At 42.9% G+C, this 122292-nt stretch overlaps 3 protein-coding genes across 3 annotated transcripts; all 3 read right to left on the bottom strand.

Moving 5' to 3' along the window:
• Positions 1–12645: 12645 nt before the first annotated feature.
• LOC308280184 (augurin-A-like) lies at positions 12646–28992 on the bottom strand (the record flags this gene model as incomplete). Its single annotated transcript, XM_080720447.1, has 3 exons — positions 12646–12795; positions 27594–27753; positions 28958–28992. The coding sequence occupies 3 exons, from the start codon at positions 28990–28992 to the stop codon at positions 12646–12648; spliced, it is 345 nt and encodes a 114-aa protein (XP_080576573.1).
• Positions 28993–38688: 9696 nt separating this feature from the next.
• On the bottom strand, positions 38689–43632 carry otos2 (otospiralin 2; the record flags this gene model as incomplete). The annotated part of the gene is made up of 3 exons (XM_080720446.1): positions 38689–38885; positions 40152–40178; positions 43563–43632. The coding sequence occupies 3 exons, from the start codon at positions 43630–43632 to the stop codon at positions 38689–38691; spliced, it is 294 nt and encodes a 97-aa protein (XP_080576572.1).
• Positions 43633–57758: 14126 nt separating this feature from the next.
• Positions 57759–121992, bottom strand: LOC308280062 (cytoplasmic protein NCK2-like; the record flags this gene model as incomplete). Its single annotated transcript, XM_080720322.1, has 6 exons — positions 121930–121992; positions 78520–78789; positions 61300–61568; positions 60771–61043; positions 59860–60120; positions 57759–57995 (listed from the first exon to the last, which is right to left on the bottom strand). Exons 2-6 carry the CDS (start codon positions 78758–78760, stop codon positions 57759–57761), a joined length of 1281 nt encoding a protein of 426 aa, XP_080576448.1. The 5' UTR covers positions 78761–78789; positions 121930–121992.
• Between the last annotated feature and the right edge of the window lie 300 nt (positions 121993–122292).

Raw genomic sequence — 122292 nt, 5'->3', positions numbered from 1 at the left:
AGATGGCTTTCCTGAAAGCCAAATAGAAAGCCTGCAGTTATATTAGCTTGGATTCCCCATCGATGACGTCACAAGTTGGCGGGTTTCTGAAACCGTCCAGAGTCCTCCTCTGTGTAACAGACTTATATAATACCAATAAGACGCCTAAAGGTGAGGTCGCGTATAGAGGGCGAGGTCATGCAGGACGGAATTCGCACAGGACGGAATTCATTATTAATATACATCGGACCAGTTACCCACATGTGGAGATCCCTGATACCCATATATGGAGATCCATGTATATGGAGATATGGGCATATTGGTTGGATGTACAAAAAGAAAATTGTTTCATAGGACTGTACTTTGTGCAAGTACAGTAACGGCAGGGGAAGCAGCTAAGAAAATAGGCAGAAATCGGAGCTATCCCAAAGTAGCTCCAAGTGTGCAAAAGTTGGAGTCTGTGGAACCAACCGTGTGCTATGAGACCCCTAATCTCTCGAGACAGCCTCAGAGAGACAGACCAATAGGTGTCGCCCTTTCTTTGACGATGGGTTCCCAGATTGTGAGACCCCAGACATGTTTACTCGGTTACTCATTATGTGAAAGTCCTATGACGTCTATGACGTCTGACATCATACATACAATCCCGTTTATGCCCATATACTGTATGGAGATCCCTGTCTGTAGAACCAACCGTGCTGTGAGACCCCAGACATGCGTCCGTGCGTGTCACTATCTGTCTCTCAGTCCTTGTCCCCTTTTATGGGCATATTGTTTGGATCGGCGGTTCTACTGAACAATGTTGTATTGCACAACTGAACATCGGGGATCTCCATATATGGGCATACAAGGGACATGGATGGAATGTGATGTCACAATGTGATGTCACGGATATCCAGGGTTTGATCTTTGATGCGATGTCACAATGATGTCACAATGTTAACAATGTGACAATAGCTATAGACTATAGACACTCTACGATCAAGATGTGCCAGTTTTCATAGTTAACTGCGACCTATGGTCGCAACAATACACAATATTATACATTATATTGTAATAGTGAGGACCAATTATTAGAAAATACCGGTAGGTTGAAAACGGGGGAGTCGTCTTTTACTGTAAGTCATTTTTAAAAGCATGCATCTTTGAATACATGATTACAAGCACGTTCCCCAGTAGCCTACTTTGACTCTAGTACAAGTTTGACAGAGCAACATTCACTTATTGTAGTGGGGTAATACATTTGACCAGGAGTATCTATGACAGAGGTCTAGGGCCTCTACAAATGCACGGATATAGAGTTCCCCTGGTTCTATGTTCCCCACTTACCTTAGGCTTACAGTGTTGGAAAAAGTAGTGGCATTTTTTTACTTATGCAAAAGTATCAATACTGCAGTGTAGAAATACTCTCAATTCAAAATTTACTTCAGTAAGAGTACAAAGGTATTGGCCTCAAAATGTACCAAAAGTACTCATTATGCAGAACGTCCCATTTAAAAAACAACAACATTTGAATATAGCATTTGAATATAGCAGATCGACAAGCTCAGAAGCTGATGAGACGCATTGTTTGAGAGCAAAATGTCTGACAGTCTAAGAAAAACTTACAGGCATTACGGTAAAATGTAAAGGAAAGTACCATATTCAACAAAAAATACACTTACTTTCTAGTCAAGAACATGCACAATCAACAAGTAACAACAAGTAGGTCGGGAGTGGCTTATTGTCAGTATCAGCCGGCAACACGCAGGAGTCTGTCCCCGTTACAATGCGCTAGACCCCTGGGAGATGGACTGCTGAGGTGGAGCGCCACACCTACCATCAGCTCCCAGTACTTGCCGCAAGACTTGCCAAGCCGTGCTACTCATACGCTGAGTTGGCGGTGCCCGGAATCGAACCCATGACCTTGCGGTTCAAAGGCGAGAGCTCTACCGACTGAGCTACCCGGGCACAATCAGAAGGGAGGAAAAACACAGCTCCTCACACCAAAGAGCAAGCAAAAACTGACTAAAACACACTAGCTGACTCTGATGTCTAAGTAATCAAGGCTGTATAGTTAAGAAGAGGCAACCAATCAGGGTTGGCCTGTTGACAAGGACTTTCCTACATCACGACAAGTTTCCAGTGTCCCGTGTGGCCTCACTGCCCTCGCGGCCAAAAAATACATGTCAATTAGGAGGTCCTTGACCTTGACACGAGAAGGTTTGAGAACCATTGATCCATATTGGCCCCAATTGTCAGGTTTCACCCTGCTAATTTCACCTTCCTCGGACCTGTAAATGTACGCACACATATGTACCCGCACACCCAGAACTCTTGAGACGAGACACAGGTGGTCGTCAATTGTCAATCAGCAGGTGGCAGTAAATTGACAATCAATAGGCGAGGAAATTGTAGGCAGTGGAGAATACAAATACAAGAATGTGTTTCGCATCCTATTTGGGCCGCACAAATCGATGATTGATTTTGTGTCTGCTGTGGCATTCGCCGACCCCTTAGGTGTAACCACTATAGCTGACACGCACAGTGCAAATTAAGACCACGACATCAGAGTACAATATTCTTACTGTCGATTCCATTGTTTTACAAGTGCATTTACTCAAGTACTGTTCTTAAGTAAAATCTTACTTTACTGGAACCACTTCTGCCCTATTTAGCCTACTGTAGATTTCGGCCATTTGAAAATAGACGATCTGTTGTAGATCTGCTATTTTCTAAAGATTTGTATAGGCTACATTTCAAAACTTGAGAAATGGGACATTCTGCATTCTACTTTTGGTACTTTAAAGTACTTCAAATAGTCAATCTACATTGACACGTTGTGTGCTTGTAGATTAGCTATTTGAAATATTTAAAAATGTTTTTCAAAATTGTAAAAAAAAGGGCAAAGGAGTTTAGGGATAGGGGTAAGGCATGGACAAAAATAGGGCCCCTGCTATTTCGTTCAATAGCCAACATATAAAGGGTTAAAGTGGCTAAGATTTTTGTGTTGGGTCACCCGCTTATTCATACCACGGCCATCTTGGATCACATGACTTCCTGCGATAGCAGCCTGCATTACAAACCATTGTGAACAATGGAGCGATGGTCCCAAAATATGAGTTCTATTCAACCATTTTCTTTTGACCAAATCGACAAATGGGCAGATGACAACATCAACTTCCCCAAAAGGATTAAATAGAAGAGTACATCTACAATATTCATGGTAGTAAGGTTACACTGTTACTCTGTACAAAGACTTGCTACAGTATCTGTGCAGACTAGTGCCTGCTCTGCCATCATATTAATATTACTGTATCGTGATTTTTGCATAGTAATCAGGGACAATCTAACAATAAATAGTTAATATGATGGTGGAGCAAGCACTGCACAGATAGCAAGTCTTTGTACACAGTAAGGTTGCAACCTATCTTACCTTGAATATCGTTACCATGGATGTAATCAATCTACTGTAGCCCTTCTATTTAATAATTTTGGGGATGTTGATGACTCATATTTTGGGACCATCGCTCCATTGTTCACAATGGTTTGTAATGCAGGCTGCTATCCCAGGAAGTCATGTGATCCAAGATGGCCGCGGTGTGAGGTCTATAACAGACCAGAGCCGCGTCTCAAGTCCTTACATTTTTCCTATTTCCTTCACTTGTTTCCTATTTCCTTGGTTGTAAGTCCCGCCCACCGAGGAAGAATGTAGGAAACGAGAATGAGGAGAGAGGAAAGAAGGAACGTTTGGTTTTAGAGAAGTGAGACGCACGTCTGTTATGCGACGCCCATTTCTGATGACAACAACACAGCTGACACTCCCTATGCAAAACACGTGAAAACAACTGGATCTGCTGCCGCCGTGTGGAAAAGATGAGGCTGTGCCAGCATCTGTCACATAATAACAACATTGACATCGCACTTATCAGGCAAATATAGTGGTCTTTAATGAAGCAATCGTGTTTTATAAGCTTATTGTTTTTGTGAAACATGTGATATACGTGAATTAAAGTAACTGGTTCGTATGAATATGCATTTTGTATTTTACATGGTCATTATTGGATCTGACGTTGATAAGTTTAAGACTTTCCTCAATTGTCCCTGTTGAATGAGACATACTGTAACTGTCAGTAAAGGGTAGGCCTACTTTATGAGCCAACACAATTCTGATAGGGAATTACTATATAGGCTATTCATTATAAATTCAGTTGAACTTTTAATATCAGATGGAAACCCAATTACATATACTGTAAGATCTGAAATATATAACAAACAGCTTATACCAAACATCACAACAAGTAGGCTACTTACACTTAAATTGCTTGTCTGCCATCCTGCCAAATAATTTCACCTCATAGTAAACTGTTTGGATATGTGGATCTTATACAAGTGCAAATGCCAGCTGGAGGGGCGGAGTAATCACTTGTCATGCTGCTCAGCTGGCAAACACTTCCTGGTAGGAATCATCAAGGTCTCCTTCGTCCTGATGCCTCCTGTTCCTAATTCCTATTTCCTTCAAGCAGGAATAAGAGACTTGAAACGAGGAACAAAATGGCCGACCAAATTCAACTTCCTGTAGGAGGTAGGAATTAGGAAATAGGACCATCAGAATAAGGACTTGGGACGCGGCTCAGGCGCATACCAGTACCACATAGGCTCTGATGTCTGACAGCGCGTCGCAGGTTCAAGTCTCGATCCCGATGGCTCCATCTCTCTCTCCCTGTTTCCTGTCTACATACTATCAACTACTATGTACTATCAATAAAAGGCACAATTAAAAAAATATATATACCCTTACCCTACCAGTCAAAAGTTTGGTCACATCTTCTCACTCAATGTGTGTGAGAAGCTGTGTCCAAACCACACTTTTGACTGGTAGGGTATACTATATACATTAAAAATTTAATGCTTGTTAACTAGTTTTACTGTGGACACCCTAGAACAGTGGTTCCCAAACGTTTTAGCTCAAGACCCAAACAATAATTGGATGTTTGCCCGGGGACTCAAACTAGTGAAAACAGCAGATCTGCAAGCTTTGCGCTGCGTTGTGAGCTTGTAGATCACCTATTTTCACCTCCCTGGTGAAAATAGCTGTGTGTATATATATATATATATATATATATATATATATATATATATATATTATATATATATATATATATATATATATATATTAGTCCCCCCAGGAATCCGCGGAGAAAAAGTTCTGATTCCGCGGTGAACAATCCTGATTCTGCGGAGAGCAATTCTTGATTCCGCGGCTTGAAAGTTAATATTCCGCGGGCATTAAAAAACTACGTAAAATTACCAGTTATGAAGCAAACATAATTTTTTATGTAATAATGAAGTAGAAATGAACTTATGAAATGAATTGCAATACCAAAACACTGTGAAACATTGTGGTTATCAAATAATCAACATCAATATTCTCTTTATCCCTCTTGGGCAGATTTATTTATATGTGCCAGGCATGTCACGTGGATGGAATTGGGAAACAGGGATTTGAGGGCAGACAGAAATCACATCCTCTTGTTTCACTCCAAAGTCATTTAGAGCATTGACTGCCGCATTTGCCACTGTTGAATGATTGCATTTGTCTAAGAAAACAGTGTCAACCAGGTAGCTGCGGATTTCACCAGATTCATCCTTGATGAGTGGAGACACCATTATGTTGAGCATGCAGCGTCCTTCTGAATCAGAGAGAGAGAGAGAGAGAGAGAGAGAGAGAGAGAGAGAGAGAGAGAGAGAGAGAGACCTTTATTATCCCAAGGGGGAAAATCAGTTGCAGCAGTGAAAGGTTATTTACAAAGTTACAGAGAAGTATGAAAAAATAAAAACAAAAACAGAGTACAGTAAAGAGCAAGGTACATCAAGAAAGGAAACCTCTCTTACCTCTCTTGCAGTTGTGTATGGCCAGGGATGGCTCCCTCCCCCATTCACTACTCTCTGTTTTGCAAGAAGCCTACCAAAACAGAATACAAAACACAATACATTGATTGTACATATTTTGATAGATACTTTTTTCAAATAGTACAATTAAATGATTATACAATGGAGCTAAACTAAAATGATTTATTTATCTACCTTGACTAATTCATACTTTTTCATATCAAGGTCCAATATTTATTCATTATTTAATGACATTTAGCCTCTCACTCAGACCCAAAACATAGAATATTTTGTTATTGTTTGGATATCATTTTGTTCGCAATTCTATGCTGTATTGATTTGATGTTGGTGCCATAGACAGAAGAGATAAACAGGCAACAAGTTGATAAAAAAGAACAACTCTTATACATTCTCTAATTGTGTAGACTTATGCTATTGTAAATGAATGAATGCAGATGTTTAACAACAATTTAACTCTTGAGAGCGTAAAATGAAAACAAATGGACCCGTAATTAAACCAAATGGACCCTTATGGGTTTCATTTTACCCTCTCAGAGTTAAATATAGCGTTCATTTGGTTACCAACTCTCAAGGACCACTGGTTGAAAACCACTGGAGCACAAGTCAAGAATACATTACTAAAACGATAGCATACCTTCTCTCGTTCCTCTGCAGCCACGGTTTTGCTGGCGATTGTGGTTGTGATGGCTTTTTGTCTTTTTAAGACGGTGTCTGCGGGCGTTGCTTGTTTTTTCTTCTGATTAAAGCAGCCAAGTGGTCTTTGATCGTTGAGTTGCGGCGATAACCAAGAACTTTATTCTCCTCCTGTAATTCTGTGTATGATTTAGCTCTTTCAGCATAATATATTCCCCTGCCTGCTTACTCTGAGGGCTTAGAGGTCGGAGAAATCGCTCCATTACTCCATGTATAGCATGCGTGAGTGCGTCTTTCTCACCATGTGAGGCTTGTGAGCCAATATAAACAGTCAGAAGATGTGCCTAGTTCCTAGTCCATTAAAAATCAGCACCATCCGCTCTGGTATCGTCACCACACACACGAGTCACAGCACATGAATACATGCCACGGCAAACAAAGCCATTTCCGTTTCCGTATCCGGCACTAGGACCGGTTAGGCTGTGAGTCTTGTCCGTCTATATCACCGCGACATCTAGCGGCCGGAATGAAAACTACATGTAAAATGTAATTTTCTGCTCCTCGTCTTGTCCTATTCTGCGGACTGCTATGATATCCGCGGGAGGCTCTGATATCCGCGGAGGGCTTCGATTTCCGCGAAAAATTCCGTGATCGCGGAATCGCGGATTCCTGGGGGGACTAATATATATATATATACAGTATATAGTAAGACACGCCAATTCTTGACCATCTGGCCAACCACAGCGTTTCTCTGATGATTCTAGTTGTTGTCATTCTGGGGGGAGTTTGTTCATGTTTTTGTGAGGGTATCAACCCTAGGAGACACGGGGAGAACATGCAAACTCCACACAGAAAGGCACTATCGCCCACACCCTAGGTGGGGTTGGCGATAGGGCCTTTCTGTGTGGAGTTTGCCTAAACATGGAGATGTGGTACAGAATGACTCATATATGGGCATAAAAAGTATGTCATGTGACATCACTTCCTGTACGCGAGTTTAGAAACTCTAGGCTTGCTAAGGGAAACCACGCCCCGCACTCATTTTTGATGCTTGTGATTGGCTGAACCGGAGGTTGGGAGCGCTCCGTTGTAGTCACTTGGACCGCGCGAGGTGCACCAAAACCCAATTATCATTGAGTTTATCGTGCGCTAAATAGAACGATTGCATTCACCACGGCTTCGTAACTCGCGCGGCGCTCCGCCGGCCGCGCGGCCCTGGCCCGCTCTTCGCGGGCACTCGCGTCTGCGGCGCTCGGGCGCGAAGAGCAGGACCAAGGTCCGCTGGCCTTCGCGCCGCTTGCAATGTCGTGGACAATAACTGAAAACGAGCGCTCCTTCCCTTAGCAAGCCTAGAGTTTCTAAACTCGCTTCCTGTACAGACAGTCAGACAGACAGACAGCCATTGACTCCGGCCTAACAATGGCTACTGTCTATGACGGTAGTCCCATATGACATGATGGACTGGACTATCTCCATATATAGTGTTCTCCACATCTCCATGTTTACGCCAAACAGGTTTTCTCCATTTCTCCATGTATAGGTGCAAATGCCCAACGTTGAGCTTGACAAAACGTTCTTAACACAGCCGCCCCCATGTTTACGTTAGAAAATATGTTACATTCTAAGAACGTTTCGAGTACCGGTTTGATACAAGAGCGAATAAGCACTACACTTCTGGAATCCTGTGCGTCGACTTAAAGTCGGATCCAGGCCTAATAACTTTATCTGGCCGCCCCGTTGCCACCTCCTTGTTACATTTTCTTTTCTCCAGGTGGATGGACATTCTTTCATAGGTGATCTCCAGCTGCCCCGTATCAGATCGGAGGAGGATACAGCACATTGTACCTCATCCACCCTTTCTTCTCTCTCCTTTTGGTATCTTTATCCTCCTCCTCCTTTTTTTCTTTTTTATTCTTCTCTTTTTTTGTCTTTAGTCTTTTTTTTGTCTTTCTCAGTCTTGTGTAGCCGCCCCGTACAGGAAGTGATGTCACGACTCATTGACATCACACTGACATCACTTCCTTTACAGAATACGTACACTCAAGCGACAAGGTTTTTCAGGGTAAATGCGACCTTCGGTCGCAATAAATCTGTCTGCAACCCACAATAGGTCCCTACTCCCTACCCACTGTTTGTGCCCCCCAAGGACCCCTAGGGGGTCCCCGGACCCCACTTTGAGAACCACTGGGCTGCATACAGTAGCTATAAAAGGGAAATCTGCTTAATCGATGGACTAATTACATAATAATATAAGAGGATTACAACAGGGCCCGTTCATCGGTCTGTCTGTCTGTCTGTGTGTGTGCGTGTGTGTGTGTTGGGGCAGGTCCGTCTGTCTGGCGAGGAATGATGATGCGTTGACCTCTTGCATGTTGACCAAGCTGTAAGCCCGAGCTTTGGAAGCAATAATGTACAATCTAAATATTTACCCTGCGTGGCTCAAGCACTCAAATGGATCATCAGCCCTCGTGCATAGCATGATGTGTATATGCAGGTGTGTGTGTGCGTGCGTGCGTGTATAAGTGTGTTTAAGCCTACTTGCATTACTATACTTGTGAGGGATATCCCCACAAGTGTGTGTATATAAGGTATATATATATATATATATATATATATATATACCTTATATACCTTTATATATACCTTATATACCTTTATACGTATAAAAAAAACGTGGGGAAAAATATGTTAAAAAATGTCTGGGGTCAAAGTTGGTTGTACGCCAGGGTCCCATTGGCCAAGCTTCGCAGGACACGCTGTGATTGGCTAGCAGGGCGCTTGATGAAATTAACTCATAAATAGCACCGCTCACTTCACACCAGTTGTGATTTTATTTTTGATTCTTTTATTTCTTATGTGTGAATCTTTGAACTCAAATCTTTGCTTCTGGGGGTAATTGGGGTTCCGTGGCCAAATGTAGCCTATACATTACTCTAGGGCAGGGGTTTTCAAAGTGGGGGCACCCTGGGGTGCCGCGACGGCAGTCTAGGGGTGCCGCGAGATAATTTGATAATATTTGGAATTTATTTGGACAATATGTAGTATCTCAGTTCTAACCAAAATGGCTATTATCTCAACGTTTTCCTCGCAACATAATCACTAAACTATCGTCACTGTCGGGCAGAAACCTCGCATCTCCAAGTTTCAAATGTGTACGTCTTTTGGTAAAGCAAAGCCCTACTTCATCATATAAGACTGTCGCACAAAACTAGTGAAAACAGCAGATCTACAAGCACACAATGCCTCGCGATGCGCGGCGTTGTGTGCTTGTAGATCTGCTGTTTTCACTATTTTAGTACATTTTATAGATGATAAATACAAAACGAACAGTTTTGTACATACAAGGTTTCCACCCGACAACGACGATATGCTATAAATATAAGGTGCTGGGAGTGAAAATTATAATGTAGGGGTGCCTCGGATTACAAAAATATTCATGGGGTGCCCTGAGACAAAAACGTTTGGGAACCCCTGCTCTAGGGGGACAAAGTATAAAATTTGAACTGCTGAAAACCATTGCTACCTCCTTATCAGCTGTGCTCTCAATCCTGTGGAGTGTCTGTTTCCTCCCCCAAAGGGACTGACCGTTCCATGCTCTCCTCCAACACATGAATGTGATAGTCCTGTTTGTCCATTTACTAAAACATAACTGGTTGTAGGGGAACTAAACTGTCACATTGAATCATACAAAGTAAGCATATAGAGTCACAATAATTTTAAATCAAACCATTGTACCATTGGTACTCAAAGGGGTCCTTGAGGAGGTTCCAGCCAGGGGGGTCCCCAGATAAATGATGGATAGTTAGGAACCAAATGTGGTTGTACTGTAACTCTGAGAGTAAATGAAACCAAATGGACCCGATGTGTTCTTTTGAAAATGTATTCTTCTATGTATTCTTGTCTTGTATTACCTTGTATTGATGTTGATGTATTGATGTATTACCTTGCTTATTTTAAGTCGCTCTGGATTAAGAGCGTCTGCCAAAAATGCCTAAATTGTAAAACATCCTGACATTCTTTCTTTGAAAATGTTAACACCACAAATCTTGTATGTGGGTCGTTGGCCAAGATGGGGGTCCGCGGCCAAATACACATTAATTTAGGGGTCCTTGACATTAAAAGGTTTGAGAGCCAGTGGTATACATTTGAGAATCCTTGGCACAAAAAAGGTTTGAGAACTACTGAACTGAAGTTGATGTTAGGTATAGGGGTTTGGGGTTACCACCCAGGGACGTGCTGGGCCCCCGATTCAGCCCGGGAAAAAGAGTTGGAGAGGCCCTCGTTATTTTTTATTTTTTTTTAGTTATATTTCGTCGTTGTCGGGTGGAAACCTTATATGTCCAAAACCGTTTGTTTTGTATTTAACATTTAAAAGTGATTTAAACTATAGTGAAAACAGCCGATCTAGTGCGGAACGGCCTTGTATGATGAAGCAGGGCTTTGCTTTGCGAAAAAACTTATAAATTTGAAACATGGAGATACAAGGTTTCTGCCTGACGGTGACAATTTACTTCAGCCCCTAAAATGGAACGAAGGCCGACATTTTATTTTGATTTTTTTCCTAATGGCCGGCCTGGACCGGCCGGGAATGAACCGGCCGTTCGGGAATTGTCCCGCTTTTCCCAATGGCCAGCACGTCCCTGTTACCACCGATTTATACTCCAGATATAGATGATGTGCAAGCACAAGATTGTAGATTGGCAATTTGTGGGGGCTTCAGGGTAATCGGCTTAAAAATACAATAAAATCCTATTCATAAAGTTTCTTTCCTGAAACACTGACGTCCTCACAACCGTAGTAATGTACAAACGCACGCACGCACGCACGCATGCACGCACGTCCGTGTCTGTGTGTGTGTGTGTGTGTGTGTGTGTGTGTGTGTGTGTGTGTGTGTGTGTGTGTGTGTGAGTGAGAAAGAGAGAGAGAGAGAGAGAGAGAGAGAGAGAGAGAGAGAGATAAGGATGTGGGGAGAAGGAGAGAGGAAGACACATCTGTGTTTGATTTCTCTTTATCTACTCATGCCTGATTGTATGATTGTGTGTGTGTGTGTGTGTGTGTGTGTGTGTGTGTGTGTGTGTGTGTGTGTGTGTGTGTGTGTGTGTGTGTGTGTGTGTGCGTGCGTGTGTGCGTGTGTGCGTGTGCGTGTGTGTGTGCGTGTGCGTGTGTAATCCATGGGGGTTGGATTCCAATTTGTAGGTTTCCTGTAATCTTCTGCCTCTGTTTTCTGTACATTTATATGTAAATGTCTGTCTGTCTGTTCAGTGTTCATGTACTGCACATGTAGCCTGATGTGCAGTGCTCATGTATTGTACATGTAGCCTGACACTCAGCCTGAATTGACATTTCGTTTCACTCCATTATTCAGTCTGAACTTGCTTCATCTGCAGCAGTTTCTGGGATGGGTGTTGCAAAAGAGGCAGTCTTCTGCGATTGGTTCACCGCCTGACCAATCACAACTAAAGCAGATGACGTAGCTGTTATTGATTGCTTGCTACTTGCTAACCAAAGAAACTAGTAAACAAACACAGTTTGATTCCAGCTGGAAAGAAGAGAGACGAGTCTTTCCACAACACCTCAATTGTTTACTTATGCGTTGAAAAAAAGAAAAAGAAAAAACGCTTAATAAAAGAGTTAACACAGGGGTCTTCAACAGGGGGTCCGAGACCCCTAGGGGTCCTCAGAGTTACTACAGGGGGTCCTCCAAATCTTTGTGTGATAAAAACTTTTCTTTTCTCCTTTTTTATATTAACATTGAACCATTTGAACCCTAGTGTCCATATTCTGAGAGCTTTAGCCAAAAAAATTCAGCAAAGAGCTTTGGTGTAGAGGGGAAAGACTAAGTACAGAGTGAAATGTCAAGTTTATTAAGTATTGATGGTTCAAGTGGTTAAATATCTGAAAACACGAATTGACATGAATCCAAAATACACTGACGATTGTGCTGTCAAACAATGAAACTATATGGAATCTATGAAAATGTTTTGGGAGTCCCTGCTTCATCTCTCTCTCAACTAAGGGCTCCCTGGCCTGAAAACGTTGAAGACCCCCCAGTTAACGGATCAAAAACAGAATCTATAGCAACAACAAGGTGAATGGCATGCAGGGAGGGGGGGGGGGTGTCCCGTGGAGGGACGGTCGTCATCAGTAGTAGTCATAATTGACGTTGGCGCCGTGTCGGTAATTGGCCCCGTCCCGGGGGCCAATGGGAGCGTTCTCGTCGTAATGATGCTGACGGCCTTGATCGCCGGACCGCGAGTGATCCATCCAATAGGAGAGGTCCGTCTCCAGCCTCTGTTGTGCAGGGAGGACAGGAGGAGGACACATGTCAATGATGATGCAACAAGCAAAAACACACAGTAGTACATCATCAGTCGGTTCCCAAGGCGGGATTTCACATTGCGTCGCATTGTGAGCTTGTAGATCTGCTATTTTCAAAAGATTTTTATGCATTTCATACATTTGAAAACTTGTGAAACAGTGCATTCTGCATAATGAGCACTTTCTACTTTTGGTACTTTAAGTACATTTTGATACCAATTATTTTGTAGTTTTACAAAGTACATTTTGAATTCCGGACTTTTACTTTTACTGAACGATATAGTTTGATTCGACCACTTCCTTTTACCCGTTAAGACCTGAGGCCGATTACTAATTATCTATCTATAAATGCGAGAAGTCTCTGCGTGTGTGTCTGTCTGTCTGTCTGTCTGTCTGTCTGTGTGTCTGTAATCCGCGTATCTCGAGAACCGTTCGTCCCACCGGCTTCAGATTCGGCACGCGCGTTCCCCGCCGCGGCACGGAGTGCAGTGCCGGGTCTTGACCCGACCCGACGCGCGGTTTTCCCGAACCGGCGCGAAACGTTCGGAATCTCCTTATGCGGGGTTGATTGTTGACATCAGGCTGTTCCGGAGGAAATCGGCGAAAGCTCTGACTCATTGTGACATCACTTCATAAAAGGCTCTGACATCACGTACGCCACATGAGTCAACAAAAAATCTCTGAATATCTCCATATATAGCATATATGGGCATAAAATGGACGCAGAATCACAACGCGCGTTCCCCGCCGCGGCACGGAGTGCAGTGCCGGGTCTCGACCCGACCCGACGCGCGGTTTTCCCGAACCGGCGCGAAACGTTCGGAATCTCCTTATGCGGGGTTGATTGTTGACATCAGGCTGTTCCGGAGGAAATCGGCGAAAGCTCTGACTCATTGTGACATCACTTCATAAAAGGCTCTGACATCACGTACGCCACATGAGTCAACAAAAAATCTCTGAATATCTCCATATATAGCATATATGGGCATAAAATGGACGCAGAATCACAAAGATCTCCATATACGGGCATAAAGGGACACAGACAGACGGATACAGAGATCTCCATAAATGGGCATAAAATGGACGCAAATGGCATATATGGGCATAAAATTTACGCAGAATCACAAAGATCTCCATATACGGGCATAAAGGGACACAGACAGACAGATACAGAGATCTCCATATATGGGCATGAAATGGACGCAAATAGACAGATATCTCCATATATGGGCATATATGGGCATAAAATGGACCCAGAACTATATCTGCAGTGATCTCCATATATGGACATAAAATGGACACTGACAGACAGACAGACAGATAACAGATATCTCCATATATGGGCATAAATGGACACAGGCAAACAGATGGTCAAAACGGGTCCTATGACAACAGGTATAATGGGGTTTGCATTAAAGGGCGGGGCATTCATTCCCTATTTACATCGTTCCCGAGTTGGCCAGGTCGCCGACTAGACGCTGGAAGGGCGGCCCAGCTTCTAGTTATTATTAATTATGTTAATTATGCCTAATCAATACTGCAATGTAGAATTACTCTGTTACAAGTAAACGTCCGGAATTCAAAAATGTACCTGAGTAAAGCGCCGTGCACGATAACTATAAAGATAACTATATCGATCACCATTGTGTTTCTTTCTATTGTCTGTGTATAGTTCCACTTGACTTAGAACTATTTTTAAAACTATACTTTTATTGTTTTAGTTATACAGTAGTTATAGTTATAGTGCTCCATTCACAGGCCCTTAAAGGAGTAGTTCACCCCCAAAATGACTTTTTTTTTCCTATTAAAGCTATACTGTGTAAGTTGCTCAACTAGTGGTCAGTAGCGGTATTGCTTTTTTCGGCCGTTTTTCGGCAGGAGTCGTCGCGGACCACCGCCGCGGACCACCGGAGTGGCGCCAGCAAACCACCGCGACCGATAGTAATCCGTGGAGGGGTAGAACGCATGGTAGAACGTAATTTTCTGGCCAGGATTTGTGGATTAAGAGGTTAAAATCCTTCACCATGGTAAACACTGTAGCCAAGCGGAGGCACTTCCTGGAGACCAGAGCAGATAAGCTGTGATTGGCCGGTAGTGTACCATGTGTGCATGATCGGCGATGTGATTGGGCAACGTATACACAACGTATACAGATGATGCAGATTACGTCATTTTGGTGCGAAATCCCGCCCCTGTCACTGCTAAGAAGAAAACATATAAAGAGAAGGCTTCAGAAGCTGAAAATAACGGAGTGGGTGTTCTAAAACTTTAGCGATTTAACAGTTAGGACAATTTTAAGATTTGTTTTATAAAAAAAGTTACATGGTACAACTTTAACTACTCACGCCATGGAGACTTGAGTTCAATAATAGTTTGTGTGGCATTCCTAAGACAATAATTTGAAAACAATAAATGTACCCCCATTGATTCCGGAATCAATGGGGTAAATTTACTATAATCAAATTTCTGTCTCAGGAATGCGATAAATACAAAAAACTATTATTGAACTCAAGTCTCCATGGTGTGAGTAATCAATAGGGAAAAAAAGTCATTTTGGGGGTGAACTACTCCATCTCAGTCAGGGCCGGTCGACTTTTAGATCGACTATGGAGTTCCCTGCCAAGCGACTTTAATCGACTTTTATATAAAAGCATTGTTTAAGCTTTTAATTTGGGTTAATAGACGGAGCGGAACGGTTAGCTTACCTTCGGCTAGTATAAAGACGTAAACCGTGAAAAAAAAGGATACGATTATGACGTCACCTTTAAGCCATAGCTTCCTGTTTACGTAGGCCTCTGCTAGCCGCTAGGCTTAATGCAAACCATCCGACCCTCACGCAGCTTCACTAGGTCGGATTTTGATTCGGAAACTTTCTGTGTGGCATCTGTATACGTTCCGGTGCCCATACCGATGGTGGTTTTAGACGAGCAAGCACGAATTGAACAGTATTGAGCTCAGATGGCGGCCCGCGGGTCTCCCATTCATGTCAATGGGGATCGATGTGAATGTTGTGAACCTTGGTTTTAACATGGGTTAACATGGGGGCTTCCACAGTCTATGGTCTATGGCTCGCTCTAGTGGTCATTTTGTGGTATGGTATATCAACGTGGCTTGGTAAATTGATGTGATTATGATGATTAAATATAGCTATTTCCTGGCGTTATAAGCGCACATTCATATTTAAATTTGGCTGGCAATGGGTTGTACAAAAGTATTAGCCTGATTTCAAACTAAGCTTCCTGAAGCAGTCGGGGGTCTTTAGGCAATGGTTTTCAAATGTATAACATGTACACACATATTTGAAAATAGCAGATACACACTTGTAGATCGGCTATTTTCAAAAGGCAGAATGTTTATTATAGGGCTGAAATGGTTAATGTATGTTTAAAATAATCGAAAGTAGAGTAAAAAAGCACACATTTGCCCCTGAGATGTAGTGGAGTAGAAGTAGAAGTAAAATTACTAATTGTACTTAACATGCACTGTAGGCCAACTTAGTTACTTTAGACCTCTGGCTATATTTTCAGAGCACACTTTTCTAGTTCAGTAGGAACAAGTTATTAAACTGTTTGGAGTCATCGTTAAAGATATCATTCTTGGTTTGGACAGCCCTTTAAATTGATTCACAGCTTCTACAGAGTATACATTTTATAATATATAATAGTGTTCAGCGGTGTCTCCTCTGTGAAAGGCATGGGTGGACACACAGTAACACAGCAAGGCATGATGAATGCATGATAGGAGCAAAGGTTTACACACTTTCATGCACACCGATGGATGCACTTTGCAAGTGCACGTTCATCCTTGAATTTATATATCACTCTCAAGCACGCGCGCACACACACATGCATGCACACATGCACACAGACACTTCAACTCAAAGAATGCACACATACACTTCAATTCAAAGAAACTGTAGGCCTATTGGCATGAGAAAACATACGTTTACATTGCCAAAGCAAGTGTCAAAACAATAAAAACAGTTGAGAATGGGGAACATAATATATACAGGGTTATACAACAGGTAGTCGGGCTCTCAAAGGAAAACAGGCTCTCCAACCGTGCATATAACGAGCACAGATGCACTGTCTCTCATCAAGTAAAGAAATCAGCTGCGTTGGTCACGAAAGACAGCAAGCGCGCCTCTCTCCCCACACTATGCTAGGCGGCTAGGCTAGCGGTTTTCATGTGACATAGTAGCTAAATGTGGCATTAAAAATGTACAAATTCCTATCGAATATCTTAATTACAATGAAATAAAGTTGACGTGTTTTTTTAAGGGCAACAGTTGTATAATCGCAATATTACACTCGAGGGTCTACACTCCAGCCTTACCTACGGAACTCGCCTGTCGGCTCGTTCCTGCGGTAAGGCTGTCGTGCAGGATAACCGTGTTATATGCACACCCTCTCGTGTAATATTGCTTAATTTGTGCATACACACTGTGTGTGTGTGTGTGTGTGTGTGTGTGTGTGTGTGTGTGTGTGTGTGTGTGTGTGTGTGTGTGCCTGCGTGCGTGCGTGCGTGCGTGCGTGCGTGTACGGGGCCAGGGTAAAGGAAGCAAGCACAGAGGCTTAATAATGAAATGCATTAATGAGAGCAAAGGTTTATGCCAATATGATGGAGACACACAAGCACTCTCTGCACACAATATCCTTGAACTCATGTTCACCAACTCCCACCGCACGCAGGCACACACACACACACACACACACACACACACACACACACACACACACACACACACACACACACTCAATTCAAATGGTAAGGTTGGTCTACACAATAAGTCAGAGTGACATGCAGAACGAGAGCAAAATAAGCATTGACGACGTTTCCTCTCCCTGGGTTCCGTCCATAAAGAATCCATATTATGATAAATAATAATGCATCGTATGACAGGACATCATCAAGCTCCAAGGCCAAATCCAGCCACATAAAATACATATATACTGTACATACATATATACTGTACCAGTGGTGAAAAAAGTACTCACATCTTATACTTACGTAAAGTAAAAGCATCAATACTGCAATGCAGAAATTCTCTGTTACAAGTAGAAGTCCAGAATTAAGACCAGGAGCGAGATAATTTAGCGACCTCCAACCTGGTCGGTAGTTTTCACCGTCCGGGTCGCTAAATCTACCGACCGGGTCGCTGAATCTACCAACCGGGCTGCAAAATCACAGACCAGGTCGCTAGATCTACCGACCGGGTCGCTAAATCTACCAACCGGCAAAATCACAGACTGGGACCAGGTCGGTGATTTAGCGGCCCGGTCGGTAGATTTAGCGATCAGGTCGCTATATTTAGCGGCCAGGTCGGTGATTTAGCGGCCCGGTCTGTAGATTTAGCGACTCGGTCAGTAGAATTAGCGGCCAGGACGCGACCCGGACCGGCGGTTGGTAATTAGCGACCTGGGCATTAATTTAGCGACCCTGTCTGTGATTTAGGGTTAGGCTTAGGGTTAGGGTTAGGGTTAGGTTTAGGTTTAGGGTTAGGGTTAGCAGCCCGGTCGGTGGATAAGCGACCCGGTCGGTCGATTTAGCGACCCAGTCGGTGATTTTGCGGCCCGGTCGGTAGATTTAGCGACCCGGTCGGTAGATTTAGCGACCCGGTCGGTGATTTTGCGGCCCGGTCGGTGATTTAGCGACCCGGTCGGTAGATTTAGCGACCCGGTCGCTGAAAACTACCGACCAGGTCCCAACCCGGTTGGAGGTCGCTAAATGATCTCGCCATCTCTCATTAACTCATACCTCGCGATCCCCGTAGAGACCGTAGATTTCCCGCTGTACCGCGCTGCCATGCCCGTAGAGCCCGCAAAGTTTAATTAGCTTTAATCATTATGAAAGGATTAAAAGTATTAGCGCAGATTTTCGCTGATTCTGGCTCTTTAGGCCCGCCCTCCTAACTGTATCCGGTCATTTCCGGTCTGGACCGGATCCAGCTTTCCGTATCCAGTCTGAGCCTGGGCCATAGTCCCGCCTCCATTGGTTTACTGTGTAACAGAAGTGGAAGCTACTGGGCGATGGAACGCTCGTTTTTCAATCGGACTTTTGCGTTTGGAAACTTTGATCCAGTCTCTACACGCCTGGATTATGATCCCCGCACATATCGTGCGTTTTGTGCGCGAACGTGTCCACGTGTTACCATAGCGCACAGTTGGCTTTTTTCAATGCTTTTTCATGTAAACACTGGCTGATAAGCAGAGATACAGCGTGGCAACGGATATGTCTTTTTCAATGGGGTTTTTTGTATTCGAAAGCTTGTCACCGAGTCTACACGTCTACTAGATGAGTCGCGCACAGATTGTGCACGATGCGTGCGCGTGCCCACGTTAAAAGGTAAGGACAATTTGGCAGCTGCTTACTACAGCTATGTTTAAAATGGCAGAGAAAAAGTTAAGAATGTACTTGAGTAAAAGTACAAAAGTATTGGTTTCAAAATGTACTTAAAGTACCAAAAGTAGAAATGCATTTCAATGAGAATGGAGCGTTTTTTGCAGAAATCCTCTAGGATACCGCTCCAGTCCCATTGAAATGCATTGGCGGAATCGGGAATCCACTCTCATACAGTAGGTAGCACAATACTGTACAAGTCTGTTGCTCTCCTGGCCTTTTGCCAAAAAAGTCTGATATTCTGCCCGACCTTTCGCCAATTCACTAATCAACTAAATTGATCGGTTCAAACTTTTGAGCTCAAGACCCAAAAGACAAATTAGACGTTTGCTCAGGACCAAAACTAGTGAAAACAGCAGATAAGCTCACCACGCGGTGCCAAGCGACGCGTTGTAGATCTGCTGTTTTCACTACTTCCTAAACATTTATTTTCAAATTTCTTTGATTATTTGATTTATATATTTGTGAAAAGATTTTGATAAATGTTTGAATTAGTCTTTAACTCTGTAAACTCTAAAAATGTACCCTAAAATTGTGCCCTAAACCAGTGGTTCTCAACCATTACAGGCCACGACCCTCAAAAGAATCATATTTATCATGTTACTTCTCCCATCAAAGCAAAAAGCCTGCAACCTCACAACTCCCTGTTGCCGCTTCCAGTCGGGTTTCATAATTGATTACTTCATGCCGCAGCCAATTACGCGTCCGCCGCTTTACTCTCCGATAACGATGACACCGTCCTTGATCGCTGGGCAGAGAGTTGTGCACCTGGTAGGAGAGGTCTATGTGTGTATCTGTACCTCAGGGGGTCTTCAGCGGTTTCTCAGGCCAAGGACCCCTAAGCTGGGAGAGAGAGATGAAGCAGGGGACCACCCCCCCCCCCCCCCCCACACACAAACACACTACATGTTGTATAAAATGTTGTTGCGGATTAAACTTTTTCATAGACTTTATAGATGGCTTCACAGACTTGATACATAGGCCTACTCTAAATCAGGGGTTCCCGAACTTCTTTGTCTCAGGGCACCACAAACATATATTTTTTTAATCCGAGGCACCCCTACATTATAATTTTCACTCCCAGCACCTTACATTTATAGTATAGGCCTATCGTCGTTGTCGGGTGGAAACCTTGTATGTCCAAAACCGTTTGTTTTGTATTTATCATCTATAAAATGTACTAAACTAGTGAAAACAGCAGATCTACAAGCACACAACGTCTCACGATGCGAGGCGTTGTGTGCTTGTAGATCGTCTGTTTTCACTAGTTTTGTGCGACGGTCTTGTATGATGAAGCAGGGTTTTGCTTTACCAAAAGACATAGGCCTACACATTTGAAACTTGGAGATACGAGGTTTCTGCCCGACTGTGACGATATTTTAGTGATTATGTGTTGCGAGGAAAACGTTGAGATAATTGCCATTTTGGTTAGAACTGAAAATAACTTTGTACTTCAAGTTTAAAATGATACTAAATATTTTTTCAAGTGTCCAAATAACTTCCAAATATTATCAAATTGTCTCGGGCACCCCTGGACTGCTGTCGCGGCACCCCAGGGTGCCCCGTCACCCACTTTGAAAACCCCTGCTCTAAATCAGTGTCTCCAGACTCTCCACTAGTCCCTCCCTGACATTTTGTCTAGTTTTTATTTGTTGACGAAATTGTCGATTATATTTAATCTTAGTTTTAGTCATTTTAGCTTAGCTTTTATTCCGTTTATGTCAGTGAAAAAGGGTAGTCGTTGAACATGACGAAATGAACGCAGCAAAACACCCTGCAACTATTGATTAATGCTGCATGCTGTCACGTCAAAATATATTATTCATTTCTGCTGCCGCCAATTATTACACCTCCATATTATATTTATGTCCTCCGGTCTGTGTAGAGAGTTTTTTTTTTAGCTATTTGCACTGTTTTAAATCATTTTTAAAATGATAAATACAAAACGAACGGTTTTGGACATACAAGTTTTTTGCCCGACAACGATGATATGCACGCTGGCTATATTATGTGTTGAAGCTGCTATGTGTCCAGACGGTCTCCCCTGCCTGCCGGAACACTCTGGATTGTGTGTTGTCACGTCGGAAAACGTTAAAAGTCTTGAGATTGACCCCCTACGGGCTGCCGGGGCTGCAGAGCAACACAGAGGGGCAGCTGAGATCAATGGAGCGCAGCTGTCTGCATGCCAATCATCATCATCCAGTAGCCTTGGCAAGCTGCCAACGCCCGCTGGCCATGTACACACGCACGCATGCACACACACGGGCCCACGCACGCACACGCACACACACACACACACACACACACACACACACACACACACACACACACACACACACACATCAACACACGCACATACTTCCCCGGATATATACAGACACAGAAAGACAACTTGAGACAAGACACACCTCACAGTGTCAGTCAGTCAATCAATGAATCAATCAGTGTCTTCCTAAACACCCCAAAACAGTGGGGAGTCAGGGACCATTATTATTATTATTATCCTTATTACACAATAAACTAACTTTTCTGCATCATTCCTTTTGTGAACGCGGATGACTAATGCGGACATTCACGCAACACTTGGCACTGTGATGGACCCATCACTCACACACACACGCACGCACGCACACACACACACACACACACACACACACACACACACACGCACGCACGCACGCACGCACGCACGCACGCACACACACACACACACACACACACACACACACACACACACACACACACACACACACACACACACGCACGTACACGCACGTACACACACGTACAAAACCGTCTTGATGGGTTTCTAAGAATTATTGCGTGGGCATTATTGCCCTGACCTTGGTTCAGGCTGTTGTTGCATGGCGGCTCAACGTGGAAGGATGGCTCTATACGAGGCAGTTAGACTAGACAACACTGACCTTTTCAGGAGGATATGATATCATATCCTTACTGTAAATGTCAGAGTGTGTGACGTACAGCCAAACAGCTATGATGCGGTAATTAAATATAAATTGGAATTGGAAATGTTTCCGCGTCCTTACGATTGGAAATGAGCCCCTCTATACTGTATCACTGTGTATCACTGTATGTCATCCCCCACTCTCTTGTGTGTCCATAGTCTTTGGACTGATATAGTGAAACCGCGCCATTGATTTTTGTATTTAAATGTACATGTAACTACGTATTTTGTAATAGGTCTTTGCAGGGACATGCTGGGCCCCTGATTCAGCCCGGGAAAAAGAATTGTAGAGGCCCTCATTGCGTGCTATATAGAGAGATCTCTCTCTATAGCGCTGCTGCTACTCAAAGATTTGTGACAAAGTGACAAGACAGTGGGCCAATTACATGAGTTATATTTTGTCGTTGTCGGGTGGAAACCTTCTATGTCTGTATGTCTGTATGTATGTATTTATCATTTTAAAAATGATTTAAACTAGTGAAAACAGCCGATCTACAAGCACACGTTGTGTGCTTGTAGATCTGCTGTTTTCACTACTTTTGTGCGACGGCCTTGTATGATGAAGCAGGGCTTTGCTTCGCGAAGAAATTTACAAATTTGAAACTTGAGATATAAGGTTCCTGCCCGACAGTGACGATTTACTTTGTTGACCGCCCAGCCCCCAAAATGGAACAAAAAAAAAATTATTTTTTATTTTTTCCCTAATGGCCGGCCTGGACCGGCCAGGAATGAACCGGCCGTTCGGGAGTTGTCCTGCTTTTCCCAATGGCCAGCACGTCCCTGGGTCTTTGTATAGACCCCAGGAAGACTAGCTGATTGCTACGGCATCAGTTTACAGTTTACAGTTTAGGCATTTAGCAGACGCTTTTAATCCAAAGCGACTTACAATAAGCAGATAATACAACGCTATAATAAACAAGATAATATGTCAGAACATCAACAACAATATAACAAATGCATATGAATATCAATCTAGAAAAACAATATAATCAGTAAAGAAAAAAGGTTCTAAAACCTACAAAGTGCTAACTAGCTTCATGTATGGTCAATGAGTGTTTCAGTAGTGCTATGGGTTTAGGTGGAGTCTGAATAGGTGAGTCTTCAGTCCACGGCGGAAGCTATGTAGACTGATGCATGTATAGCTTTTTTTTTGTTATTCTACTGTTTGTGTGATGGAAACGTATTTTTCCCGATAACTTTAGCCAAAAATAGCAGATCTACACGCTCACAACGCCTCGTGCTGCGAGATGTTGTGAGCTTGTAGATCGGCCATTTTAGGCAAAGGGGTTTGGTGTAGAGGGGAAAAAGAGCAGACTAAGAACAGAGTGAAAGGTCAAGTTTATTAAGTATTGACGGTTCAAGTGGTTAAATATCTGAAAACACAAATTGACATGAATCCAAAATACACCGATGACTGTGCTGTCAAACAATGATACTATATGAAATATATGATAAGGTTGTAGGGGTCCCTGGATATCTCTCTCAACTTGGGGTTCCTTGGCCTGAAAACGTTGAAGACCCCTGCATTAGGCCATTATAGGCACCATGGTATCACGGCTATTATAGCCAATAAAATAAGCCCATATACTGATCTTTTCTTCACCTAAACAAGATCCCAAGGTGCGTGTGAGCCCATGGGTGAGGTGGATCTGCTCGGAGCTGAAAAGGCCCCTCCTCCCCGTCCCCGCCCAGTCTGGCAGTGAGTGAGCAGCAGCGTGCGTTTGTTTTGATATTTTATCCCTGCCTCCCTCCCCTCCCCTCCGCTCCGGTGAGGAAAAATGGGCCCCAAGAGGCAACAAGAGTCAGTGGCAGAGAAAAAAGAAGAGGCTCAAGCATCACTTGCAGGCATGTGGAAGTGTTAATTAGCGCTCTAATCTTTAGGACAAATGGTGAAATTAGCCGATCTACATGCTGAAACGCATTCATCTTTTGTTCAATCGATAGTTGCGCTGCACATAATTATGCATTGTGCGTTCCACTATTCCCTCCCCGTTGCAGAAAGAATGGGAAGAAAAGATCATTTCTACAATGGTAGCCTAACCACTAACCAGTGTGTATAAGTAAGGACAAGTGGGTTTACGTTGCTTTTGGATCATTCAGTTCCAGGAAATGTAACGTAATAGGTTGAGATGTGCTTGCTGTGTATAATACTATCTGCTAGGAGGCTGTAAGGCCATGACCGTGCCACAGAGACACTAGAGCTGCTATTCATAAACATGTGTGCTTTATTTTTGCAAGGACTGATGCAGATACAGATACTGCTGTTCCTAAACATGACCGTCACTGTTGGGTGGAAACCTTGCATGTCCAAAAAAAAAAAAAAACGTTACTTTTGAGGAGATGTAAAAAAGAAGAAACATAGGAAAAATAAAAATCCGAGATGTTTTCTGAAAAACATATGATGCTATAATCAGTGATGCTCAAACGTTTAATCCCCGGAATTTAATGTTTTGGCCGCCGACCCCCCCATCTCAAAATGTCTTGTTCCAGGGACTACCAGAAGCGATGAGTTGATTTAAAAATGTTCGCCTTAACAAACATACACATTATTTGCATAAGTTAAAAAAAAAAAAATCACAGATCCTCACTTGTACCGTGCTGTGAGCTTGTATAGGGCCTATGGGCTATCTTTGAACATCCGCAACCAATGTGCTATACATAGCTAAAATCTAAAACCAGTAAGACTCCCTAATTGGGAGATAAGTGAACGTCACATCACATATACACAAACTTTAGAAGGCAATCTTAGCCAATGAGGAGGGAATATGGGAAATGGGACAGATCCATGTTGATGACATGACTTTAGAGATAGTATACTGTGTACCGCTTTGCGTGCTTTTAGGGCAAAATCTGTAGGAGCGGTACGGTGTCCAAAAATGTGCTAGAAGAGGGCCATGTGAGAAATCAGGGTCAGAGGTTGTGATTTGCCATCCAAGGAGTGTGTGTGCAAAGTTTGGCACCGATAGGGTCAACGGTGGCAGAGATAAGAGTAGGGGCAAAAGTGTGACGTGACGTGACGTGACGTGACGTGACGTGACAGACATGGTTAAATTGTTAAATGCAGTTATTCACAAGCTTCTGTTATACGTTTCATTGGTTCAATATTATTTTATAAAAAGCCCACAATTAAATACCTTCACATTCACTCTCACAATGTTTCAAATACCGAAAATATAATAAAGAAAATATCCCGACATTCAAATTATTACCATAAATGCTGTGCGTGTATTACAAATGGCGGCTTTGTCAAACTAGATCAATCTTTAAAGGAAGGGCATTGATAGAGCACCGAAGTCTGAAGTAATTTACGCATCCTACCGGGATTGTTTTGGACAGAGCCACCTCCCCGACAATATCGCAGAGACAGTTTGTTTATTTTTTCGGACCACGCTTCTTATTATATGACACGATTATAAATGTTATTCTCCAATATAGAAAATACGTCCACGACCCAGGGGATGAACGAGTGACGTCAGGACTTTGGTACTTTTGGTATATTTACGGATGGGGGGAATAGAATAACACAGGGTCTTCAACGTTTTCAGGCCAAGGACCCCTTTGTTGAGAGAGAGATGAAGCAAGGACCCCCACAGTCCAAAGATTCCATACAGTTTCATTGTTTGACAGCACACTTATCAGTGTATTTTGGGATCATGTAAATTTGTTCATGTAATTTGTGTTTTAACCACTTGAACCGTCAATACTTAATACACTTGACCTTTTCATTCTGTACTTAGTCTACTCTTTTTCCCCTCTACACGAAAATAGCCGATCTACAAGCTCGTAGCTTGTAGATCTGCTATTTTTGGCTAAAGTTCTCTGAATATGGACGCTAGGGTTCAAGTGGTTAATATAGAAAAGGAGAAAGATTTGGAGGACCCCCTGTAGTAACTCTAAGGACCCCCTAGGGGTCCCGGACCCCCTGTCGAAGACCACTGGAATAACATTAAAGTTGAAGAATGGAGATATAAGGTTTCTGCCCAACAGCGACGATCATATAATGTGCTTTATTTGTACAAGGACAGATGCAGCCACGGAGGCGTTGTGTTTGGAGAGACGACGTATTTATAGTTCTCCTTTTAAAACCACGCATCCTTGGAGGAAGCTGGGAAAAAAGCAGATATGATCATTGAAGGACTTCAACAATATTTGCTCTGTCTATTAAACACGGTGTGACACTGAACCCTCCTGCAACCACTGTAACCCTGGAACCTTTAGAACCTTTGTGCACGCACGCACGCACGCACACACGCACGCACGCACGCACACACACACACACACACACACACACACACACACACACACACACACACACACACACACACACACACACACACACACACACACACACACACACACACATACATGTGCTGTCCACACACACACACACACACACGCATATCATGTTTCATGGTCATTTGGCTTTTTTAGAAAACGTTATGAAGCTTGGGATAGGAGGAGAAAGGGTGACGTATAATAGATGAACTTTCATTTCTATTATTCTGTACACACACACACACACACACACACACACACACACACACACACACACACACACACAAACACACACACACACACACACACACACACACACACACACACACACACACACACACACACACACACACACACACACACACACACACACACACACACATATTCTAGTCTAGTCTATGAATGTATGCACTGTATGCACTGTATGTGTCTTGTTTATAATCAGGTTGTATCAAGAGTTGCTGGTTGGGTGATACATTAGCCTGTCATCACAAATGTGCTTCCTTTCTCGGTCTGGGATCCCTCCCATAGAGTCTAATTACGAGAAATTATTTTCTAATTTCCAATCAAAAGGCTGCTTTTGGAGCGACCCGCCTCACACCGCTCCTGATTGGTCGAGCTGCTGCTGTACCTCTCACATTTTGAAAACAAATATGGCGGTCCCCATACCCATGCTAAAGAATAAGATAATGGTTAAAGTGGTTCAAATCTATAAGTGACACCAGGGACATGCAGAGAATGTTAGAAATGCAGGGGCTGAAATTTCTAAAAGGGCCTTTTGGTGAAAATCTCGAAAATAGCAGACCTCCAAGCTCACAAGGCGCTATTTTCAATGCTTGCTTTCCACACAGAGTGCAATTATTTCAATATCAGATGCTGCATTCAAGTTTTGGAAAGTTTGGACAAGGCCATTCTTTTGAATACTGCCTTCGGGTATGGCACGGAAAGAGGGCATTTGTGTACCTTTCACCATAGTAAAAACTGCATTCATGGTCTGGAGAGGGCACTTTTTACAGATGGATAAAAGGGCAGGGGCTCTAGCCCCCTTTGATGTCTATGTGTGTGCACGTGCCTGAGTGACAGAGATGCTTTTTAGGTCTGAGTGGGTTAAAGTAAAAAGGAGCGCACGTACCGCCTCGTCGTATCCCATGTGCATGAACTGCATGATCCACTGCTGCACGTCAGGCCTGCTGCGGTCCCACACGTTCCTCCTGGGCCGGGGGCGGGGCCTGGCCGACAGGAAGTGGTTGGCCTCGTCCGGAGCCACCGCCACCGCGTCACGTCCTGTCACCCTGCTCACTGACGCACGCACGCACGCACGCACGCACGCACGCACGCACGCACGCACACACACACACACACACACACACACACACACACACACACACACACACACACACACACACACACACACACGTGTTGATTTTGATTGTCTTTTGAATTAAATTCCATTTAGTTTCAAGTAATTCTTTTGTCATTTGAGATGTTTTACTTTTAGTCAAGTTTTAGTTGACTAAATAGCATAAGGTTACTAAAATATATTTTGGCAGACTTTGATGTTGTCACAAAATCTGATTTGTAGACCGGTTACAAAAAACATCTACATGTAAAAGCTCACAACGCGCCACAGCTTCTAGATCGGCTATTTTTGGAGCGCAACACCTGAGCCCTGCTAAGCATAAAATGACTTGTCTTTTACTTCTACTGCATCCCTTCTCCACTAGTCCCTCCCTAACATGTTAGTCTAGTTTTTATTTGTTGACGAAAATTGTCAACATAGTTATTTTAGTTATAGTCATCATAGCTTTTATTTGGTGAGAAAAGGTAGTCGACGAACACTTTTCGCCATAGTTTTAGTTGGCATAATTAACACAGACAGACATACAGACAGGGGACGCAGAAAAACAGTTCAGGGTAGATTTCACGGAGACATGTGGAGAAAGCATGGTCAGGGTCAGTGGTTCTCAACCTTTTCAGGCCGTGACCCCAAACATAATCATATTTATTTTGAACTGGGGACCCCTCCACCCTGACGAGCGCTATGAGTTGAAGCAGTACATTTTGTATAACACGGTTCTATTGTGAAAATAGCAGATTATATGCTCACAATGCCTCGCGTTGCAAGGCGTTGTGAGCATGTAGATTGTTTATTTTCACAATGTCTGCCTCTGTTGAGTGAGAAAACAATGTTGCACATTTGGGGACCCACAGGTTGAGAACCACCGGTCTGGGTCATCAACGTGACCCACATGACAAATCCATGTGGTCAGTCAGAAACCGCCAATCTCCATATTCTAACTTTTGTGTTTCGTTGTTGTTTTCCTAAATTAACGGCCACACCACAAGCATCACTCGAAACATCAAAAGTTGCAGAACACATTTCGAGCTTGCAGATCTGGTACTGAATCTTTTCTTCTGGGGGGTCCCTGTGGGGCCAAACACATATCAATTTCAGGGGGGTCCTTGACATGAGAAGCATTGTATTATTAGTCCAACATGAAGCCAGCTGTTGCCGTGTTTTTCGCCGTCATCGCTTAACAACGCATCGTCTGCCGATGGGAGACGTCACAATGAAAAGGTGCCACTGGCGAGTCGTGGCGACACGCCGTCAGTGCGGCTTGACGTCTGTCCTTCAGCGGACAATGCGAGTGAGCGAGGGGTGTAAAAGTAAGCCTCTGGCGGTGTCATTTGGTCTATAAGGAGAGGTGTTAAACTCGCTGCGGGCGTTTCGTGACGAGCAGCAGCAGCAGCAGCGGGTCCCACGGGTCATGGGTCATGGGGGCCACAGCTGGAAGATGGGAGGCGGAGGTACAGAAAGAAACCCCATCGATGTCTCAATTCCAGAGGCGGAAAATGGCTGCTTGTTCGCGCGAGCGTGTGTGTACACTTAATTAATGGACTTCTATTTGTTTTTGAAGTCACAGACAGTAGCGGCTGCAACTCGAAACGAACTTCTACTATACCATTCATTTTGTATTTTTTGTTTTACGACTGTGTTTTTTTTTCCTGATATATATTTTCGGCATAGTACTGTGTGTTGTATGTGTCTGTCATTCAATGTTATATGAGTTTAAAAAGGGACCCCAATGTAAACAAGCCGATAAGACTTTTTTTGAGGGGTCTATCCTTTTAGTTGACCATGTACCAGTAAACTGTACCGTCATGTCATGTATGTCATGTCCTATGCAAACCTCGTATAACATCCTCAATCAATCAATCAATATCATCAACCCCCAAACTGATTTATGTTTGGCCGCAGACCCCTATCTGAAAATGTTTCGAGCCAGGGACCACCCAGAAGAAAAAAAAGTCAATTGAAAAATGTCCCCAAAATGTTCAATATTAAAATAATTCCCGAAATGGCAGATGTACAGCTTGCGGTGCAGCATGCAAGTGACGCACGCTGTGAGCTTGTACTATTATATCTGCTGTTTTTGAATAGCCAACGTATCAGTGAATAAAGTGGTTAAACTGATTGTGATGCTGGAACCTCCTCACATCATCCATTGGTCCACTTTGAGTGAGTGTGTGCATGTGTGCGTGTGTGCGTGTGTACGTGCGTGCGTGCGTGCGTGCGTGCGTGCGTGCGTGCGTGCGTGCGTGCGTGCGTGCGTGTGTGTGTGTGTGTGTGTGCGTGCGTGCGTGTGTGTGTGTTTCATCCATCTGGTATGCTTTTTTATTGTTGTACTGCCTGTCACTAAGGTATTCATTCAATCAATCAATATAGCGTATAGGCCTACAGTATACTGTACTTTACCCCCACTGCACTTGAAACCTGACAAAAACTCCACGCGTACCATCTCGTTTCTTCAGCAATCTTTCGAGTTCTCCTCCCCGCGTGATGCCTGTTGAATGGAGAGAAAATCAATCAGTCACTCCACTGCTTTCACAGTACTGCCAGTATTGCTACACGGATGCGAAACATGGGAAATGAACAAAGGAGACAACAAGGCAGTTGATGTGTTCCATAATTGATGCCTACATACGAAGAATACTCGTATACATTGGCAAGATCACGGCAGTACTGAAGACCTGCTAGAGAGAGCTGAGATGAAGACGCTGAGTGAGGAATTGAAACTATGAAGTAGCGAATATTAGAGCATATCCCCCCCCCCCCCCCCACACACAGACTCCCCCACCCCCCCCCGAAAGAGGCAGAAGCGCCTCTGTGAGTGTGGTGTTATTTTCCTTTCATTTCATTCACTTCCTTCTCTCTCGCCCATGTTGGATCTATTCATCATTGTTTCATTAATTTCTCTTTCACCCGCGTTGCGGACCAATATATGGGGGTGAGTGTGTGTGCTGTCGCGAGTGCGGCATCCATCCAATGAGATGCGTCGATCTACGCCGAGCGAGGTGGCGAGGTGGTGTTTTGGACATAGTTCAGCAACGATAATTTATGTCATGTCATTTTATAAGCATGCTGGTGGAAACGTGACCCTTGTACAAGCATATAGGGCTAAACTTTGATCTTCGCACTGTGACCTCTTTGACAATCAATCGCGCAGGACAGGTCAGTTTACCACCGTGACAGACTAACTAACAAACGATAACATCACACTCTGTACCAACACAGTGTGATCTGTTTATTGAGCAGTGCCTCAGTGCTCCAAGTGACCGAGTGTGTAGGTACTATGAGTATACTCATACCTACAACAACAGCCGCAGTACCGCTGGGTGACCAAATGGTGCTGTTGAGCGGCATTGACGTTAATGGACAACAGAAGAATTCATATAGTTTACACAAAAAGCTAGATACCTCTTCAGCCGCTGGAGTTCATTGGAAAACAGGATAGGCGGAAGTGCCGAAGTGCCGAAGACACGCTGCCACTCAAAGTGACTACTGGCCAATCACAGCATGGTCAATCACAGCATGTCTTTTCCGGGACTTATCAATTCAGTTCAACAGAGCTTTATTGGAATGTTTCTATCCAGTTCCGATGTTGCGCGGCTCAGCGCAACATCGGCCTCGCTCAGTTGCGAGGCTGTGTACGAAGACCCCCACCTGCCTCTGATTTGCCTACCAAACTTGCGTTTCTGTTACGCACGTCGCACGCGGAAGAATTCGGTCAATAAATGCCTATCCTTTTTTATGAGCCCCAGAGAGCCGGAAGAGGCGTGTACCTTTCTATGTCTATTGTTTAAACTGCTCAAAGGCAGGGGTGGACTGGGCATCTGACATACCGGGCATATGCCCAGTGGGCCGACTATACAAAAGCACTACAGTTACAGTACATTTCTTTTTGGCCATGGTGCCAGGGCCAAATTTATGTCCCAGTCCAGCACCGGCCTGCTCAAAGGCACCGCTCACTTCTCGATGGGTGTGATTTTTGTTAAAGATGTAAGGAGGTGAGCTGAGATTGAGTTCTTTACACGCCACTGCTGTCGCTGCTATGGCACCTCACACCTGAATTATGAATTATCTTAATGTGATCTCTTAGTTCAATGTATCATATTCACGAGGAAACCTCACATTTTGCAAGGCTCACTCTCTCTCTCTCTCTGGTTCCTGGTGTATTTTTCTCTTCCTCAGATATTTCACCTCCCTTCATCTCTCTCCTGCTGCATTTTTCTCACTCATTTGACCCTCCCCCCTCACACTCTGGCCCTTCTTCCTCCCTTAAACCTTCCTCCTCTCCTCTCCTCTCCTCTCCTCTCCTCTCCTCTCTTCTCTTCTCTTCTCTTCTCTTCTCTTCCCTCGATCTCTACTATCTCTTATAAACCTGTCTCCTTAACTCTCTTCTTCCTCAAACCCTTCGCTTCGCTTCGCTTCGCTTCGCTTCTCTTCTCTTCTTATAGGTGTATGCCGCATTATGCTATTGTAGACTGTTACTTCTTGCTTATTGTGATGGCATTCTTACCCTGACTCCTTTATTTTGCTATCCTTACAGTACCATAGAATTATTGACGTACTGATGTTGGATGATCAAAAAAGGTCCTCCACTGCACTCCCCTCCCCTCTCTTCTCCTCTCCTCTCCTCTCCTCTCCTCTCCATTCATTACGCTAATAAATGCATGTGGTGACGACAGAAACGATACATGATTGAGTAACTGAATGACAGTATTCAACGACTGGCAGCATAATGTATGGACATGAATGCATGAATGGATTTGCATATGGATGAATGGTTGGAGACACGAATAAGTGAAGGACATTTTTTTTTTTTTTTTTTTAAGTAGCAATACCACAATGTAGAAATACTCAAGGAAAAGGCCTGTATGGCAAACCTTAGTTGAGTAAAAGTACACAATTATATAGTTAAAAAAAATAGCTGTATAAAAATAAATTAAGTTTTATAATAATCAAAATCTGCTATACTAAACACAGTGGTGGAAAATAAATTTACTCAAGTACTGTACTTCAGTACAATTTTGAGGTAATTTTACTTCACCATGGTATTTCCAATTTTCAGTACTCCACTACACGTCAGAGGCAAATATTGTACTTTTCACTCCACTACAATTATTTGACAACTGTATAGTTACTTGCAAAATGTGAATATTATTACAAAACAAAAACATTCTACTTCAGCCAGCCCTACAAGCATTTCGGCAATTTGAAAATAGCAGATCTACAAGCTCACAATGCGTCTTATCGTGACGCATTGTGAGCTTGTGGATCTGCTATTTTCAAAACAGTTTCAGGCTATACATTGTAGACATTTTAAAACATCTGCATAATGAGTAGCCTACCCACTCCTTTAGATACTTAGTTATTTTTTTTTTTCTTGGTTCCCCGCCCACCCGCCCCCATCCAGCGACACCGCCGCAGCGATCTTGTTTGTCTATAGTTACCTGAATCCACGCAGCAGAGCAGGAGAGCTACAGTAATGAGCAGGCTTCTCACACAGACAGAGAACGGATGCAGGGACATGGTGTCTTCTGAAGAGAATGAAGCTGTGATTCCACCTCACTGCTCGGGGTCGCTGATTCGGAGAGAATAGGGCCTCCCCCACGAGCACGGCGGGCAGGTGGGCACACACACACACACACACGTAGGTACGCACGTGCACACACCGCAGGCCCTCACACAGCAAACATTCCAAACTGAAGGACCTGTCAATGCTCGTCCAGGAATGCCCCTCCTGTGTGCAGAGTGAGTTCTTTCCCTGGGTTGTGACATATCAGCCAAATATGTCATTCTTTTCAGCAAACATCGTCATTCAACAGTCGGGCAGAAACATATCCTGTCCCCATATTCTAACTTTTCGTGTTTTTTCCAATACACTCTAATACCCCAAGACGTCAAATATGGCCTTTGAGGCAGTATCCGCATCAACACCCTACTTGATCATTACTACAGCGTCACACGAAACATCAAAAGTAGCAGATCCACAAGCTTGAAACGCGGTGAAAAATTCGGTGCGAAGTGAAAAGTAGAAGGACGATATTAAAACCAAAATCAGAGATCAAGACTGCCATGCAACGCTGCGTGACCACACACATAGATTCAGCCACATTTGCCCAGATGTTTGGATCACTGAAGAGAAGGACCTGGAGTCACATCTGCGGGCGTAACCATCTACTGTTGTTTCCTGTTGAGATTGGCACATTTCACCCAGGTTTTTTTTTTCATCTCACTCGAACGAAATAAACAGAACATAAACAAAAATAAAAATAAAACAATTCACAGGAGGCAAGCAGTGATCCCATGATGTGCACTGCAATGTAGTTTAAAATGCTCTACATTACAGGTGCTTTTTGAGAGTGAAAGAATAAGAAGACACGTGTGACATGTGTGATCTGGGCAGCTTGCCCCAGGAAATGTGCCAAGCTCAATAGGGAACAATGGTTTATCCAGCTACTATAGATAGGTTGGTAGGTAGTCTAGGTACAGTAGGTAGGTAGGTAGGTACAGTAGTTAGGTAGGTAGTTGGGTATACTTTATTCATCCCCGTTACTGCAGCTCTAATAAAGACATCAATAAAACACAGTATAATAATTAATTGCTGCGGGCAGAAAATATCACCTATAGCGCTCCTTCTCACAACATTGGTGTAACAGTCTGTTGATAAAGGAAATGTTCTGTCCTGCCACAGTGTCATTATGTAGGGGGGTGAGAGGGATTGTCCAAGACAGAAAAGGATGTGGAGAATGCATCGTCCATGCATGCATGTGCCGATGCAGCAGATCGAAAGAAGTTGTTAGGTCTAATGGCTGAGTTTGATCACGTACAGCCCGTTCCCAAGGGAAGACAGACTATGCACCCACTGCACGCAAAATGTGGTGGAAACAAGTTACACTTTCTAACCACCTGCCCACTATACCAAGACATTAGAGACACATACTTCCCACAGATTACACACGCCCAAAGTGAGTTTGAAAACATGACCAACGATTAAAAAAAAACTCCCACATACTGGGAGAATTACAGCAATGTGCGAACACAGCTGGGCTCCGTCACATGAAAACGTTTGGAAACCGACTGCTTCAAAAGGAGAAGAGCAGAGTGACAACTTCCTCTCCTTTTCATGTCCTATCTGTAGTATTAATCCAATCACTAGACGACATGCTGATGCTCGTGAGAGAGTTGGTTGAGGGGGGCGATGTGGGGGTTGACACATTTTGTGGGAACACACCCCTCGAGGATGTTTTTCTAACTGTGGTCTCTTTCTGACCCCGCACCCACGAGCCTTTTTCCAAGATCATTCCAACTTCTTTCAAGTACTCTTCCCCCACCCCCCCCCACCCCTCACCACACACACACACACACACACACACACACACGCTCCCTGGAGGACATAAATCCATGCAGAAAACGCAACAAATACCTCCAGGGGTTCAGACAGATGTTGCTGCACACAGGGACGTGCTGGGCCCCTGATTCAGCCCGGGAAAAAGAGTTGGAGAGGCCCTCATTGCGCGCTATAGAGAGAGATCTCTCTCTATAGAGCTGCTGCTACTCAAAGATTTGCCATTTCAGATCATGACAAGTGACAAGCCAGTGGGCCAATTACTGTGCATAAGTTATATTTCGTCAATGTCGGGTGGAAACCTTGTATGTCCAAAACCGTTTGTTTTGTATTTATCATTTTAAAAATGATTTAAACTAGTGAAAACAGACGATCTACAAGCACACAACGCCTCGCACCGCGAGGCGTTGAGTGCTTGTAGATCTGCTGTTTTCACTACTTTTGTGCAACGGCCTTGTATGGTGAAGCAGGGCTTTGCTTTGCGAAAGACATACAAGGTTTCTGCCCGACAGTGACGATTTACTTTGTTGGCCGCCCAGCCCCCAAAATGGAACGAAGGCCGACATTTTATTTTGAATTTTTTCCTAATGGCCGGCCTGGACTGGCCGGGAATGAACCGGCCGTTCGGGAGTTGTCCCGCTTTTCCCAATGGCCAGCACGTCCCTGGCTGCACATTACAAAAATATACCCCCATCAACTCCTTCCAGCTCTTTTCCTTATAGAATTATTTCATGTTCTGAGACGGTTTCTTTTGGTCTTGACTTTGAGGCACGCCGGAGCCCCCAGAGGACGGTCAAAGGGACAGCAGGGGGGGTGGACAATGTGTTGGGAAGTAGTCACGTCGGGGTGAAGTAAAGTAACCGAGTAGATTTACTCAAGCACCGAACCACTTAAACCTCACATGGTTGAGCGGAGGTCCCCCGAGGGCTCCATATTATGGTGTCTCTTTTCTGTTTTCCTGTTATTGTGGGGCAATCTTTCGCAGAAAATAGCAGATAGACGAGCTCACGACACATTGAGTTACGTCACGTTGTGAGCTCGTCAGTCGGTCTGCTATTTTCTGAGAAAGCTTCCCCACAATATACGGTTGCTGGGGTTTATGTGAAGTAGGATTTTGAAGAACAGTATGTTTACTGTTCCTATTTCAAGAGTAAAATCTGCATTACTTAATTACAAGAAGTCTACACAATTATAGAATGTAGAGGTATTTTTATAATTTTTATTTATATTTGGATCAACATTTGCCTGTTATCTTTCCCATGGTACCAACATCAATACAGCATGGAATTGTGAACAAAATCCTATCCGACGATAACAACATATTCAAAGTTTTGAGTGAGACTAAATGTCATCAAATTGTGGTCCATGGCTCAAATCCCGAATAAATAAGGGACCTTGATATGAAAAGCACAGCACCACCACTCATATCCATCCATCTGTATAAAGGGAGGAGAGTGAGAGTGCAAGCAGATGAAGAGCATGTTTGTGTCGACTGTAGGAGCTGCATTCTTGACTGGGCAATGTTCAGCATGACGCTCCATTAGGCTTTCAGAGTGTCCAGCGCTTCACACTGAGGGAGGAGAGACGATCCACCGTGCATCTGTCAGTGTGCTGTTAACGGTGGTGGGAAAGGTACTCACATGTTATACTTACGGCAAGTAAAAGTATCAATATGGCGGAATTCATTAGGGAGCCCGGAGATGGATGTCACACTTTTTACTCTGACGTGAATGGCTCATCGACAACACATGTGATGATAGACACGCCATTAGAGGGAAGCTAAGGTTTGGGCTTGAAATTGAAATGGGTATTCACATATATCAGTGTTCTATTTGTACACTGTCAGAGTTACAGACTTGTAAGGGTCAATTTAGACCCTCATAAAGGCACCTAGAGAATACCTGAAATCCACTTTGAGAACCACTGGCATATAATATTCTATGAAGAAGTTATTAGCCTTCAAAGTCAGCTTGACACGTGACAACCAAGTCTTTTGAAAATAGAAGATCCACAAGCTCACAATGCGTTGCGATGCGAAGCATTGTGAGCTTCTATTTTTGCCCACAGACATACAAAATAAATGACCGGACAATAACATTACCTGAAACACAAGAGATTGCATTTTACCATGTCGTGCAAATTCAATACCTCCATGTTTAATTTGCCAGAAAACAGATCGACACTAAGGCACCAATGAAAGACAGAAGTTATCAAGTATCATTAATGTTGTAATTTTATCAACTGGCCCCTGACCCTCGCCATTTTTCTAATGTGGCCCTCAGGTTCAGCTATTTGAGTATCCTTGTACTATTATATACTGTAAATTAAGCCACATTTAAATCCACACTTCTGCTTTTGATATTTCCACCCCCCATTATTTTTTTTACAGCTGGTAGGAATGTTTTAGCCCTGCTTCTGATCACTGAATTAAATATATACATTTCCTTTTGGGAATTATAGGCGCGCGCGCGCACACACACACACACACACACACACACACACACACACACACACACACACACACACACACACACACACACACACACACACACACACACACACACACACACACACACAATATATATATATATTTACATTACTTATAAGGACATCACATAGACTTCCATTCATTTGTATGCAAGTCCTGTGGCCTTACCCTATAACCTCTATCCCTAAACCCAATCCCTAACCGTTGTGATTTTGTCCCCACACTGTCAGAGGTCCCCTGCAGGTGACTGTGTGAACATACGTTTAGTTCCCATAAGTATAGCTATCAAAATCTCACTCACACACACGCACGCACGCACGCACGCACGCACACACACACACACACACACACACACACACACACACACACACACACACACACACACACACACACACACACACACACACACACACACACACACACACACACACACACACACACACACACACACACACACACACACACACACACACACACACACACACACACAGTGGGCTAAATGCAAACTAAAACAACTGAACTGAGATAGTTTGAGTAACACACTTCACGACTCCTCAGAGAACTTAGTATCAACATCAATATTTTATTTTTGATATTTTCACCTTTTTTTCCTACTTTTTATGATTATCATGAGGCTGAATCTACAAATGCCTTCTAAATCAGTGGTTCACAAACTTTTCTGTGACAGTGACACCCAAAATTATATGTATTCCCCTCCCCTCATCTGAAAAATATTTTGTGCCAGGGACCCCCAGAAGAGAATATTTATGTGAAAGAAAAATTAAAATTTATTTTAAAATGTAAAAAAAAAAATAGTGGATGTCTAAGTTTGCAGCGCGGCATTAAAAGTGACACGCTGTGGGCTCGTAGATCTGCTATTTATTTTGAATAGCAGATCTTTGAAAAGTTAAATAGAAAAAGACAAAATAGATGCTTTCCTGGTTTTAATGGGTCAAGTACTAGGGGGGTGGTGGTCGGTTGAGTACTTTGTCCCCCAACCGACCGGGTGGCGAGCCGCGAGCTGCGTCGTGTTCTCCCTCCATCGCTCACTCCTCGGGCTCGTGGGTGCCGTAGCCCAGGCGGTCGGCCGACGGGAAGTGGGCCCAGAAGGTGCGGGCCAGGTCCTCGATCCTCTCATAGCCGCCGGTCTTCCGCAGCTCCTCCACCCAGCCGAAGAAGTCGGACGAGGTCAGAGCCCAGTTGGGGACGCCCCGCTTCTCCCTGGCGGCGGCGGCGGCGTCTCCTGCAGCAACGGGACGAGGGACAGCGTTCAATTCAGGCAGCAAAAGCATCCGTGGCAGTTCACACATCCAAATTGTGGTTTAATTCTCTGACAAATCTGTGATCAATAAAACTATGTAATTTCCCTCCACCCCCAAAATGTTCCAAAAATTAACATTAATGGGTTACCAAACTTTGACCCATTTGTACCCTCATTTATTGTTATCTATTAATATGCCACGCCTGTTGAATACACCCTCATTAATATGCCAATACATGACATGCCCCTATATGCCAAAATCTCCCCGCCTCTGGCATACCACCAGGATTTTCATAGTTAAGTTACAAAAAGAAAATTGTAAATGAGGCCAATAAGGAAAAGCCGTTTCCCCTGCAGTTGTCATTAATGGCCCAGAAGATGTCCCTTTAAACATTTACCTTTCTGCATAAATACTTTTTTGTTTTTAACTCGCTTACTACTACCAATGACGAGATGTGATAGATTGATTTTATAAGCCCCCATTACCAATGAAGAGATACGACAGATTTATTTTTTATTTCATTTGATTGAAAATCGCGATGGTGCTCATCTGCTTTAAAGGAATCAGATCTGGTTCCAATCGGAAACAGAAGTAGGCATGATCAAAAAGACGAATGTCCATTGGCTCCCATATTACATTTTGAAGGAAAACGCCCATTTCTCCGTTTCATTTTCCTGCTCAGCGTTTTCCAGCCTACAACACTAGCTAGTTAGCTTGTAGCTTTGGAGCCATAACACGTATGGACATGGGGTCTGGATTAACGTGTTCAGTGGCTCAGTGTGCACCATCTACACGCACGATCTACGCATTCACAATCGTGCATGATATTCTGTGGTATTCTGTAAGAAAAATGAAAAATAGCTGGTATTTGGGTAGTAGATTGGTTAAATAATTCTGGTAGTAAATGTGTTAATTATCATAATATACGTTTAATAAATGATGGCCCCATTCATTTTAAAATGTACGATAAAGTAGGATTCTAGGCCGTCTATCGATTGCTTTACGGAGGCTGGAAGTTCCAAGATGGTGGGTTTGAATTTGAATTTGCCTGGAAAAAGTGGCTTCAAAATGTGTTTGTCTTCATCCATATTTTTTAGTCTAAGAGTCAACATAAAAAATTAAATGTGATTTGCTCAAATGTGATCAAATTAATTAACCCACAGCATTAGCCAAAAATAGCCTATCTACAAGCTCACAACGCTAGTCCTCCCACTTTGAGAACCACTGTCACTGAGTTCATAGTATACCTTCACTGGCCTCCGTGTCCTCTGCTCCTGAAATGAGAAAAGAAGGGAAATTTAGATATAAAAAGAAAATCCATTGGACTCTTGCAGGCACAAACGGATTTGGCAGGCGGATGACTCAATCGAGTCACCGCCGCTGAAAAATTAATGAAGTGCTGCCATTCTTTATTCAGCGCTTCACCATGAGCCGTGTTTGAGCTGCTCAGCATTTATATTGTCTCTGCCGGATTAGAAACCTCTTATCTCCACATACTAACCTTTTGTAGTTTCTTTTGGTAAATCAACGCCCTACTTGATCTCACACTACAGCGTCACACAAAAGCATCAAAAGTAGAAGATCCGCAAGCTGGAAACGTGAAACTTTGATTTTTATTTTTTATTTTTATTTTCATTTGAATCCTAAAAAGTCACAGTTTTGAGACGTGAGGTTTCCACCCGACAGAGCCGATATATGAGCAGTTTCCTTTACATTCACAGGTTTCAGGAAAAACCACACAGGTCAAATCCCACACACCACACCTCTCATATATCCATCCCCTTGGAGTCATAATGCACTCTGGCTGCTCCATGTGACTGACTGACAGGCTGGCTGGCTGGCTGGCTGGCTGGCTGGCTGGCTGGCTGACTGACTGACTGACTGACTGACTGACTGACTGACTGACTGACTGACTGACTGACTGACTGACTGATTGCCTGCCTGCCTGCCTGCCTGCCTGCCTGGCTGGCTGCCTGGCTGGCTGCCTGGCTGGCTGGCTGGCTGGCTGGCTGGCTGCCTGGCTGCCTGGCTGACAGACAGACTCTCCGGGTATGGTAAGTTTCATGTCAGTTGTCTTTGAGATGAAAGGGGGATGGTGCGTTTTATAAATTGTGATAAACCTGACATGCCAAATCAGGGCAAATTTCTCAGAATGTCTTGAGATTCCGGATAAAATCTTTTTGTTCGCTATAAGTCGCAGAATAAATATATGGGCTTCACAGTAAGTAGTTAAGAAAATCTCAACCCCTGCGATAGTTTTTTCTGTCTTATTGTTGTTGTCCCCACAAATCGATAAAAGCCTGGATCTACAAGCATTGCAGGCCAACACACTTATGAATTTTTAGATCTGCTATTTTGGGTGCACTAAACCGTAATCCTTAAATAACTAATCCTAACCAAAACTGTAAGCATACAGATGTGCAGTTTCCAGTCTTCAGGCTTTACTGCTCTTTTTCCTGAAAATATCCTGCAAATGCATTTTTTCCACAGGTTTCTTTCCCTGTTTTGCGTTTCTAATTTTTATGAAGAATGGAGCGTATTTTTGCAGAAACTCGCAAATGGCAAGAGGAAACCACTCCATTCCCATTGAAAAGCGAAATCCACCTCCATATATTTAAACTTTGAAGTCAGAGAAGGTCGCAAAAATAGCTGATCTACAAGCTCAATGCTCTGCCAATCCACTGGAAATGTCTTGCCAATGGCAGGACATGTGAAGCTTTGAAATCGCACATCTGTAACTCAAATATATATTTTGTAAATGGCTCAAATTCTACTGTACTTGTGGGCACACTAATCCCTCACAAGTACAGCAATACACACACACACACACACACATACACACACACACACACACACACACACACACACACACACACACACACACACACACACACACACACACTTTGCACGGTAGCAGTGAGAGGAGGTGAGAAAGCCATTAGCAGTGGAGGAGGGCGTACTCAATCTAACCCTGTACTTCAGTATGAGTAGCAATACCTAAATAAAAAATACTAAACGCAACGTCACTGTCGGGTGGAAACCTCATATGTCCAAAACCATATGTCCAATGGACCCAGTATAGTTATTATTATTATGGGAGCTAATTTATTTCGGTGTTTATTTCCAAATATATTAATTCAAACAGAAGCAATTTTATTTTACGTTCATCAAAATCACAAAGAAAACATTTTACACTGACTATCAAGTTAGTAAAAAAGAGAAATACAAATAGTCCAAAAGGAGAGTGAGATGTACAACTGCAGCCCTTTTATCCGTAATTGAATAATTACTCTCCGACTTCGGTGCTGAATTAAATCTGAAACATGGAGGTTATGAGGTTTGTGCCCGACAACAACAATGAACTCCCTGGTGGTGGAGGTGGGGGGGGGGGGGGGGGGGGGGGGCTTGAGGAAGGGATGGGGGAACAGGTGGCAGACATATAACAGCGTGTCAGGGCTGAAGGTGACCTTGGAGCTTCACTGACATGACACGACAGCCCTGTGACAAGAGTCTGTAAATGGAATGTATGTGGACCCGCCTGGGTCCGTGTGACAGCGTGTGAAGAGAGAGGAGGGAGGGAAGAAAGAAAGAAAGAAAGAAAGAAAGAAAGAAAGAAAGACAGAAAGGACTTGTGGTGGACGTTGATTTAATTAATAAAGTATTATAAACATGATGTGATTTTATACTGTATACACAAATAAAGGCACACCTCTGTAGATTAGGAGGGTACCAAGTAGCCTATTGTAGAGGAGGAGGGGTGTGCTGTTTTGTGTTTAAGATACATTTCTTAGTCTCCAGGTTTCCTTCAGAATATGACACTTACTTACTACGACGCTATGGCATATTAGGGTTAGGGTTAGTCCGACTAGTACTACTGTAGGTAGGCTCTCAAATGTTTTATTTGCAAAGACCACCATAACTCTGAGTGTGCATTGGTTCCATTTGAACACTCAGAGTTACAGACCTGTTATGGCCATTCAGGGCTAGCTCTTTGCGTGTTTCTGGTAATATTGTGCACTCATAAGTATGTGGCAATTTTATTTTTTATTTTTATTATGACTAAATGTCCACCAGAAGCCCACATAGCGATGACTCCTGCAGTGCCAGGGCCTTTGCAGAAGGATTAGCCTGTCACATATTGTACTGTAGTTTTAGGTTGTTTTCTTATACATTGCTTTCAAGTGTATATTTACATTTCACAGAGAAATAAAAAAAACACCATGCAAAAAATGGCATTGATGGATGTTGTCAATCTTTTTCTGATCCAATGGGATCCCGTTCGACCAACTTTGCAGTGCTAATAAACTATAACTAAACGAAATCTCAAAGGGGTTTATTCATTCCTAATGGAAGGAGTTCAATCCGTCATTGGTTGTTAGTCCAGGATATCGTCGTTGTCGGGTGGAAACCTTGTATCTCCAAGGTTCAAATTTGTATGTTCATTCGCAAAGTAAAGCCCTGCTTCATCGTACAAGGCCTTAGCACAAAAGTAGTGAAGCACACAACGCCTCGCGGCGCTTGTAGATCGGCTGTTTTCACTAGTTTAAATGATTTTTAAAATGGAAAATACAAAACGAATGTTTTTTGTACATACAAGGTTTTCACTCGACAACGACAATATAATTATCCATTCAACAAAGACAACTAAAGGGTCTCACCGGCTAGACACAGCAGTCCTCCTAGCAGCAGGACACACAGGAGCAGGGAGCGGAACAGATGGACATCCATGGCTTTTTTCCACCTTCTCTTTTGACTACAACATAGAAATAGAAACACGTCACTGAAGGGTGGAAACCAGCTAGTGTAAAGTAACTAAAACTAGTAAGACGCCTCAGGGAGACAGGCCATCTGGCAAGTGATGTATATCCAGGCTTGTCAATGCTCCTGGATTTCCCAGGAGTCTCCTGGATTTTGACCCCATATCTCCTGGGAATCTCCTGGATTGGCAAATCTCCTGGATTTCTCCTGGATTTGGTATCAAACTCCCAAAATTCACCAGAACACAGGAAATTACATCTACTTTGTTAACATGTTTCTGGGGGAGGACCCCCAGACCCCCTGCTTTAGGGGTGGGGGCAATGCATGCAAGAAAGATCATACAGATATTCACTTAAGTAATATGACTTAAAGATGAGAAGTAATTATTAAAGATGTCTTACTATGCTCCTGTCATCAAATCTGTAGGCATACACCTACCTACATTTGGCATTTTAAGGCTGAAATTTTACCCACGCTAGTAAAGTAAGCCTGATAAAAGTATCAAACATGCACAAAATTCAACAGAACACAGGAAAATATATATCTCACAATGTGTCACGATGCAACGCATTGTGACCAATTAATACAATGTTGCTTTTATTTTATTTTAATATTATTATTATTAAATCACAAGCTCACACTGAATATCAAGTTATCAAGTGAACAAAAGACAGAAGTTTATTTTGCCTTGCAGACAGCAAGGCAAAAGGAGATAAACGTATGTCTTTTGCTCATGCCTGTGCAGAATGCAAATATGCCTCCATAATGCAAACATAACATTCAGATGTTACATCTGTATGTGTTCACTAGCAATGATTCAATGTTTAATAAATGCATCTAAACAAAAACACCCCACACTACAGTGCAGTTTCAGTTTTAACTGAACTTTTTAACTCCACAAACATTAAACACTACAAACTTTACTTCTTCTGTTTGTCTAAACCAGACATGTTTTAGAACAGATGTTATCAAACTTTATTTTTTTGCTCAGGTCACCCCTGTTATGGTCGGTGTCGCCCTGTGAAATTCATACGTAGAAGTCCCTGGCACAAAACCTTGTCAGATGGAGGTCTTGCAGACAAAATACATATCAATTTCCTTGGCATGAAAAAGCACTGACCTACCACAGCAAAATAATGACATTTTGATCGTACATGCAACCAGTGAAAACCACCGTTTCCCAAATTTTTACGGGTCGCGAGTAAATACCCTTTTATTTTTTGCTTCTGACATTTTGTTTTTCATTCTAAACAAATCCCACCTTAAAAACAAATTCAAGCGTTTTTCTAAAGAATACCATTAACCATTATATATATATACATATATATATATATATATATATATATATATATATATATATATATATATATGTATATATATATATAGTAAAATAAAATTAGTCTTTTAGGTCTTCGAGCCAAAAAGGTTGGTGGGAACCACTGATCTAACCAACATAGTGCGCCCTGGCTAGTGTTGTCATACCTGCGGTCGGTTCGGTGCGTCTCTGGGTGAAGAGGAGTCCTTGGTGCGGTGGTCTGTGTCCTTCTTGGATGCCAAATAGTTGTGTATATGTGGACCCTGGCCAGTGTTGCCAGATTGTTGTGAGAGAAACAGGCATAACCCAAGGCCAAAATAAGCATGAGCACTTTAGAACCCATTTAGACCTGGAAGAGTCTGTGTCACTTTAACAACCACTTTAACCATTATTTTATACGAGCTATACAAGCTCATAGCGCAGTACCAGCGCTATGAGCTTGTATATCTACTTTTTTTTTTTAAATCATGATCATTTGTGCAAATCTTTGAATATATATATATTTTTAAAGCAAACATTTATAACTCAAATCTTTCTTTCTCTGGTCCCTGGACAATATTTTGAGATGGAGGTCCGTGGTATACATATAATAATAAACCATATTCACACCGCTTGGATTGCGTCACCACATGGGGTGGCAACACGTCTGAGTTTACAAACCATTATAAACAACGGTGCAATGGTCCCAAAGTTCTGTTCCACCCATTTCTTTTGACCAAATTGACAAATGGGCAGATGACAACATCAACATCCCCAAAAGGATTCAAAAGAACGGTAACAGTAACTGGATTGAAGGGTACATCCACGATATTCAAGGTAAGTTAGGTTGCAACATTACTGTGTACAAAGACTTGCTACGGTATCTGTGCAGTTCTTTCTCCTTTTCAAATATTAGATTTTCTTACATTCTGGACGAAATAGACAATTTCACGTTGAGGTGCCCAGATGTCCCTAGTGCCCACCTGACCTGTTATCATATTTTACAAACGACTTTGCAGAAAAAGAAGCCCCAAAGCCGCTTATAATAAGCAGACGTGGCAACACGGACCCCTGGCCCGGACGGACTGCAGTGCTTGGCTCTCCCATGGAAGCCTGGGTTAACCTGTAGTGGGGTTTGTTTGTCTTTTACACCTAGCTTCGACATGCCTGGACGCCACAAACAACCGCTGTCCATCCTTGCACCAATGGTCATTCTTCACACCTGTGTGCTGGTCATAGGCCTAGCCTACTCCCTGCACGAATGAATGGACGGCTTTGTGTCCAACACGGAGCAGAACGGAAATTTACAGTTGACAACATTTTGTACAGTTGAACTGAAATAAAAATTAAAAGGCTTTACAACGAGAGAACTAATTGAAACTTGAAACTATACCCTATAAGGTGTTAGCAAAACAAACTAAAATGAATTAATGAGTTCTAGAGAATATTATTGCTACAGGGCAGAAAAATCTCTTCTGTCCATAATGTTGTTTTTTTCCCCCCATAAATCAACGTCCTGCTTACTGCAGCATCACACGAAAGCATCAAAAGTAGCAGATCCACAAGCTCGAAACATGGCATGACTGTTACGTTTTGAGCTTGTAGATCTGCTACTTTTCTTTTTTTTTTTTTTTTTGAAAAGAAATAGTTTTGGACATAATGAGGTTTCCACCCGACAAAGACACTATGTTTTTCTCTCTGTAACAATCAAAGTTGACTCACTGCAAATCCTTATGTCATTTGAATTTGTCATTGTTTAACTTTTTTTGTCCTTTGTTTAGAAATGACTGTCCTTTTTATATTTTTTGTATTAATTCAAGAAGTACTGTTTTACTTCAGTAAAAGTAGCAATAAAACAATATCGGAATCACAATATCGGAATATCCATTTCTATTAGGACGAAAATAACTTTTATACTTGGTGTTTAACCACTTAAACCCTAGCATCCCTATTCTGGGGGGAACAATTCACCAAAAAATAGCAGATCTACAAGCTCACAAAGATCAGCTATTTTTGTTGAAAAGACTTGTACTCTAGACTAAAAAAGAACACACCATCTAAAGTACAAGTCATGCTGATTTATTCAAAATATTATCAAAGTATTCTGAGGCACCCCTAGACTCACAGCATCCACTTTGAGAAACCCTGAAATAAATCGAAAAAGGAGTTACTGACATACTTGACATTCTTGTTCTTGTACTTCGGTAACTTCACTTCTGACTCACTTATCTTCCGGTCATGTAATGTGGCCTAGTGCCAAGGTATTATTATTGTTATTATGTGTGTGTGACTCACAAAGTTCAGACGTGTGACACTGCCTTGGTGTGTCACACTGTATTCTCCAAGCTCGCGTTTGCTTGCAGAAAGCTTGGAATCTTGCACCACTGCTGGTCATGAATACAAGTGTAGATTATGTTATCTTGGCATTCAGGCTCTGTTACATTTCTCTCCCTGCTCGGCACAATTAGACACAATCTTTGAAGATTTTGATTATTATTACAAAACATACATTAATCATTCCAGCCCTATATACATTTCGGCCATTTGAAAATAGCAAATCTACAAGCTCACAATGCTCAACAATACTTCTGTACTTTTACTCAAGTAAAACAGACAAAGTACTCAACCTCAGCACTTGAGTCAATATTCCTGGTCAAATGTGACTCAACTACAAGTGAAATTTGCCTATACATGAGTTAAAGTACTTCATAGAATGTTTCATCCAATGATGTCCTGTTTTCATCTTTCCGGATACATTATTGTGGTCTACGGGCATTTGTATTGACCTTTAATGTCACATTTGACAAACTAGGAAAGAAGAAGAAAAGAGGAGATGAGGGGAGTGCGCACTTCTTGGAAAAAAATCACACCCGTGTGAAGTGGAGCTGTGTGTGTGTGTGTGTGTGTGTGTGTGTGTGTGTGTGTGTGTGTGTGTGTGTGTGTACCGATTTGTGTGACATTTGAAGAAAATATGTAGGAAAAGGAGCAAAAAGTGTGTTTTGGAGAAAATTCAAGATGGCGGAAAATCTATCATGGCGCAAATGGGCGTGGCCTATATGGGGAGATGCGTCATGACCCAAGGAATCCAGGGAAAAAATATTTTTAATTTTCCGACCTACGGTTCAAGAGTTACAGGCCAAAACGTAAAGTGGGGTGTTATGGCGCCACCATGCGGCCAAATGACACAATTATTTTTTATTTAATCCTTGAAACCATTATGAACCTCCTCTCCAAGTCTTGAAACTCTAGCCCCTATGGTTTGCGAGAGACAAATAATTGAATGTGAGTTTTTGCGATTGCCATTATAAGTCAATGGGGAAAATTAATTCACTAATAAATTAATATCAATTAAACTATTGAACCTTTCTCTTAGCAAGTTACTAGCCCACTATTCCCGAGTAAGCCGGTCGATTTGACATATGGCGCGAGTGTGTGGTGGCAAAACTGTGGGACTAGTAGCGTGCCGAAGTCAGGCTACATACAGACACACACACAGACAGACACACAGACAGACAGACCCACAAAGCTACGTATAGGGAGCCTGTGTTTCACACAGCTCCAAAAATAAAGGGCCAAGAGAAGAGGACGCTACGAGGGACAGGACTGAGGGAATGGCGTGTATGGTACGCGCTCGTCTTTTTAAAAAGAATACGCTTTATTTTCTAAAGCACCGGACGTCCGGACCGCTCTCTTGTCTCTGCGGAGCGGCCGTGTTGGTGGCATTGTGTTTGTGACATAAACAGGTCCTGTACGGCACACGCACAGAGGCAGCATTAACTCCGCATGGTGCGTCATTCGTATGAAGACAAAAACGCAATAACGTTTTCACAATGCGAGCTATAAGAATGCGAGAGAGAAAAAATAAATCCACAATGTTCTCAACAACGGGCAAAAGAAAGAAAAGTGCAATGCAGCCTATAGGGTTTGCGCGAGCCCACACACAATGGCAGAGATACTGTTAATTATTCTGCAGAGGCATTGTTGCTCATGGCTTATTGTATTGTCTAAAGTCAGGAGGAGGGGGCTCAGAATGGAAGTGTGATTGCCATTAACAACAGATGGCTCACACAAAGTGTGAAACTACTGCATTTTTGTGGTGGAACCATCACATCAAGTCATTATAGAGCATCATTTTGTGGGGCTTGTGGATCGGCTATTTTCGGGAGCGTGTCGATATTGCGACACTGCATCTGTTCGATTGTTCATTCTTTCGACACGGGTGAATGTTAACCTGGTGAGTAGCTAACATGCCGACGCTCATAGTCAATAGAATGACTTGTCGAAAGAGCGAGATACGCAGATTACATACTCGCATACTCACAGAGACTTCTCGCATTTATAGATAGATAAGTGAAGTCTATGACGTCAGTGTTGTTCATCATATGTGCGTGCGTGTGTGCGTGTGAGAGAGACTGAGAAAGAAATAGAGAGTTACAGAGAGACAGACAGACAGGCAGAGACAAAGAGAGAAAGACAGAAACAGAGAGCGCATGCAGTGCCATGAAGCTCTGAAAACTGTTCTCTCTGTATTCTGAGAAAAATTTAGGTGCATGCGCGTGACGAATAAAGTGTTTGTGTTTCCAAATCTGAAAGGCTCGTAATGGACAGCGTACAGCATACGCCCCCAAAATCGAATGTCACGCCAATAACGTGTGACAGTGTAACCTACACTAGCAGAGAGCTGTTCCCCTGGCAATGATACTGCACCGCAAAACCCTTTATGTACAACGTAAGTATCCAACAGGAACCATATGAAGGAATCCTAATCCTAAACACCCCATGGAGTGTAACAAACGCACGCACACACGCGCACACGCACACGCACACACACACGCACACACACACACACACACACACACACACACACACACACACACACACACACACACACACACACCACTTATGTCAAACTTATTTTTGATGATAACTCAATACCAAACAATACACGCCCACAACAAACATTCCTCATCCTCACCTGTCTTTTTTAAACCTTAACCCTAAAGCCAGCGTTACAATTACCTGCACCGAAAATAGCCAAGCTACATGCGACATATGACAAGAAATTAGCTGATCTACAAGGTCTGAACATCGATCTCATCGGTCAGCGATCAAGGGACAAGGACTGACATACTGTATATAGCCTAGAGATCTCCATATATGGGCACACAGACAGACGGGTCCAACAGGAAATGCTCCCCCCCATGAATACTGTACAGTGACATGTCGGTCGGATTGGCTGTGCCACTTAAGTGTGAGAGCCGCGTTGCGGCCCAAACCTCTAGTAACAGAAAATAGACGTTCTACTTGCCTGGAATGCAGATTTGCTATTTTTGGTGTGCAACACCTGCATGCAACCAAGTATAAATCAGGCATAACCCAAACCCCTGAACCTAACCTATAATCCTAACCTAAATAGTTTTAGAGTAAAATATAGAACATCTGTTGTTGTCTCAAATTCTACTTGTGTGGACATTTGGTCCTCACAAGAATAGTAACACACTAACACACGCACGCACACACACACACACACACACACACACACACACACACACACACACACACACACACACACACACACACATGCACACACACACACACACGCACTCTCCCTCTCTCACACACACACACACACACACACACACACACACACACCCCCACACGAGTGCACACACACTGTGTTGCATTGTGAGCTTGTAGATCTGCTACATTCTGAACACAAATGGGACATTCAAAATGCACATAATGAATACGTTCTACTTTTGTCGCTTAAAGCACATTTTAATCATTTTAACTTTTTTTATTTCCGGACTTTTACTCGTAACAGAGACTTCATAGAGCAGGGGTTTTCAAAGTGGGTGACGGGGCACCCTGGGGTGCCGTGATGGCAGTCCAGGCGTGCCACGAGATAATTTGATAATATTTGGAATTCATTTGGACAGTTAAAAAAATATTTTGTATCATTTTAAACTTGAAGTACAAAGTTATTTTCAGTCAGTTCTAACCAAAATGGCTATTATCTCAATGTTTTCCTCGCAACATAATCGCAAAAATATGCTATAAATATAAGGTGCTGGGACTGAAAATTATGAATATAATGTAGGGGTGCCTCGGATGAAAACAAATATTTATAGGGGTGCCCTGAGCTAAAAAGGTTTGGGAACCCCTGTTATAGAGCATGTCTACATTGCAGTATTAGGCCTATTGCTTTTACTTAAAGGAGCTATAGTCAACTTTTTCTTGAAAAACGGATGCTAAAATAAAAATAATGTTTCGAAAATATTTTATAAAAAAATAAGCTTCATATATGTGTTTCAATTAAAAAATGACCACAAAAAGCGGAAAAATAAAGATAAAATAATCATTTTGGCCCTTTGTTTACATTTTTCGGACCCTGTAAATGTAAACAAAGGACCAAAATGATTATGTTATCATTATTTTTCCGCTTTTTGTGGTCATTTTTTTATTGAAACACATATATGAAGCTTATTTTTTTATAAAATATTTTCGAAACATTATTTTTATTTTAGCATCCGTTTTTCAAGAAAAAGTTGACTATAGCTCCTTTAAGTAAATATAAACAAATGAGTAGGTTACTTTTTGCACCACTGGTCCACACAAGTATAGTAATAACCCACTGTGTGCATGTGTGTGTGTGTGTGTGTGGGGGGGGGGGAGAGATTACATGTACAGTGCTTCTGAGCAAACATCTGCGCTCAATCACTTTGAGTGTTTGCGTTATTGCGTGTGCGTATGTGTGTGTGTGTGTGTGTGTGTGCGCGTGTGGCTGGGGGACTGAGTGAGACACCGTGACTACTCTATAACTTAGGTAACAGAGTATCTGTGGGCTGACAGCGGCGCGCCTGCGGCCTCTTCCTCTCCAAACTCCCCGGGGGAGAAATGTATATCCTTGCGTTAGGATTCAAGAGGTGCGCCTTCTCCTCATGACCGGAGAGGATGGCAGGGTGAGTGTGTGCGTGCGTGTGTGTACACATACAAACACACAGACCTTACACAACAGTCTGTGTGGGGGACAGATTTTAGGTTTTGTTGTTGTCATGTAAGCTTTTACAGGCTTAACAGGTCTGTAACACTGAGGGTGTTATTAGTCCATTTGGTTCCATTTGTACACACACACTACATTTTTTGTGCACACTTCCATTTGTCCATTTGTCCACACTCAGTGTTATGGGGGTCATTGCAAATAAAACATTTGAGAACCACTAGTACTATAGTCGGACACTTAATATGTCTTAGTAAATCAGTGTCATACATATTCTGAAGAAACCCCTAACACCCTATACAGTGTAGGCTATACCCTAACCCTTGGTAATTGGGTATTATGATGAAATGAATATAAATTATGATGGTGTGCAGTAGTGCTTTCGAGGCCGGATGTGACCGCGGACCGGACGCCGTGTGGCCAATATATTTCCCACATGCATGCACACGGACGGCACAGAACAGTGCTGTGCATGCTGTGCGAGTGACGACGCGCCATATAGCCTATAATGAAATGGCTATATTTGCATAACAAGTTTACCAGGTTTACCAGTGAGTGGTCTGCAGAGCATCCCCCCTAGATTCACAGGCCCAAGTACCCTACTCATATGGATACTTTAACACCCTCTGTTTCCAGCGGTGACTGTGTGTGCATATCATACAATACCATTATGTGGTATGTAGGCTACAGTTTGAGATTTGTTCAAAGCAAACTTTGTTTCTCTACTAACAGTGCTGTATTTTCTAATTGAATTAAATGAAACTAGAAAATACAATCTTAAGTAACAATGCAAATGTAATTAAGACTAGAAAACATTGTTTTTGTTTCCCCACCATTAGATCTGCTGAGATCCGTTCTTTCTAAATAGCCTCTAGAGGCACGTGCACGTGACGTCAATAAATGACCGTCCGCCCTGAAAAGAAAATCCCAAAGCACCAATAATGGTGTGTAAAAAAGACAAGACCAAGTCTTTCCACGGACACATGTGTCCGTGTACAGACATGTTGATGACCCCTGCTCTCGCACAATTTGGCAACACTTGCTTATCAGCGTGTTACTAGAAGGGATGGGACGATGACAATTTCATGTGATGATTATTGTGAGCAAAGAAATTGTGAGTTACGATGTTATCGCGATATTCCCAACATCCATTATCCTGGGGCGGAACGTTCGCCAAAAAATAGCAGATCTAAGAGCTCACAGCAACAAGTTGTGAGCTTGAAGATCGGCTAAACTTTTTGGCAAAGAGATTTGGTAGAGAGGGAAAAAAGGTCTGTATCAACACAACCCTCGAAAGCGTCCCCCGCACAGTCTGAGTGACGGGTGCGCTGGAAAAAGGCCAAGAAACAACGCTACAACAGCAGACGTCCACCTCCCTCACACACAGCGTCTGTTGGTAATCGGAACGCTCGCCCCAATACACACTCACCCCCATTTTCCCCGCCGACAGCTCGCCCACCCAGCGGTTCTTGTATTCTTTTTACTGCGGTTAAAGGGATCGTTTACAACAAAAAATGACTTTTTTCCTATCGTTTACTCACCCCAAGCAGACCTGAATTCATCAATATTTTTAGTTTTTGTCGCATTCCTAAGCTAATCAGTTGAGGAGACTCTTTGTGTCTCCATAGGGAACAAAGGTCAGGCATAGTTTTACTGAGGTTAAGTTTAGGAATAAGGTTAGGTTTAGGCATAGTTTTACACCGCTCATGCCCACTGGGCACTGGGTGGGGACATTTCCGTTTTCAGGAACTGTTTCAGTGATTTCTTTTATGGGCAACAAACATATTTTCGCACTCAACAGTAAAGAAACCAATACTGTAGGCCTATAGTATGAGTGTATGCAGGGTGAGGGTTTCATTTCGAAAGTGGCAATTTAAGGACTTTTAAGACGTTTTTAATACAGACAAAATAAGACCATTACTGCGTCAAAAGTAACCAGGAAACTATACTATAAAAGAACGGGCCAAATTGGCCAAAGTGTCAAATAATACCTAAGAAACAGGGAACAACTGTGAAAATAACCAATCTACAAGCTCACAGTTTGGCTAAATATTTATCAGTGGAACAGTTTAACTTGCTTGTCAAGGTGGGGGGTCCTCAGTTCAAATATGATTATTTGGGAGGTCCCCAGTTAAAATAAGATTAGTGTTGTTTTTGTGGGGGGGTTTGAGAACCCTTGTGTAACCAAATATGTCAGTGTGTTACCAAACATGTCAGCAGTGTGTTGTTATCAAACCTGTTGCAGTGAGCACAAGGACCCTCTCATACCAATGCGAATTGTAGAGAAATGCTTCCATCTGCTGGACACTCATGGAACTACATGCATCAACTTGCTTCCGTCCTTATACAATGAGGTGACAGCTTCTCTCCCTCTCCATGTTGTTTATTTACAGTGCTGGACCCATGGCTGGACCCCTGTACTGACCACCTTTGAAGTTGGGCCTCTTCCGAGTGGGACCGGAGGAGAGAGTGTGGCGGCCGCTCCACACTGAGCTGGACATCTGACAGTGGTGGAAAAGGTACTGACATTTTAAAAGCATCTATACGGCAATGTAGAAATACTTTTAATTCAAGATTTGCTGGTACAAAAGCATTGGTATCAAAATGTACCAATGTACCAAAAGTAGAAAGTACACGTTATGCAGAATATCCTGTCTAAGTTTTCAAACATATAAAATCGATACAAGCTCTACAAGATCTACAAGGTTGGCTATTTTCAAATGGCAGAAATGAATAAAATATGGCTGTAGGTTGATCAAATCTACAACACCAACTAGTAAGTAAAGTTTTCAAAAAATTGTAGGAGTAAAAAAAGTAAAATATTTGCCGATTTTCGATGTAGTGGAGTAGAAGTAAAAAGTACTCCAGTAAGTAAAAAGTACAGTACCATAAAATAGCAACAGTAAATGTACTTTTACACCACTGGACGTCTGATGAGCGATGGCGATATAGGAAATAAAATAAGATGCCACGGATTCCTGTAGGAAAACATTTAATTTGACAAAAGTATTCCAACTTTCACAGCACAAGCTTAACCGCTCTCCAAGTACAGTACAGTCGTGTCGGAAATTTCAAACGGCTTAATATTCTTTGTTTCTTTCTTTTGTATTAAATAGACACATACAGAGGAAATTATATTTAAATAACAGTGCTCAGTAACATTAAGACATCTTTTTTTTTAAGAGACAAACTAAAACAAAAACATTTAAGGAACTGAAAGGTTAAAATTGCACCTAATTAAAACCGGGAAAGCATTTTAATTTTTTAGTGTTGGCTATTGAAAAATAGCAGATATACAAGCCGCAGCGAGCTTGTACATGCGCTATTTTTGAAAGTTTTTTAAAGAATCACAGGTCTTAAAGGGTTTAGTGTTTCTCAAACTGTCGTCCAGGAACCAAATGTGGGTTTTCACGATGTGTATCATTTGATAAAGAACACACGCACGCACGCACGCACACACGCACGCACCTACGCACACACATTACATGTGTTCATTTCACAAATTAGCGTCTAGTGGTTTACACTAGTTCTCAAACATTTTAGTGTCAAGTACCCCCAAATTGATATGTATTACTATTTAGCAGAGGACTCCCATCTGAAAAGGTTTTGTGCCAGGGACCCCCAAAAGAGAGAATTTAAGCTAAATTATTCTAAATCTTCTAAACATTTTCATAGCCTATATCTTTCAAAAAGGTACAAGCTCAAAGCTTATGAGCATGTAGATCTGCTATTTTTGAAATCCAATGTATAACATACAGCGTTAATAATGATAATAATAATAATAATTTAGTTTTAGTCAGTCTTTTGAATACTATTCCATTTTTGTCATATTTTAGTCATCTGAAATGTTTTCATTTAAAATCTTAAACTAATTTTAGTTGACTAAAATACCATACCATTTTAGTCAACTAAATCTGCAGTTGATTTAGTCAACAAAAAATGTATTTTGACGGTCTGTGGTGGCATCATAACTTCTGAAATAGCCGATCTACAAGCTCACGGTTTGTAGATGGACTATTTTCGGAACGGGACCAGAGCATATTCATTCCAATGAGAGTTGCTCACCAGCGTTTGAAGCACGCTGGAAGAACGCTCTACTGCCGCATTTTTCTTGACTTGATCACCAAACATTGGCGTACTAAGGTTTCAAACGGTGGAACCATGCGCAATTGTTTAAAAATGCGGAAGTATTGCAATCCTAGATTTGACCACCAGGCGACAGCAGCTTCACTGCTCTTCGTGGTTCGTGGTTCTGGGGTGCTTGGGCCAAGACGGATATACAGTAGCAAGACATGCCATCATGGGTTTACTTAGTTCCCGTATCTGCGTGAAGTACTGTAGGTGGACACCTTTTTAGGAGACAGAAGCAGGTTGGAGTCTATTGTTTCCAATGGAAGAGTGAACGTGAACAGTTTCTGAACCATTCTTTAGCTCCATGGTCACCTAAATATTGGACCCCATCCTCACAAGCCATGCAATATTCCCTAAAATGGCTTTTTTCAGAGGGAAAATCGACTTTATTATCAACCTTTCTCTGTCCCAGCAACACACTCTCGCGGGATTGAGCATCAGTAAACATTGGTCGTTCACAAGACTTGCCATCAGATGCTGGCGGCAGCGCCCATTTGTTTGTGTACCATTTTGCCTCTAGGTGGCTCCGATTGGGATAGTGTATCTTCCTAAATTAACAATCTTTGGCTTGGGTGGACGTGTACGAATTACAAGGCGTCTTCATTGCCAACGAATGAGGAAGGACTTCCTGGTTGTCATAGGAGAGACTACACCCTGTTCCCTTTCCGTTCCTCTTCCCCACTTCCCCACGCTGCTCAAGGTCCAGTTTGGGTGTCCAGGCCAGGGTCCTCCTCAGATGCCCCAAAGCCCTTAGAGCAGTGGTTCTCAACCTTTTGAGGCAGTGGTCCCCCAAAATAATCATATTAGAACTGGAGACCCCCCAAAATAATCCATTTCAACCCCAAAATAATCATGTGAGAACTGGGGACCCCCCCACAATAATCATATTTCATATTTGAACAAGGGCTCACACAAGAGTGTCGCACAAAAGTAGTGAAGATAGCTGATCTACAAGCTCGCGTGTAGCGATCTGAGCTTCTAGATCTGCTATTTTCAATACTTTTAAAACCTTTTTTAAAAATAATAAAATGAGGACCTGTAGGAATACTGGATTCGAAACCGAGCAGGCGAGAAATTGTCATTTCGTTTATTCAGTCTGAAAGCCCCTTTCAGCGCAGCCATTTTCTGAGCGATGGGGAGTGTGGCCAAAGTTTGGTCTGGTGATTGGATCATAATGGATACATCCCCGTCCCGCATTGGGCCGGTTAGATTTACAACCAACAGCGTCAAAGGCGCGTAGAGGTAAAGGCCGAAGATTCATTGTTTGTGTGTGCGTGGAGACAACTTTACCGCGGTTGCGAGTTTGTCGTCAGCCATCGCAGTGCGGTCACCGCAGGGAGCCCAACGAACGAGGCTCTCGCCGCCAAACAAAATAACAAAATCGACAGGGTGGTACGTTTTCTTTTGGAACACAGCTCTTATTATGACTTGCCGCGGGGGTCACAGCGTGACCCTGGGGTATAGGGCTCTCTAGCGATGTCAGACGTCAGTCCTGCAAAACAAAACTAAAACTAAAAAGAAAAAAACTAAAGGCAACCGGACACAGCCTATAGCTCCGGAGCACACATGTGTATTGTAGGCCACCATTGATCCCGGTATATATAATTTATATATATATATGTAAATTGTAAATTATTATTGTTTTTCTTATCGTGTTCATGTGTGATGCAGTCAGTGCAGCGGTCGCACCAGGTACAGCTTGTCTCCGCGCTCGCTGGTGAAGATGGGCGCCTTGCGGTAGTGTTCCACCAGCTCGTCCATGCTGGAGAAGCGCCGCTGGCCGATGCAGTAGACTCCGCCCCCCGACTCCTCCCCCTCCCCTGGCCCCTCCCCCCCGACCGACAACAGCTGCACCTTGAAGTGTTTGTTCTTGCCTGCCGCCTTCAGCGACACGGAGAAGTCATTGGGCTGGGAGGGGAGAGAGGGAGAGAGATAGGGAGATAGAGGGGGAGAGATGGAGAAATTACACATTATGAGCCAGTATTCATTTCCTTCAGGGAAGTTATTGGGTCGGGAGGGGAGAGAGAGAGGGAGAGAGGGAGAAATTACACATATAATTAACCAGTGTTCATTTCCTTCGACTAAAATTTTGAATTTAGACAATTTAGAATTTAGGCATTTAGATGCTCTTAATCCAGAGCGATTTACAATAAGCAAGGTCAAGCATCAATACAGAAACATCAAGACATAAAATACAAAGAAATAGCCATCTAAGAAAAATAACTTGCGGTAGGTAGACCAAGCACCTATTCAGTAAAAGTTGTATATAAAACCCTAAAAAAAATGCTATATAATTTACATGTCATGGTCATTATATGGTTCACTGACGAAAACTAAATAAAAACTAAACTATGATGACTAAAACCAAGACCATAATATATAGACAATTTTGTCAACAAATAAAATTAGACTAAAAAACTTTTTTCTAGTTTTAGTTGTTGACACAATTGTCCCTGGAGGGACTAGTGGAGAAGAGATACAGTTCTAACTAAAAGACAACTTGTGAGCTTGTAGAGCAGGTATTTTCAGCATGCAACCAAGTGAAAAATCAGGCATTAAGACGCAATCAAGGCCCACAAAAATGGGCTTAGTAAAATAAAATCAAAATCTTTTTTTTTTTTTAAGATTTGTTTTTTCATGCCTTTATTCGATAGGACAGTAGACTGACAGGAAATGGGGGGAGAGATGGGGAGTGACATGGGGCAAAGGTCGTCCGGATCGGGAATCGAACCGGCTACGCCGTCAGGCATTAATATGCCTATTTGTGGCAATGCCTTAAGTGGTAAACGCCTGGACCAGTAGGCCAGCTGGCACCCCAGTCAAATAAAATCTTATGCTATGTTATAGTCAACTAAAACAAAACCATTTCAGACTAACATGTGACTAAAAGTAAATGAACATTTATTCAAAAGACTATGACTAAAACTGAATCAAAATTGCTGTCAAAATTAACACTGGTAGAAAGAGAGGGAGAGAGAGGGAGAAATTACATTATGGAACATCATGAACTTCAGCCAGCACACCAGCAGAGGGCAGAAGAGCTCCACAGTCAAATTCTAAATTGCTTCACCAGCTATTGACAACTTATTTTTTCCAGGATGAGGTTTTTGCTGAGAACTACAGTATTATGTGGAAAAAGAGAGGATGTTTTTCCAAACTTTCCCACACATTCACATGTGAAACATGTTGTATTCCATTACAACCAACCACAGTCTCCAGTGGTGGAAAGTACAATGTTGAGATACTTTTACTTTAGAGTATGTCTATTTTTACATATATATTTCTCTCCACACAATCTATAATTTACTTTTTACTCCACTATAGTTATTTAAAAAAAAGTTACTTTAGATACATTTAGATTATTACCAAATACCTAAACCATATTTTATACTTTTGTCTGAGCCCATATTGTGTGAGCCATAGGTCGGCTATTTTTTAAACAAGTTTGATTTGAAGTTTGTCATTTTATTTACACGTTTTGATGCAAATACTTTTGTACTTTTACTCAAGTGGTTGAGAACCACTGTTTTAGTCGTCAAAATGAAATGGACCTGGTCGTGGAGTCAATTTGAGTATGGCAAGGTATGGCAGCTGCCATACCTTGGCTACAGGGGAAAACAATAAAATGTATACTTCTTAAAATAAATGTATCATGCCTAGCTGTTGCTAAGGTATGACTACATGACTGGTGTCTTGCGCGCGTGCAAGACACCAGTTATGTTGCCATACCTTAGCTTTTGCTGAACTGACGCCACTGGCCCCGGTGACTCACCGACGACTCGCTGTCCCGAACCAGGAAGTCTCCGTCGGCGCCGCGCTCGTTGAGGGCGGACTCGGCCTGCTGCCGCGTCACGCTGCCGTAGTACCAGGCCTTGCCGGCGAACCTGCCTGAGCGCGCCGGGCCCGCCGCGTAGAGCGCGGGGGCGGGGCCGTCTCCTAGGACCACCACGTAGTTCTTTGGCACAAGGCCCAGCGCGCCGCGGCTGTTACGGCAGCGCCACCACTCCGGGTCGTTCTCCGGCTTCTCCACCACCTCCATGATGAGAGAGAGAGATTACATTTTTTTAAAACCTATAGTAACACAATTAAAAACCAACTGTCTCTCCACCTCTCCACAATGGAACACCACTGGAAAAAGAGAGAGAGAGAGAGAGAGAGAGAGAGAGAGAGAGAGAGAGAGAGAGAGAGACAGACACAGAGAGAGACAGACAGACAGACAGACAGACAGACAGACAGACAGACAGACAAGTTGATCAAACTACTGCCTCATTCTAGTGAATGTGTCAGCCTAGAGGGCAGAGCCACATGACCCCAACAATCAATTCCAGTTCCAGGCAACACATACGTTTTTTTCTTTTTCTTTCTAAAGGTATATTATGACATGGTTCAATGTTGAAAATGAGTGGTATTCCCCTTTAAGTGGTTAATCAGTTTGTTGATGTAGAAACATTTTTAACGGATTAAAACCAGGAAAGCATCTGTGTCATTTTAGATGTTTGCGTTGGCTATATAAAATATATAACTTCCTACAGCACTGCAAGCTTGTACATCTGCTATTTTTGGAAATCTCGAAAGCATGAGAACTACCGATTTTAGAGGGCATTTTGTGGAATCCGCCTCAGGTCTTTAAAAAAATGTCTACAAAAAAAAAATGAAAAGCAGTCGCGGGGACCTCCCAAGCACCTCCATGATCTCGGCCTTCTCAAAGTTGAGTTCCTCGTCCGTCACGGAGCTGAAGGGGTACAAGGTCTGCACCGTGTGGAGCACCCGGTCCCACACCACTCCTCCGCCGCCGCCGCACAATTGGCCGTTTGACACCGTCGCTGCCCCGCCCACTCTCTGGTAGGCGGGGTCACCGCCGCCTCCTCCTCCTCCTCCTCGGTTGATCGGCGGCTCGACAGACGCCACCTCCCCGTCGTTCTCCTCCAGCACGTAATTGGACGGGAACCAGCCCACCTGCAGCGTAGTGGAAGAAGCTCTCAGATGGAGTGGAAAAAGTGCTCACATTTGTTTACGTAACAAGTAAAAAATTAATATCAATTTATGGATGGGACGATATGAAAATGTCATATCACGATTATTGTGACCAAAGAAATCAAAATTACTACGTATAGTTCAGATTCAGTTTTATAGACAATACAGGTAGTTGCCTTTTTATTTGTTTGGTCCATTTGTTTGTTTCCGTCCTTTCATTATAACCCTGCTTACCCACCTGGCCCGCGGAGCTTCCTCGCCACCAGCCGTCACTGCACTTCTCCATGACGACAACCTTTGCCCCCTTGACTAGCGTCAGTTCGTCCTCGCGCTCCGCCGTGTACGCAAACTTCACAAGCGCTGGGACGCTGAGGTCGTAGACTCGCTCGCCAGCCCCGCCCCCTCCCCCTCCTACTCCGCTGCCATTGGTCGAGGGGCACTCGGCGTCCATGCTGGGCGTGGGAGAGGCGTCCCGCGCACTCGTCTTCCTCTTTGTCTTCCCCAGGCCTGAGAGAGAGACAGAGCAGTGACGTGCAGAGAATGTTAGAGAGGCAGGGGCTGAAATTTCTAAAATAGCAGACCTACAAGCTCGCAACGCGACACTGCATTCAAGTTCAGTAGAGTTTGGACATGGCAATTCTCTTGAATGCTGCCTTCAGGTATGGTATGGAAAGAGGGCATTTGCATTTCTTTCACCAGAGTGAAAACTGCATTCATGGTCTGGAGAGGGATTTTTTTACACATGGGTAAAAGGGCAGAGGCTCAAGCATGAATTTGTTTTATTTCAAACATCAGTTAAAAACGATTGTTGAAGAACCCTGCTCTATACATGCATTGATTATTCTGGGGTGGGTCCCAAGCTCAAATGAGATTATTCAGGGGGTCGCGGCCTGCAAAGGTTGAGAATGAGAACCTCTGGCTTAGAGGTTGAAGACAGTTGTTTGGAAGCCAGTGAGAGTGTAAACACTTCAGCTGCACTAACGAGCTGCCTGTGTGATTAGTGCGGGAGCGTCCAGGACTACGGCTAGGTATTGATTAGCCGTGCTCATTTGCAACGCCTCTCTGTACTACAGCTGCAATACTAATGGACAGTCATGGCCATTACCTGTACATTTACTCAAGTTAAGGCTTAACCAATTAAGCCTTGTGTGTTCAGTTCAATATGTCCGTACACAGAAAAATGCAAAGACTTGGCCTTGTCCTTGGCAAATGTGTGTCCACTAGTGGTTCTCAAATGTTATATTTGCAAAAGGAAATAAAGTATAAAATAAAGAACCCGTTTGGTTCCATTTGTACACTCCCAGAGTTACAGACCTGTTATGGGCATCCAGGGCCAGCTGTTTCTGGTAATATTATTATCCAGTCATTCACTCATTCTGTAATTTGTATCCGATATTCGACCGAAAGAAAGCAGCAGTGTGCAAAGACCTTTATGGGTGTCCTTAAATTAAAAGGTTTTAAGAACCACTGCCCAAGTTAGTGTACGCTTCATCATCATCATGCGCTGTTCTTCTCATTCCTGAGAGTGTGTGTGTGTGCGAATCGCTATTAAAATGTATCGTTACACCCCTAATAGATAATAATCAATAATAGAGGCAGAAATTTTGAAAATAGCCGATCTAGATGCTCTCAACGCCTCACATCGCGAGGCGTTGTGAACATGTAGATCTACTATTTTCACAATAGAACCATGTTATACCAATAATTTTCTTTTTCAACTTCGACTTTGGACTTTCTCTGGTGGGAGTCGACTTGTGTAAAGCGCGTGTGTCATTCTCATCATATCAGTGATCACATTGACACACACACACACACACACTACAGCGTTCCACTCCTAAAGGCTCTCCTCCTCATCTGGGTGTTCCTTTCTGTCATGCTGTCATCCCACCTTCCTCCCTTTCTTTCCTTCACGCGCGCACATGTTCATGTCTGTAGATGTACGCGATGTTGAACGTGGCTGTGTATGTTCGTGTACACATATTTATTTACAATGTTTGCATTCAGCAGACGCTAATCCATGGCGACTTACAATAAGCAAGGTAAACGCAAGGTAATACATCAAATACATAGAGATAGATATGTCTGGGATCATAGGTAAACCCATCATCAGTCTAAACAGTATAATAACCAAAAATATTAATATTTAAACTATACAAACTAGGACGACAGGTCTGCAAAATGAACCTGGTATATGTCTACTTAACATGCTATCTAAATTACATTTCAACCTTTGCATAAGCCTGCAAGGTCGTCAAGGCAAGTGCTACATATGTTCAAACATGTGTGTGTGTGTGTGTGTGTGTGTGTGTGTGTGTGTGTGTGTGTGTGTGTGTGTGTGTGTGTGTGTGTGTGTGAACCTGCATGCATTAGTGTACGCATCTGCATTCAGATCAGCCTGCGAGCTATGGGACTGCCATGCAAAGCAGCATGTTCTGCTGAGCGTGCACACGCACGCGCGCGCACACACACACACACACACACACACACACACACACACACACACACACACACACACACACACACACACACACACACACACACACACACACACACTCTACAGGGATTTGTAAAGTAAGCGGGGGGATAAAACACAGCAAGGCATGCAGATAGAACAGTAACTTGGTATTAATAATAAATGGGACCACATGCTGAAAATAAATATCTGCAAAAATGCTGCAGCGTATATACTGTAAATAGAGAATCGTGTCAGTGGTACACACACACACCCATGTGCACTATAGGGAGTAGTAAGTAAAAGTATCAATACTGCATGTAATATAAAAGTTTGGAATTCTAAATGCACTTGAGTAAAAGTACAAAAGTATTGCCATCAAAATGCACTTAAAGTACCAAAAATAAAAATACTCTTTATGCAGAATATCCCATTTTCAGATGTATAACAATCTTAAAAAAGAAATAGCAGATCCACTATGCGTTGCATTGTGAGCTTGTATATCTGCTATTTTCAAATGTCCAAAATGTATGTCCCTCACTCTAAGGGGAGTGGACACTGTTCTTAGCGTCCAGTGTTAACTTCAAGTTTTCATTTAGTTTAGTCATGGTATTTTGAATAAAATTCCATTTAGTTTTAGTCACATTTTACTAGTCATCGGAAATGTTTTAGTGTCAGTCTAGTTTCAGTCGACTACTAAATCTGCAGTTAATTAACAGACTAAAATGTATCTTAGCAGGCCGTGATGGCGTCGTAATGCCCGATTTATACTTGGATGCATGCCGAAAATAGCCGATCTACAAGCATTTTTGAGACACCTGCAACACAACTAAGCATAAATTGACTTGTCTCTACTTAGACGGTGAGCCACTGGGGTTGGTCGGTATCAACTGAGGGGATTAATGCTCATAGTGATTTTTGTCATGGTATACATGTCTAGAGTTAGAAAATATGTGATAGCCTTGCACCAGTGGTAGCTTTATGGGTGCTATCATGCATTTTATTATGTAACACTAGGCGAAAATTACATGGGTCATTATATGAAAACATACTACTTAACCCCCATATACAAAAGGTTTTTCAACTAGTTCTGGTACATCTAGGCATGCTTAAGAACACACTAAAGATGTAGGAATGTATATGTCTTATAAAACCATCATTTTCAAGATGGCGTCCAAGATGGCTGCCTGGAGCTTAAATAGCGTTATGATACTGTTCAACATATAGAAAGGTGGTATTGGCTATCTAACCCAAGGTTTTAGGGTTCAAGGAATGTGGCTGAATCAGTGAAATTACCATCAGTTAATTATTTATTGCCAAATCCATTGTATTACAATGATCCACTGATTGTACAACATGTTAAAAACAACAATTGTATTGCAGTTGTGTGAGGGACACTGTGAACTTAAGGTGATTCATATGGGGACCTGGGAGGGTGGGGGGCATACAGTAGGTGTAGATTTATGTTATATATTCAATTGCTAGTCAGTCTTAGGCCTATGTGCTAAAGGTCAGGTTAAGGTCTCTCACACCTTATCACTCCTTATGCAGGTGTCCAAGCAGGCAGCTTGGACAGATTCAGCAGATTCAGCAACAGATTCAGCAGCAGTCTACCTGGACTCTGTGCATCTGACTGGCTGACTTTGGGTTGACAACTTAATTATTCCTACTGTATACTTCCCATCCACCAGTTTGAATGTGCAGGGGGACACCTTGCCAATAGGTTGTCACCTTTTCTCTCATGACGGATGATGACGCACATGATGAAGTACTTCTTCCGTGCTAGCCATGTGCAGTATGCTTGATATCTCACCCAGTGCCTGCTGAGATGCATGTGCTCCATGCCAGAGTCTAAGCTAGAACTTGTCTGTCAGCACCATGATCCATCACTGTCTCTGCTCAACATAAAGAGCAGGAATGATGCTGCTCTTTATGTTGGTGCCTTGCATGGTTTCCTCTGCCATCGGTGTCATGACGCATGTGGGTGGAGCTGACTGACGCCTTCTCCAAAATGTGCAGAAACAGTAGTAGGGAGTCTAAGCACTGGTGTGTCTTGGTTGTAAAATGTTGGGGTGTACGCACGCACGCACGCACGCACACACACACACACACACACACACACACACACACACACACACACACACACACACACACACACACACACACACACACACACACACACACACACACACACACACACACACACACACACACACACACACACACACACACACACACACACACACACACAGCATTCATGATGAGGCACCAAGATTTCCTAAATTCCTATGACCCTGCATGTTGCAGCCATCTCTGGAACTTCATCCTTACATCCTTACTGTGTGCCAGTCAGGAGAAATACCAGTTCTGTGACATGCTAATGGATATTCATCAAGTTTTTCTATTTGTTGTTCTCCCAGAGGTCAAATGTTACCTTGGCCTGACCTTTAACATGTGAGGTATTATGGATTCTACACATATGAAAACCAAAACATGAGATTACACAGGTTTTCTATACTAGGACAAGCGGATCAAATAGTGGGCATTTTGGATATTTTCTTACACACTTGCACTATATTTTGTTTAATGAATTTCACAATACATTTACTTAAAATATATGTATGTAAACATGGTTTAAAATCTTTAGGTTATTTATGAAGGAACCCTTTGTGTTACATCTTTCATGAAAACATCTTATGTAATGTAGTCACTACACTAATAGTACAGTATATGTTGTCACTGCCTGTTACCATTTCTAGAGATGCTACTTTAAACAACCTTTATGAAAAACATAGTCTGAGCTTTATCCTTGCCAGAGAGGGTCAATACTAAGGGAGATCTGCTTGTGACTGCATTCGGTTTCTGTTCACGGATGACTCGGCTCTCTTAGTCTCAGGCAGAGATATATCGCAGGTTGAAAAGGCCCTTAACTGTGAACTAAACGAGATCTGCACCTGGCTCAATGACAACAGACTGAGAGTCTGTTGTCATTGAGCCAGGTGCAGATCTCGTTCATCTAGGTAAAACTGAATATATCCTCTTTGGATCTAGTCAGAAACTGACCAAAGTTGAGAACTTCACAATTAAAGTAGGTGACACTGTGATAGCACTGTGGGTTGCATCCTGGAGGCTAACCTATCCAGTGAAAAAAATGACTCCGCTGATCAATTTTAAATCTCGAAAGACCCTAGGAGGTGCACTTATTGGGCCCCTCATAAAATAGACTAAGCCCCCATGCTCCCACCCCCCCCCCCCCCTTTTCTCTGCCCATATTTCTGCTTTTTCTGCTTTTGAAATTGATGTTATCCTAGATACTATGTTCTATCCGTCTGTCTTTCAATGTTATATGAGATACATAAAGTGTGGTTCCTGTGGAAATAAGCCTTGGCTTTCTAGGATCTCCTTTTAGTTGACCTTGTACCAGTGATTTTTACTGTCATGAGACTGTACTTTTCTATTGCAAACTTCTAATAAATTCTTCAATCAATCAATCGGATTTTGAAAACTGTGTTTTGGCATGTGATTATAAATGAAGTAATTACACACAGAAAGCTACCCCAGATGCAATGCTCTCACATATTTCCTAATCCTAAGGATGTATACCTTCCCAAAAGTCACTATGAGAATCATTGCCCCCAAGATGGTAATGATGACCCCACATTTATTTTGGGGCCCTGGCATATTATGTCATAATTATATAGTCACTATATGTCACTGCCTATAATAAAGAACAATTCTAGATATGCTAATTTTAACCACCTCACTGGACAATATATAGTCTGAACTTTATCCCAACCATTTTTCAAAGAGATAGGATGAATAATAAGAGAGAACCATCAGTTTGAAGTAGAATGTTCCATTCGGATTTTGAAAAGTTTTTTTGCATGTTGTTATAAATGGAGTGATAACACACAGAAAGCTACCACAGATGCAAGGCTATCACATTTTTCCCAGTACTAGGGATGTATACCTTCCCAAAAATCACTATGAGAATCGTTCCCCCCAGATGGTACCGATGAACGAACAATGTGGAGCCATGGTTCACAGAGGATTATGTCATAATTAAAGTCATATGTTGTCACTGCCTGTAATAAAAAACAATTATAGATATGCAAATGTTAACAACATTAGTGAAGAATATATAGTCTGAGCTTTATCCCAACCATTTTTCAAAGAGATAGGGTCAATATTAAGAGAGAACCATCAGTTTGAAGTAGAATGTTCCATTCGGATTTTGAAAACTGTGTTTTGGCATGTGGTTATAAAAGGAGTGATAACACACAAAAAGCTACCTCCACTGCAAGGCTATCACATTTTTCCTAGTACTAGAGGTGTATACCTTCCCAAAAATCACTATGAGAATTAATCCCCCCAGATGATACCGATAACCCCATATGTACAGTGCTAGCTCACGGCCTAACTGGATCTCGTCTCCACTCTCCTCCCTAATATTTCCTTCTCGTCTTGTTTTTATTTGTTGAAGAAGTTGTCAATATAAATTTAGTCTCCATTCTAGTCATCATAGATTAGGTTTTATTTTGTTTTTGTCAGTGAAAAAAAGGTAGTCGACGAAAATGTTTTGTCCGTTTTTGTAGAGTAAATTAATTCCTCTGCCAAAAAAATACCCCTTTGTACCCCTTCTCTGCCATGCCCGTAGAACCCGTAGATTTAATAAGCTTTAATTAAAAAACATTTTTTTATCGAAGCGGAACTAAAATAGGCCGGAACTAATGCTCCGTGATCGGTTTCTACACGGACACATTATTGAGCGGACCACTTATCATTGAGGCCGTGAACCGGAAGCGGATGGTCCGTCGTCTATTTTGGCCCGTTAGCTTTCTGTGTGAACTCCGCGGCTTACAGATGGAGAACGGATTGATCAATTGAAAAAATTTCAACGGATTTGAGAAGCTGATGGAATACGCGAACACACGATGCATAGCAGTGTCCGATCACGCACGATGGGAACTGGATGAGTGCCCACGTTAACAGGTAGGAGAAGCCGGCAGTGAAAGACATAGAGAAATCTACGGGCTCTACGGCCGTAAACTACGAATGAGTTAACACTGTTTAGTGTCCAACAGGAAATAAAGCAAAAAGAAAACTAAACTAAATGAAAAAGAAGTCAAGCTGTGCCTGGCAAACTGTAAGGACTGGAGGCTTAATGATGAGAAGACTTTTATCCCAACCTACGTGATGACTGAGGGAGGCTCCGAGGCCGTGCTGACATACAGTAGCTGTAAACTTCTCTCACACACGCACACGCACACACACGTGCGCAACTGCGCATGCATGCACAAACACACACATGCGCACATGCAGACAGTCATGCAGGTGGGAGTTGCATTGTGAGCTTGTATATCTGCTATTTTCAAATGTCCAAAATGTATGTCCCTCACTCTAAGGGGAGTGGACACTGTTCTTAGCGTCCAGTGTTAACTTCAAGTTTTCATTTAGTTTAGTCATGGTATTTTGAATAAAATTCCATTTAGTTTTAGTCACATTTTACTAGTCATCGGAAATGTTTTAGTGTCAGTCTAGTTTCAGTCGACTACTAAATCTGCAGTTAATTAACAGACTAAAATGTATCTTAGCAGGCCGTGATGGCGTCGTAATGCCCGATTTATACTTGGATGCATGCCGAAAATAGCCGATCTACAAGCATTTTTGAGACACCTGCAACACAACTAAGCATAAATTGACTTGTCTCTACTGGATCTCGTCTCCACTCTCCTCCCTAATATTTCCTTCTCGTCTTGTTTTTATTTGTTGAAGAAGTTGTCAATATAAATTTAGTCTCCATTCTAGTCATCATAGATTAGGTTTTATTTTGTTTTTGTCAGTGAAAAAAAGGTAGTCGACGAAAATGTTTTGTCCGTTTTTGTAGAGTAAATTAATTCCTCTGCCAAAAAAATACCCCTTTGTACCCCTTCTCTGCCATGCCCGTAGAACCCGTAGATTTAATAAGCTTTAATTAAAAAACATTTTTTTATCGAAGCGGAACTAAAATAGGCCGGAACTAATGCTCCGTGATCGGTTTCTACACGGACACATTATTGAGCGGACCACTTATCATTGAGGCCGTGAACCGGAAGCGGATGGTCCGTTGTCTATTTTGGCCCGTTAGCTTTCTGTGTGAACTCCGCGGCTTACAGATGGAGAACGGATTGATCAATTGAAAAAATTTCAACGGATTTGAGAAGCTGATGGAATACGCGAACACACGATGCATAGCAGTGTCCGATCACGCACGATGGGAACTGGATGAGTGCCCACGTTAACAGGTAGGAGAAGCCGGCAGTGAAAGACATAGAGAAATCTACGGGCTCTACGGCCGTAAACTACGAATGAGTTAACACTGTTTAGTGTCCAACAGGAAATAAAGCAAAAAGAAAACTAAACTAAATGAAAAAGAAGTCAAGCTGTGCCTGGCAAACTGTAAGGACTGGAGGCTTAATGATGAGAAGACTTTTATCCCAACCTACGTGATGACTGAGGGAGGCTCCGAGGCCGTGCTGACATACAGTAGCTGTAAACTTCTCTCACACACGCACACGCACACACACGTGCGCAACTGCGCATGCATGCACAAACACACACATGCGCACATGCAGACAGTCATGCAGGTGGGAGTTGCTGAAAGGGCAACTCTTCCCAAGTAGTTAAGACTTGGAGAGACATATTATACATATAACCTTTTAGGCAATTTTATGAATTAAATTTACATTTTTAACCTGTAAACCTGTAGACACACACACACACACTTCTCATTGTTCTCTGACAGCAAACTGTCGTGCACACTAATTCACCTGGAGGAGTCTCTCTCTCTCTCTCTCTCTCTCTCTCTCTCTCTCTCTCTCTCTCTCTCTCTCTCTCTCTCTCTCTCTCTCTCTCTCTCTCTCTCTCTCTCTCTCCCTCCCCATGGCAGAGCGAGGTCTTGACCGTGACAAAGGAGCGCTAATTGCTTTCGGAGCCAAAATGCATCCATCACTAATGCAGCTGAAGAGACACTGAGGCCTCATCCACATTCACACAGTTGCTAAGAGACTGAGGAGAGGGAGATAGACACACAGAGAGAGAGACACACAGAGAGAGAGAGAGAGAACCTGCTCCCTGGGTAGGTGATGGCACACTTCAATGGCAAATGGTCTGCTTTACCACCATTATCCATTGCGTGTTACATTCACCCAATGAGGCACACACACACACACACACACACACACACACACACACACACACACACACACACACACACACACACACACACACACACACACACACACACACACACACACACACACACACACACACACACACACACACACACACACACACACTCCCAATGCAACCACAGCGGGTTCTATTAAAGAGATTAATCATCTTCTTGTCCCTACAGTTCCACTGTGGTCCGTAGTCACAAGGAGGAGGCATATTGATTCTTTTAGAGTGCCGCCTTCATCAGGACCATCTAATCGCTGCACAGCATCAGTAAGAGATATACCTGCAGTATCTCACTCCGATGATACCACTGATAACCTATAGGATTAAATGCACGTCTCAGTGTCCACCACTGTTGTCCTCTTGAAAAGGTAGGGCAAGTGATTTTCTGTGGTTAGAATTGCTGTATATTCTGGTAGTACTCTTTACTATACAAAGTGTTTGTTCAGTAACAGCAGTCTCCATGTCTCTCCAGCTCTTTGTTAAAACAAAAATGCATTTCACATCAGGTCAGGATACCAATTTTGTCCAATCAGGAGGATAGAGATGTCAGACAGGATCCAGAATAAGTGAAATTGGAAGTGATGTCATAATAAAGAAATGGGCAGACATGAACTCTAGACCGGGTACGCATATCTTTGTCACCACTTTAACTATTATTTCATGCTTTAACTATGAAAAATAGCAGATATACAAGCTCACAGCGCGGCACCGAGTGTCGCGCTTTGAAAATTCTTGAAAATGTGTGCACATCTTTGAATGTATATATATTTTAAAGCAGACATTTGTAACGAAAATCTTTCTTTCTCTTGGTCCCTGGAACTACATATTTTCAGATGAGGGTCCGCGGTCAAAAACATATAATTCTAGGGGGTCCTTGGCATGAAAAAGTTTGAGAACCACCGACATAGAAACATAGGTTTTTCAAAAAAACATAAAGAGCTGGAGAGAGATGGAGACTCCTGTTATGGAACAAACACTCTATAGCAATGATTATTATCAGAATAAGGTGCTTTAAACTTTTAACAAAAACAACAATGTTTTGTTATAACCAAAATAAATCACACCCAGTGTGAAGTGAGCGGTGCTATTTATGAGTTTCAATTTCAAAGCTTGGCCAACATGACCCTGACCGTACAAACGGACGCCAATTGACCAATGACATTCAGAAAAGACACTTACCCTTTCAAAATCGCAGCTGACAAAAATCTGAATCTCCTAATACGTTCTATGCACAGCAGCCATATTGGGCCTCTTATTTGTAAAAAAAATGTGGGAACCACTTAGAAGAGAGAGACAGACAGACAGACAGAGACAGTCGGAGGTCAACAGAGAGATAATAGGATCAGAATGGAAAGTGGGAGCTGCCAAACGGAGGGATGGATGGACAGAGAGATGCAGAGGAGAGGAGGAAACAGGGGAGTCACGAGAAGAAATGGAGTGGGATGGGAGGAGATGGGGAGAGAGAGAGAGAGAGAGAGATGCATGTAACCTTGATGCATGAAAACTGTTACACTCTTTTCAGTTGTACATATTTTGTTCCGATTGTATTGTATTGTATTGTATTGTATTGTATTGTATTGTATTGTATTGTATTGTATTGTATTCGGTACACTTCTGCTTTGGTAATGTAAACGTATTTGAGAGAGAAGAGTGGTTCTAAAGTCCCATGGGTCCTTGAAGTTCCACTCATTTTAAGGTTGGCTATTCAAAAATAGCAGATCTACATGCTCACTGCGAGGTTATACATCTGCTATTTTTGGCAGATTTGCAGAAGCATATTCGCTCTTGTATCTGCCTTTCTCCTTTAGGAGGACCGACCCGTGTGGACGGAAATCACTCCTGCATATCTCTCTCTCTCGCTCTCTCTCTCTCTCTCTCTCTCTCTCTCTCTCTCTCTCTCTCTCACTCTCTCTCCCCCCCCCCCAGCCATTCTCATGACTAATCGGTATTGAAGCAAGTTCCACCTCTGGCGAGGGTGTATGGTGTAATGGCCGAAACACACCATGACCTGGAGGAACACTACTGATGATGCTTCCTAAATTAAAACCTAACCCCAACATCATAAATGAAAATAACATTTATATTTTTTTGCTTTTAGGTTATTTTTTTGCTTTTAGGTTTCGTAAACAAAAGTCGCACAGGTAGGCTATATGTCTATTAGCTCTGGTCCATCGCGTCTCCTCCCGGAGACGCTCTGACAGACCCGTCGGGAAATGGCTAGACTCGAGATTGTCGGCCCCTCCGAGCGCTCAACATCAGTCAAAATAAACAAAACCGTTTCACTACTCACCAAACCAAAGCTAGTTTTGCGTTGTTGAAAGTCTATTCTCCGCGGTGGTGAACCCCTCAGCACCCCACCTACTCTGTAAAATACACTATTTTTGGCATGAAATAAAGTGCATCCAACTCGACCGCCGCTTATTTCCGGGTTGTGATCCATTGTATCTGCGGTGGCCGCTAGGTGGCCTGAGGTGTGTGCGTTTTATTTCATGACAAAAATAATGTATTTTACAGAGTAGGTGGGGTGCTGAGAGGTTTACCAACACGGAGAATAGACTTTCAACAACGCAAAACTACCTTTGGTTTGGTGAGTAGTGAAGTAGTTTAGTTTATTTTGACTGATGTTGAGCGCTCGGAGGGGCCGACAATCTCGAGTCTAGCCATTTCCCGACGGGTCTGTCAGAGCGTCTCCGGGAGGAGACGCGATGGACCAGAGCTATATGTCTATAGGCTGAAGTATGTAATTATGAAATACTTTAAAATATAACAGATTAATAGTGGAAATAGCTACAAGCTCAAAATGTGTTGCATTGCGAGATCTGCCATTTCCATGTATTATTATTATTATTTTCTTTTTATGTTTGTAAGACATATTCTCTAACCGCTACTCTAAGGCGGTATGTTGCCAGATACATAGCAAAAATCTAAAACAACAACGAATATTTCCCTGTTTTAATGGGTTAAAAACGGGTCTGAATAATGATGGTGTTCGATGAAGGGGATACTCGGTCTCTGTTAGCAGAAAAGGGAGATTAACGCAAAAAATAATAATAATGTCTTTAACAGCATAGCTGCACAGGGTTAATTGGAGAGCAGTCCACTCGGCTGGAACTGATTGGCTGGTCAAAAAAATGCTTTCCAATTAGCACACAATCGTTGTTTTGCCCGACGACGGCTCCTTATTGGTTGATCCAGGTGTTGTTGAACGGTAACAATTATCGTCCGTGAAGCTCCGAGGGCGTGGCTGTGTGTGTGTGTGTGTGTGTGTGTGTGTGTGTGTGTGTGTGTGTGTGTGTGTGTGTATACTTGTTAGTACTGCTGTACTGTACTGTGGTGGATGTTATTTTAAACATTCATCAATCCAGGGTAAAGGTTTTTTTTTTTGCAGAGAATGCATATTTTTTTTTTTTTTTTTTCTTCTTTTTTCCCCCCTCTAAGAGCAGCATCCAGCATTCCATGTACTGCACACCTGGGAACTACAAACTGGGGCATCAAATCAATAGCACAGTTCTAGGGGCGATTTGGGCGGAGGTGCAGTGGTAAAGTACAGTGGAAAAAAGCACTCACATTCTTTACCTACAGTAAGTAAAAGTATAAATACTGCAATTTACCCTGTATTCAAATTTTACTTGCGTAAAAGAACAATAGTATTGGTATCAAAATGTACTCAAAGTACTCAAAGTAGAAAGTACTCATTGTGCAGAATGTCCCATTTCAAGTTTTCAAAAGTATAAAAATCTTGAAAATAGCAGATCTATAAGCTCATGCGTTGCATCGTGACACATTGTGAGCTTGCAGATCGGCTATTTTCAAATGGCCGAAATGTATAGGCCTGGAGCTAAAATGGTTAATGTATGTTTTGTAATAATAATAAAAATCTGCAAAGTAACTAGTAACTTAAGTGCTCAAATAATTGTAGTGGAGTAAAAGTATAATATCTGCATTCGAGATGTAGTGGAGTAACAGTAAAAGGAAATTGGAAATACCTAAACATTGTACTTAAGTAAATTCCCTTTGTTACTTTACACCCCTGGTAAAGTATGTGCCCACCCATTATCAAAGTATCCTGCGGCGCCCCTGGACTTGCATGGCACCCACTTTGAGAAACCCTGGTCTATACAAACTAAACTGTTTATCGGAGGAGAGTGAAGCCAGGTGGGGAGGTTGATAATTGTTAGTGCATGTACTCCTGCCGGCTGGCGGCTGGCACCTGTGAGCATAGACATAGAAAGGTAGACGCCTCCTTCGGCTAGGGGGCGTATGCATTGAGCAACTAAGGGAATCTTCATCACTTCCGTGTTGATTGCTTCCGCGTGCGTCACACATACAGAAGTCGGTATGCCAATCAGAGGCAGGTGGGGGCTGGTCTTTACGTATGCAGCCTGTAAGAACAGCTGAGCAGCGCAACATCGGAACTGGCTCTGTTGAATTGAATTGTGGTCCTTGAATAAGTCCCGGAAAAGACACACTGTGATTGGCCAGTAGTCACTTTGACTGACAGCGTTCCCTTAGTTTTTCCAGGAAATCAAAATCTTTTGCACATCGCTCCAATTAACTGCAGAGGCGAACGAGGCATCTAGCTCTTTATATCTGTGCCTGTGAGTGGGGAGTGTTGAACGGGAGGAGTAGGACTGAAGGCTCTAGTCTACATCCTCCCAGTGGTGGCTCCTCACTGGTCAGGTGAGTCAGTAGGATACAATGACTACATTGTGGAGAAAAGGGTGTTAAAAAGCAAACAAACAAACAAAAATGTATTATTTGGTATTTTTTGGGGGAAATAACTTACTTCTCTTAGATCTGTTATCTTTGACTGAATACTGTTTTTGAGCGGTGGTGACAACGCTCCTATACGTGGCGGTGTGTGTGGGTCTGTCTGTCTGTCTGTCTCCGTGTCTGTATGTAGCCTAAAGTACCTTTTATGACCACACATGTTAAGGGAGGGGCGCTATTGTTCAGGATAGGCCAGGCACACTCACACACAAACGTTCAGGCCAGGCCACACACACACACACACACACACACACACACACACACACACACACACACACACACACACACACACACACACACACACACACACACACACACACACACTCTCTATTGGTGAGCAAGTGTGGCTCTCTCACTCACTCACTCACTCACTCAATTCAAAAATTCAATTCAATTGAATTCAATTAAATTATTGCGCAGCCTCCACGACCACCGCTCAGTTCACACGGGTGTGATTTTTAATGTTATTGTGTGTATTTTAGTGGAATCTTCTTGGGGAGTAATGTCCTAATGTCTTTTTCTTAGAGTAAACAGAATGTCCTCTCTCTCTCTCTCTCCTATCGCCTCCTCTGCGTCAAATGGTGTCTTATTTGTGTCTCTGTCTGTCCTCCAGTCTGCCGCGCAGCCACTCTGTCTGTCTGTCTCTCTGTCCCATCGTTATGACGAGCCATAAGAGCACTCAAGTCAATTTACCCTTCACACACACACACACACACACACACACACACACACACACACACACACACACACACACACACACACACACACACACACACACACACACACACACACACACACACACACACACACACACACACACACTCTTGTCCACTGTCTGTGACGAAAATTAGGACGGTGACTTCTATTTTTGCAATTTATTTTAACCTCAAACCTGAAGCCGAACCTAGCCAGAGCATGTAGATGTGCTATTTTCACTTCATAACACTGCCACACAACCTACTCGTGACACTGCCGGCACAACTCCAGCCCTAAGCCCTAGAACCTGACCTCGGAATCAGTGGTTCTCAAAGCGTTTTCATGTCAAGGACCCCCATATTGATGTACCGTCACTTACAGAAAGAAAGTGTCTGGTTGAGGGGACAACTAACTGGTGTCTCTGTCTGGAAGAGGGGAATGTCAAGCACATCAAGAGACAAACACAATTAACCCACACACTTTTGGTATTGGCGGGTCAAATTTGACCTGTGATTTAACCTAAAACTATCATTTTCCTTTTTATTTCTCCCCCTCCTCATAGCTGACTTATGCATTATGCATTCATATCCAAGAAACACTACACACTATTGCGTGTTCCTCCACCCGCGTCATCAGCACCCACACCCTAGGTGGGGTTGGCGATAGGGCCTTTCTGTGGTGAGTTTGCTTGTTCTCCCCGTGTCTCCTTGGGCATAGGCCCTCACACAAAAACATGCAGTAGTCCTGGTTTCTATACTACCTCCCCCTAGCCAGCCGGGCGCTCCCCAATGTCCCCTGGCGCGGCAGGGGGAGAGCGGAAACCAGGACTACAGGTTAGGTAGTCACCGGGTGAGAAAAATGGGTTGCAAAAACTGTGGGATAAAAAAAGAAAACACTATTAAAATGCAAAAACAAGAAACGGAACAAACAGCAAGCACCTAGGGTCCAACCGATGCCATTCCCGATTCCTAGACCAGATCTTTCGTTTTCTACATCCTAACATGTGGCATCATTGTAAGCCCAAGTTGCGCGTTGTGAGACAGGGTTAAAGTGATTGAACTGATAATATTTAACTCAAAGGGTTATAGTGGGGTCCAGGGACCCCCAGCAAAAGTAGTTAACATAGAATCACAATCATTTTAACACTTCATCCATTTATATGTTGGCCAAATACATATAATTTTTGGGACCACCGACTTAAGCCCTATACAAAAATGGGGAAAAGACTCTAGTGGAAAGCCAACAGGTCTGTCGTATAGCAGGCAGGTCTGGACTGGGTTGTCTAAAAGCTCTATGTAAGTTTGTCACTCTCTGCGGTGAGTGACAACGTGGCGCGCCGTGAAACTCGCGCCGCATATCAGGCATGTCCTGACAGAGTATCAGCGTGGCCAGATTTTGTGAGAGAGGAAACAAGTGGTCAGGTCTAAAGAAAATAAGCCCCGAAGCGACTGTATACTATACTGTAGGCTGCAGCAGCCTGTACCGCACGCACGCACGCACGCACACACAGCTATTTGCCAGCAATGGAATTAGTAATTACATTTGTACTCTTTTTTTCTTCTTAAACTTGCACAATACAACACACAAGTACTTAGTATCGATAAAATTGATTATTTGTATTGCAAAACGATTCAATACAATACAAAGTCAAACGATACAATATTTTGCTTTTTGCATGCATTAGATGCAGTAACTGTATTGTTGTGTTAACCTCTATGTATTAACCATTACAAGCTCACAGCGTGCCGCGCTGCGAGCTTGTAAATTTGCTATTTTTGAAAAAACGTGAAATTGTTTGCAAATCTTGGAATATATCTTTTTTTAGTGAATATTTGTAGCTCAAATATCGGTCGACAGCTAGATACATAGAATTCTAGGGGTCCTTGACATGAAAAAGTTTGAGAACCACTGACATAGAAACATGCGTTTTTCAACAACCTTAGAAAACATTTATAGAATCGGGTCAAAAATATTCAAAGACTTGCACATTGATGTTCACGATTTTTCAAAAATAGCAGATCTACAAGCTCGCAGAGCGGCACTCGGTGCCGCGCTGTGAGCTTGTATGTCTGCTATTTTTTAATAGTTAAAGCATAAAATAATGGTTAACCCATTCAGGCCGGGTACACATTTTAGTGTATGGGAGGGGCTTATAGTACATGTACTGTATGTATCAACATATTTGTTTTTGTAGGCTAATTTCTGATTTGGGCCTAACTATAGGTTAGTTAGGCCTAAATGGGTTGATAATGCGTTCCCGGTCTAAATGGGTTAAAACGTTAAATCGTGACCCGCCACCCCCAAACCCACTCCACTCACCCAGCGTGTCCTTGAGGTTCTTGACCAGCGAGGAGCCGCCGCTCTTCTTCAGGCTGTTCTTGCGCTCCACGTAGTTGGAGGGCACGTAGCCCGTGTGGTTCTGGGCGTTGCGGACGCGCCACCACGTCTTGGAGTCGTCCAGCAGCCACAGGCGCTCGTTCTTGCGGATGTCCAGCTCCTGGTCCTGCTGGGCCTGGTAGTCCCACTTGGCGATGACGACGACCTCCGCCTCCGTCGACATCTTGGCACGGGAGTCACCTGGAGCCACCGCTGCGGGAGGAGCAAAGATGGTTAAAGAGGTGGTGCCATGATTTTCCCCCCCTCTCTAAAACATGATTATCAGGTATTATGATTATACAAGGAGGAAGATTTTTTCCAAAAAAGTATCCACGAGTTTCCTACGCCCCATAGTGCATTGCGCAAACGTCTGCATCGATCTTCCGCCGCCGATTTACAAGCTCACAACGGGTTGCATCTGCGACGCGACGTGAGCTTGTATGTCTGCTGTTAAACCCGGAAGTTTGGTCCTGATAGTCTCCAGTAAACTCCCGCGGAAACTTGTGGATACAGAAAGAGTTAAAATTGGGTTTTTATGTGGCCACACCCCCAGTTCATTAAGTATGCATGGATGTCATGGTGGGTGGTGACCCAGCTGAGTTAGCCACACCCCACAGTGTTGGGTGAATGGTAAAAGGGGAGGGGTTTATTATATGATGTCATTTAATCTGTGTTTTCCGACTGGGCCTTTTGAGGCCCAGTCTTTCAGCTTTCAGGAAGAAACCAAAAATACACAGGGAAGACAAATCTTCACATTATAACCACGCCTGTTGGTCTATTAGAGTAACTAGCCCTTACCCGTTCAAAGATATGAGCTCCGAAATGATGTGCAGTGTGTGGGTTATGGGATGTGCACTGTGCACACAGTATATGAGGGATGGAAAGTAACTTTAACTGGTGCTTGCATGCTAATATGTAGGAGCATCAATGTAAGAAATACCCGTTCCATTTAACAGCTACAGAGATACTGTGTACCGATCTGCATGATTTTTGGACAACATCTGTAACAGGGCCAGAACCCCCCCCCCCCCCGCCCGCCTGCCCGCCTGCACACACACACACTCCCCCCCCCCCCGTGTGTGTGTGTGTGTGTGGGTTTGTGTGTGATTGTGCATGGCCTGAACAACAGCGCCCCTCCCTTAACATGTGTGGTCACAAAAGGTACTGTAGGCTAATATAGATACACCCTAAAAATGCGAATATACAGTATATGATTTGTGAAAGTGACAAACGGGCTTCACAGTTATGTCAGGTGTGTTCATATGCTGATGGTGATGCGATTTCAGATCAATTGCTCCAGCCACTGAGGAGAAACGCTGTTTCAGACAGACAGACAGACACTCACTCAGACAGACAGACAGACAGACACTCACTCAGACATTCGCAAAATTATAGTATAGATGTGAACTCCATAGACACATACAAAACAGAAAGAGATGGACCGATTGCAAAATTCTTGGCCGATACCGATCCACCGGTTTTATGAAGGTCTGACCTGCCAAAACCGATTTTTCCGATACCGATTTCTTTAGCTAAGAACTAGGAAATAGGGTTGCTCCAATACCCTTTTGTTTCAGGCCAAGTAGGCCTACAAGACATACTTCAATTTGAGTACCAATAAGCTAGAAGAACACTAATGCCAAATCAATCACAATAGTACAATATCCAAATTCACAGACAATATCCAGTCTAATATGACCGTCTGGACTAGGCAGGAGGAAAGCAGGTGACGCATGCTTTTTCCCCCCCTTCTTTTTGGAGACGACATTGACACAGGATTATGGAATATATCCTTACATTGCAAAGGTAATCGGCACCATCTGTATTCTGTAGGCTGCCTCTAAGTAGACTGGCTGCTACTTGCTAATGTTTACGTCACAGGACCGAGCATCATGCTGTGCAGTGCAAGAGATACAATTGGCCGATTTTGGCATATTTATGTCAGTGACCTGCCGATCACCGATTTGGCCGGTTTGATATGATACCTGCCGATTTCTGATATTGGCCGATACCGATGTCCATCCCTAGAAAAAGTACAAAACTATGGCGCCACCTCTTTAATGTACCACAGGGTTCCCCAATTAGTTTTTCCCAAGGGCCGAATTATGTATAAGGTACCAACATTGCACAACATTGCAGAGGGCGATGGTGGCGTTCCCGCTACTCCAGCGATCAGTCCAGATATCGTTGTTGTTGGGTGAAATTCTTGTACAGTATGTCCAAAACCGTTCGTTTCGCATTTACGGTATCATTTTAAAAATGATTTAAACTAGTGAAAACAGCCGATCTACAAGCACACAGCGCCTCGCACCGCGAGGCGTTGTGTGCTTGTAGATCAGCTGTTTTCACTACTTTTGTGCGACGGCCTTGTATGAAGAAGCAGGGCTTTACTTTGCGAAAGAACGTACACATTTGGAGATACGAGGTTTCCACCCGACAATGATGATATAGCTAGTGTTGTTGCTGTTCTTATACCACCATTATTACTGGGGTTGGTGGGGGCCAGACAGTAGCCCCCCGCGGGCCGCAAATGGCCCACGGGCCGCCTATTGGGGAACCCTGATGTACTGTATGAAGAAGGTTCATCCTAAGTGGGATCACGCAATATGTTTAATAATAATAACAATATTAAATAATAATACATATTACTTATAACACGCTTTACATTCTTACGAATCTCAAAGTATTACAAGGCAAAAAACTGTAAAACAAGGCAAAAAAAATAAAAATGAATACAGGCAACCAGTCCATTACATAGGACCCAAGCCAAAACAGGGCAAAGACAAAAAAAAACTAGGATCATTAAGAAGATGCTTTGTTACTGGTGCTAGATCCCGCGAGAGTGTGTTGCTGGGACAGAGAAAGGTCGATAATACAGTATAGTTGATTTTCTCCTGATTTGTCTCTGGAAAAAAGCCAAGTCCAAGGTGTGCAGAATACCTTGATAATATCTGGAATTCATCAATATCACTTAACCACCTAGACCCTGTAGAAGACTTATAGTAAATAACTGACGCGAGTTGCAATGTACTTGATGCATTCCTTTTCAATCTACACCAAATGTCTTTGCCAAAAATAGCACATCTACGAGCTTACTCTCTCTCTCTGTGTGATAGCCAATGCTTGCACACGCACACTGAGAACATCAGTGCACGGATGCAGTGTGGGACTATGAGGAATCTCCCTCACTATGAGTGAGATCAGGGACGTGCAGAAAATGTTACAGAGGCAGGGGCTGAAATTCCTAAAAGGGCCTTTAGGTGAAAATATCGAAAATAGCAGACCTCCAAGCTCACAACGCGTTGCGCTGCGATGCCTTGTGAGCTTGGAGGTCGGCTATTTCCGGTATTTGATAAGACACTGAACTAGCATATCAAGTCCATACTGGAGATGTGGCGTAAGAGATTTCTACACGGAGAGGGCATTTCTTTCAACATAAGATGCTGCATTCAAGTTCAGTAGAGTTTGGACAAGGCAGTTCTCTTGAAAGCTGCCTTCAGGTACTGTATGGCATGGAATGAGGGCATGTGCAGTTCTTTCACCGTAGTAAAAACTGCATTTAAGGTCCGGAGAGGGCACTTTTTTACTGAAGGATAAAAGGGCAGGGGCTCAAGCCCCCAAGTGTACACGTGCCTGAGAGATGAAGATAGATTCATGTTCCAACATGACGACATTGGAAGGTAAAAAAAAGAGGAGGGGAAAAAAACTCTAAATGTCATGGTGAGTGGCAGCCAGTCATCATGGCCCAGAGGAGAGAGAGAGAGAGAGAGAGAGAGAGAGAGAAAAGCGCATAGACATGCACGCCAACACAGTCACTGTAAAGGACAAGGCAGGCAGCGATGGGGTCAAGGCTGGGACATTACGGAGGCTGGCACGCAAGGTCCCCAGCGCGCGCGCGCACGCACACACACACACGCACACACGCACACACGCACACACACAATGAGTCAATCAACAGTGGTTCGTTCGACAGAAAGGGACTGAGACTGGCTGCTGTCTCTCAGTGTATATGCTTCAAGATGGATATGTGTGTGTGTGTGTGTGTGTGTGTGTGTGTGTGTGTGTGTGTGTGTGTGTGTGTGTGTGTGTGTGTGTGTGTCTGCCTTACAATTGCATATCAGACGGCTGTTGCGGGGTATCTGTCTATTTCCTCAGGCACAGTCCCTCAAAGGCCACCACTTACTGTGTGTGTGTGTGTGTGTGTGTGTGTGTGTGTGTGTGTGTGTGTGTGTGTGTGTGTGTGTGTGTGTGTGTGTGTGTGTGTGCGCGTGCATGTGTGTATGCAGTTCTCGCTCATATTCCACGTCAGTCACTTCAAACCAAAAACATCATGGATGACAAACATAGGAAAACCTTTTCTCGCTCGACACCCAAGGTCTTCACACGCCATCACGCCATCTCTCTCTCCCCCTCCCCCCCCTCTCTCTCACACACACACACACACACACACACACACACACACACACACACACACACACACACACACACACACACACACACACACACACGTTTTATTTTGCTGTCTATAAAACGGGGCATTTCTTATTCATCTTAACTGCTATGCATTATGCAAGACCCAGGGAGCAGGGTGAGCCTGTGTTAAATGCACCCATAAACACTACCGCAGGATGGGGGGGGGGGGGGGGAGAAGAGAGGGGGAGGGGAGAGGTAGAATGGAAATCGGAATGAAGATTTTTTTAACAGATTTGTCTTTTTTTTTTTTACTCAGATCTTTCCTTCTGGGGGGTCCCTGGAACAAAATAGTTTGAGATGGGGGTCCACGGCCAAATAGAAATACAATTGTGGGGGTCCTTGTCATGAAAAGGTTTGATCACCACTATAGAACAAGTCCTTATATGGAGATCCCTGATGTCATCAGTATCTGGGTTATGTCTGAGTCATAGGTGACAGGCCACCGGCCAGCCTCCATATGGTCGTGTCTGAGTCATAGTGATGGGGTTAGTCATACAGCCGGCCCTTCCATTAGCCTATTTTATAGGATCTTGGAGCATAAAATAGGGCTTATTTAGTTAAAGTATATTTTGTAATAGGAATCAAAATCGGCAAAGTAACTAGTAACTAAAACTGTCAAATGACTGTAGTGGATTAAAAAGTACAATATTTAAAACACGAGAAAGTGTTACCATGCATATAGTGTCTTGGTCAGTGGCAATAGGATCAATCGCTAGAAAAGGTGGCAAGAAATGGTACAGTGAATGAGATGTATAGTATAGTAATAGATTGAAGTATTGAAATGAACAAACCCAAAAGAACCCCATAATTGTACTTAAAGGAGTAGTTAACCTCCAAAATTACTTTGCTTTTATTGATTACGAATGGACGCCATGGAGACTTGAGATCAATAATATTTTTGGGGGGTTTTGTCGCATTCCTAAGACAATAAAAGTGGATTCAATTAAATAAAAAAAAGCAAAAGTAGCAGATCGACAAGCTCAAATAGAGCTTGCAGATCTTCTGCTTTTGAGTGACGCTGCAGTATGATCAAGTAGTAGGGCATTCATTTACGGGGGAACACAAAAAGTAAAAATATGGAGATAAGAGATTTTTGCCCCAACAGCAAAGAATTATACTTAGTTACTTTCCCCCTCCGATAGGGTGGGCTAAGGGAAAGAGGGAGAGAGAGAGAGAGAGGGAGAGAGAGAGATAGGGTGGGCTAAGGGAAAGAGGGAGAGAGAGAGAGAGGGAGAGAGAGAGATAGGGTGGGCTAAGGGAAAGAGTGAGAGAGAGGGGGGGGGGGGGTAATGGAGCGGAAGTCTAGAGATACAGTAGATAAAGGAATGCTGAGGCATCATGGTCATTAAAGTAATGGTAATAAAACTGCTCATTAAAAAATTCAGCTGAATACAGTTCAGCTGAGAGAGAGAGAGAGAGAGAGAGAGAGAGAGAGAGAGAGAGAGAGAGTAGTAGAAGTGAAGAAGAGATGGATGGACTGAAAGATGGAAGAGAGAACATGAGAGACATTGCCCCAGGAAAGGAGAGAATACATAAAAGAATAATAAAAGAAAGATGACAAAACAACAACTGCATCATCAACAACACAAGACAGAGTTCATCTCCATTCAGAAGAGGTAAACAACATATGAGAGAGAGAAAGAGAGAGAGAGAGAGAGAGAGAGAGAGAGAGAGAGAGGCTACGAAGAGGAAGACAAAAGGGGGACAGATGGGTGTGGAGCAGTGGAGGTGAACAGAAGGAAGAAAATTAGTTGCGGTAAATAAAGGAAGGTGCAGAGCGGAAGGAGAGAATAAAGTTTCAGGGCCGGCACTCTGAAAAAGAAAGAGGGAGGGAGAGAGAGAGAGAGAGAGAGGTTGAGGTGAGGTGATGGGAGGTGAATGATGGAGGGAGAGAGAAGAGACAAAAGAAGACGGAACCACAAAGGTCAGGTACAAAGAAAGATACACATAAAAGACTGGGATGGAGGGATGGAAAGAGAGAGAGAAAGAGGTGGATGAGTGGAAGAGAAAGAAACAAAGGAGGGGGGGAGAGAGAGAGAGAGAGAGAAATTAACTAAGTGTAACTAGGCGTGTGAAAAGTAGGAGGCAGAAATATGACCTAAACTTGAATTCCAATACTCAAATTTCTGCCTCCTCACTTCCACTCCCACTTTTAAGAACGTTTTAATATCAAATTGGGGTCTCAGAGATCCGTAGCCTAATGCATGTCAAACTGGGGGGGGGGTCCTTGAAATTAAAATGGTTGGGAAATACCACTAGAGCCGTAAGAATCGTCTCTTATGGGTGTCCTTGGCATATCTTTTCAAATTGGGGTCTGTAAGTGTCAATTTGTGGTTCCTTGACATGAAGAAGTCCTACTGTATCTCCTACTGAGTCTCCTAACTGGTGATCAAATTGTTGGCACAGGAATGCAACAAAAGAAAATTACCATGAATTCAAGGCTTTAAGGGGTGTGTAATTTATGATAAGTAATGTTTTGGGTGAACTACTCCTTTAATGACATGTGTCTATCTTTATGATTAATGTAATGTTGTGTTTCACCTGCATGTGATGTGATAGCTGTTGAAAGGAGTCTATGCATCTATGTTGGATGTTTTCATCTTCAAATCAAATGTGTGTTAATTTTTGTTCATTTGTGGTGTGGCCCTCTTGTTTAGAAGTGTCTGTGTGGTGTATTTTAACTCGTTTTTAATGATACGATGCACTCAGTGAACTCAACTTTAACATGGGCCTTCTTCTGACTGCCATCTCGACTGGAGCGCAAACATCTTCAGAGCAACAGCAACTCTCTCCTTCCTTCACAATAAAGTGTCTCCCCTTGACCTCCCAATGCACCACGTTTTATCAACAGGAAATGTGTGTAACTTCACAGCGCGCATATTTGTGGGAGAGAGAAAGCGAGCAAAAGAGAGAGAGAGCCCGTTTAACGCCCGGCGGCCTTGCTGCGTGTCACTCCCCGTCTCACACTCCCTGTTTCCGGTCACACTCTACTGCAGGGTTCCCCAATAGGCGGCCCGCGGGCCATTTGCGGTCCGCGGGGGGCTACTGTCTGGCCCCCACCAACCCCAGTAATAATGGTGATAGAGCAGCAACAAAACTTGTATATCGTCGTTGTCGGGTGGAAAACCCCTATCTCAAAATGTGTACGTTCTTTCGCAAAGAAAAGCTCTGCTTCACATCAAACAAGGCCGTCGCACAAAAGTAGTGAAAACAGCAGATCTACAAGCACAGTGCTTGTAGATCGGCTGTTTTCACTAGTTTAAATCATTTTTAAAATGATAAATGCAAAACGAACGGTTTTGGACATACAAGATTTTCCCCCGACAACAACGATATCCGAACTGTCACTGGAGTAGCGGGAACGCCACCGTCGCCCCCTGCAATGTTGTGGCCCTCGACTTGGTACCCTAGACATAATTTGGCCCTTGGAGAAAACGAATTGCTCTACTGTATATCTGAATGCAGAAATAAAGCCCCAACAATGTGATATCACAGTCCCAAATGTCATATTATTTCTTCCAAAAACCAAACAAAATAAAAACAAAAGTGCATGTGAGAGTGTGTGCGCGCGCGTGTCTCAGCTTTTGTCCAACGTAAAAACCAGTTCCGTGCATAATCCCCCTCAATCCCTCTGAGGAAGCGCTGCGTTTTGTTCTCCAAACACCAAAGACAAACAAACAGCAGCAGCATTCATGTTACAGCCTGAATCCAGGCATCCATCCCGCCGCTGGATCCACAAAGGATCGAGTTTGAAATCGTCGGTGTCGCTGGCAGAAACCTCACATCTCCATATATTAACTTTATTCGTAAAATTAACGGCCCACTTGATTAAAAAAGGAAAAAAAAAGCATCAAAAGTATTTTTTTTACGTTTTGCAATTTGAATCCTGAATAGTAACGGTTTGTAAGTAAGTGTGACTTAAGCAAAAGTATCAATACTGCAATATAGAAATACTCAGTTACAAGTAAAAGTCCGGAATTCAAAATTCACTTGAGTTTAAGTACAAAAGTAGGCCTATATTGACATCAAAATGTACTTGAAAAGTAAAAGTACTTGTTATACAGAATGTTCCATTTCAAGTTTTCAAATGTATAAAGAATCTTTTGAAAATAGCAGATCTACAAGCTAACAATGCAACTAGCTTGTAGATCGGCTTCCACCCGACAAGAGGAGAAATGCTAAATTCTGCCAAGGTTACAGAGCCTCCGTTGATTCCTTCCCAGGTTGGGCTCCCAGGTTTTTGTCCTCTTCTCAGTATTTACAGTACAATGCTCGTGCATGAAAGCCGGTCTTATAATTTACAGTGGAATTCTCTCATAACGTAAGCCGGTCTTGTGTGTCTCTAAAGCCGCGCAAATAGTTCTCAGACGATTGTAGACAGATGGGATAATGCAAGGGGGAGGGGGGTTTCCTACACCAGACAAGAGAGCTTACGGTAGAATGAGATTGGTTTTGCCAATACCTACACACACAGAGAGAGAGCGAGACAGAGACAGAGACAGAGACAGAGACAGAGACAGACAGACAGACAGAGAGAGAGAGCGAGAGAGACCAAGAAGGAGGACCAGCTCTGATCCAGCCATCTACGTCCAAACTGATGTCTGTCTTTGAACCTTTTCCTGAGTGGCTCATGATGAGCATTACAAATTGGTGGCAAGTATTAACAACTATTATGCTATTTACTCAACAACTTTGAGGTAATTTTACTTGAGTATACGGACGGACGGACAGGAGCGAAAACATACTCTCCCCCTGCCTTCGGCTGGTGGAGAAACATATTCACCAATCTAACTTCCATGAAATGGTTTATTGGTGAAACAAAACATCAAGTCTCCTTTAGTAATCGTAGGCATCAAAGCTACACCTGACGCTTCCCTGCGCGGTTATTGTCTAATAGAGACCAAGTAGGTTGTAGCCTACATTAATAATAATAAACTTGTTATATACAGTAGCACCTATATGCATATGCAAAGTGCTTTACAGTGCAAATGGAAATGGTATACATGGTTAAGAATAAAACTGAAAATAAAATAAAAACAACACTAAAAACATTTGTAACTTCACAATGCGGACATTAGGCCTACTATGGTAGGAGAGTAGCCCCATTTGGAACCTCTCCCTCCGCTGTATAGCTCAGAGATGAGGTCCCACTGTCTCAGGTGCCGGCAGATGACAACACCGACGAAGATTTACCAATATTTTTGATTCTAACCTTTTTCACACATCCTATCCAGAAAGTAAAGGTCGCCCCCCCTGCTCTCAGATGTTTGAAATGTTACCGGTCAAGAAAATGTAACTGTGCTGAAACAAGCGTTTCAAACCATCAGTGCCATGTTCTCCCAATGCAACCGTAACAGGATCAGTGGGCCTAATGCACACGTGCACTTGTCTGGTCACAGGCTGACAAAAAAAACTATTTAAAACCCTCTAAGGCCCACTGTTGTAATATTACAACGTTTGTATTTTATCCAAAAAAAGGTTTAAATCATTTTATTTTAGTTCCCCCTACTACCTAAACATCACCATTGGATTCTATTGTTTAGTATTACAATGCCATTGGCCACAATATTTGCATATAAATACCCCACAGGGGCTGACATTCACACCCGCCACACCCGCTGACATTCCAGAGTTTTGACGAACAACATCTCACTTTTTCATGGAAGCTATTCCTCACAAAAACATAAGTAAAATGCCTCTACTATTTTTTTTTTTGGTGATCATTAGAATGTCTAGAACATGTACATATGTTATTATTGTGAAAAATATCCCCCATATGTAAATTAGAGCATGATTTATGATTTATGGCTATAAAACCTTACAAAAACATTTTTTTGAAAAAAAATTTGAAATTTTTTTTCCTCTTATTAGGACTCCTACAACACCATCTGATTTTTTTTCATTTTTTTATTTCAAGTATTTCTATATTTGGGCCTTAGAGGGTTAAATGATTGATCAACCCATTGCTGAAATTTGAAACATCTGAGGGCAGGGGAAATACCTTTACTTTTTGGATACGATGCACAGGAAAAGGTAATCAACAATATTAGCACATTTTCGCCGATGTCGTCACATGCCGGCACCTGATCGACACAGCGGAACCTCATCTCGGAGCTATACAGCGGAGGGAGAGGTTCAGATAGGGCAGATGTTTCGCTTGTGTTTCATATGGGTGCATCAACGGGAGACCGCATCTCAAGCAATTCAATGCATCCATTATGTTCTGTGGAAGGAACTAAATGAAATGATTGCATTTTATCCTTGCATCATCTCCCTTACGCTGTTACAGTTAAGTGGGAGTAGCTAATGTGTACTGTCTACTATCCAGACACCACCTTATCAAACGGGCTTTACCTTCATGTGTGAACGTATCTGAAACAAACATTCTCCTGTTGCATGCTACATGTGACAACACCGGACAATGTCCGACCTGATTCCCCCAAACATTGTTCAAAAGAAAAAGAGGCTAGAGCAGGGGTCTTTCAGGCCAAGGACCGGGCCCCTAGCTGAGAGAGAGATATGAAGCAGGGTTGTTGTGTTGTGTAAAATTGTGTTGCAGATTAAACCTAAGCCATCAATACTTACTTATAAACTTGACCTTTCACTCTGTACTTGGTCTGCTCTTTTTTCCCCGTAAAACCTATTTGCCGAAAATAGCCGATTCAAGTGTTTAACGTAAAAGAAAAATTCAAAAAGATCCTATCACACAAAAAATTGACGGCCCCCCTGTAGTAACTCTGAGAACCCCCAAGGGGTCACGGACCCCCTGTTGAAGACCCCTGGGCTAGGAGAGAGAGAGAGACAGACACAGGAGAGAATCAGACGTGCTCTGTTTGGCACAGCTGAGCCTCAAGGTTGCACTCAGGTGTGTAAAAGCTGTGCAGTTATTTCAATCAGCGGGGAGGAGCAGGATAAAGTGACACACTAAAGACATGAGGGCCCTCAGGCAGACAACAGAACACAAACAACTGTCTGCCGATAACGTTCCAATTGAAGGACCTGGCTGCAGTTGTTGCAGACGCACGCACGCACGCACGCACGCACACACGCACGCACGCACGCACTGCACACACTGCAATGCGATGCGATGGCTTAGGTTTATTACATTTTGTATGGTTCACAACATAAACTAACTAAATTGTGTTTCACACATCCACAGTAAGATTGTCAGTGCACAATAATAATGATTAAAAAAAGCAACTGTTCAAATCAACCATAGAACTCATTTGAGAATATAAATAGCCGAAGCTAAAGATTGAGCTAAAACGAAATGCCTCGAGAGTCCTTTTTGTACTTTGACAAGGATTGAATGTATCATCACTGTGTGACATGCAGCTTTTTTTTTTTCTTCATTTATTTGAAGGACGCCCAATTTGATATGCATTATTAGACAACGGACCACCCATTCGATAACATGTTTGACACTAAGGGACCATGAACAGACACAAGATTTGGAGTCATTTGGTCAGTCACTCCATTACCAGGCTACTGACCAATTATTTGACTCTTTGCTCACGCTACTACTTTTTGGTCTCCACTGGACTATGTTTTCACCTTTGTCTGCCTTTCTGTCTGTCTGCCCACTAATCTCCGGGACCGTTGGACCAATAGGCATCGAACAAGCCTCAATTTCTTCTCATCGGCCTGCTATATTGCCATCAGGAGGCAGATTTTTGCCAAACACATTTAAAAATATATATATATTATTCATGTTGTCCAAACATCACACAAACCGGTACACACTACACACTAATACTTCCTCTGTCATCTGTGTCCCTTTTAACTGTCACAGGGTCCCTGACCCCAAGATGAGTCCACCTCCTACCACTGCCTGGTGTCTCGTTACTCTCGCACACACACACACACACACACACACACACACACACACACACACACACACACACACACACACACACACACACACACACACACACACACACACACACACACACACACACACACACACACACACACACACACACTCTAGATGTCCCATGTGACTGCTGACCACTGTGACCTCTTCACTGGGAATCTCTTGACCCCGAGAAGACGGGGTAAAACCAGAGGACCATTGGGAGGGTATCTGTGTGTGTGTGTGTGTGTGTGTGTGTGTGTGTGTGTGGGGGGGGGGGGGGGGGGGGGGCTCTTGGAAGAAAGAAGACCCCCAAAGGGATGAGGATGCACTAGTGGTGGAAAGCTTGGCCAATGTGACCCTGGGCGTACAACAAACTTTGAGCGATTTGTGCCATGATGTAGGCCATATGTAGGCCACACTTTGCATCCCGGACAAAGCCAGATGTTGGAACTTTCACGAATAGCGATTTTTAGTATTCGAATTATTCTACCTCAAAGTATTCGAATAGTCGAATATTCGACATGACTGGCCAAACTGTTAAATATCAAGTAAGCAAGAGGCGAACATTGTGAAAATAGCAGATCTACATGCTCACAACGCCTCGCAACGCAAGGCATTGTGAGCCTGTAGATCGGCTATTTTCACAATATTTATCTGTGGAACCGACTCACATTAAATGTAATACCTACAATTCCAAGTGCTTGTCAAGGTGGTGGTCCCCACTTCAAATATGTTTATTTTGGGGGTCGCGGCCTAAAAAGGTTTGTGAACCCCTGGTATAGAGCATTAACAAATTCATCCACCATGCCAGGGGCATATGACGACTCATTCTTATGACTTTCTATCTAGACAAGCTTTATAAACTATATATTTTTTAAAGAGAAAACAATAAAAAAATTAAAAAGGGAATATTTGACTTTGGTGAACAACGTCGAATAGTGACTTTGATATTCGAATATTCTAATATTTGGTGACGGCCCTAATGTACAGTTGCTTGAGTAAATGTACTTTGTTACTTTCCACCACTGGCTGAAAGACCCCCCCCCCCCCCCCCCCCCCCACCCACACACACACACACACACCCTCGGAGGGATCTGTGAAGCAGGAAGTGGCTTGTATACACACAGGAAGTGGGCGCCAGTGACCTCTGACCCCTGCTGTGTGACCCCGTGCGGGGTCGGCCAGCCGTCATGGAGAGCTGTCAAAACAAACGCTCTGAAAACGTTGACAGCCATGTGGAAACTGGAGACCACCGGCAGGCTCATCTGTCAAACACTTTCCCTGAGGGGGGGCATCACAACATGACTAAAGCTGTCAAATAGTTGTAGTAGCGGTGTACTGGGCAAAATTATTTAATAAATAGCATCACAATTATTTTAACTATCCACCTGTTTCCACAAAAATTTACTGTAGAATTGTGTGTGGGACACATCCGGAGAACAGCAGACACACAAGCTCACGTTGCGTCGCAGATGCAACTCGGCTGCGACGCTGGCCAGATTTGGGGCTTTTTTTTTTACACATCCATTTGTTTTTTTATCATCATTAATTGCTTTTAGAACACCTATTCCCAAACAGTTTTGATGGGTTACGACTGGAGTAAAATGTTCTTTTCCTAAATGTATTAATATATATTTATATTATCTAAAATGATTTGTTTTTAAAAACAATATTATTATTTTTAAATAATTGTGTACATTCAAAAAAATAAAAATCTAAGAAATCCCATGAATATAAAATAAGAAGAATTAAGTATAGAAAATAGCCACCACTGCATTTGAAACCAACAAAGGGGGGCTGTTTGAGATTCAGCCGCATACTGTGGGTGGCTGATAAAACGTGAATGTCCAATTACACCCCGCTTTGACATCCATATCGCCATCATGATCCAACACGCTGCTGTGACTTATGGTAGGCAGAAGCAGGAGGCACTCACTCCTTTATAGGCTTTTTATAAGAGCTAAAAGCAACCACTCGCTTCAATTATGAAATTACATCACATATGAGAATAGGGGGGCATGGATGATGAGGTATATGAGAGAGAGAGAGAGAGAGAGAGAGTGGGTGGGCGGTGATAGAGCAGGGGTCTTGTTTTCAGGCCGAGGACCCCTTTGTTGAAAGAGAGGTGAAGCCGGGACCCCCACAACCTTTTCATAGAATCCATATAGTTTCATCATTTGACAGCACAATCGTCAGTGTATTTTGGATTCATGTCAATTTGTATTTTCTGATATTTAACCACTTGAACCGTCAATGCAATAATAAACTTGACCTTTCACTCTGTACTTAGTCTGCTCTTTTCCCCCTTTTTACCCCCTGTAGTAACTCTGAGGACCCCCTAGGGGTCCCGGACCCCCTGTTGAAGACCCTTGTGATAAGGTAAAGGAGAGTAAAGAGTGATGGTGGAGGGGGATAGGAAAGTAGAGCAAGATGGATTTTTTTCCTTTTTTTCAGATTTCTCACTGTTACATGATATTTTTGTTTCAGCTTTTTTCATAGTTCTGTGTATATTTGTAATTTATATCTATGCATTGAGTACAAAGGACCCCAATGCAAACTAGCCATTGAGCTTTCTTGTGGTTTAAAATCCTATTAGTAGACCATGTATCTGAACTGTACTGTACTGTACTGTACTGTACTGTACTGTACTGTACTGTACTGTGCTTTGCCTATGCGGTCTTCTAATAAAGTATTCAATCAATCAAGTCTTCCCTAACTGCCTCCTTCTTCCTCAAGACCCTCTCCTCATCCTTTCCCCCATTCTTCCAGCAGAGAGTGATAGCCTGGGGGGAGATGGGTGGCGGGGGGGTCTAATCAATAAAGCGGCCCGTGGCTTTTTTTTTCTATTCTGTCCTCGCCGCAACGGCTCGGGGGTCTCTCTCTCTCTCCCCCCTTCCCCCTCTCCCCGCGGGTTTCGATCGATGGCTCTGCATTGCGTGCGGCGGCTAACAGTGAGGCCCTAGACGCCCCTTCCATCAGCTCCAATGTGGAAAGGCCATTAACTACACGTCTTTATCGCCGTGGGGCTGCCTGCTATAAGGCCGCTGACACTGTCAGCCGTTTCTTGCCAAGAAAGGCTTCAGACCTTCAGACCACAGGTCATCAATGTCCGTACACGGACAGTCCGTGGCAAATTCTAGATTCCTTTTTTTTTTTACACACAATTATGATGTTCTTATTTTGATAATAAGACCCAATTACTGAATATCAAGTCTCCAGGTTTTCTTAAGAAATATGTATGACCAGGGCAGGAATTTCATGGGCCGTTGCCCCTCAGTTTGGCCTTGTGCCCTTCAAACCAATGGCATTACCTGAGGCCACAGTGGCCAGCTGACTGTATCACTTTCTCCTCTGTCTCTTTTTGAGTCAATATGTAGACAGTAGACACTGCTGTCTCTTTCTTGTCATAGACACCAGCGTCTTTTGTTGAGAAAATCTGAAATCTTAACACCTCCCCACGGTCCCCATCTTTAAACCAATCCAGTTACTTTGATTGGTGCAGGACATAATAGGACATATTTTACTACTGTTTTACAACAGTTCTTCTACTAAAGTAGGGTCTCCTACTAAAACAGGAAAGGAAAGGAAAGGAAAGGAAAATATGATTTATTTATTTTAGCTTTTTGCTTTTTGACTCCCCTTTTCTCTTCAAATAGTTGTCATAGTACAGGTGCCTCTCTAGAGGGTGGCAGAATATAGCCTAGTAAACTTGACTCCTCCCATCTTCGAATGAAGGCAGGAGGAGGCATCTGGTTTACGAGGATAGGCAGAATAAGGATGACTTTTCAGAGTTACATTGGTTAATGAAGTTTGGATTGTAATCCTGATCTTGTTGTCTTAAACGTCATGAGAGCGACAGAGAAACAAGAAAGATGCAATTGGAAATTGCAAGTGTGGTTGCCTATTGTCTGAGTAGCCAAATTGTCATGTGCAGCTTGACCAATCCTCAAGCTAGAACCTCTCCCCCTTTGACTCAATGGACTTACTCACAAATAAAGTGTATCTAGAATAAATACTATTTCCCCAGGACTACAGTGTGTTGCCACACTAGTCTCGCATGGCCAGACTGTTGCCTCCGCGATTTGCAAATGCTCCCGGCATACAGTCTGGGGCACGGTAACAGATACGATGAGTGCGAGATAGAGCGGATGTGATGCAACCGCTCCCTTGGTGCAGTAGCAATAACATGTCCTACTGCAAGCGTTATGTCTTCGGTCAATATTTTTGGGGGCATTATTTCGTCTTTCTCTGGTGTTGTTGGTGTTACTTCCATGATGTGTTCAAATGTTTTCTTAAACTAGACACCCATAACAAGAATATGCTGCTCGAATGACTCTGTCTGTGCGAGTGTGCTTCTGTTATGTTTCCAGTGGGATTACAGTTCCGTCAACTTCCGTGCAGCAGTGGCTACTTCCGATACTCGTCGTTCGGGAGCTGCCGTTCCAGACTCTATATAGCATTCGGAGATTGTGGAATAGTTGTCTGGCTATGCAAGACTACAACCACACTAACAATACAGTCATGGTAGTTGATTCCTCTCCATTTCTGTGTGCTGTCACTGCTGTTGTATCTTTCTGACTCACCTGCCAGTGAGGAGCCCCCACCGGGAGGACGCAGAGCCTCCCTCCTACACTTCCTCCTGCCCTACACTCCCTGCTGACAGGAGTGCCCCCCCCCCCACCCACCACACCCACCACACCCACCCAACACAGGCCTGTAGGTGTAATACTTTATGTGCAGTGACAAATGTCACCCTCCTCCTCCTATTGTGCTCACATTAATAGACGCTCGACAATTCCAGATGCACCAAGCCAGTTTGTGTGTGTGTGTGTGTGTGTGTGTGTGTGTGTGTGTGTGTGTGTGTGTGTGTGTGTGTGTGTGTGTGTGTGTGTGTGTGCGTGTGTGTGTGTGTGTACAATTACAAATGACAGATTTCCTCTGCATAGTGCATACGCAATCCCAAGTGTATTTGTGCCTGATACTATATTCTATACTCGTTCCGTGTGTTTGCAGGTGTTGTGTCTGTGTGTGCATGGGTGTGTGCATGTGTTCCAATATATTCATGTGCTCATTTCTTCCACATCCATACTTTCCAGGGAGACACAATATGACTCTCGCTTTTTATCACTATCTGGGCACAGGTACGGTAGAACACACACACACACGCACACACGCACGCAGACACACAGAACAATAGTATAGGATAGGGCATAGCAGTTTTTCTTACACAGAATCAAATGTTTTATGGTCACAATCCACCAGGAGCCTGTTGCATTCAATTCAATTCAATTCGATCTTTATTAGCAGACTCAGGTACAAATACAAGATACAAGGAATAAACATTCATGCCGATAAAGCTTGAAACCGGGCGGGGGTAAAAAAAAAAGTATACCAATAATTTAATGAATAACGCTGGACCTGTTTGTTTGTTTGTTTGTATGTTTTGAGGTCACATGCGATCATGGCGCAGGTCACCCAGGCCTGATGTGAACCCTGCAGCAGTGAGAAAATGCTTCCTAAATAGTGGCGGCATTTCCGCTAATCCCCTCGGCCCCATCTGGCCTCCCCAAACCCAGCCAGAGAGCCTGCTTTCCCACGAACCCCGCCTGAACCCGACCTCTCTGCCCGTGCGCGCGCAAGCACATACGCACACGCACACACACACGGCCAGCTGGATGCTGGATGCTGCACTGGAGTATCAAATCTCACACACACGCGCACACAGATTAATGCACAAAGACATGCACAAAAGGCACACGTAAACACATCCAGTACATGTGCAACACACATGTCTCCACACACACACACACACACACACACACACACACACACACACACACACACACACACACACACACACACACACACACACACACACACACACACACACACACACACACACACACACAAAAATAGATGAAAGCACACAGGCAAGTGTATGTTCGTGAATGTAAATGCACAAACATGGATACATACACAACTCATGCACTCACATTTCCGCTCTCTCACACACACACACACACACACACACACACACACCAACTGGCACACATGCAAACCCAGAAGCCTCTAGCCATTGACAAACTATGCACACACACACACACACACACACACACACACACACACCACACACACTGCTGTGCCTCATGTTACCGCTGTATGAATACCAATCAGCATGGGGATTAATTATGCATAAGCCATTCACATAGTGATATGCATTCCATGCTGCCATGTTTGTTTGATGACGGAGATGGAAACATCTACACAGGCGCAGAGCAGGCAGCAATGTGACGGTATGGCAAGTCCAAATTTTACAGACACAGATATGGCAGGGGGACAGGTAAAGTACATCAGTTAAATTACTAAATGTGTCCCAATCTCCCTGAGAGCCAGTCATTGCAATTTTTTTCATTTTCATGTTTTCATTTCATTTGAAAGCTGGGGATCATAGCTACAAAATGATATATTGGTTGTGGAGATTGACCCAACAGTTTTGAAGATATGGCTTATAGAATGATGCCATGCTGAAATAGTACTTTTGAGATATTCAAGTTTTAAATAAATTTCTAACCTGCAATGACCTGACTCCGCCACATGGGGAGCAATCTTCAATTCAATCTTCAATTCAAAGAAGCTTTATTGGCATGAGAACACAAAACGTTTACACAGTGGTGGAAAAAGTACCAACATTTTATAATAAAGTAAAGTATCAATTCTGCAATGTAGAATCACTCTGTTACAAGTAAAAGTCCAAAAAATGTACTTGAGTAAAAGTACAAAAGTATTGGTATCCAAATGTACTTAAAGTACCAAAAGTAAAAGTACAAAATGTTTGAAAATAGCAGATCTACAAGCTCACAACGCGTCGCACCGCAATGCGTTGTGAGCTTGTAGATCGTCTATTTTCAAATAGCTTGGTATAACATAGGGCTAAAGTGGTTTATGTATGTTTTAAACTTTAGTTATTGCTCTCTAAAAAGATAATGCCACAACAGCATCTCAAGCATTATTGGGCTAAATGTAAAGACGCTACAGTGCGCCAACCGTGAAGCAGTTTAACCAATTTGCTACATACGTCTACACAAACGGTCAGATTACAAAGATAAATTGCTTAGTGAAGGCTCACAGATGTCACCATAGGGTACGCTCCAGCAGAATGTCCCGTAATGATCGTATTATTTAATGAGGAGCATTTTAATCCGATCGGTCGTCGTTTCCTTAAAAAGGTATTAATGTATCTAAGTGCAGTACACCTCGCAACCGATGGGGTCGCATGGCTGAAAAACAACAGAAAATGGCATCTGATCGGATTAAAATGCAGTTTATTAAACAATACGAAAGATACGGGTAATTCTGCTTGAGCGTACCATACTGTGACATCTGTGAGACTTCAGTAAGCACGTTATCTTTGAAATATGAAGGTTTTTGTAGACGTACGTAGCAAATAGGATTAACTGCTCAACACGAGGTTGAAGTGAATGTATTACGAGTGCAACAGGGCTAACTGTGCTAAATGTAGCATAATCAGTGTTTGTGTAACTTCAGTCAGAAGGATTATTTGACCTGATAATAAAACACAATCTACAGGCTTAACCGCCTCGCGTTGTGAGCTTGTAGAAGAGAGCAACAATAGAGTTGGGTCACGTTTTATTTGTTTATAGCCTGCAGCTAGCGCTGCAGCTAGCGCTAGCTAACGCTAGCTAGCGTTAGCCGTTAGCCACTCATAGCCAGTCAACCAGAATAGTCTACTCTAAAGTCAACTTTCCGACGGCGAGTGAACGATTGCATTCCATCCATGTTTTCTTGGCTGTCAATTTATTGTCCAAAAAAACAAACACCCTGAACGTTAGAATTAGATAGTTTAGGACGACATGATCTATTCAATGCTAAGCTAACTCAGTGACAAAGGAAGCTTCCGCACCGGAGCTTCACAGAAGACAAACGCATACGTCACAGACGCCTCCAGGCAGGAACGGATCATTTCACCAGCGTAGAAGAAGAAACAGCGGAAGAACGGCGGAAGAATAATAAATAATAATACACAAAATCATACATTACATGGTTAATAATTGTTCATTTGGAACACACGTGGCATTAAATTAATGGGATAAATACTGTGGGTTGCATCACTAAGTAATGGAGTCCCGATATTACCGCATTTGGCTACAAACGGCTAACAAAGGCTGGCTAGTTAGCATTTTAGCTAATATAAACTGGGAGGACTAACAGAATTATGTACCGATCTCTCACATTAATTAAAAAAAGTCTTATTTACATGCAGAGTTAAGCTCTGGCGTTTAAGTGAAATGTAGCCTAGATATTATGAGATGCTGTTAAAAAAAAATTAAAAAAAAAAGAGCAAAAAAAAAAAAAAAAATCATTTTGGCTGCAGGGAATAATGACAGTCCCCGAGATGACTGGCTCTCAGGGGTGCTGGGACACAAATGATTTAATGTTTGCCAATCTAAGAATCAGCAAGTCACTACTAATACTAGTCCATGTTAATGTAACATTATAAAAGTGTGTATTATTTATAAAACATTTAAATAAAGTAAATAAAAGGTCTTCAACTCACGAGTGCACTGTCTGTGGCTGTCTAAAAAGTCAAACACAGACTGCCTGGCAAACACCGGCGGTAAAAATGTAAATTAAAAAAAACATCCAAACTGCAAGCTTGGATCGGACTGTTTATTTTGGCGAGCGAGTCGCATGACGGAGCGGTAAACTGTTTAAAAAAATGGGAGCCACTAGACGCTAACCTGAGCAGCTAACCGGGTTCCTGGCGGTATGAGCGTCGGTAGGCCCCGTCTGGCCTGCGGCCTCCAGTAGAAAAACAAACCCAGGCCGCGGTGGCAGACATCGGAAGAGGAGGTTACACATCGGCACTCGGAAACATTGCTATTCCGACCTCCTAAACCTAACCTTGACCCTAACCCTAACCTCAGTAAAACTAAAGCTGGTGAATGCTAACCTGCCGGCGCTGGTGAATGCTAACCTGGTTTCGGAATGGGAATGTTTCAGAATGGAAACCCGCCCACGGACGGGGACCTTGAGGAGTCCCGTCAGCTTAGCGGTTTAACTTCGCAAAGAGAAGAAGAACATTTGTTTTATTAAAATATCGTCCGTAGCCGGCCGGGCCGCGGCTGTCAGCTGTAAGCAGAGCGCTCGATTTGTGTCACAGCAGCATCAGAGCCATCCCGCTTGCTCCGTCTCGCACCGAAAAACAAATGTCCCTTTTTTTTGTGCGTGAGTGCGTGAGTGCGTGCGTGCATGCGTGAGTGCATGTGAGTGAGACAGAGAAAGAATCAGAGATAAGGAGTAGATATGGCGTTGAGGAGACTTCTGACTGGAGGCGTGTTGAAGATCAGCGGAGGAAAGAGAGAAACTTAAAACGCTGACAGAACAGTTTTCAAGGAAATATAAATGATGGACGCTGCAGCACCTAGAGGAGTCTAGGAGCCTAGAACTCACTCCTCCGACACCCCACATGCCAGGAAGCCACAACTTCAAAACGTTGAAACGAAAATAAAGAACTACAGCAACAACCTTCAAATGTTTAACTTTTCCTCTGTATTTACAATGTAATACTTTTACCTCTACCCCACTACATCTCAGAGGACAATATTGTAGGTTTTACTCCACTACAATTCCATTTTCAATTATGTGAAAACTTACTTTTAATAGTGTTTTTGCCAATTATTTGATGATGGCACAATTGCAATATCCTCACGTCCCTCCCTACCAGTCGGCTGCGACCCCCAGGCCACTGGCTTATATTTCATAAAAGGCCTGTTTTCCAAATATCCTGTGGTAACAAGTTATTTTCTGCCTAGTTAGGGGAGCAGGCAGGGAGATTAGTGTGTGTGTGTGTGTGTGTGTGTGTGTGTGTGTGTGTGTGTGTGTGTGTGTGTGTGTGTGTGTGTGTGTGTGTGTGTGTGTGTGTGTGTGTGTGTGTGTGTGTGTGTATACCCCAGACAATGATAAAGGACGTTCACCACCGGCGGGAAAACATATATGCAGATGATTGCAGCGGCGCTCCATTAAAATTAAATTGGAAGGATTTATACCCTGTTCTGTTTTCCTACTAGACCAGTGTTTCTCAAACTTTTTTGTGTCAAGGACTCCCAAATTGAAGGACCTCCAAAATGAAGAAAAACAATTATTAATTAAAAATGTTCCAAACATTTGAAAAATGTCTATTCTTTTAAAAAGAATTGCAGACATTGTTTTGAGCGGTGTAAGAGCTCCCATGCTTGAATGAGTGTGTATAGTATTTCACTATGTATGTATGTCTCTTTGTTTGCAGTACTCGTACGCAATAGCTGCAATACTGCTGGGTGAGAAAGTGGCGCTGTTGAGCAGCCTTGACATTAATAACAGAAGAATTCATATAGTTTAACACTGCTCAAAGGCACCACTCAATTTTCTGAATAGCCAACGTATAAATGGATAAATTGGTCACAATGTTTTATTTGATAATTGGGCCAAGAATTTTGTTTTAAAACTTTACAAATGTGCAGAATGCAGATACCCTGAGTACATACTACATACTGAATGTTGGTTTCTGTTGAGTGAGAAAACAATGTTTCACATTCAGCGAATCATCTGGGGATCCCAAAAAAAGACCCCAAACTGACCCCCGGGGTCAGTTTGGGAACCACTGCTAAATTCTACCACTAGCAATCAAACTTTACGACTTCCTAGCCTCATTCTAAAAGCACCATAAAAGAGCATCTGTCTGCAATTTACAAAAGGACCTAGATAGGTCTTCTACCTTGCTAGAAGATAGAAGACTTATTGTAATTGTATTTTAATCAAGATATCACCATATTGAATCACAACCGCTGTATCGTTATGTATGTATTATTGTATCACCACCATATTCTTGCCAATGTGTGTGTGTGTGTGTGTGTGTGTGTGTGTGTGTGTGTGTGTGTGTGTGTGTGTGTGTGTGTGTGTGTGTGTGTGTGTGTCTGTCAATCTCTATTTTTATCAATGTCTCTCTCTACTCTACATCAATCTGTTCTCACACACACATGCACACGCATGCAGCATGCACGCACGCACGCACACGCACCTTCTGCAGACATCGCTAACTAACCACCTGTCAAAATAAACCAAGACCTCATTCCAGCATGTGCTCTTGAGTGACAAGCAAGCACGCACGCACACACACACACACACACACACACACACACACACACACACACACACACACACACACACACACACACACACACACACACACACACACACACACACACACACACACACACACACACACACACACACACACACACACACACACACGTCCAGCAGCAGTCCAGTCACTGAGGTCAGGCCTTGAGCGACAACAGCTGAATATAATAGCAGGTGAAAACGGGCTGGAAAATGACACCGCGCTGAAGGGTCCGAGACCAATGACACCACGGGTTTCACATGCATGTTGTTGTGCATGCAGGAGTATGCTCTGGAGCAGGGCTTCTTAAAGTGGGTGCAGTGAGTGTCCAGGGGGGCATGAAAACACTTTGATCATATTTGGAATTCAATTCATCACCACAGTTTAACCACTTAGACCAGGGGTCTTCAACGTTTTCAGGCCAACGACCCCCTATAGTTGAAAGAGAGATGAAGCAGGGATATAGTTTCATCGCAATCATCAGTTTTGGATTCATGTCAATTTGTGTTTTTCAGATATTTAACAACTTGAACCGTCAATACTTAATAAACTTGACCTTTCTCACAGTACTTAGTCTGCTCTTTTTCCCCTCTACACCAAACCGCTTCGCCGAAAATAGCCGATCTACAAGCTCACAACGCCTCCTGCTGTTAGGCGTTGTGAGTTTGTAGATCTGCTATTTTTGGCTAAAGTTCTCAGAATATATTATGGACTTTAGGGTTCAACTGGTTAATATAAAAAAGGAGAAAATAGTTTCCATCACTCAAAGATTTGGAGGACCCCCTGTAGTAACTCTGAGGACCCCCTAGGGGTCCCGGATCCCCTGTTGAAGACCCTTACTTACACCCACTTGGTAAGACGGACCACCAAAACTCCTCGCCAAAGATAGCCGCTCTACAAGCTCAGAACACGTCACATACTGCAGTGACGCATTGTGAGCTTGCAGATCTGCAATTTTTGGTGAATGTTCCCCCCCAGAATAGGGATGCAGGGGTTCGAGTGATTAAATGTATGATAAAGTTATTTTCAATCTGTCCTAAAGGAAACTCTCAAGTTTTCCTCATGACACATACTGTGTCTTCTCTCTACGTCGTCCTCAGACTTTGGTGCTTAACTCATTTAACGCTGATCCCGAGTATACTCGCGTAAAATACTGTATATAGAGTAACGCCGGCACCCTTACCCTACGGTCCGTTGGAAAGTCCTGGCACGATTGGACTCGCTGAATCATCATCATCACGGATCCACGTGCACAAAATAGTAATCCCTTAACATGGAGGCCGACGGTGGATCTCATCTTTAATGTCCATTTTCTCCAAACAACACTTTTAAAGCCAAGGATGGCATTAGATTCTCGCTACAATAACGTAATAACAAAGGCAACGATCGGCCATTTTAGCAACGGCATGGGGTGACGATCGCTTCCGTTGAATGACGTCATGACGTCAAACCGGAAGTGTTTACGGAATGGACTTCTGGCCTTCAAAATAAGAGAATGGCCGTGTATGGAGCCTGCGAGAGGCATGCTGGACATTTAACCCGTTCATGTCTGGAGCACTAAATGGGTTAAGTACCAAAAGTAATAGTACTCAATAGGCAGAATGTCCCTTTCCAAATGTGTATAAAAATCATTTGCAAATAGCCGATCTACATGCTCACAATGCGTCGCATCGCTATAAAGACGCATTGTGAGCTTGTAGATCGCTATTTTCAAATGGCCGAAATGTATATAGGGCTGAAGTGGTTAGTGTGTGTTTAGTAATAAGAATCAAAATCTACAAATTAACTAGAAACTAAAGTTTTCAAATAAATGAAGTGGAGTAAATGTACAATATTTAGATCCGAAATGTAGTGGAGTATAAGCAAAATAAATGAAATAATTCAAATTGTACTGTAAAGAACAGTACTTAAGTGAATGCACTTAGTTACTTAACACTACTGCAGTGCACATGGGCCTGTATACATGATCGCCTAAACCCCATTATTTTAGATAATCGCAATGTGTTTTTTTGCAGAATGGCCATAATTGCTTCCATGCGCACACGTTCTTCAATCAATAGTATTACACATACCACATGCACACGCACGCCTGGCAAATCCTGACATTGACACAATGCACACACACACGCCTGGCAGATCTTGACACAATACACGCACACACACGTCTGACAGGTCCTGCCACAGACGAGCAAACACGCGCACACACACACACACACACCTGTGTCCCTCTCAGGTCTAAAAGGAATAACCCTTCATCATCTGGATGAGTTTCAATGTGCAACCTGTGCATCTCACTCTCACACACACACACACACACACACACACACACACACACACACACACACACACACACACACACACACACACACACACACACACACACACACACACACACACACACACACACACACACACACACACACACACACACAAGGGCTTTGCACACAGGACCGTTGCGTTTCTTTCCGTTTGCTGCATGATTAAAACACATTGGATTTGGTGTGCAAGGCTGTGCGGAATCCACACTGCGGTTCCGAAGAGGAGTCATAAAAGGAGTTAATGAGTTTATACCGCAAGCGACAAGACGCACAAATCGAACTGGGTACGATCGGGGGAAAAACGCACAGCCGCAGCCACCTGCCGCATGGCAAATTCGGAGCCGGTGTGCATGTTGTAATAGAGAATCATTGTTTTCTTTTAAAAAAAAGGGCTTAACTCCCACCCAACCCACCCAGACATATTGCCTCAGCATGCAGCAGCAAGCACTGTGGGCTTTTAATAAGACGTGGGCTGGCAGTGCTCCATAACAGACCCCCACGTACCCCCCTGTGACCCTCAGAGACACACACTTTCTGCCAGGGTTCAACAAGACATTTAGACACCATTATTGTTGTCCCCTCCCGCAGCAAGATCTAGTAGTGTTCATTTAAACTCTGATAGTGTGCAAGTGGAACCAAATTGACCCATCAGGATACATTCTGATATTGTTACAAATAATGAATAAACAATTAGTAATTTAGATAGCATGTTGTGTTTGCCTGATGACTTTGTAGACCTGGTATCCTATAGTTTGTATAGTGTCAATGTTCAAGATAATAGCTGTTTTCATATTACTTGATGATAATTTTCTTGGTTTACCTATGATCCTCATCCTAGATTACTATTTCCATGCATTTGATGTATTATCTTATGTTTTCCTTGCTGAAAGTCGCTATGGATTAAGAAGAACGAGAGTAAATGTAAATGTCACTTTTACACCACTGGTACACACAAATTCCTAGGGACTTTGACTGGTATAGCAATATAAAATCTGGAATCCCATCACAATAAGAAAACGAATATACTAATACATAAACATGATTTGTGGTATTCCATTTACTGTACCGCGTTCAGAGTCAGACTTTATTATATTATTTATCCTGCATTTTGTTTTATTATGGAATTGTGCAGCGTCTGTGAGCAGGCCCCCACCGCCTCCCTGTTTATCCAACGTGCACTAAGGTGAAGCAAGCCCTGGCTGGCAGGAAATGACTATATCGTCACCGTCGGGCAGAAACCTCGTATCTCCAAGTTTCAAATTTGTACGTTTCCGTAAAGCAAAGCCCTGGTTCATCACACAAGACTATTGCACAAAACTAGTGAAAATAGCCGATCTACAAGCACACAACGCCTTGCGGTGCGAGGCGTTGTGTGCTTGTAGATCGGCTATTTTCACTAGTTTAGATCATTTTTAAAACGATAAATACAAAACGAAAGGTTTTGGACATACAAGGTTTCCACCCGACAACAACGATACAAAGGAATATTATTGAAGCTGACGTGCCAACACAACACATCCACACACACACAGCCCCAGAGTGTCTGATAGCCAAGGAAACTTGCACTGCGTTAAACAGCATGAGGTAGCCTACGGTCAGACATTTAGGCTAAAAAGGATTAACAAAAAAAAAGTCCCGGGGACTCGTTATCCATTGTGGTCCTATTATTCCATTCAACAGCATAGCAAACAACAAAAATCACACCTAGTGTGAAGTGATGATGAAGTGAGCAGTGCTATTTATTAGATAATTTCATCAAGCACCCTGCTAGTCAATCACAGCGCGTCCTGCGAAGCTTGGCCAATGGGACCCTGGGCGTATAACAAACGTTGAGCCGTGTGTCACAAGATGTAGGCCCTACCAAGGCCACTACTTTCGGGTCCGGACATTTTTTTACACATTTTTCCCACCAGTTTGGGAACCGGATAGCCCCATATAGAACCTCACTCTCCGGGTTCAATCATCTATATGGGGCTAGGAACCGGACAGAGCTTAGCACCTTCCAGAAGCACCGCTCCAAAATAACACAATAATATATTATTGTGTACGTGTACGTATACGTACACGTATACGTACATTTGTACAAAGGATAAAAACTGGGGGGGAGTGACACCTCATTTCTATGGGTAGATTCTATGGGTCTTGCTCATGGACACCTTGACACAAAGCCAGGGCCAGGAATCAAACCTGGGACCCTGTTTCCCAGAGGCCAGGCCTCTCTATCCATTCAGCTATGGCGTATAGAGATACAGTAGGTGTCCTATCTGACAAATGTCTCAATGGAAGAGTAGGGAGACTGCCTTTGTCCAATTAAGTACAGTGTGCAGAAAATAATACCTGGTGATCAAACTGGGGGTCGGGACCAGGGGAGGTGTCCCCTATATATTTTGGAGGGGTCCCCAGATGATTAGCTTAATGTCTAACATTGTGTTCTCACTCAACAGTAAACAAACCAACCTCTCAGGACAGATCTCTCTCTCTCTCTCTTTCTCTCTCTCTCTCTCTCTGACCTGCACTTTGAGAACCAATGTGCTACATAAATAATAAACAGTAGGCCTATAGCTAAAATCTAAAATGACACAGATGCTTTTCTGGATTGATTGTGGGCCGTTTCATTTTCGCAGCACAGTAGCAGCCATTCTTCAATTGGTGCTCCCAAAAAATATTGCTGCAGATCCTTTTTTTTTTAGCTTTTCATCTCATAAACCTTTTATGGGACCCATTAGGGCGAGCCGAGGCATCTTCTTCATGGCAAGCTATTTCCAACTCTGAGCAAAACCTACAGCAACACTGAAAGGCCTTGAGATATAGTTTGGCTGTAAAATTGGATTAAAAAAAATGAACGGCCACAGAATTCAACAGATGAAGCTTTCACTGAAAAAGGCTAGGACCGGACCCCCCAAAATGATGTGTATTAGGGCTGCAGACCACATTTTTTTCTGGACTGCCAGAAGAAAAGGTCTGAGTGAAAAATATTCGGTTTAAAAAAGATATACAGTAGATTTGCAATTTTGGGGGTATATATAAAAAGCTACAACCCATAACTACCAATATTTACAAGACGTCTACTCAGGCTTCTGTGTTTCACCCCAGATAGTTATTAAGTTGCTTTATTCAGTATTTATATATATTTGAAATTCATTTCATCAGACACGCCCCACGCCCCCTTCCTATTCCCATTGTAACATCAAACTCCATTTAAACCTATAGACAGTGTTAGATTCATTGAAAACACGTCGGGGGCTGTGTTTTTGGGAAGAAATAAAAAATTAATTGAATAAATATCTATCTATAAATGCGAGAAGTCTCTGCGTGTGTGTTTGTAATTCGCGTATCTCGAGAACCGTTCGTCCCACCGGCTTCAGATTCGGCACGCGCACTCCCCGCCGCAGCGCGGAGTGCAGTGCCGGGCCTCGACCCGACCCGACGCACGTTTGTTCCGAAACGGCGCAAAACGTTCGGAATCTCCTTATGCGGAGCTGATTGTTGACATCAGGCTGTTCCGGAGGAAATCATGTCATTGTGACATCACTTCATAAAAGGCTCTGACATCACGTACACCACATGACCCCACACTCCTATGACAACACGGGCATATTTACATTGTTCCCGAGTTGGCCAGGGCGCCGACTAGACGCTCGGCCGCCCATCTCCATATATGGGCATAAATGGACGTATCGGCGCAAGCGCTGACTCATTGTGACATACAATGGACGCAATCTCCGTATATGGGCATAAAGGGGACACAGATACAGAGATCTCTCCATATATGGGCATATGGGCATTCTGACATCACTTCTGCTGACTCAAAGACAAACAGGCAAACAGATGGTCAAAACGGGTCCTACAGAGATCTCCATATATGGGCATTTTTACATTGTTCCCGAGTTGGCTAGGGCGCCGACTAGACGCTCGGCCGTGCATCTCCATATATGGGCATAACGGGTCCTACAGAGATCTCCATATATGGGCATATTTACATTGTTCCCGAGTTGGCTAGGGCGCCGACTAGACGCTCGGCCGCACATCTCCATATATGGGCATAAATGGATGTATCGGCGCAAGCGCTGACTCATTGTGACATAAAATGGACGCAATCTCCGTATATGGGCATAAAGGGGACACAGATACAGAGATCTCCATATATGGGCATATGGGCATTCTGACATCACTTCTGCTGACTCATTCTGACATCACTCCTGTACTTTGAACGTGTTGAATCTCTATATATGGAGATAACCGACGCATCTCACAAGCCATGGGCATAAATGGACACACGCAAACAGATGGTCAAAACAGATCCTATGACAACAGGTATAATGGGGTTTGCATTAAAGGGCGGGGCATTCATCCCCTATTTACATTGTTCCCGAGTTGGCCAGGGCGCCGACTAGACGCTCGGCCGCCCAAAGGGCGGCCGAGCTTCTAGTTAAGAAAATGAAAGAAGGGCGCACACCACTTTGGCATTGCCACAATAGGCATGGATGCCTGGCGGCGCCGCCGGTTCGATTCCCGATCCGGACGACCTTTGCCGCGTGTCACAGTCACTGCCCATCTCTCCCCCCATTTCCTATCAGTCTACTGTCCTATCAATAAAGGCATAAAAGCCCCAAAACAAAAATAATAAGAATAATAAATGTTTTAAAGTAATTGGAAAAAACACAGGTTTTTCTACACCAGTTACCTTCACCGAAAATAGCTTGTGGCTCAGCTACTTTTGATGCTATTGTGTGATGCTGTGGTACAGTGGTTTTCAACCCTTTTCATATCAAGGTCCATTAATTATTCGCCATTTAAGCCACAGCCACCATTTGATGAGATGTGGCCTCTCAGATCCCAAACGTAGAATATTTTGTTGTCGTTGTGGCTAAGATTTTGGCCACAATTCCATGCTGTAGTGATGAGATAACTGGCAAACATTGATCAAAATAAAAACTCTTCATCCATCATTAATCTGGAGCCCACCTGGAACCCCCTAGAGGACCACTGAAGTATAGGGCATTAATTTTCAAACAAAAATTAAATAAAGTATGGACATATGCATAGGTTTCTGCCTGACAGCAACGATGTGTGTTGGTTGTAAGGGTTAAAAGCTAAAAGAAATCCCAAGACTGAAAATTATGTTCAGAGACTTCAGACCATGTCCCAATATGTGATTTTTGATACATGGCGCTCGCAGCACACAACAGTATTTGGGGTGTTTCCCTGAAGTTATGAACTGCCTTCACATAATGTGTGTGCTTCATTTTATAGAATTTTCTTCTGAAGTTTTGTTGTATTCTATTGCAGTCTGGCCAATTCAAATACTCATATCTTGAAATTATAACTGCTTTTTAGTTTGGAGATCACTTGTCTAGCGTTTTGACAACTTTGTCATTCATCGCTACAACTCTTATTTATTCGTTTTTTTGCAGATCTGCACTGATCTCAGAAGTAGCCCCTATGGAATCCTCAAGACTGAAATCAGTCCCCAGGACTGAGAACTTTAACCCCTGTGGTTGTGGTTGCTAGGCAGAGTGGGCAGCTGCTGCTCATCACTATGGGCTGATTGCAATTTCCTCCGTTACAAAATGAAAAGGAAATTAAGGCGATTTGACCGCAGCGCTAATTAGAAGCCCTTCCAGATAAAAGAAGTCTGCTGCAGCTGTGGTTCTCAAACTTTTTCCAAGTCAAGGACACCCAAAATGATACGTATTTGGCCATGGACCCCCGTCTGAAAATTAGTTTGTGCCAGGGACCCCCAGAAAAGAAGATTTATGTTTGGAAAACCCTATAGACCGTCACACCGCTGCCATCTTGGATCACATGACCACATTGGGTGGCAGCCTGCATTACAAACCATTGTAAACAATGGAGCGATGGTCCCAAAATATGAGTTCTATTCAACCAATTTCTTTTTACCAAATTGACAAATGGGCAGATGACAACATCAACATCCCCAAAAGGATTAAATAGAAGGGCTACAGTAACTGGCTTGATTACATCCACGGTAACGATATACAAGGTAAGTTTGGTTGCAACCTTATTGTGTACAAAGACTTGCTCTATGTGCAGTGCTTGCTCCGCCATCATATTGACTATTTGTTGTTAGATTGTTACTGATTATTTTCCAAATATCTGCAGATCGTCTATTTTCCAGACGCAGAAACTTGCAGGAACCGTTGCTAGGGACATAGGCCAGTCAATCTAAGCTAAAAAAGGGCCTGACCCAAAAGAAATTGCAATAGTAATGGTTCAAGGTTTTTTATGATCCTTAGGGTCATCCAAATAACATATTAAAAGTTGTGAATTATATATTTGGTGGATCAAGGTGAATTCAGGGGGTTCATGTTTGGGTCCATTCACTTACTATACAGGAAACAAAGACCCCCCAAAAAGTCTTCTTTAAGTAGCATGTGAGGGGTCCAACTAGGGGTTTTCATGATTCTGAATCCATTGCAAGCATTTGTTTTGCACAAAAAACATTCCTTGGGCTAAAAACTGACCCATAGAACTATGGTTTAGTGATGAGTCATCACTTTTCTGGGGTCAGCTCTGTTTTGTGGTGTCCGTTTTTAACCTGACAAATGTTTTTTGTGCAAAACGAATGCCCCTAGGTCTAACCCCTAGTTAGACCCCTCACATGCAACTTAAAGAAGATTTTTTGGGGGTCTTTTTTTTCCTGTCAAACCTTAGATTGACTAGCCTAACAAGGCTAAATTGCACAGCAATATTATTTCTTAACCTACACATGGTCTGGTCTTAATAAATGTTCTCACCTTGTTGTTATTATGATATCTTAATCCTTTCTAATAGTATTGCTTGTCATTTCAAATTTCATCCTGGCACTGTGTAGTGTGTATAAATTGGTCAATATTTTGTCTCCCATTTTCCAACATAAATAGCCTCTCCAAACGTTTGGCTCACCCGCCTGTGTGTGTGTGTGTGTGTGTGTGTGTGTGTGTGTGTGTGTGTGTGTGTGTGTGTGTGTGTGTGTGTGTGTGTGTGTGTGTGTGTGAGTCTTTTCTGATGTCACTGAGGTGACAGACTGTTCCTGAATTATAGAATGGAGTCTGTGATACGGTAATGAACATGAGTCACTGCGCACGCAAGCACACACACACACACACACACACACCCCTGCAAACACGGGGAGCTTTCCCCACATCTATTGATCGGTGACAGATAGCACCTTATTGATCAGGTCAGAAGCCAATCAATCACATTCCTCACAGAACATCAAATAAGAAGCCAGGTTGTATTTGACACCATGGGGATTTAAAATAGTGTGTGTGTGTGTGTGTGTGTGTGTGTGTGTGTGTGTGTGTGTGTGTGTGTGTGTGTGTGTGTGTGTGTGTGTGTGTGTGTGTGGGGGGGTATCATCCGATACCATCCGATACCATGCACATAACTCGTTACCGAGTTATGTGCCGTTATGGACAGAATAGTAAATATTGACCGGGGGACTGCTTCTGCGTCCGAATGCGGCTCAAAGGGACTGTACTGTGTTAGTATCCACGTTGTTAAAGATAAACTCTCTGTAAGTAGAGTAACGTGGCTACTATAACTATGGTCCAGGTTCGCCTCCCACTGAGGGGAGATAACTATTCAAGTCAAGATGTGTCGGCGCATGCACACTAACACTCTGACCGACTCAGTCGGCAGAGCATGGGCCTATTCGCTGGATAATATCGGCTGATAAGAAGTGATAATCGCAGAGGATAACGGATGATAACATCCGAAGAGGGTGACCCAAAAGCAGTGCTGCATAGTGGCTAAGTAGGCCTAACAAAGCAAAACGAAGCGGCGCACTCTGATCAAGTAGGGCATTAATTTAAAAAGAAAACTAGAAAAACACCAAAAGTTAAAATGTGGAGATTTTCTTATTGTGGTATTGTGGTAACTTTATCAGACTACTTCTTCCACCACTGGCCTCATGGCTCCATGGGGGACGGCCCAGCTTCCTCTATTCTAACTGGGTTACTAGGATGTTCATACACTGTAAAAAATAGAACTCTAACTGGAACCCAATGGATGGACCCTCTCCCCCTGCTGTTCCACTCTCCCGAGCTGCATGAACGCTCAGGATCTTCACACTGTGTGTGTGTGTGTGTGTGTGTGTGTGTGTGTGTGTGTGTGTGTGTGTGTGTGTGTGTGTGTGTGTGTGTGTGTGTGTGTGTGTGTACGTGCGTGCGTGTCTGTACTGGTACCACTTCCTCTCTGCTAAAACAGGCCGTGTTCCCATTCATGGTCGGGGGAGCTGAATACGCTTAAAAGCTGAATTCCAATACTCAAATGTCTGCCTCTTCACTAAAATCTAAAATGACAGAGATGCTTTCCCCGAACGGCACGGAAATGGAAATACTCTAGGAAAGCAAACACCCATTGACACCGGGAAAGCATCCGTGAGTGTGTCATCTTAGTTTTTAGCTTTGGCTTTTCAAAAATACCCGATCTGCAAGCTTACAGCGTGGCACGAAAGCTGTGCTGAGCTTGTGCATCTGCTATTCTTGAACATTTGTTGAAAAATATACAAAATGGGTTAAGTCAGTGGTTCTCAACATGTGGGTCAAGAAAGACCCCCGGGGGAGTCCCCACATGATTTTTTTTCTTGTTTCTTTTTTTTTGGGGGGGGGGGGGGGGGGGGGGGTCTCCAGATGACAGTGAAGTGACAATTTAAGGACTTTTAAGACCTTTTTAATACAACAAAAAGAGAAAAGAAAATGAACATTAAACTGCATCAAAAGTAATCAACAAACTATACTATAAAAACTGATGAATCATTGTCCAAATAGTCAAATAATATAAGAAAGAGCTTTTTCTTTTAAATAGCTGATCTACGACCTAGTGTTAGGTTTCCCAAACTTTCTTAGTTCTCACACACAGAAGTTTACTCCTATCAGTTTTATTGTGTGCTGACAACCTCGCCATGACACAGCGAAAAAGAAAATATATATATATAACAATAACAAACCTCCCCATACTGCTTTTAAAGTTTAGGAAATGTCTGAATCCTTCCTCTCCCCCATCCCCCGGGGAGGCAGATGAAGTTTGAAGCCTCTCAACTCTTTATAAACATGTCATCATCATTCAACAACTGAAAAAACAACCTTTGGGGAGCAGGGGAAAAAAAGGAATTTCTTCCAACTGAACTCCAAGAAAAGTCAGACTATTTTTCCTTTTGGAGAAGGAAAATGATTCACTATGGGCAGAGGTCTTCAACAGGGGGTCCGGGACCCCTATGAATCCTCAAAGTTACCAAAGGGGGGCTTGCCAAATCCTTGTGTGATTGGATTTTTTTAGTTTTTCCATTAACATCTTGAACCCGGTGAAATCTCGCTATTTCTACGTGTCATTACTTTCACTACGGGAGTCGGCAGGTTAGCTACTCACCAGCGTCAGGGTTACTGAGGTTGGGGTTAGGGTTTGGGGTTAGGTTTAGGTTTAGGCATGGAGGTTAACATTCACCAGTGTCAGCCGGTTAGCTACTCACCTGCGTCAGCAGGTTAGCATTTCACCAGGTTAACATTCACCCGCGTCAAAATACTGGGATTCTAGAATAAATGTCATGTCGAAATATCGACACACTCCCTTTGAACAGGCTTTGTGCCATGCTACTGTTTGTGCTTGTAGATCTGCCATTTTTGAACAAATTTTGCTATCATTAAAGCAACATTTTTTAACTTGAATCTTTCCTCCCGGGGGTCCCAAGAACAAAACCTGTTGTACGGGGGGTTCCAGGAAAAGAATAGAAATAACCAGAAGCCACAGCCATCATGAATCATTCACTGTACAGACGTCATAAAACCGTGCATGTCTTTCCTAAAGAGCGTCAGATTTCGGTCACATCTCTGGGGGTGTCTTTTTTGTGTGTGCTGTTCTGTTCTTGGCACCGCCGTCCGTGTAACAGTGCCTCATCCGCTCGCTGCTGTGAAAACAGCCTCTGTGGTGTTTTGGGCGGAATTGTGCCCGTTTATTTGTGTGTGTGTGTGTGTGTGTGTGTGTGTGTGTGTGTGTGTGTGTGTGTGTGTGTGTGTGTGTGTGTGTGTGTGTGTGTGTGTGTGTGTGTGTGTTTTAAAGGTCGTGTGACTCAGCAATGACAAACAAATGGCTTGTGAGCAGCATAGTTGCCAGACGAGAAAAACAAAGCAGCCAGGTCTATGAAAATAACAGCCCTAAAAGAAGCCGATTTTACACGCGCTTGCATTCTGTACATATCCGATCCAAAGGTTCATAACGCATCGCAGTGTGAGACATCCAAGCGCAACCAAACATAAAATGACTTGTCCCTGCCTAAATTGTTTGACTAGTCGACTGGTCAGTATTTTTATGCTTAGTTTTAGTCATCATAGCTTAGTTTTAGATTTTGTCAGTGAAAAAAGGCAATCGAACATTTGTCGTCATAGTTTTAGTAGACTAAATTAACGCTGCTAGCCGTAACAGTCATTTGGGAGGGCTTGGGTTGATGTAGTATTGATCCTCTACTGCCCTCGTGATAAAAGATCCTATTTCTGGCACCATGGGGCATGGGCTGAAGAGCTGGAATGAACATGGCAAAGCAAATGTCTCGCACCACCCATGTGGCACATAACTAATGCATGACCCACCACATTGCAATTATCTATTATTCTATCCGCCAGCTGAAAATAGTTTAGCGCTGTGAGGGGCTGAGTCAACCCACTATAAGACCTGAGGCAGATTCTACAAATGTCTTCTAGACATTTGCCACAGTATATCAGTGGTTCTCAACACTTTTTGAGCGGTGGTCACACCGTCTCCATAGCGTGGCCGTGTGTGTATCTGTGTGTGTGTGTGTGTGTGTGTGTGTGTGTGTCTGTCTGTCTGTCTGTATGTAGCCTGTGGTGTATGTAGCCTGGCTGCTATACCTTTTCTGACCACACATGTTAAGGGAGGGGCGCTGTTGTTCAGGCCAGCTAGGCACACTCACACTCACATTCACACACACAAATACACACACGCACGCACGCACGCACACACACACACACACACACACACACACACACACACACACACACACACACACACACACACACACACACACACACACACACACACACACACACACACACACACACACACACACACACACACACACACACACACACACACACACGCAGCCTCCACCGCTCAGTTCACACAAGTGTGATTTTTCATGTCAAGGCCCCCCAATATTATATGTATATATTTGGCCACGGACCATGACATCTCAACAGATTTTGTTGAGATCGCGGGGGACCCCCAGGAGGAAACCCATTTAGGCCTGAACACATTATGACGCAATATTTTATGCTTTAACTATTAAAAAATAGCAGATATACAAGCTCACAGCTTGTATATCTGCGAGCTTGTAGATCTGCTATTTTTGAAAAATCGTGAAAATTAGAATTTTGACCCGATTCTATAAGTGTCTTTTGAATCCTTCTAAGATTTTTGGAAAAAAACCTATGTTTCCATGTCAGCAATCTGGCCAGCCATCGTCAAAGAAAAGGTCCTTTTCACTTAACTGGAGCTCAGTTAGTCTGTTCTTGAGAGACTACTATGTCAGTGGTGCTCAAACCTTTTCATGTGAAGGACCCCCAAAATGATATTTATTTGGCCACGGACCCCCATTTCAAAATATTTAGTTCCAGGGACCACCCAGAAGCAAAATTTGAGTTACAAACGTTTGAAAATACATATATTCAAAGATAGCAGATCTACAAGCTCGCAGCGCGGCACTCGGTGCCGCGCTGTGAGCTTGTATATCTGCTATTTTTCACTGGTTAAAGCATTCAATAATTCTAGGCCTAAATGGGTTAATAATGTTTGCTTTAAAAAAAATGAATATGCAAAAGATTTGTCCGAAATGTACATCTACAAGCTCATAACACGTCATGAACTGACACGCTATGAGTTTCTATCTGCTAGTTTTGAATAGCCAGCTGATGTGCAAGCACAACAATAGCAGATGCAGCATGCTCTAAGCGACTTGCTGTGAGCTTGTAGCTCTGATATTTTTGAATAGCCAACATATGAACGGATAAAGCGGTTAAGATGACTGTGATGCCATGTTAAATACTTTTGCTGAGGACCCCCTGGAACCCCCCCAAGGACCCCCGGGGTTGAGAACCAATGGGAGCTTGGCATCTCACAGGGATTTAATTGTATTAATTATTTTCTCACTTTGTAGATGTGATTTCTATAGTCAGCTGAGCGTTGTTGTCGGCTGCTGTGATTGTTCTACTTTTGTGGGGACAGATATACAGTAGATAAAAAGAGACAGGCAGACAACGTCCTAGGTGTCCTAGGTGTGGCTGGACACTTCGGCGCCATGCCGTACGAAACACGAACACGAGAAACAAACAACACACACACTTACAAAAACACATTAGCCTCAAATCAAACCCCCAAATCAAAGAATGTGACAAAGCAACAGAAACGCGATAGCGACGTCCAATCAATGGTGTCGGATTCCAAGCGGACGCCGGGGCGCGTCGTCAACGGTTTATGTCGTGGTGTCACGCGGTGTCTGCTTGCAGTCTATTGTGCGACGTGCCATTGTCCGCGTGCCATGTGTGCCACTAGTGTACTGTGTCACTATGTCACTTTGTGTGCCCAGTGTGAATGAAGGGATTCTTTTCTCCGATAAAAGCAGTGGTGGAAAAAGTACACTTGAATGTTTTACTTAGGTAAAAGTATCAATACTGCAATGCAGATGTACTCTGTTACAAGTTAAAGTTCAGAATTCAAAATGTACCTGGGTGAAAGTACAAAAGTGTAAAAATGTACTAAAAGTACCAAAAGTAGAAAGTAGTCATTATGCAGAATGTCACATTTTACAAGTTTTCAAATGGTCGAAATGTATAGGGCTGAAGTGAGGTAATGTACTTTGTCTTGTAATAATAATAATAATAATAATCAAAATCGACAAAGTAATTAGTAGTAACTAAGTTTTCAAATAATTGTAGTAAAAGTATAATATTTGCCTCTGAGGTGTAGTGGAGTAGAAGTAAAAGTACAGAAAATTGGAAATACTCCAGTAAAGTAAAAAAAAAACACCTCAAGATTGTATTTAAGTTCAGTACAGTACTTACAGTAGAGCTACTTTACACCAACGGATAAAATAGGTTTGCTCTCTGGGAGTGGGGGACTAAAATCTGATACAGAGACGAGGACAGTGCTCTCCTCCAAGTCGTATATAAAGGGCGGAGAGAAACTTCATCCTCCCCTTATTGTAATTTTAATCTTCTCTCTCTCGCTCTCTCTCTCTCTCTCTCTCTTTCTCCCTCCCTCTCTCTCTCTATCTCACTTTCTCTCTGGCGACTGCGGTCTAAATATATATCGTAATGACCCGGATAAGTCTCCGCTGATGGTAGAGTAGGGGAGAGCATGCACGATTGTAACGTTTTTCACATTTCAATATTTTACTCAGAGATTACTTTACCTACATATGTAATATTTTCAGGCAAAGGACTTACACATGTCTGCTATCATAAACCACTTCAAGTTTTTAATTTGATAAAACAGGTCATAAGTTATTAAACCGAGAGTGGACGCTGTTCCGATGTTACATTTGAAGCCGACATGGGATTAATTGTAACAGCATGATTTACAAATGTAACACAGCTAAAGAACCTTTATAAACAAATATTTTTTTGTTTAAATCAATTATATTTCATTCAAGCAACTCTTTTACATTGTTTTCATACCAAGGGTGTGATAAGATACTATATCATACTTTAGGAAAATATTACATATTACAAGATGTACCAGTTTAAGCGTTTGAGTGAATTCCATGGGAAAATACATTGATTACCTAAATAAATAGCAAGTTTGATTAATGCAACATGTTATACATCCCTAATCTGACTTAAAATACACTGTAAATTGAATATCAGCTGACTGAACACAATATTGGCCAATATGTCAAATATTTCAATATGATATTATCATGTTAAATTGTGTTACAATTGAACCGTTTTGGCACCCCTGCTCTGACGTTGCCTACAGAACAGAACTAACATGAATAGCAAGTTAAAACGATGTTAACTAATGAAGAACAGATACATGCAGACAGCCATCTAGATTTGATCTCAGCAACATTAAAGAAAAGATTTGCAGACCAAAGATACTCAAGGTGAAAACTTTTACGCATTTTGAGAAATACCAGTTTTTCTGCAATAACTCGGTCTAGGTTGGATACAAATAGTTCTTACTTCCTGGAGACGTTCATTACGGCCCTGGTCACATACTGATGCAATGATGTCATGATGGCATTGACCAATCAGGAGATAATGTGCTTGTTACAATTATGAAGCGTTACAATTGAGGCGGCTCTCCCCTACGTAAAAGCACACTCACCGAACCACGATCAGTAGCCGGAAACAAGAAGTTGTTGACCAATGCTTCCAACATGCATTAAAGTTCTCAGTCGTCTGAACTGATTTCAGTCAATGTGAAGTCAGCCGATCTACAAGCTCTCATTGCATCTTCCATAACCCTAATGGTCTTGGATATTTCATATAAAAGCAAAAGGTTAGGATAATAATGATTATGCTATGGTCCCATCCCAAGTCCCGACCCAAGGTTTGTAGTAGACCTTTTTCTGCACATGAGCCTTTTGTTTTTCTCTTTCCAAATATCTTTGCCGAAAATAGCTTAAATCTACAGACTCACAACTGAACCCGTTGCGATGCGACGCATTGTGTGCTTGTAGATCGGCAGAATTCTTTTGAACGAAAGCGTAAACTACGCACAGGTAGATCATTGTATCCCCCCAAAAAATCTAGAACACACCACTGGTCCCCAGTTCAAATATGAATATTTTGAGGGTCCCCAATTAAAATATGATTATTTTGAGGGGTCACAGCCTGAAAATTAAGCTTGAGGACCACTGATCTACTGTACTCATCCCTGTTATTTGATCTTAGCCCTGGACAACGTTTCCTTGGCTGAGAATGAACCACTTGCAACCAACCAAAAATGATAGAGCTTTGAATAAATAAATCCACCGAAAGCTCTGCCGGTAAAACGTCAGGTAGGCCTAAATTATTCAGGCTTATAAAGGTTCTCCTCTGCCGTACCCAACGATGCCATGTTGATATGCACCACATGCACACACCTCCCTGGGTGGATGTCTTTGTAACCCCAACCAGAAAAATGACAAACCAAGGACTAAACCACGGGGGAACCCTTAATCCGTGAAAACCGGGAAAGCATCTGTGTATTTTTATTTTATTTTAGTTATATATCGTTACTGTTGGGCAGAAACCTTGTATCTCCATAATTCAAACTTTTTTTCTTTTTTTTTTCATTGTTTCGTAGACTTGTTTGACAGCACTGTCATCAGTCTTGGATTGATGTGTATTTTCAGACCACCTAAACGGTCAATACTTAGTAAACCTTTCACACTGTACTTAGTCTGCTCTTGTTTCCCTACACCAAACCACTGTGAGGCCTAGAGAGCTTGTGGATCTGCTATTGTTGGCAAAAGTTCTCCTCAGAATAGGGATGCTGCGGTTCAATTGGTTAATGTTTAAAAAATCCAATCACACAAGGATTTGGCAGCCCCTCCTGTATTAACTCTGAGGACCGGGTGTCTATCTACAGTATGAACACAATTGGCCTGTGTTCAAGTGGAGGGAAGCCGGGATGGGAGAGTAATATTTGTCACTTCATGTAATCCTACAAGCTGGGGCTGCACCTGCCAGCAGGGAGTGTTAGGCAGGAGGAGTACAACGAAGGCTACATCCTCCTGGTGGGGGCTCCTCACTGGTCATTGGATACAACAGCAGTGACAAGACAGACATGTGTGTGGGAAGGAATGAATTGACATAACGACTAAATTGAAGAGAAAAGGGGGGTAAAAATGTATTGTCTATTCTAAATGTTAGGGGGGAAAAGAAGAAAAAGTGTACTTTGGTGCTCTATAGAGGGAAATGATTGGTTAAACAAACACAGGGTACAGTTACATAGCCTACTATGCCTTTAACCAAGAGATGATCGCAAAGCTTACCAAAGTGTCACACAGAACAATAGGTGCACTGCCACATCAGTGTGTATAACAGCCAGTGCACCACAGTATGGTGGTGTAAACATAGTCTATAACTGTGGATGAAATGGTAACATCTCTCTAAATATAAAGTGCTGTGAAAACAAATGATTTCATTTCAAAGTGATTCACAGCACAACAAGGCCCCAAGCAAGCAGAAAAACAACACAGCCTATTTTACTATAGCAGTGGCTCTCAAAACATGTTCATGTCAAGGACCCCTAAATGTATTTACGTAGCCTATTCGGCCACGGACACCATTCTGATAAGGTTGTGTGCAGGGACACCAGAAGAGAACATTCATTTAAAAAAAAGATCTAAATTATATATATATATATATATATATATATATATATATATATATATAATAAAAATAAAAGAAATCCCCAAAGCTTGTAGAAGTGATATTTTTGAATATCCAGTGTATATCCTACATTGATAATTGGGGACCCCCAGGAGTTGGACCCCACTTTGAGAACCACTGAGACTACCTATACCATAACCTCGCCCACCAGGCTTTCTGAACCATAAAGTGGTTCTTAGAATATTGTTTTCTTGACTGTAACCTTTTTTTCCTCTCTCTTTTTTTGTCAGACACATAGCCTACACTAAACAAGGGCAATGTGGGGACCTATACCCCCAAAAGCGTTGTTTTTGCTTTATGTGTCTTGACTCAGAGATCTAAACAAGGGTAAACCTATTCTTAACAGTAAAATAAAGCATCATTTAGTCTGTTTCACATTCAGGATTTGGTACAATTGGGTGTACTAGGCTACTACTCAACAAGCCAATTATATATTGCAGCCAATGCAACGTGACAAAGTGTCAAATCAATGAGAAAGGGGGAAAAACAGCAAAGAGGAGAACACAACTCTTCACAGGACTCCAAATCAGTCTTTTTATCAATTGAATAATTAATATCCATCCTTGATTCACAAAGCAAAACCAAATCTATTTTCAATGAGCCAAACAGGTCTAAGCCAATATACGCGACCTCTCTCTACAGAGGAGACTTCACACGTGGAAACTGCACTCCAATTATTCGCAAATGGCACGAATAAAAATAAACGCGTGCTCGTTTTCTCGTGCGTAAATTAGCAGTCCTGATCCATCCATCCATCTCTCTCTCCTCACAGCTTGCGTGCAGCCAGTGCCGTGTGGACAAAGGGAACCCAGACAAAACCCACGCTGCGATCCTATTATAGTCCTCACAAACACACCACGTCCTTCATAATCATAATAATTAAACAACACATATGCCCACAAAACAATGAACAATGTCTGTGTACTGGAAATATTCGCCTTTGCCTGGCTTGCCCTCCAACGAGCCAACAAGTGAGAAACAGCGCGCGCGCGCTTGCACACACACACACACACACACACACACACACACACACACACACACACACACACACACGCACGGGCACGCGCACGCAGAGTCAATGTGCTTTCTTTCATTGATCAATGAAATGAATGAAAGCTTAACTTTCCAATTTACCTTGTGGTGGTGGTGTGTAGTTCCTCTGTCATCCAACAGGGTTGCGACACATCTGTAGTATTTATAATCCCAGGCTGTGTGTGAGCGAGCGTTTATTCTCTTGTTATTTGTGTTCACAAATTAAATACACCGGGACCAGCAAGCGCTGAGTGCAGAGCACGCCTGTCCTCCTCCTGGCGTACACTACTCTCCCTCTCTCCCTACCTCCCTCTCTCTCTCTCTCTCTCTCTCTCTCTCTCTCTCTCCCTGCCTCTCCCTCCCTCCCTCTCTCTCTCTCTCTGCTGCTCCGTGCCACAGGCGGTGACGTCAGACCTGCCATGAGGGAAAAGCCTCGGAGGCAGTCATTGTGGTGATGACAACACA

This window comes from Nannobrachium achirus (assembly GCF_963921795.1).
Source record: "Nannobrachium achirus genome assembly, chromosome: 24".
Taxonomy (NCBI): domain Eukaryota; kingdom Metazoa; phylum Chordata; class Actinopteri; order Myctophiformes; family Myctophidae; genus Nannobrachium; species Nannobrachium achirus.
The sequence above is the reverse complement of the archived record's forward strand: the minus strand, read 5'-3'. Positions and strand labels throughout refer to the sequence as shown.